Below are 144,179 nucleotides of genomic sequence, written 5' to 3'. Positions count from 1 at the left end.
TTCCTGACCCACAACTCTCTTGAAGAGGTACTGTAACAGAGCCAACCGGTGGGGGCTCATCATCGGTGGGGGCTCATCATCGGCCGTGGCCAGCACTGCATGTCGCTCTGCTCTGCTCAGAGCCATGTTGTGACCACGGGGCTGCTTATGGCGTAACACCAGAGGGACTGCTTATGGCTTAACACCAGAGGGACTGCTTATGGTGTAACACCGGGGGGACTGCTTATGGCATAACACCAGGGGGACTGTTTATGGTGTAGCACCAGGGGGCTTGCTTATGGTGTAACACCAGTATAGTCGTCTTTAACAGCACCACTAACCTCTTTCTCAGCTGCTGCATTGACATGTTCTTTCCAAACTCTCTCAGGACCAGCGCTCCACTCTCTGAACTCTGTTGTTTAATTTTGTGTATTATGTATACTGGTAACCCAACGGTTACTGTTTGAAATGGCGTAATAAACTGGACTTCATTTCAACTAGCTTTGCCTGTTGGTAGTATATTGTCCAGTTGATGGCTTTGCTGCTACAGACTAACATACACTATATACACAAACGTATGTGGACACCCCTTCAAATTAGTGGATTCGGCTATTTCAGCCACACCAGTCGCTGACAGGTGCATAAAATCGAGCACACCGCCATGCATTCTCCATAGACAAACATTGGCAGTAGAATGGCCTTACTGAAGAGCTCAGTGACTTTCAACATGGCACCGTCATAGGATGCCACCTTTCCAAAAAGTCAGTTTTGCACATTTCTGCCCTGCTAGAGCTGCCCCAGGCAACTGTAAGTGCTGTTATTGTGAAGTGGAAACGTCTAGGAGCAACAACGGCTCAGCCGTGAAGTGGTAGGACACACAAGCTCACAGAAGGGGACGGCAGAGTGCTGAAGCTGCCTCTGGAAGCAACGTCAGCACAATAACTGTTCATCGAGACCTTCATGAAATGGGTTTCCATGGCCGAGCAGCCGCACACAAGCCTAAGATCACCATGCACAATGCCAAGCGTTGGCTGGAGTGGTGTAAAGCTCCCCGCCATTGGACTCTGGAAACGTGTTCTCTGGAGTGATGAATCACACTTCACCATCTGGTAGTCCGACGGATAAATCTGGGTTTGGCGGATGCCAGGAGAACGCTAATTGCCCCAATGCATAGTGCCAACTGTAGAGTTTGGTGGAGGATAAATAATGGTCTAGGGCTGTTTTTCATGGTATGGGCTGGGCCCTTAGTTCCAGTGAAGGGAAATATATATATATATTTTTTAAATTGCTTTTTATCCCTTTCTCGTGGTATCCAATTGGTAGTTACAGTTTTGTCCCATCGCTGCAACTACCGTACGGACTCGGGAGAGGCGAAGGTCAAGAGCCATGCGTCCTTCTGAAACACGACCCCACCAAACAGCAGTGCTTCTTGACACACTGCTCATTTAGCCTGGAAGCCAGACGCACCAATGTCTTAGCCTGGAAGCCAGCCGCACCAATGTCTTAGCCTGGAAGCCAGCCGCACCAATGTCTTAGCCTGGAAGCCAGCCGCACCAATGTGTTGGAGGAAACGCCGTACAGCTGGCGCCACAAGGAGTTGCTAGAGCGCGATGGGACAAGGACATCCCAGTCGGCCAAACCCTCCCCTATCCCAGACGACGCTGGGCCAATTGTGCGCCGCCTCATGGGTCTCCCGGTCCGGCCGGCTGCGACACAGCCCGGGATCGAACCTCAATCTGTAGTGACGCCTCTAGCACTGCGATGCAGTGCCTTAGACCGCTGCGCCACTCGGGAGGCCATGAAGGGAAATCTAAACGCTACAGCATACAATGACATTCTAGACGATTCTGTGCTTCCAACTTTGTCGCAAAAGTTTGGGGAAGGCCCTTTCCTGTTTCATCATGACAATGCCCCCGTGCACAAAGCGAGGTCCAACCATAAATGGTTTGTTGAGATTGGTGAGGAAGAGCTTGACTGGCCTGTACAGAGCCCTGACCTTAACCCCATCGAACACCTTTGGGATGAATTGGAACACTGACTGCGAGCCAGGCCTAATCGCCCAACATCAGTGCCCAACTTCACTAATGCTCTTGTGGCTGAATGGAAGCAAGTCCCCGCAGCAATGTTCCAACATCCAGTGGAAAGCCTTCCCAGAAGAGTGGAGGCTGTTATAGCAGCATAGGGGGGACCAACACCATATTAATGCCCATGATTTTGGAATGAGATGTTCGACGAGCAGGTGTGCACATACTTTTGGTCATGTAGTGTATCTTCCATGATGTCATCTAAGAACCATTGCTTCTTCATTTCAGCCCTGCGTGTGGTTTTCTACAGCTGACCCATGCCTAACACTTCTCTGCTCAGAGTTGTTCCCTCACCTATTCTCTGTCTTTTCTCTGTGTACCCCAAGGCGTCCAAGGAAGCAGGGCAGCTCCTGGTGGGAAAACCCAACATTCCCTTTGAGAGCCATCACCACCACCTGCTGCACTGCCTGGAGAAGACCACAGTAAGAGCACCTTTACTATAACCCATAACCATAATCTTAACCATAAACATAACCATAAACCCTAACCCTAACCTTAACCTGCTTCCCAGCATGCCAAAGATAACATGCATTCTGCCAGCCCAGTAATGTTATGCCTTCAAAACAGACAAGCATACTTCATTTTACAGTATGTATAATTCAGAGAGATAAAAGCTTCTCTCTTATGTTAGCCATGACAAACATGCACACACACACACACACACACACACACACACACACACACACACACACACACCCATAAAGCCTACATGCCGTTCTATATGATATAATGAATGTCTACATCATACCTCTTAGTGAGGCGTGCATGATGTATGTTGGCTGAGGAGAAAAACATGAGCAGGTAGCAGGAGACAGAGAGAGAGACAGAGAGAGACAGAGAGACAGAGACAGCGAGACAGAGACAGAGACAGCGAGACAGAGAGAGACATCGAGACAGAGACAGCGAGAAAGACAGAGAGAGGGACAGAGAGAGGGACAGAGAGAGAGACAGAGAGAGAGACAGAGAGAGACAGAGAGAGAGAGACAGAGAGAGAGACAGAGAGAGAGACAGTGAGAAAGACAGAGAGAGGGACAGAGAGAGGGACAGAGAGAGACAGAGAGAGAGAGAGAAAGAGAGAGAGACAGATAGACAGAGAGACAGAGAGAGAGAGAGACAGAGAGACAGAGAGAGAGAGAGACAGAGACAGAGAGACAGAGAGAGACAGAGACAGAGAGAGAGAGAGAGAGACAGAGAGAGAGACAGAGAGAGAGATACAGAGAGAGAGAGACAGAGAGAGAGAGACAGAGACAGAGAGAGACACGAAAATAGTACAAAATGAAGCTCCTTATGGGAAATCAGGAGACCCTTTTTGCTGACTTTTATAAAAGTGGGAACATAAGCAACCTTATCTTCCACACAGACCATACTCAGGATACTAGACAACGAGGACTCTGAGTCATCTAATATAAATCTCTATAAATCTGGAACAGTATTGGTACAGGGCAACACCAAACAGAGAAAGAGCTCAGCAGGAGAAGCTCTCCCTTGACAAAGATACCCCCACCCCGAGCGGGTCAGACCAGACCTCTTCATTAAATAACCCCACAGAGCAACCCCAAGCGGAAAGTCAACTTCCCAGCACAGAGTACTACTGCCTCATTGAAATGAAGGATACATTCACCCAGCTGGAGGTAAGGCAGGTGGAGCTGGAACAGCAGGTGAACACACTCCAGTCAGCACAGACCCAGACAACAGTCCAGCACAACAACACCCCCTTAACTAGACCTGGAGAGCTGGAGGTAGAGAGACATGTCTGCACTCTGGACTGTGGTGAGACAACATCAACAGGAGAAAGAGCAGGAGAAGAACAGAGCACTAGAGGAGAGGATCAGAGTGCTGGAGGAGAAGAATGATAACGGGTGACAGAGAACTTTCCATTAGAGAGCTGGCCACCCCCGCAGAGAAGCCAGCAGAACAGCCCACCTCAGACCCTGACCATAGCCTCGACATCACAGCCAGACAAACAAATGAAGAACCCCAAGCCCTGAGGACCCCAACCCCTCTGAGCACCCCCCCTGTCAGCCACCCTGATAGCCCTCATGACGACCCCCCCACACCCACTGAGGACATACACAAGCCACAGATTGTACTCCTTATGGACTCAAACAGGAAATAAATACAAGAAAATAAACTTTTTCCCAAACACACAGTGTCTAAACTCTGGTGTCCAAACACCCAGCGCGCCCTAGACCTTCTGTCTGAGGACCAACTAGGATCACCCAGCCACATAATAATACACACAGGCACAAACGACCTGAGAACACAGCAGGAAAGGGTGGCCACAGCACTCAAGGGAGTGATAGAAAAAGCTTATTTTACTTTCCCCAATGCACAAGTGATTATCTCAACCCTGCTACCATGAAAATACTTCCACCCTGCTACCATACAGCAGGTAAACACAAGTATTTCCCGTGACTGTGCATCAAAACCTAATGTCTACCTGGCCCACCACTCCACCCTGGACGTAAACAGCCTTTACGACCAGGTCCACCTATACAAGGCAGCAGTGCCCACCTTCGCCCGGACCCTAAAGGATATCGCCCTCAACCGCAGACCCAACACGTCACACAGGAGCAACAGATCAACAGACGCCCCGCCCAGACCAGCGAGACTGGACCTACACATAGAGGATAGAGGACCAGGGGTCCTAAATGGGGTGACAAACACCAAATTGAATGCAGAATTCTGCAAAAACAATCCTCTGTGTACAACGAAAAACACCAAATAATGCATGCATAGCAGAATTAGGCTGATACCCGCTAATTACCAAAATCCAGAAAAGAGCCGTTAAATTCTATAACCACTTAAAAGAAGCGATTCCCAAACCTTCCATAACAAAGCCATCACCTACAGAGAGATGAACTTGGAGAAGAGTCCCCTAAGTAAGCTGGTCCTGGGGCTCTGTTCACAAACACAAACAGATCCCACAGAGCCCCAGGACAACAACAACAACAACACAATTAGACTCAACCAAATCATGAGAAAACAAAAAGAGAATTACTTGACACATTGGAAAGAATTAACAAAAAAACAGAGCAAACTAGAATGCTATTTGGCTCTAAACAGAGAGTACACAGTGGCAGAATACCTGACCACTGTGACTGACCCAAACTTAAGGAAAGCTTTTACTATGTACAGACTCAGTGAGCATAACCTTGCTATTGAGAAAGGCCGCCATAGGCAGACCTGGCTCTCTAGAGAAGACAGGCTATGTGCACACTGCCCACAAAATGAGGTGGAAAGTGAGCTGCACTTCCTAACCTCCTGACAAATGTATGACCATATTAGAGACACATATTTCCCTCAGATTACTTTAGATAAACTCCCTTATCTACTGGGTGAAAAACTTTGAAGAGGTAGAGTTTCAGACGTTTTTGGAAGATGGGCAGGGACTCTGCTGTCCTAGCAGTGGAGGCTGGTGGGAGGAGCTATAGGAGGACAGGCTCATTGTAATGGCTGGTATGGAATAAATGGAAGGGTATCAAACACATCATACATGGAAACCACATGTTTGAGTCCTTTCCATTTATTCCATTCAAGCCACTACAATGAGCCTGTCCTCCTATAGCTCCTCCCACCAGCCTCCTCTGTGTCCTAGCATCAGGGAGAAGCTGGTTCCACCATTGGGGTGCCAGGACAGAAAAGAGCTTTGACTGGGCTGAGCAGAAGCCCACATCCCATAGGGGTGGGACGGCCAAGAGACCAGAGGTGGCAGAAAGGAGTGAGGTTGGGATGTAGACTTTGAGCAGAGCCTGAAGGTAGGGAGGGGCAGTTCCCCTTGCTGCTCCATAGGCAAGCACCAGAGTCTTGTAGTGGATGCAGGCTTCAACTGGAAGCCAATGGAGTGTACGGAGGAGCAGGGTGACATGGGATAACTTGGGAAAGTTGAACACCAGATGGGCTGCGGCGTTCTGGATAAATTGCAGGGGTTTAATGGCACAAGTGGGGAGCCCAGCCAACAGAGGGTTGCAGTAGTCCAGATGGGATATGACGAGTGCCTGGATTAGGACCCGCGCTGCTTCCTGTGTGAGGAAAGGTTGTACTCTACAGATGTTGTAGAACAGGGTTCTTCAATTCCGGTCCTGGAGGGCTGAAACACTTCTGTTTTTTATTTCTACCTGGTAGTTAATTGCACTCACCTGGTGTCCCAGGTCTGAATTAGCCCCTGATTAGAAGGAGAGGATGAAAAACAGAGGTGTTTCGGCCCTCCAGGACCAGAATTGAATAACCCTGTTGTAGAACATGAACCTGCAGGAGCAAGTAACTGTTTATATGTTTGTAGAGAATTACAGGGCGTTGTCCAGGGTCACGCCAATGTTCTTTGCACTCTAGGAGTGGGACACGGTGTAGTTGTCGACCGTGATAGAGAGGTCTTGGAACGGGCAGGCCTTCCCCGAGAGGAAGAGCAGCTCTGTCTTGTTGAGGTTGAGCTTGAGGTGGTGGGACACCAGTAGTGAAAACATGTGGTGCAGACACAGATCCTCTCCACGCCACCTGGTAGGAGCGACCTGCCAGGTAGGATGCAATCCAGGAGTGTGCAGAGTCTGAGACGCCCAGCCCTGAGATAGGTGGACAGGAGGTACTAATGGTTCACGGTGTTGAAGGCAGCAGATAGATCTAGGAGGATGAGAACAGAGGAGAGAGAGTCAGCATTGGCAGAGCTTTGAGCCTCCGTGACACAGAGAAGAGCAGTATCCGTTGACTGACCCGTCTTGAAGCCTGACTGGTTAGGGTCAAGAAGATCATTCTGAGAGCGATAACAAGATAGTTGGTCAGAGACAACAAGCTCAAGTATTTTGGAAAGAAAAGAAAGAAGGGATAACAGTCTGTAGTTTTTGACATAGGGATCGAGGGTTGGTTTCTTGAGGAGGGGAGTGACTCTGGACATCTTTAAGTCAGAAGGGACGCAGCCAGTGGTCAGGGATGAGTTAATGAGGGAAGTGAGAAATGGGAGAAGGTCTCCAGAGTAGAGGGGATGGGGTCGAGTGGGCAGGTTGTCCGTCGGCTGGACATCACTAGTCACAGGATTTCATCTGGAGAGAGAAGGGAGAAAGAGGTCAAGGCGTAGGGTAGTTCTGTGTGAGTGGGACCAGTGGACTCAGTAGGCTGAGTGAATGAGGAGTGGATGTCGTCAAACAAAGTGGTTAACAAAGTTGTCTGTAGAGAGAGAGGAGGGAGGAGGCGGAGGATTAAGGAGGGAGGAGAGGGTGGAAAAGAGTTTCCCAGGTTCGGAGGCAGAGGCTTGGAATTTAGAGTGATAGAAAGCGGCTTTAGCAGCGGATACAAAAGAAAAGGTAGAGAGGAGGTAGTGGAAGGATGATAGGTCCTCCGTAAGTTTAGTTTTCTTCCATTTTTGCTCAGCTGCCCGCAGCTCTATTCTGTGAGCACGCAGTGAGTCACTCAGCCACAGAGCAAGAGGGGAGGGTCGAGCCGGCCGGGAGGAAAGGGGACAGTGAGAGTCAAAGGAGACGGGAAGGGAGGAGAGTAGGGTCGACGAGGCAGAGTCAGGAGGGAGAAGGATTTAGTAGAAGGGAGAGATGTTGGTATAGAACAGGAGAGCTTAGTGGGAGAGAGAGAGAGATAGCGACGATTGCAAGACCATCTGGGTAGGGGCTGAGTGGGTTGGAGGAGAGAGGGAGAAAAAAATGAGATTGAAGCCACCCAGTACGATAAGTGGTGAGCCATCATTGGGAAATGAGCTTATCAAGGTGTCAAACTCATTGAGGAACTCTCTAAGGTCACCTGGTGGCCGATAGATGACAACAATGTTAAGCTTGAGTGAACAAGTGGACAAGTGACATTCAAATGAGGAGATGGAAAGGTGAGAGAGGGGAAAAAGAGAAAATATAAATTTAGGAGAAATAAGTAGCCCACCACCGCGATGACCAGATACTTTCGGACTATGAGAGTACACATAGTCAGATGACGAGAGAGCAGCTGGGTTGCAGCGGTGTTCTCTGGGGAATCTACACTATATACACAAAAGTATGTGGACACCACTTCAAATTAGTGGAAACTGCTATTTCAGCCACACCTGTTGCTGACAGGTGTATAAAATCAAGCACCCAACCATGCAATCTCCATAGACAAACACTGGCAGTAGAATGGCCTTACTGAAGAGCTAAGTGACTTTCAACGTGGTACCGTCATAGGATGCCACCTTTCCAACAAGTCAGTTCGTCAAATTTCTGCCCTGCTAGAGCTGCCCCGGTTAACTGCAAGTGCAGTTGTTGTGAAGTGGAAACGTCTAGGAGCAACAACGGCTCAGCTGTGAAGTGGTAGGCCACACAAGTTCACGGAACGGGACTGCCGAGTGCTGAAGCGTGTAGCGCGTAAAAAGTGTCTGTCCTCGGTTGCAACACTCACTACTGAGTTCCAAACTGCCTCTGGAAGAAACTTTAGCAGAAGAACTGTTCGTCGGGAGCGTCATGAAATGTGTTTCCATGCCCCAGCAGCCGCACACAAGCCTAAGATCACCATGCGCAATGCCAAGCGTCGGCTGGAGTGGTGTAAAGCTCGCCACCATTGGACTCTGTAGCAGTGGAAACGCATTCTCTGAAGTGATGAATCACACTTCGCCATCTGGCAGTCCGACGGACTAATCTGGGTTTGGCGGATGCCAGGAGAACGCTACCTGCCCGAATGTATAGTGCCAACTGTAAAGTTTGGTGGAGGAGGAATAATGGTCTGGGGCTGTTTTTCATGGTTCGGGCTCGGTCCCTTAGTTCCAGTGAAGGGAAGTCTTAACGCTACAGCATACAATGACACTCTAGACGATTCTGTGCTTCCAACTTTGTGGCAACAGCTTGGGGAAGGCCCTTTCCTTTTCAGCATGACAATGCCCCAATGGACAAAGCCAGGTCCATACAGAAATGGTTTGTCGAGATCGGTGTGGAAGAACTTGACTGGCCTGCACTGAGCCCTGACCTCAACCTCATCGAACACCTTTGGGATGAATTGGAACGCCGACTGTGAGCCAGGCCTAGTTACCCAACACCAGTGCCCGACCTCACTAATACTCTTGTGGCTGAATGGAAGCAAGTCCCAGCAGCAATGTTCAACATCTAGTGGAAAGCCTTCCCAGAAGAGTGGAAGCTGTTATAGCAGCAAAGGGGGGACCAGCTCCATATTAATGCCCATGATTTTGGAATGAGATGTTGGACGAGCAGGTGTGCACATACTTTTGGTCATGTAGTGTATCTTCCATGATGTCATCTAAGAACCATTGCAGGCTAGGCTTCTTCATTTCAGCCCTGCGTGTGGTTTTCTACTTTTGGTCATGTAGTGTATTTCTCTGTCAGGGCCTAAAAGTCGAGGGACTTTAGGGCGACAAAGGCTGAGATGAACTAGTCTTTTTGACCACAGATTGGCAGTTCTGGAGAGAGGGGACACAGTCTTCCACATGATGGTGAAACTCATTAAAAACACAGGGCTACTCATTCATTGCAGCTGCAGTATGAGTGGAAGTAGGGAGAAGCGTGTTTTATGTTTTGTAATAGTGTTGAATAAAAACGGTGTTGACAGTGCTGGATAAAAACTTAGACGTAAAAACAGCAGCGCTTTGCCAAATTCTTTGCCAGTCTCTTTCAAGGTTTTAAAAGTTATGAAATCTCACTAAAGGGTAGCATCAAACTTTGCTGTGGCCAGGGTCGTGAAAACTGTAGGCATAGTGATTTGAGCTATTGCATTGGGATTGACCAAAAATATACTTGCCACTCTTACAGAGATGAGTTGTCTTCCCAGGCTATAGAGGGGGAATCTAAAATTGCATTTCCTCGATTACTCAATTCCTGTTTCCTCGTCTCCTTCTCAAAAGGATCTTCTCCTCCAATGCATTTTCAGAAAGGAGACGAGGAGAGAGAATAAAGAAAATGATGGTTTCTTCATAATGCCATCTGGTGGTGCAGTCTGGGTCATACACTCAGCTGACCTTCAAGTCTTATTACCCATTCAACACACAGGGAAAGAGGAACAGCTTCACAGATTGTACTTGATGTGGACGTCTGGGCCGGTGCTAGTATGCTTCCATTCCCCTGGTACTACTTTATTATTTAAATGCATCATCACAACACTGTTGCTATGGTTTTGATATAGGCATTTGTCTCTTTACCACCAACTGGCCAATTGCGGGTCGTTAAAGCACAGCAGGTGATTAAAGCTATTCGCATGATTAAAGGAAAGAGGTAAACACCTGTATTATTATCCCTCTGGGAAAATTGGTTTTTCTGAAAAATCATGTCTATAAAAACAACAGACATTTCACAGGGAATAGGAGACTGGTGTCTGGAATTGAATGAATGGAATGGTATCATTCACATAGAAAACATTAGATGTGTTTCGATACGGTTCCATTCATTCCAATCCAGCCATTACAATGAGCTCATCCTCCAATTTCGCCATCCACCAGCCTCCACTGTGCCCATTGATTTCTGTCTCTTTCTCTCTCTCCAGAATCATGAGTTTATTGACGAGCAGACTTTCGAGACCAACTGTATGGAGGTAACCATGGTGAACAAGTCTGGCTCTGGAACCTCGTCCCTGTCGTCGTCTCCCTACGGCCTGTCCTCCTGCTGTTTGAGACGTCACAGGAAGAAGAGCTTCAGTCTGCCCAACTCTAACAACCAGGAGCTATCCACCATCCAGATCAGAGAGAGGCCTGTGACCAACAGGTAGTCTCACAGACAGATACACACACACATGGGAGTGTCATAAGCACGCTTGCATGGGCGCACATGTATTAACGATCAAACACACACACACACACACACAGCAAATGGACACACAAACACACAAGCATAAACAGTAAAATGCATGAACGCACACACACACACACAAGCACACACACACACACACAGACACACTTCACCCCTCTGTCTCTCTCTGTCCTCTCCCCTACAGTCGCTCCAGCCTGAACGCTAAACTAGACTCTGCCCTCTGTCTCTCTCTGTCCTCTCCCCTACAGTCGCTCCAGCCTGAACGCTAAACTAGACTCTGCCCTCTGTCTCTCTCTGTCCTCTCCCCTACAGTCGCTCCAGCCTGAACGCTAAACTAGACTCTGCCCTCTGTCTCTCTCTGTCCTCTCCCCTACAGTCGCTCCAGCCTGAACGCTAAACTAGACTCTGCCCTCTGTCTCTCTCTGTCCTCTCCCCTACAGTCGCTCCAGCCTGAACGCTAAACTAGACTCTGCCCTCTGTCTCTCTCTGTCCTCTCCCCTACAGTCGCTCCAGCCTGAACGCTAAACTAGACTCTGCCCTCTGTCTCTCTCTGTCCTCTCCCCTACAGTCGCTCCAGCCTGAACGCTAAACTAGACTCTGCCCTCTGTCTCTCTCTGTCCTCTCCCCTACAGTCGCTCCAGCCTGAACGCTAAACTAGACTCTGCCCTCTGTCTCTCTCTGTCCTCTCCCCTACAGTCGCTCCAGCCTGAACGCTAAACTAGACTCTGAGATGATGCCGTTGAAGGGTGAGCCCTACATCACCACCTCCGTGGTCAACCTGCGTCCCGCCCCGTCCCCACTGGTGACATCATCAGACGGCGACGGATCCACCAGCTCCCCCGTCAACTATTCTCAGAGCAACATTGTCAGAGTGTCGGCCTTGTAGATTTCAGCTGTCAGTCAAGACATCGTCAAGGTCTGTTTGGCACACTGTTTGGCTAATTGGGCTCAAGCAGAAACAGCAGCAGGAGAGAGAGAGAGAGACCACTGATTGATTAGACTGATTGACTGATTGGCCGACGGTCATCCTGCAAGTATCCTGCTAATTTCCTGTAATTCTACCCATTTTGCCATGGGGTGGAGAGACATTATTTCAGTTTTAAAGCTAATTTCCTGCAATTCTACACATTTTGCCATGTCAATAATATCTGAGTGAGAGTGACTAACAAAATCAATGGGGGCCCCCTGGAGGTCAGGGCCCCTGGACACGTGCCCTGCGTGCCGGGTCGGTATTCGGCCATGATTACTACAAGTTTAGATACCATAAAACTTCAGTTAATAGCCCGGGCATTTATTTGCGTAAATCACTAAACACAACAGGCGCTTATTAGAGACAGGCTTCTATTAGAGACAGGCTTCTATTAGAGACAGGCTTCTATTTGAGCAAGGCTTCTATTAGAGACAGGCTTCTTTTTTAGCAAGGCTTCTGTTAGAGACAGGCTTCTATTTGAGCAAGGCGTCTATTTCCTTAATGCACACAGCTTTTGCTCATTTGCATAGTTAATTGTTTAATTCCAGCATTCACTACCAGCATTTTAATCAACTTCTTAATTTCCTGCATGAATGTGTTATCATTTACAAACTTTGTCACGTTTCCTTTTTATTATTATGCCTCTATTTCGAGATCTTTTTAAATTACTTTTCCTAGACAGAATAATTATTCTCCTCTTTGACTGTGCATTTTCAGCAGTTCTTACTTTCGCCACTAGATCAGCCGATTTCTAGGGGTCTGTACTCCCAAAGTTGTTGACTGTTTTTGTGCTTGCCAGTTAGCTAGCAGTCCTCAGGTGTTAGCAGCCAATAGCTAGAAGTTACTTACTGGTGATAAAAACAGATTTTTTTCGAGTCATTACTGAATTATATAATTTAACAAATCAAACATTAAACAATTCATTTAGAACCAGCGTTTATTTGAAACAGCCGTTTATTTGCTGCAATGTGTGCAGTTACCCAGCTATTAAAAGGGACAGGCGGTAATTTGAGACTCTGTATTTATTGTTTTACGGTAGGTGACTAATTTACTAATCTAAACATTGTTAGCTGACATGACTGTCAGTGACTGGCATAACAAGAGAAAAATGGCTGATGCACAAACACATTTAGAACTTGTGTATTCTGTTATTCTAACTCAACAGTAAATTGAGACCCCGACGGAGTTCCTAGCTGCCAGGGGCCCTAAGCGACCGCATATCCAGAGCCGGCCCTGGTCAGAGGTCATGGTTTGACTAACTCTCTGTCCCGGGATGGACTACCACTGGACTCTGCACGGGATTAAACTGCAGTGATTGGCTGGCTGCCTTGGAGAAAAGAGACTTGATCTACCTAAAACCCTTTTGCTCTTTGGGGACCAATGAAAGATCATCCACCTATGGAGCAAAGAGGGTGCCCTGAAATACATATCCTTCCTTTAAGCACAGGAGGCTCAAGCAATGAACTATTGGATCGCTGGATCGTTGATGCCTGAAAAAACACTAAGATACATTTTGGGGGGACTATTAATAAATCATTTTACTGGAGTGGACTAAATCAGGGTCACACAGTGTTTCTTGGTAGTCTTAAACAAATCTACTTTGAAACAACAGTATAGTCCCGTGTAGCTCAGTTGGTAGAGCATGGCGCTTGCAACGCCAGGGTTGTGGGTTCGATTCCCACGGGGGGCCAGTATGAAAAAAAAAAAATGTATGCACTCACTAACTGTAAGTTGCTCTGGATAAGAGCGTCTGCTAAATGACTAAAATGTAAATGTATACACCTCACACACATGGTTATGGGCTTAAAGAAAGAAGACACCTGTACCATGTCAGGTATAGATTTTGAGTTTGCATCACAATATTACACTTTATATACATCACAGAAGACTGAAATATAACAAAACCGTTTAACATACAAACACCGGATTTTCTGCTGGCTTTTTAAAATAAGGTTTTTTTAATTATGAAATTATGAACGATATTAATAATATTCCACCCATGAGGCCACTAGAGGGCGATTTGGTCATTTGACTGCAGGAAAGGTCAATATGTCGTCTTATGTGACTCAAGGGGGAAAGAGAGGGGAGAACTGTGTTATTTGCAGTTGAAAGTCAATTTCCTGTGGAGTGGAGAGACTCAAGACAAAGCACACATGCATTCAAGTACTCATATGAAGGTCAATCCTCAGATCTATTATTATTATTATTATTATTATTATTATTTATGGGACATCCACCTTTTTCTCTCCGCTCATATCAAACATACACAGCCGGACCTGGAAGACCATTATTGAACCAAGGAGATTTTCCTCCTTGATTGAACTGATCTTCCCCTTTACTCCTGTAAATTAATTCAGCCGATATGTAATTTACGCATCTGTTATTTGGAATGAAGTGCCACTTAGTCACTGTGAATATTCATTGCCTATTGGTTAATGTCTTTACTCTATGAGTATAGACTTTTGCCTATCCTGAAACGGTGAAATGTTCAAAGTGAAGAGTCCCAATTCAGGGTCCGACTTCATAAAGCATCTCAGAGCAGGAGTGCTAAGCTAGCTAGGATCAGTTTGGCCTTTTAGATCATAATGAATATCATATTACATCGACAGACGGGACCTGATCCTAGATCAGACCTCCTACTCAGAGACGCGTTGTGAACACGGGCCCTGATGTTCGCAATCTGTTTTATCTTAGTGCTTATTACTGACAGGAACATAATGTAACATACATTTCTACGAATTACATTTGACCTCAACTGAAATCGAAGTTAATTGAAGTTAGAAAAGTAGATGTTAGCTAATACCAGGTAGAAATAAAGTTGTATAATATAAAGAAGTTATCACAACTAGTAAAACACTGCCACTTCTAGAAGCCATGTAGATCTGTCAATCTAACACTACTGTCTCCGTAACAGCTCTAGACATACGCATTAAGGTCGGTTGTATCAATACCTTTGAAATGAGGTATACGGGTAAACAGAAAGCCATATCCCTCTTTTGTTCCAATTTATTAAAACAAAAGCAAGACCTTGGTACTAAAGTCACTGTGTTAAAATAAAAAAATCCATTCTGTACATTGTTAGTAAATGTTGTAAATATTTCTCTGTTTTATCTTCAGAAACCACTGTTATACCATAATTCCTCTGATTTCTAGGTTTAGATAGCAGTTGTGACACATAGGTAACACTTTTACCTTAAGTGATCTTCATATATGCATCTACAATGTTGTTACTGCAGTTACATATGTCCGCTGAGTGTACAAAACATGAACTGCCTTTTGCCCTCAGAACAGCCTCAATTCGTCGGGGCATGGACTCTACAAGGTGTTGAAAGCGTTCCACAGGGATGCTGGCCCATGTTGACTCCAATGCTTCCCCACTGTTGTGTCAAGTTGGCTGGATGTCCTTTTTGGGAGGTGGACCATTCTTGATCCAGCAGTGTTGCAGTTCTTGACACACTCAAACCGGTGCACCTGGCACCTACTACCATACCCCGTTCAAAGGCACTTTAATCTTTTGTCTTGCCCATTCACCCTATGAATGGCACACATACACAATCCATGTCTCAAGGCTTAAAAATATTTTTTTAACCTGTCTCCTCCCCTTCATCTACACTGATTGAAGTGGATTTAACAGGTGACATCAAAAAGGGATCATAGCTTTCACCTGGATTCACCTGGTCAGTCGATGTCATGGAAAGAGCAGGTGTTCCTAATGTTTTGTACATTCAGTGTATAAGGCCAACTTAAAGTTAAGTGTTAACAACTCATAATATTTATATCTGTTGATAAATGGTGGCGTTAAGGAATTTGCATGCGGTCATTGCAGAATTCAGTTGTATTCAATTAGGATGTGTCCAAGGTTTGTGAATGACAACATGAGAGAGTGATGGGGAAGATATCGAAAAATGGTACATGATAAGAATGATGATTTTAATGAATTACAGATAGATCCTGTTATGGACAAAATATATAGATTATAAGAAGAAGAAGCTACAAAGAAAATCCAAAATCATGCATTTTGGTGCAGTGGATAGAATACACAATACTGTAAATAAATAGTTGTTCTATTAAAACACTTGATAAGACCAAACCGAGTATTTTAACCTTTTTTTTTTCTTTCCTACAACTGATGTTATTATGGTGCTGATGGTGGTGGTTCCATTGGTAGCAGTGTAGAGGGACCACATTGAAGAAAAAAAAGAGAGTTCACAAGTTATTTGATGTATTCATTCTAGAATATAGAACAAGTGCAAAGCCAAACATTCCGGCTGTGAAGCCACCGTCAGTCTGTCAATACCCTTAGTTTTATTTTTTTTATTTTTTATTTAAGCTGCTGACACCCTGCTGTGAATTTGCTGATGTTGGCTGTGTGCCAAATGGCACCTTCTTCCCTATATAGTGCACTAAGTAGGGAATGGGGTCATAGTTAGACACCAGGCTGGGAGACTTGGTCCAGTGACGCCCACTCTCTACAGGGTAATAATGAGGTCTCCTAGCCTGTCTCTCCAGGGGGGCTGGATTGTGTGTGTGTCTCTGAGGCTGTGTCTCCAGGGGGGGCTAGAGAGCGTGTGAGGGCCTGAGCCTGTCTCTCCAGGGGGGCTAGAGAGCGTGTGAGGGCCTGAGGCTGTGTCACCAGGGGGGGATAGAGAGCGTGTGAGGGCCTGAGGCTGTGTCACCAGGGGGGGATAGAGAGCGTGTGAGGGCCTGAGGCTGTGTCACCAGGGGGGGATAGAGAGCGTGTGAGGGCCTGAGGCTGTGTCACCAGGGGGGGATAGAGAGCGTGTGAGGGCCTGAGGCTGTGTCACCAGGGGGGGATAGAGAGCGTGTGAGGGCCTGAGGCTGTGTCACCAGGGGGGGATAGAGAGCGTGTGAGGGCCTGAGGCTGTGTCACCAGGGGGGGATAGAGAGCGTGTGAGGGCCTGAGGCTGTGTCACCAGGGGGTCTAGAGAGCGTGTGAGGGCCTGAGGCTGTGTCACCAGGGGGGGCTAGAGAGCGTGTGAGGGCCTGAGGCTGTGTCACCAGGGGGGGATAGAGAGCGTGTGAGGGCCTGAGGCTGTGTCACCAGGGGGGGATAGAGAGCGTGTGAGGGCCTGAGGCTGTGTCACCAGGGGGTCTAGAGAGCGTGTGAGGGCCTGAGGCTGTGTCACCAGGGGGGGCTAGAGAGCGTGTGAGGGCCTGAGGCTGTGTCACCAGGGGGTCTAGAGAGCGTGTGAGGGCCTGAGGCTGTGTCACCAGGGGGGCTAGAGAGCGTGTGAGGGCCTGAGGCTGTGTCACCAGGGGGGGCTAGAGAGCGTGTGAGGGCCTGAGGCTGTGTCACCAGGGGGGCTAGAGAGCGTGTGAGGGCCTGAGGCTGTGTCACCAGGGGGGGCTAGAGAGCGTGTGAGGGCCTGAGGCTGTGTCACCAGGGGGGGATAGAGAGTGTGTGAGGGCCTGAGGCTGTGTCACCAGGGGGTCTAGAGAGCGTGTGAGGGCCTGAGGCTGTGTCACCAGGGGGGGATAGAGAGCGTGTGAGGGCCTGAGGCTGTGTCACCAGGGGGGGCTAGAGAGCGTGTGAGGGCCTGAGGCTGTGTCACCAGGGGGGGATAGAGAGCGTGTGAGGGCCTGAGGCTGTGTCACCAGGGGGGCTAGAGAGCGTGTGAGGGCCTGACAGACTCAGTGGTTGGTCCAGGGTGGAGGACCTACAGAGACAGGCCTAACTCTGATTACACACACACAGACACACTTGTATGCACATACGCATGCTCGCACACACACACACACACACATACACACACACAAACACACACATACACACACATGGGGTGAAGGAAGGCTCTGTCCTGCCTGTAGCGCCAGGGAACCATGGTGATATACAGTCCTAGACAACAGAGCCTGTTTATTTTGGTCCACACTTGGTCTGGCTCTCACAGCACAGCAGGCAACACCTCAGTGTTCATTAAGGACACGATTCTGACCCGAGGCTAATTAAATGGTTATGGCGCGCAGACCAAGCCGTAACGGTTTGAACCGACGCATGGCACAATACTTGGCCGTGGTTAGTGCAGACAATAGAAGAGGGTATAGCCTACTATTGTACACTATTCACCCTATTATAATTCTATGTACACTAATCTTCTAACATTACCATTGGTTAAATAACAGATGGTGGCAATTTTCAGGAAGGTTCAAACCACCATTTTCTTTCTTTCGTGCATAAAGGCTCTCTAAACCTGTTTTTTGATCATTCATAAATACTATCCTAACCCTGAATAATCTACAAAATCACTGTATTTTTAAATCTACCAATTGGTGCTGAAACGGAGACGAATATGCATATATTTAGATCACTTTCTTTCTGAACCCGTTCTCTCTATATATTCTATTGAGTCTGTCGACAAAATTCTAACTTAAAGGTACACCGTATTTAAAGAGGTGGCTTCAGAAAAATGGACTGAAAACCCTACTGAACGAAAACTCCAAGATAAAATCTGTTGGCCAGCAAGTGGGAGGGTTATAAGCGGTTGAATTTCATTCATTCATTGGGAACCGTGCCTGCAAAGCCCTTTACACACCTTCATAAGGTAAGTCTGAATACCAACTACTGAGAAGTCCATAGGAAAGGCATGTATAAGAAAGGCGTAATTTCCTAAGTCTAAATCGGGCCCTAACTGCTGAGGATGAATGATGCCCTTGACCTACCTGAGAGCCAGCCTGGTACCAAACAAGGAGATGCATTACACCACACATTAGACACCCCATCTGAGACTGAGCCCCCTAGTTCTGGCAAGGGGTGAAGACTTTTTGATGTGTTAGGATCATTTTAAATGACAATGCTTACTACCATTTAAAAAAAGTGACCATCATATCCCAAGCAAATGCCATAAAAGATCAGACAGTTATCTGTAGTATGTCTTAAGCTCTTGTCCATAACGATTTACATTTCCTCCTAAGATAGTGGAACTCTGTCCTGAACTGAGGGTTGACCACGGCGTAGGTTATGGGGTTACTGGCAGAGGTCATGCAGGCCACTGATACAGACAGGATCTCCAGATCCTGAGCTGTCCCCATCTGAAAGGCAGAAACATGTAAAACAATGTTTATGCTGTATCAGAATTGTATAACCTCCTATAGTAATCTCCATTCAGAATAGTAGAATGATGTATTGAATAATTCAACACTCATACATTCTTGCATTTTTTTTTTCAATATGTCAATAGATCAAAAGGATTTCCATTCACAAGAGCTTCCAAATGTATTGCGCAATAAGCAGAGTTTGAATTACACCGTGACAATTGGGGGGGGGGGGGGGGGGGCGACTGTCTATATTGGGTGCACGTATTTCTTTATGGGCCTAATAGTAAATATGTAATTTAACGGTAAAAACTGTAAAAATGAATGACCTTTTATTATCTGCGACTGTCTCTATTGGGTGCACGTATTTCTTTATGGGCCTAATAGTAAAGATGTAATTTAACGGTAAAAACTGTAAAAATGAATGACCTTTTATTATCTGATTGTCAAACATATCACTTAAAAAAGTATGCTACCTGTGCTTTCGTCCCCTCCGAAATAATGCCAGCATCCATTTGATGAATGGAAATAGACAACTGTTACAAAACACCAAAAAGTGTGCGTCATGACATTCGGCGATTGCCATTGATTAGGTCTACATTAATTGATGCGTCTTGCTGACAAATTCACCTTTTTTTGTAGCCTGAAAAGTCGGGACACATGAAATGGGTCTGAAACTGTCCCAGGAAAAACGCCATGGTTACCCTAACACACACGGTCAATTTTACTAGACTAGGCTACAATGTGTATTACCATGAACTTCAAATAGGCCTACCGGTAGCCAGTGATGTAGCCTAGTGTGGTAAAAAAAAAAAAAAAGGTGGGGAAACTCCGATTGCTGGTCGCGGTGAAAAAAAGTAACGCTCCCTAGACTTTCAATGCATTTTTCTGAAAAAGGTGAGTAAACTGCCTTTACTTGCATTTACCCGGCACTACCTTTATTTCCTTACATTAATTACAGTTATGGCTGTGTTATTTGTCATTATTAACCATTTACCAATATAATTAGAACATTGAACTTAAGCCCTGTACGAATCCTGGATCTTGGAGATCTCGGGAAAAGTGCACTGTAAGTAACTATGTAACTATGCCTATGTAACATTTCATTGTGTTTCGCCGTGAAAACAGTTCTCATGGGGCACACAAATCCAAAAATAATATAGGCCTATGCCATTGCAAAATCGAATACTTCTAACTGAAAGAGTCAACTATATATAGTTCAACTGGTAGAGCACGGCGCTTGTAACGCCAAGGTAGTGGGTTCGATCCCCGGGACCACCCATACACAAAAATGTATGCACGCATGACTGTAAGTCGCTTTGGATAAAAGCGTCTGCTAAATGGCATATTATTATTTATTATTATATAGGGATACTAACATTAACTTGTAGCCTACTTGTTGGATGGATTGGATGTGCATTTGTGTCTAGCTGTAAGCTAGTTGTCTAGTGATATTTTCGACCATCATCAGCTGATCCAAGAAAGAAAACAAACATTGATAGAAAACAATAAAGCTAAATAAATGGGCTACGGACTGCATGGAGAACAAATACCCACACGCACCTGACAAATAAAGCAATGAGCGCTCTAAACAGCTGACTGACAAAAGCAACAATGATAAATCAACAGATAAATCAAATGCATTGGAATTATTATTTTTTTTTTTTATCAAGGATGCATAACAAACAAATTGTGAAAGTACAAAGGAAAATCTATGCGTTTTCAGGAGCTCAGTGGACAGGGCCTCTCTATAGAATTTACACCATTCATAGCAGGGAGACGGTTAGTGCAGACATGATAGAGAGGTGGTGGTGTTCGTTTCATTTGAAGGCTTTTATTTTCATATTTACCACTGTCTTTTTTAAAGACATAGGAGAATGGTTAAATTAGCACTATTTAGAGACCCCATTTGATATTATGCAATTTGCATTATGAAATTGATAGAAGCTATGGGTTGTATATTTGATATAAAACATATATTTAAAAAAAGGCATTTGATGAACTGTTCACTGACACTGACCATCAGAAACAAAAAAAAACGACTTACCCCGGAATTCCTGTTTCTGTTGCAGACGTTGGCCATCACCATCACGATCAACGGCATCCAGAATATCAGAAAGGTGAGAATGATGTAACCAGAACGCTTTGCCAGTTTACTCTCCTTCTTTTTGTTGGCATGCTCTTTGTTGACGAACGACGGCATCATACAGACGGCACCTTTAACCTCCAAGCTTTGATCTGCAGCTGGAGTTTCTGTTTCTGGAACGGGGATTGCTGCTACAGTCTCCTCAACCTCGGTAGGTAATGGAGAAATATAATCTGCTTTGACATCATGATCACCAATAGAATTGGGATGGAGTGAATGGACATCCTTGTCTTGTTCCAAGTCTACCAACTTGAGCACCTTGGCACTGGGGTTGTCCACCTGTGGCGCGAATGAAACACGTGGTAGTTTCACCTTACTGGGGAGTAGCTCAGAATTGCTACCCAGAGTCTTGGTTTCTGAAATGTTGTCCGAAGAGTCTTTCATGGCTCCTTGAGCGTTCTTCGTTGTTGTGTTCGTAAATCCAATTTCAGGGTCTTTTCTGGGTAACTTTCTTTCAACAGGTTCTTGCTGAACAGTTTCCCTTTGCCTGTTCTCTTCTCTTTGGTCTGTTTCCCTTTCCACCTCTATTTCATTTTTCTCAGAATCGTCATGTTTTGTTTTCCCGTCTTTTTCATCCACTTCCTGAACTTTACTTGTTGCTTCTTTCACGGTGTCCTGTTTAGTTGCTGGAAAAGATCCTTTGTCCAACATTTTTTGACCGTGTGCTCTCACTATGATAAATATACGAGCATAGAATCCAGTAATGACAGCGAAGCAGGTTGACCATAGCGGAACTAATATATAGAGTCCAAAGGTGTCATAGGATAGTTGCACATTTACCTGCCATCCCCTGCACCTAACATACACAGGTGAGTCCTTGACAAACGTCAAACAAAAGGCCGCAACGAGAACACCCACCATCCAGGTCAAGGGGATCCACACCAGAATCCGTCTTCGGCGCTGGGTGATTTTGAAAGGGTGGGCGATTGCTTGATGTCTTTCCATGCTGATGCAGGCCAAGGTGAGCAACTGAATACAGCAGCTGAACGAGAAGGAGGCGACCTGGGCGTCACAGAGCAGTTTCTCCAGACCTCCTCCTACGGGTCCCTTCAGAACGATGGTGAGGAGAATAGGACAGTCAATACAACAACGAAGGATGTCGATAACGGCGAGGTTGACCAGGAGCGCATTATTCCACGTTCGAAGAGACTTTTGACGGTACACTGCCCATGTGACGAACACATTCGCTGCGATGCCGACAATGGAAGTGAAGAATAACACTGCACAGTTTGCAACGGTAAATGAGATGTCAATGTACTCCTCCCAAACTGTGTTGTTCCCATATACCCATGAAATAGGTAGAGTGCCTCTCATCTCACAAATCAAATAGTTATTGGATATAGTTCCATCTTAGAAAGGTTTGAGTTCCATTTCAGAACAACAGTTCCATCTCCCCATCCTTTTCAGAATCCTTTATGATCAGGAGCCCACAGCCGCAACCTAAGCTTATTACCGATATCGGCAACAACATCTACTCCATGCCCAAAGCAGAATGAAGCACATCCTTCATAGCACGCCCTTAGCCCCTGTCATTATGACAGGGTTGTGTTCATTAGGGCACACCATAGCAACATTTTGCAAAACATTGTGCAATGGAAAACGAAAATTAGGGTTCTTATTGGACAAGTTCAGGTAGTCCCTTGTTGTTTTTCTTATTTTTAGTGCCTAATGAATATGACCCAGGTGACGCCCCGCTGTGTCCACTTGTATTCATCGACACCCTGCATGGCTCACTGGTCACCAGGGAATCCTCACTGTGAGTCACATCTATTTGCACTTGGCTGTGTTGTATCCTCAATGGGGATTACAGTGATGGTGGTGGGTTTAATTACAGTGAGGGTGGTGGGTTTAATTGGATGTGTCCCTATGAAGTGTTTTAGAGCGACGGGCTATATTTAAGACATGCTTATTACATGTTTATTACAATAGCACTGCTGACCAATTGGCAATACTGATCCAACCCTGCCTGTTAGGTGTTATAAACCCATACACAAAAGCATAGGAATAGGCATGGTTGACTACTGTGTACAGTAGAGAAAGAATGCAGGCTGAGCAAGAGGTGCCATCTATCTATTTTTAGACCAATCAAAACAGCTATAGAAGTCTAAACCTGACCCTTTTATCATGAAAATACTCATATTCATATGTTAGTGGTTTTTTTTCTAAAGAATTGACGTGTTAACTACACGTTTTATGATAGAAGACTGTTAAAGCCAGTTGGCTGTTAGGAAGTTCTCGAACTTGAATTGTGCTGTTGCAGACCTACACACAATAAGTAGGAGCAGGCATGGTTGACTACTGTGTTCTGCTCATAGTAGAAAGATGGCAGGCTGAGCAAGAGGTGTCATCTGTCTATTGCACCGGACTTTTAGACTGAAGTCTAAACCTGACCCTGCTATCATCAATGGCCTATACTTACTCTATGGGGATAGAGTAATTTTTACATCTATCTGGATGTTTTTCTTTATATTTTCGTGTTTTTACTAAAAAAAAAATGAACATATAGTTACCTACATGTTTTATGATGGAATATTGTTACAGCCAGGTGGCTGACAGTCAGTATTCTTGAAACATCCAAAGAAATGACTGAAAGATGAGCCGAGCGTGTTATCTGATTACTATGTGACAATGTATAATCCTATTTCTAAAATAGGATTAAGTGTGAAATACTCTTTGCTTGAACATTTCCCAGCTCATACAGGCTAAATCTGGGATTAGATCAAGCCAGGTTTTTATCCTCTCTGTTCATTGATCAAATTGAAGTCACCCAGGTTAATAAAGACACTATGTTCTTCAGAGGCAGCCACAGAGAGGACAGGACGTTGGAATAACATCTCTCATGGTTCAGTCCATTCACTCTTTTCCTACAGGAGTGTTTCTCAATCCTGGTGTCCTGGCGATCCAAAGAGGTGCACATTTTTGATTCTGCCTTAGCACTGCACATCTGATTTAAATGATTAAAGCTTGACGATGAGTTGATCATTTGAGTCGGCTGCGTAGTGCTAGGGTAAAAAATACAATGTGCAACCTTTGGGTCGCCAGGACCAGGAAGGAGAAACGCTGCTCAATGACCTAGAGACTTACTTTATCTATCCATCCTGTTTCTGTAGTCCAATGGGTTGTGTCTTCAGACTGAGTTGATCAGTGTGAATAAAAACCCTTAACATATCACCCACTTTCCAGAAAAGTTTCTGTCTTGCCAAAGAAATATACAAGAACAATCGATATTTGGTAGATTCGTTTTTATTGAATAATTGAGATCACTTGCATAAAATAAAAAATTAAGAAACCGTGTGTCTACCACACTCTCTCTCTCACACACACACACACGCACGCACGCACGCACACACGCACACAAACACACAAACACACGGACACACAAGCATGCACACGCAAGCACACACACGCACACACTCTCTCACACATACACACGCATGCATGCATGAATGCACACACACACACATTCATGCATTTAGAACATTACATGACAAAACAGTGCACAAAGAAATGTAGTATGTAGTATGTCCTTGGTTGGTATACTGTAATAAATACACTGTGAAATATCAGAAATTACTTTGAAAATACTCACACACGCACGCATGCGCGCACATCCGCAATCACACACACACAGACACAAACACACACTCTACATTACGAAAACAAAATCAGCTTTGCAATACTCTAAAATGGATCTCCATAAATCATTTTCAAAGACAAATTTGCACCCCGGTTTTCTGTAATTCTTTTAAAAATCTCCCATTGTTATACTTTAGAATCCTTGCGCCATTTCAGTTTTTGAATGTACTGCAGACGAGGACTTGGTTGCTGACTGATTGACATGGACTGGACTTTATTAAGTCGAATTCTCACTTAGTTATACATTAATGTCAATGGGACACTGGGTGAATATTCAACTGAATTGTAAGTTAGGATTCACCTGAGTGAGTAGCTGTGATGGGGCTCGGATGGACCCAGACCACCGTGATACTTCTAGGTTCCCGTTTCTGTTTCCAGTGGAGTGATGGAGGAGATGGAGGAGAGAGGAGTCACAGAGGCAGCACCCTGCTGTGTGCACCGATCCCTTGTTTTTTTCTGCCCACCGTGGTCCTTAGGGTCATGGAGCGCATGGGGAGGGTGTCGGGGGCCGAGTCATGGGGGATGTAGCGCCCACAGGAGAGGACTTCCAGAGTGGCATCACGGAACTACAGGGAGTACGGACACAACTGTTAACAAACCATATACAGAATGTGTGGTAAAGCATTATAAATCAATTCGTACAATCTTCAATACACGAGACAATCCACAAGACATTACTAGAGTCGCTATGGATGAGTGTCCACTAATAAGGGCTAGATTTAATCCGTATCGCCTGAAGATCCGCGTTACAGCCGTGATTGAAATGTAAAGATCATTTCGCATTGAGCAGACACATGCAGCGTTTACCGTGAATGCCGTCTCTGCGAATGCGGGAACATTACCTTTAAATTTCAATCGAGCTACAGCGCGGAGCTTCCGCAATACGGATTAAATATAGGCCTAAATAACCAAAACGGAAATGTGTATTCTAACTGAATTAAAACCACAGGGAGCAGACATATAGCAGTCCCCTTCGATAATCTACAAATGTAACTGATGTGGTGTGTTCTCAGTCTAACTTTTCTCTGCCTCTCCTCCAGTACACATACCTGCTTGTTGCTTAGGAAGTAGATGATGGGGTTATAGACTGGACTAGTCTTGGCGAAGTACATGGGCATGGTAGCCACCAGTGGAGGGATGTGGAGCTCTGGGTCCACCACAACCACCACGGACAGGGCTGTGTAGGGCAGCCAGCAGACGAAGAAGGCCCCGATCATGGCCAGCACTATCCTTACTGCCCGCTCATTGTCCTGCAGACAGGGGCGACCGCCCTGCAGCTCCGTGCTACGGTTTAGCTGGAGGAGGAAGAGGAAGAAGAGGAAGACGATACCCGACGACAGACAGTACTCAGTCTCAGCGTCTAAACCCCTCTTACGGTCTCCAGTTATAGCAACAGTCCCTGTTACAGTCCCTCTATCCCAACTGGAAGAGGCTTTTGTACAGTTGGTATATGGACAGAAATTGACTTAGAAAGGTGTGTCCACACTACCACATTAACTAACATTCACAAACATTCACTAACATTCACTAACATTCACTAACATTCACTAACCACCATCATTAACATACCAGTGAGCAGAGAAAAAAAGTCATTATTTCCCTCGGTGGGCTGAGGCTCTATATGTACCTGTCTCATAGAGGTGAGGACCTTGGTGTAACAGTAGATTAATGTGTACCTGTCTCATAGAGGTGAGGACCTTGGTGTAACAGTAGATGAATGTGTACCTGTCTCATAGAGGTGAGGACCTTGGTGTAACAGTAGATTAATGTGTACCTGTCTCATAGAGGTGAGGACCTTGGTGTAACAGTAGATTAATGTGTACCTGTCTCATAGAGGTGAGGACCTTGGTGTAACAGTAGATTAATGTGTACCTGTCTCATAGAGGTGAGGACCTTGGTGTAACAGTAGATTAATGTGTACCTGTCTCATAGAGGTGAGGACCTTGGTGTAACAGTAGATTAATGTGTACCTGTCTCATAGAGGTGAGGACCTTGGTGTAACAGTAGATGAATGTGTACCTGTCTCATAGAGGTGAGAACCTTGGTGTAACAGTAGATGAATGTGTACCTGTCTCATCGAGGTGAGGACCTTGGTGTAACAGTAGATTAATGTGTACCTGTCTCATAGAGGTGAGGACCTTGGTGTAACAGTAGATTGTGTACCTGTCTCATAGAGGTGAGGACCTTGGTGTAACAGTAGATTACTATGTACCTGTCTCATAGAGGTGAGGACCTTGGTGTAACAGTAGATGAATGTGTACCTGTCTCATAGAGGTGAGAACCTTGGTGTAACAGTAGATTAATGTGTACCTGTCTCATAGAGGTGAGAACCTTGGTGTAACAGTAGATGAATGTGTACCTGTCTCATAGAGGTGAGGACCTTGGTGTAACAGTAGATGAATGTGTACCTGTCTCATAGAGGTGAGGACCTTGGTGTAACAGTAGATGAATGTGTACCTGTCTCATAGAGCTGAGGACCTTGGTGTAACAGTAGATGAATGTGTACCTGTCTCATAGAGGTGAGGACCTTGGTGTAACAGTAGATGAATGTGTACCTGTCTCATAGAGGTGAGGACCTTGGTGTAACAGTAGATTATGATGGCGACAGGCAGGAGGAAGCAGAACAGCGTGTAGAGGATCAGGTAGCTGTAATTACTCCAGGACCTAGAGAGACATAACACATTACAAACTGTGTTATAGGACATTATAAAAGGCTCATATATGCTTATAACAAGTTATATAACATATTATACTGGCCTCTCCTCCCAGCCCAGAGAGCAGGAGGTCTGGATGCCCTCGGGGCCGTAGGAGCTCCAGCCCAGCAGTGGGGGAACGGCCCAAAACAAACAGAACAGCCAGACCCCCAGGAGCCCTTGGAAGCTCCGACGCACATTCATCTTGAAGCCTGCCATGGGCTTACACACCACGTTGTAGCGCTCGTACGCCAGCAGTGTCAAAGTGCACATAGACACCAGACCTGAGGGAGAGGAGACCAGGGGGCAGTGTGTTCATAAAGTGTCTGAGAGTAGGACTGCTGATCTAGGATCAGGTCTCCCCTGTCCATATAATCTTATTCATTATGATCTAAAAGGCAAAGCTGATCTTAGATCATCAGCACTTCTACTCTGAGATGCTTTCTGAATATGGACCCTGGCTTCACAACCACAAAACCACAGATCTGAATAACCCGCCCCACCCCCCAAACCCAATTTAACGCATTGAGTTAACTTTATCAAATTATACTATTTTTTCAACACTTTTAGGCTACAACCAAAAATAGGTCTATGAAAAGTTTGAGTTCAGTCCACATGATTCAAAAGACATACTATTCAAAATGTTATTTACCGAAATAGTTGACAGCAAATCCTTGAAAGATGCAGAACTCGTCGCCGAGAAAGAATGAACCATGATAGTTGGTGATGGTGACTATCGATGAACCGCACAAGGCTATCATCAAATCGGACACGGCCAGACTGAGGATGATCACATTCATCGGGGTGAGGAGAGTACGATTCTTCACCAACACGGTTATTACCAGAGTATTGTTAAAAACCGAGAAAATTGCATTGATGAACATAAGATAGGAGATGATGCTGTAGCCTGACCGTGGGAAGATTGTGGGCGCCACAGTACTAGATTTGAAGCCCGGAGAAGTTGAGTCAAAAGTCTGGTCGATGCTCCAAGGTGTGCCGGTGGCAGTTGTGTTGTCCATGGTGGTTAATTTAAAATGCACGCTCTCCACCATTTGGCCAAGAAACTACGGAGAGAGCCCTTTGCTGTCTGCATCCCATCTCAATCAAAGCCCAAACGTCGTAGCTAGATCTTATTATGTCTGATCCTAGTTAAATAGCTTCTATATTTAGGATGTCTTACATTTTGGATTAAGCATCTGTCATTGAGAACATGTTGCCCAACACCACTTAAAAACCATTTGGGAAATTGCTCCCTAACATGATTTGTACGATTATATTGATTAATCTGACCAGGATTTATTGAGCGTTCCGTATTTAAAGGTGCAGCGTGTAGAGACAGCCCTGGGCCTTTCTGGTGTCAAAGTACATTTTCTAAATTATTTTTTTGCCAACTGGGTCAATTCAATATACATTTACATTGAGAGACAAGAGCTTAGATAAAATATATTTGCTTTCCTGACTTTTCTCTGAGGCAAGGAAAGGGTGGATAACTGAAAATCCAGCCCTATATGGCATATACAAAAGTAGGCCTAAAACAGAAAACAGGAACAAGGTTAGGCGGTTGCCATCTTTAATAAATAATCAAATCAAAATACACTCCCAAAGAAAAAATACAAATTACAAGATCCATTTATGTAAACTATACGAGCTTTGGATAAAAGTTATCTCCGAGTTTTTCCAGCAAGACCACTTTTCTCTTTTTCAACCATGAACAATAGATCTCTAAAACATTCTGACCATATCATGATAAGAAACTGAAGTTATTTTCTTGTTAGTTTCCCCCACAAACTAATACTAATAACTATTTTCTGAACATTTCAGTGCAAAGTCAACGATTTCAACACAATTTTATATTTAGATTTAGATTAAAAGCAAGGTTTTTAAAAGAAGAATGTTTATGAAAACAAACAAACTAAAAATATAGCCAAGCAACTCAAATACAGCTTAGAAAATACTGGACAATGATAAATACATTTGTCCATGCAATACAGAATATTATCCTTTTCTATCAGAAATAGGAACATTCTGTTGTAAACCGACTGTTCTATAAGTTGTGTCTATCAATGCGGTTAGTACCTTAACTAGTAAGGACTATTAATAACAATAAAGCCTTTGTGAAAAATATGATTTTAGGGTATCTACCGTATTACCAGGGAAAATATAGCCTATTCTAAAACGTCACAGATATACAGTACCAGTCAAAATTTGGACATACATACTCATTCAAGGGTTTTTCTTTATTTTTACTATTTTTTACATTGTAGAATAATAGTGAAGACATCAAAACTAAGAAATAACACATATGGAATCATGTAGTAACCAAAGAAGTGTTAAACAAATCAAAATATATTTTATATTTGAGATTCTTCAAATAGCACCCTTTGCTTTGATGACAGCTTTGCACACTCTTGGCATTCTCTCAACCAGCTTCACCTGGAATGCTTTTCCAACAATCTTGAAGGAGTTCCCACATATGCTGAGCACTTGTTGGCTGCTTTTCCTTCACTCTGCTGTTCGACTCATCTCAAGCCATCTCAATTTGTTTGAGGTCGGGGGACTGTGGAGGCCAGGTCATCTGATGCAGCACTCCATCACTCTCCTTCTTGGTAAAATAGCCCTTACACAGCCTGGAGGTGTGTTGGGTCATTGTCCTGTTGAAAAACAAATGATAGTCTCACTAAGCCCAAACCAGATGGGATGGCGTATTGCTGCAGAATGCTGTGGTAGCCATGCTGGTTAAGTGTGCCTTGAATTCTAAATAAATCACTGACAGTGTCACCAGCAAAGCACCCCCACACCATAACACCTCCGCCTTCATGCTCTACGGTGGGAACTACACATGCGGAGATAATCCGTTCACCCACACCGCGTCTCACAAAGACACAGCGGTTTAAACCAAAAATCTCAAATTTGGACTCCAGACCAAAGGACTCCAGACTAATGTCCATTGCTCGTGTTTCTTGGCCCAAGCAGGTCTCTTCTTATTGGTGTCCTTTAGTAGTGGTTTCTGAACAGCAATTCGACCATGAAAGCCTGATTTACACAGTCCCCTCTGAACAGTTGATGTTGAGATGTGTCTGTGACTTGAACTCTGTGAAGCATTTATTTGGGCTGCAATTTCTGAGGCTGGTAACTCTAATGAACTTATCCTCTGCAGTAGAGGTAACTCTGGGTCTTCCATTCCTGTGGCGGTCCTCATGAGATCCAGTTTCATCATAGTGCTTGATGGTTTTTGCGACAGCACAAAGAAACTTTCAAAGTTCTTGAAGTTTTCCGTATTGACTGACCTTGTCTTAAAGTAATGATGGACTGTCGTTTCTCATTGCTTATTTGAGCTGTTCTTGCCATAATATGGACTTGGTCTTTTACCAAATAGGGCTATCTTCTGTACACCCCCCCTACCTTGTCACAACACAACTGATTGGCTCAAACGCATTAAGAAGGAAAGAAATTCCACACATTAACTTTTAAGAAAGCACACCTGTTAATTGAAATGCATTCCAGGTGACTCCCTCGTGAAGCTGTTTGAGAGAATGCCAAGAGTGTGCAAAGCTGTCATCAAGGCAAAGGGTGGCTATTTGAAGAATATAAAATATATTTTGATTTGTTTAACACTTTTTTGGTTACTGATTCCATATGTGTTATTTCATAGTTTTGATGTCTTCACTATTATTCTACAATGTAAAAAATTGTAAAAAATAAAGAAAAACCCTTGAATGAGTAGGTGTGTCCAAACTTTTGACTGGTAGTGTATCTACAGTGCAATTATAGTGTGCAAAAGCTTAAGGCATTTCAGAGTGTGTACTGAAAATGTCAAATCATATTTTCAAGCTATTCAACTCCACATTAGTTTATATCTTGTCTTTCTCTGTTCTTATTGGTTCAAAGGCCACCATTAGTTAAAGTCCCTTATAACCAACTGTTCCTTTATTTACACATAAACAGGTAACTTCCAAAATCATTGAAACACTTGAGTAAATGAGGGATACAAAGTATATTGAAATTAGGTGCTTCCACACAGGTATGGTTCATGAGTTAATTAAGCAATTAACATCCCATCATGCTTAGGGTCATGTATATTGTTTGGATGAAAGTTCTGCAGATCTGAGTAAATCTCTGTTTGGGTACATACTGTATGTGTGTCAAGAACATTCAAGCAAACTTATTGTGTAGTGTTTGGTATAGCGTACTAAGCAACTGTACCGCTAGTTTTCAACCTAAAACAGAAACATGGCAGAAATATTTAAGTGTTCTCTACTTACTGTTAGAAATTCAACCTACACATGTAATAGTGAGATTATAAAGCGGAGCAGATCAGTATTGAAGTTACTGACAGCGTGAGGTCAACATGAGATGGAGTCAGTGGAAAACAGAGACAGTAAGTCCAAGTCAGCAGAGTCCTGTCTGCCATCTTCTACCCCTTACGGACTACTCAGCTGGCTTGTTTACACGTCTGCTATAGTTAATGGAACTGCGCTGGGAATGACAGTATAGTTCAGGTCGCCATGATAGAATGAAACGGGTATTTGAGAGCTCTGTGTCCAGAGCAGGTCAAGACAGAGTGTCACAATGAAACTTTTCCCTCCCCTCCCCTCTCTCCTCAGATAAGGTCTTTGACGGAGTGTCGCAGTGAAACCCGTCCTCCCTATCCTCTCCAGTCTGAGTCAAGCCCGGGACGGGGTGTCACACTGAAACCCTTCCCCCCTCCCCTTTCTACTCTTCAGTTGTGGTTCTGTGGGGTATGAAGGGCATCTTCAGGGCCCCGGCGCTGGTCTGCTCGGGCCAGAAGGGTGACTCGTGTTGCAGGGGCGTACGACGGGGGAAGAAGGTGTGATGGAAGTCGTAGTTGAGCAGACAGCTGAGAGACGCCATGTAGATGTCTGCGAAACGAGACAGGCGGCGGGAGAAGTAGGTGGGGTTGTGGTACGTTCGGAAGAGACTCCCAAACTGGCCGTTGAAGATGTCCTTTGTCTGCGATCTGTTGTATGACGAAAGATGTACAATAGTGTTAGTAAGCGAAAAATGCACGTCAAGGGAAATATCTGTAAAAAGAAAGAAAGTTGTACACTCTAATTATGCTCCCAAACATTTAATGGGTATAGCCACCTATAGGGAAATATGGGTAAGACTTTATTTGAAGAGAAGCTACATAAGGACCTCAGAAAACATTAATTACCCAGACATAAAACCTTCCTATAGGAATTGATTATATACTGCTTATGAGTTTTTTTTGTTTTTTTGTTTTTTTTGTACTGTTTTTTTTGTACTGTTTTTTTTACTCCTTTTTACTCATTTTAGTATTTATTTATTTTTTATTTTTTTATATATTTTTTTATTTTATATTTTTTTTTGGGGGGGGGGGTGGATCAGCTTAATATTGCAGATATATTGTATCTTCTATCAATGTAATTGTCTGCATCACTTCCAATCCCCCAAGTTTTTTTTTTTTTTTTTTTTTTTTTATATATATACTCCCCTTTATTACTTTTCAACCCCACCATCCTTTCCCTACTTGGAGTAAATTAGTGAACAACAATGCCCAGGCCTCTACTTCCGGTCTATACTTACTATCTACACCTTATGGACAGAGTTAATTTTACAATAATTCTATTATATATTTTTTTATTTTTTTTATTTTTTATTGCTCCTGAACTTCTTCTACTCTCAACCTCTCCGATCTGCTTATGAGTGTTGGTTATGAATGTGTTACGAAGTCATTATGTACTATAGGTGCCCTTCAAAGAAAGTGTTGCCAACATATCTATATAGCATATAACAACTCTTCTAGGCTTTAGGCAAATAAGAGGACGCATCATAAATGAGATAATGATTATCTTGAGGTTCTTTCGTGGGCTCTTCCCCAATCCCCCTGGCACCTCATGGTTTCTCTCTCTTTGATCCACTCCTGAACGACAGCTTGAGAAGCTGGGTCTCTGTGGACCTGGAAGGGAGAGAGCAGAGAATGTTTGCTGCAGAGAAGATGCTCTTTAGGTTCACAGCTGTTAGCATAGAGCTACCAGACGGACAGACAGAGACAGACAGAAGCGCACGCGCAAGCAAGCAAGCACACACACACACCCCTCCACCTACCTGCATGTGTTCTATCAGCCAAGTCAGGCCCTGTAGCCAGGTCATCAGATGGACACACTCCTCAGTGTTCATGATCTTGATCTCTTTCCTCAGCTCGGGGATGATGGCTCCGGTCCTCCAGCCATGCTTCAGGGTCAGGTCCTAGAGTTCAAAATAATACATAGGATTTATAGAGCGTTTTTTCCTCAAACCTAAACCTAAGGAGTCGATAAACCACAGAACAACTCAAATACCTCTGATTCGGTAACAGGCCAGCCACTTCAATCACGGGCTGACTTTTTATTTATTTATTTAAACGCTACTTAACTTAGACCTATATCATGACATCAGACCGTGTAATTTCTATGATGGTGTGAACATTCTACATGATCATTTTAAATATTAACCTATGCAGTGTAAATGAATGGTTTGAAATTGGACTTACAGCCAGGTCACTGTAGATGTGATCTCCAAAATACAACACCTTGGACCCCCTCCAGCCAGTCAGTCTCAGGAACTCATAGAGGTTTCCCTGCAGAACAAAGAAACAGTCAGTAATTCCCTGGTCTGTATGACAGAGCTTTAACTCTAGAACAGTAGTTAAAGCTCCCCCCCCCCGTGAATAAGCCACATACACCAGGTGTCCTAGTACCCCTGGTTGAGAAAGACTTCCCTAGAACATATTCCGTTGTCCAGTACCTGTTTGTAGATGTTCCCCTTCTCCAGCTTGTGAATCCTGTCCCAATGCAGCACCCCTTTATCAGTCACTCGTCTGAAGGGCCTAGGACGGACAGAGGAAGACAAACGGCAGAATACATACAGTGGAGGTCAACTGGACATGGCAAATAATGGATGGGTACAAGTGGTGTAGTGGTGAAGCTTCCACCACACTGCTTCCACATTGAAGAGTGCAAGACAAACGGAAGGGGTGGTGGGGGGGGGGAGTGAATTGAGACGCTTACTTTCTCCTGTCGTTGAAGAAGCCAGGTTTGTCGGCCTGTGCGATGACAATGTCAAACAGATCTCTCCAGTCCTTCCCCACAATGTAGTTCATTCCCCGATCCCTGGGAATATTCGAGTCATTTATCACGACTTACAATCAGTCACACAATATAGAACAAAGTAGCACAGACATGACACTCTGCCGTAGAGAGGCCTAGATCAACAGTGTCTGCAAACTCATCATCTGGGTACTTTCAACCGTTTTCAATTTTTTATCAAAGTAATTTGACATGCTGCTATCATTGTCAGAATTGATAAATAAAGCTAGTGTAACGATGTAACCATAGGGCTGTGAAAACCCTCTCTAGCAACATAGTATATATTCATATATTAACAGTACACAGTTTAGAATTGTATAAAGTTTTGTGGTGAACTGTCAGCACAGAGATATGCCAGAGACACTCACACACAGAGATGTGTCAGAGACACTCACACACAGAGATATGTCAGAGACACTCACACACAGAGATTTGTCAGAGACACTCACACACAGAGATTTGTCAGAGACACTCACACACAGAGATATGTCAGAGACACTCACACACAGAGATTTGTCAGAGACACTCACACACAGAGATATGTCAGAGACACTCACACACAGAGATTTGTCAGAGACACTCACACGCAGAGATATGTCAGAGACACTCACACACAGAGATATGTCAGAGACACTCACACACAGAGATATGTCAGAGACACTCACACACAGAGATATGTCAGAGACACTCACACACAGAGATATGTCAGAGACACTCACACACAGAGATATGTCAGAGACACTCACACACAGAGATATGTCAGAGACACTCACACACAGAGATTTGTCAGAGACACTCACACACAGAGATTTGTCAGAGACACTCACACCCAGAGATATGTCAGAGACACTCACACAAAGTCAAATGGGCTGTTAGTGATGAGGAACATCTTCTTGCCATCCTCATAGAGCTTCTTCAACACAGCATGAGTCTGTTCTCCATAGGAAATATAGTTCTCTACAGAGAGGGGGGGGAATGCGAGAGGGTGGGGGGGAGAGTAAGAGAGAGAGAGAAAGAGAGAGAGAGAGGGGGGAAGAGAGAGCGAAAGGGGAGAGAGAGGGGGGAGAGAGAAAGGGGAGAGAGAGAGAGAGAGAGGAGAGGAGAGAGAGAGAGAGAGAGAGAGAGGAGAGGAGAGAGAGAGAAAGGGAGGAGAGAGAGAGAGAGAGAGAGAGAGAGAGAGAGAGAGAGGAGAGAGGAGAGAGAGAGAAAGGGGGGAGAGAGGGGGGGGGGGCAAAAGAAAGGAAAAGGAAGTTGCAGAGGGAGGAGGGAGGAGTGATAATACAGTCTAAACATAGCTCCACCGCCAGACAATTGCTATTGTGCACAGAAAAACATTACTTCTAGGAAGTAGGATAATAATATTTCATAGTAATCTGTTTGAAGATATGAGACACAACAATGGCAATGACCTTGATGTAGTACTCTTATCATCCAACTCTCAGATGTTCATACACAGTCGCACAAACCCCTGAGATTATTTCTAAAGATACTACATGTTACATTAGACACTGGGTTGTAAGACTCAGAGAGCACACACTCCCTTCCCCCATTATCACACAGTGGCATAGTAATACAGTAATACACAGTCTGTCAGAGAACACACACAGAGATCATTGTTGTCCTTACCGATATCTGCCTCCACAGCCCGGTACATAATACCCTTGACATGGACATCTCCTATAGCTGCCTGTTAACAGAGAGAGAGGAGGAGACGTTACAATGGCTGCAATTTGTGGCAGGAAATTCATATTTTCTTTTGAAAATATAGAATGTTACAAACGGCGTTCCATATTGGAGAATGAAGAATACAGAACGATACATACAATTCATGTTCCTCCATATGGAAAATATTTGGAAAACTTTGTAGAAGTACATAGTGGACAAAGTGTTCTAAGAAAGTGCACTAAGAAAGTGCACTAACACAGTGTACTAACACAGTGCACTAACACAGTGCACTAACACAGTGTACTAACACAGTGTACTAACACAGTGTACTAACAAAGTGCACTAACACAGTGTACTAACACAGTGTACTAACACAGTGTACTAACACAGTGCACTAACACAGTGTACTAACACAGTGCACTAACACAGTGTACTAACACAGTGTACTAACACAGTGTACTAACAAAGTGCACTAACACAGTGCACTAACACAGTGCACTAACACAGTGTACTAACAACTAACACAGTGTACTAACACAGTGCACTAACACAGTGCACTAACACAGTGTACTAACACAGTGCACTAACACAGTGTACTAACAACTAACACAGTGTACTAACACAGTGTACTAACACAGTGCACTAACACAGTGCACTAACACAGTGCACTAACACAGTGTACTAACACCACCCCTCAGTTTGAATTGTGTTACCTTGGAAAATCGACAAAACTAAAGACAAAGACACAAAAAAGTTACAAAGACAAGAACAAGAATACGATTTGAGGTTATTGCCCCACACAATGTGACTGGTGTGCTTTACTAAATACAAATGAAAGCCTATTGCATCTTGAAGGGGGAGGGGAGGGGAGGGGGAGAGGGGAGAGGGGAGAGGAGGGAAGGGAAGGGGGGAGAGGAGAGGAGAGAAGAGGAAGGGGGAGAGGAGGGTAAGGGGGAGAGGAGAGGAGGGGGGAGAGGAGGGAAGGAGAGGGAGGAGAGGAGGGGAAAGGGAGAGGAGGGAAGGAGAGGGAGGAGAGGAGAGGAGGGGGGAGAGGAGGGGAGGGGAAGGGGAAGAGGAGGGGAGGGGAAGGGGAAGAGGAGGGGAGGGGAAGGGGAAGGGGGAGAGGAGGGGAAGGGAAGGGGGAGAAGAGGGGAGGGGAGGGGGAAAGGAGAGGAGAGGAGAGGAGAGGAGAGGAGAGGAGAGGAGAGGAGAGGAGAGGAGAGGAGAGGAGAGGAGAGGAGAGGAGAGGAGAGGAGAGGAGAGGAGAGGAGAGGAGAGGAGAGGAGAGGAATGGAGGGGGAAAGGAGGGAAGGGGGAGAGGAGAAGAGGGAGAGGAGAGGGGAGAGGAGAGGAGTGGAGGGGGAGAGGAGGGAGAGGAGAAGAGAGGAGAGGAGGGGGGAGAGGAGGGAAGGAGAGGGAGGAGAGGAGGGGAAAGGGAGAGGAGGGGGGAGATGAGGGCATGGGAAGGCATGGGGGAGTAGGGGTGTCTTTCACATTCCCTGTGATCAATTGAAACTTGAGAAGGTGTCTAATCTAGTGGATATATTGTGAGTGAGTGAGTGAGTGAGTGAGTATGAAGCCAGGTTTTCATTATGATGACACTGATCTGTCAAAGACACTGCAGAATGAAACTAAGCAGGTACCAGTCCTCCCTGACAAGCACATCAAAGGAACAAAGACAACACAGCTCAGATTTCACTAAAATATCTCCTTCTGAAGACGCAGGCAGAGCCACCAGAGACCAGACAGAGACACAGATGGTGTGGCTGCCTCCTCTAAAACTAGACTGCCATTTTCAAAAGCCTAAATGAAGCCTCTCCTCTGTCACGAAGCACACTAAAATAACTACAGCATCACAACCAACGGTCACAACAAGGCATCATTATTAATACATTTAACTCCCACATTCCTGGAATCCACTTTGTCATGGAGAGGAGCATTATGATTCTGGCCTTCTGGTCTGGCTATGGTTCCTGAGAGAGGTTGTGTTCATTAGGGCACACCGTAGCAAAATGTTTTAAAACGTTGTTTCAGATAGTACCAGTTAATCTCTTTCTGACCGTTTTCTTCCATTTTGTGCCTAATGAACACAACCCAGGTGTCTTTGCAAAAATCACTGTTCTGGTCTCGTTACCTTGACGTCTTTGTAGAGGTGGACAGGCTCGTAGTCGATATTGTGCTTCAAGAAGTAGTCATTAACTGAGCACAGGAGGTTCATCTCTGGGAGGGAGAAGATGTCCATGAACTGTTTCATAGTGTGACCATGGGAACTCTGGAGGAGAGAGATATGAATGATCAGATAGGATAGGAAATGAGTAAAGTGAGGTGTTACCAGGCTATGCAATATGCATGTCAGCCATAACTGAAGTTAACATGAGACCATGTCTATTTGCCACCTCTGCACCCAGAAGTAGATTGAGTAGCTAGCTATCTAGTGCATGTGAGATTTGGTTCTGTGTTGAGTTTCCACAGGGTAGAAACGTAATACTACAGTATCATGTGTCTGACTGAAGGGGTGAAAACAGTTCACGACTGGAGTGACTGGGGGTGACTGGGGGTGACTGGGCAATGCAGTGGCCTTGCTGCTGAATGTAATGGGGTCAGTTTATCACGGTGACTGAAGCAGATCTGTATATAGTGACTGTGGAAGGGTGGAGGAGATGATATGGGCCTTACCTTGCCATAGAAGTCACTCATATTCTCCAGAGGGACATGGCAGCCATCGTACATGGCAATCACCTCCTTGTCTGGTACCGGTTGAAGACCCCTACAGGGGACAAGAGAACACACGTTTGTCCTGCTGCACTGAACCAACCTTTTTTTCCTAAACCAGGAAATACTGGTAACGATTAACATTAACTGAATTTCAGGCCTATAAAGTATACACTATCTACTGTATAGTTATATACTGTATAGTTATATACAGTGCCTTCGGAAAGTGTTCAGACCCCTTGACCTTTTCCACATTTAGTGACTTTACAGCCTTATTCTAAAATTGATTAAAATTGCTTTTTTTCCTCATCAATCTACACACAATAACCCGTAATGACAAAGCAAAAACAGGTTTTTAGACATTTTGTTTAATTTATAAAATAAATAAAAAACAGAAATATCACATTTACATAAGTATTCAGACCCTTTACTCAGTACTTAGTTGAAGAAGCCATGAGTCATCTTGGGTATGCTAAGCTTAGCACACCTGTATTTGGGGAGTTTATCCCATTCTTCTCTGAAGATCCTCTCAAGCTCTGTCAGGTTGGATGGGGAGCGTCGCTGCACAGCTATTTTCAGGTCTCTCCAGAAATGTTCGATCAGATTCAAGTCCGGGCTCTGGCTGGGCCACTCAAGGACATTCAGAGACTTGTCCCGAAGCCACTCCTGCGTTGTCTTGGCTGTGTGCTTAAGGTCGTTGTCCTGTTGGAAGGTGAACCTTCGCCCCAGTTTGAGGTCCTGAGCGCTTTGGAGCAGGTTTTCATCAAGGATCTCTCTGTACATTGCTCCGTTCATCTTTGCCTTGATCCTGACTAGTCTCCCAGTCCCTGCTGCTGAAAAAAATCCCCACAGCTTGATGCTGCCCCCACCATGCTTCACCGTAGGGATGGTGCCAGGTTTCCTCCAAACGTGACGCTTGGCATTCAGGCCAAAGAAATCAATCTTGGTTTCATCAGAACAGATAAGCTTGTTTCTTATGGTCTGAGAGTCTTTAGGTGCCTTTTGGCAAATTACAAGTGGGCTGTCATATGCCTTTTACTGAGGAGTGGCCACTCTACCATAAAGGCCTGATTGGTGGAGTGCTGCAGAGATGGTTGTCCTTCTGGAAGGTTCTCCCATCTCCACAGATGAACTCTAGAGCTCTGTCAGAGTGACCATCAGGTTTTTGGTCACCTCCCTGACCAAGGCCCTTTACCCCCGATTGCTCAGTTTGGCCGGGCGGGTCAGAAGTTTACATACACTCAATTAGTATTTGGTAGCATTGCCTTTAAATTGTATAACTTGGTTCAAACGTTTCGTGTAGCCTTCCACAAGCTTCCCACAATAAGTTGGGTGAATTTTGGCCCATTCCTCCTGACAGAGCTGGTGTAACTGAGTCAGGTTTGTAGGCCTCCTTGCTCGCACACGCTTTTTCAGTTCTGCCCACACATTTTCTATAGGATTGAGGTCAGGGCTTTGTGATGGCCACTCCAATACCTTGACTTTGTTGTCCTTAAGCCATTTTGGCACAACTTTGGAAGTATGCTTGGGGTCATTGTCCATTTGGAAGACCCATTTGCGATCAAGCTTTAACTTCCTGACTGATGTCTTGAGATGTTGCTTCAATATATCCACAACATTTTCCTTCCTCATGATGCCATCTATTTTGTGAAGTGCACCAGTCCCTCCTGCAGCAAAGCACCCCCACAGCATGATGCTGCCACCCCCGTGCTTCACGATTGGGATGGTGTTCTTCGGCTTGCAAGCATCCCCCTTTTTCCTTCAAACATAACGATGGTCATAATGGGCAAACAGTTCTATTTTTGTTTCATCAGACCAGAGGATATTTCTCCAAAAAGTACATTCTTTGTCACCATGTGGAGTTGCAAACCATAATCTGGCTTTTCTATGGCGGTTTTGGAGCAGTGGCTTCTTCCTTGCTGAGCGGCCTTTCAGGTTATGTTGATATAGGACTTTTTTTTACTGTGGATATAGATACTTTTGTACCTGTTTCCTCCAGCATCTTCACAAGGTCCTTTGCTGTTGTTCTGGGATTGATTTGCACTTTTCGCACCAAAGTACGTTAATCTCTAGGAGACAGAACGCATCTCCTTCCTGAGCGGTATGACGCCTCACAGGTGGCAGCTTCATTAAATAGTACCCGCAAAACACCAGTCTCAACGTCAACAGTGAAGAGGCGACTCCGGGATGCTGACCTTCTAGGCAGAGTTGCAAAGAAAAAGCCATATCTCAGACTGCCCATCTTAATCTTTTCTTTTTATTGGCCAGTCTGAGATATGACTTTTTCTTTGCAACTCTGCCTAGAAGGTCAGCATCCCGGAGTCGCCTCTTTACTGTTGACGTTGAGACTGGTGTTTTGTGGGCACTATTTAATGAAGTTGCCAGTTGAGGACCTGTGAGGCGTCTGTTTCTCAAACTAGACACTAATGTATTTGTCCTCTTGCTCAGTTGTCCCACTCCTCTTTCTATTCTGGTTAGAGACAGTTTGCGCTCTTCTGTGAAGGGAGTAGTACACAGCGTTGTACGAGATCTTCAATTTCTTGGCATTTTCTCGCATAGAATAGCCTTAATTTCTCAGAACAAGAATAGACTGACGAGTTTCAGAATAAAGTTATTTGTTTCTGGCCATTTTGAGCCTGTAATCGAACCCACAATTGCTGATGCTCTAGATACTCAACTAGTCTCAAGAAGGCCAGTTTTATTGCTTCTTTAAATCAGTACAACAGTTTTCAGCTGTGCTAACATAATTGCAAAAGGGTTTTCTAATGATCAATTAGCCTTTTAAAATTATACACTTGGATTAGCAAACACAACGTGCCATTGGAACACAGGACTGATGGTTGATGATAAATGGGCCTCTGTACGCCTATGTAAATCTGCCGTTTCCAGCTACAATAGCCATTTACAACATTAACAATGTCTACACTGTATTTCTGATGAATTTGATGTTATTTTAATGGACACTAAAATTGCTTTTCTTTCGAAAACAAGGACATTGCTATGTGACCCCAAACTTTTGAACGGTAGTGTACATTATATTTCCGTTTTTGGTAACCTAAACTATTTTATTTTTTATTTTTTATACCTCTGGCAGTTTACTGCTTACCTTTGTACCGTTTCAGGTTATTCACTGGACTTAAACTGCTTAAATTTCAATAAAAACTGGAGAAATGGGTTTAAAAAATAATTTTGAGCAGTAGTGTAGATAAACATGGCAGTATAGTTACACAGATAGAGCATTATCAGGTGAAAGGTCCAATGCAGCCGGTTTCATCTCAATATCAAATCATTTCTGGGTAAAAGTTAAGTACCTTATTGTGATTGTTTTAAATTAAAAATGGTAAAAAATAAACAAAAATGGCTTCTTAGCAAAGAGCTATTTCTCAAGCAAGAATTTAGCTACAGTGAGGTTAAAAAAGTATTTGATCCCCTGCTGATTTTGTACGTTTGCCCACTGACAAAGAAATGATCAGTCTATAATTTTAATGGTAGGTTTATTTCAACAGTGAGAGACAGAATAACAACAAGAAAACGCATTTCAAAAATGTTATAAATTGATTTGCATTTTAATTAGGGAAATAAGTATTTGACCCCCTCTCAATCAGAAACATTTCTCGCTCCCAGGTGTCTTTTATACAGGTAACGAGCTGAGATTAGGAGCACACTCTTAAAGGGAGTGCTCCTAATCTCAGCTTGTTACCTGTATAAAAGACACCTGTCCACAGAAGCAATCAATCAATCAGATTCCAAACTCTCCACCATGGCCAAGACCAAAGAGCTCTCCAAGGATGTCAGGAACAAGATTGTAGACCTACACAAGGCTGGAATGGGCTACAAGACCATCGCCAAGCAGCTTGGTGAGAAAGTGACAACAGTTGGTGCGATTATTCGCAAATGGAAGAAACACAAAAGAACTGTCAATCTCCCTCGGCCTGGGGCTCCATGCAAGATCTCATCCTTGTGGAGTTGCAATGATCATGAGAACGGTGAGGAATCAGCCCAGAACTACACGGGAGGATCTTGTCAATGATCTCAAGGCAGCTGGGACCATAGTCACCAAGAAAACAATTGGTAACACACTACGCTGTGAAGGACTGAAATCCTGCAGCGCCCGCAAGGTCCCCCTGCTCAAGAAAGCACATATACAGGCCCGTCTGAAGTTTGCCAATGAACATTTGAATGATTCAGAGGAGAACTGGGTGAAAGTGTTGTGGTCAGATGAGACCAAAATGGAGCTCTTTGGCATCAACTCAACTCGCCGTGTTTGGAGGAGGAGGAATGCTGCCTATGACCCCAAGAACACCATCCCCACTGTCAAACATGGAGGTGGAAACAATATGCTTTGGGGGTGTTTTTCTGCTAAGGGGACAGGACAACTTCACCGCATCAAAGGGACGATGGACGGGGCCATGTACCGTCAAATCTTGGGTGAGAACCTCCTTCCCTCAGCCAGGGCATTGAAAATGGGTCGTGGATGGGTGTTCCAGCATGACAATGAACCAAAACACACGGCCAAGGCAACAAAGGAGTGGCTCAAGAAGAAGCACATTAAGGTCCTGGAGTGGCCTAGCCAGTCTCCAGACCTTAATCCCATAGAAAATATGTGGAGGGAGCTGAAGGTTCGAGTTGCCAAACGTCAGGCTCGAAACCTTAATGACTTGGAGAAGATCTGCAAAGAGGAGTGGGACAAAATCCCTCCTGAGATGTGTGCAAACCTGGTGGCCAACTACAAGAAACGTCTGACCTCTGTGATTGCCAACAAGGGTTTTGCCACCATGTACTAAGTAATGTTTTGCAGAGGGGTCAAATACTTATTTCCCTCATTAAAATGCAAATCAATTTATAACATTTTTGACATGCGTTTTTCTGGATTTTTTTGTTGTTATTCTGTCTCTCACTGTTCAAATAAACCTACAATTAAAATTATAGACTGATCATGTGTTTGTCAGTGGGCAATCGTACAAAATCCGCAGGGGATCAAATACTTTTATCCCCTCACTGTAGGACTGTCTGGGAGTGGTCTGAATGGGGAGGGGAAAACTAGCTGTTAAAACTAGCTGTTATTGGCAAAGAGGTTTGGAACTCTTTCTTATTGGTCTAACTAGGCAGGCCAAAACTCCATCCCACCAAAACAGGCTGAAATTCCAGGTGGTCTTTTCAAACAGCTCTTATACTAAAAGGGCATTATCATCATTTTCACAATTTCAGTTTTATTCCAACCTCATAGTGTGGAGATTTATATATATATAAACAAAGGGAAATCACGCTTTTGACTGCACTGGGCCTTTAATTAATGTATTCCTAGTAATCCCTAGACTGCACATACCTGTATACTGTTCCCAGCTGTATGTAGTGAAAGGCATCGATCTTCATCAGTAAAGCCTTTTGGACATCATAGTGCAGTCCCCTGACAACAAAGTTAGGGATGTACTCGTACTCTCGCAAGCCCTCAGGGTACTAAAGGCAGAAGAAAATGAGATGTTATCACTAAAGCTTGGAGAGGAACAGAAAACAAGGATCCATGTTTATCATTTATTGAAGATGGAGGTCTAAATTTAAGATACAGTTTTGAAACGCTCATTCAATCTTCGTTCTTTGAACATAGGCTTTGCAGAAAGTACAGTTATACTAATTCACAGAGGAACATCTTGAAAAGGCTGAATATAAAAAAACACTACTTTAACTCAATCCTCATTTTTGTCCAAAGATTGTCTCACGACTATTAGAAGATCATTTGTCAACTTTAACAGGGTGACACTGACAGCATAAATATAATATCTCTCTCTTTGGAAAAATATGGCAAGTGTTGAATCAAATTGGGGGGGGGGGGGGGGGGGTTGTCAAGGTTACGAACAAAGACATGGTCTGTGCTTCGTCAAGTCCAACAGAATTACATAATATAGCAGCTTTCAGTTAATATGATTGATTCATATGTATCTGGAGCAGAGTGGTCTTTCATGTGGCAGTGAGTGCAGTCTTATGCCAGGAAATGTGGCCTGCCAACGACCAAAGGTTTTGGTTATACTGCACAAACAGACCTGGGGCCGTATCCACAAAGCATCTCAGAAGAGGTCCTAGGAATCATGTTAAAACATGTTTTAGGACTTTAAAAAAACTCTCAGAGTAGGTTTTAAGATGACTCTCTAGTCACAAACCACAGCTGGGTCTCCTGCTACTGTCCTCCCTTCCACTGGCATACTGTTACGTTCAGCTCATAGGGTCTCCTGCTACTGTCCTCCCTTCCACTGGCATACTGTTACGTTCAGCTCATAGGGTCTCCTGCTACTGTCCTCCCTTCCACTGGCAGACTGTTACGTTCAGCTCATAGGGTCTCCTGCTACTGTCCTCCCTTCCACTGGCAGACTGTTACGTTCAGCTCATAGGGTCTCCTGCTACTGTCCTCCCTTCCACTGGCAGACTGTTACGTTCAGCTCATAGGGTCTCCTGCTACTGTCCTCCCTTCCACTGGCAGACTGTTACGTTCAGCTCATAACTGGTTTTTTTCTCTTTCTGTCATCTGGTGGTCAAAGCAAGACTGAAAATAGTCTGGACAACCCCTCCCTCTCTCTGCCGCTCGCTCTACAGTCAATGTCACCTCTCCCGACTTATCACCTACCCTCTTTCCATTTACTGTAACAAGCATCCTCACCCACTGAGCACCGGACATCTATTGATGTTGAAAAGTAGTTGAAATTTGGTCAGCCAGCCCGGGCCGGACAAAATCTGAGCCAATCATAGAAATCTATGTTTCACAAGTTTGGACAGCACAGTACAGTACAGTAGAGCACAGTAGAGATTAGAGAACAGTACAGAACAGTAAAGAAAAGAAAAGTACAGTAAAAGTACAGAAGTATTACTGTAAAGAAAATTCCAGATTGTCTGCATAATCTAATAATAATAATGCCAAGAGTGTGCAAAGCTGTCATCAAGGCAAAGGGTGGCTACTTTGAAGAATCTCAAACATAAAATATATTTTAATTTGTTTAACACTTTGGTTACTTACATGATTCCATATGTGTTATTTCATAGTTTTGATGTCTTCACTGTTATTCTACAATGTAGAAAATAGTAAAAAAATAAAGAAAAACCCTGGAATGAGTAGGTGTGTCCAAACTTTTGACTGGTACTGTATGTCAAAAAAACATTTTTTTTACACTGCTTGGACTTAGGCGACCTGAAAAAACGCTTAGGCGGCTCGCCCAAGGATTACAATGGCAGAAAGATCCCTGGAATGATCAACAGTGCCCTGCCAGAGGATCTCAGGCTGCATCCTGGCTCGTAGGGAGATAAAATATCTGCGATATAGGATGGGGACTGTACTCTACTCTACTGTGATGTCCAAACTTATGAAACTTAGACGTCTATGATTGTTTCAGATTTGGTCTGGTCCGGGAACAACCAAATGTGGTCTTGTTTGGGGGCGGAGCTCATTAAAATAATAGCCAAATATGCAAAATAAGGATATTGCATATTTCTACCTTTGTGTACCTACTCAGGATACATCCCCATGAAGAGAATGATATTCAAATTCAAATCCATAAATCATGCATTTCTGAATAGTACAGATCAGGGACTCATCATGTAATTCCGTTACCGTAATTCCATTACCGGATGTAAATCCACTTCACCTACTGTAATTCAATCGAGTACAGGCTTAACTGAATGAACAAAGATGGAATAAATTACGACATTTTATTAAATAGTCTGTCGAATTGCCTCGTCTCAGGAGGGAAGATCCTAGGAGCCAGATGATGTGATGGGAGATAGCCCTATGCGGTATACTAGGAGCCAGATGATGTGATGGGAGATAGCCCTATGCGGTATCCTAGGAGCCAGATGATGTGATGGGAGATAGCCCTATGCGGTATCCTAGGAACCAGATAATGTGATGGGAGATAGCCCTATGCGGTACTGCAGGGATGGAAAAACCCAGCTGGGGTAAAGTAGTTCCAATGATGGGCCTTAAGGATATTATAGCAGCTGGTGGTGGGGAGGTGGCTGGTTGTTGAAAACGTATGCTGAAAAACAGCAAGTGAGAGAGCATGGGTAAGATTTACGCCCATTGGTTGAGAGGGAGGAAGGTGATAATTGCAAGAGTGAGCCCATAGGTTGAACAGCAAGCGTGAGGAATGTGCATTATTGTGCCGTGCTTACAGGCTATAAGGTCAATAGGTGAATGACATTCCTCACTTGGCTAATAGGAAAGAGGAGGAGAAACAAGACACTATGATGACGATACATTTGTACTCTATCTCCCACAATGCCCCTAGAACAGGAAACAAAGTGAATTATGTTATTTATTTATTTATTTTTATTTATTTTATTTCACCTTTATTTAACCAGGTAAGCCAGTTGAGAACAAGTTCTCATTTACAACTGCGACCTGGCCAAGATAAAGCAAAGCAGTGCGATAAAAACAACAACACAGAGTTACATATGGGGTAAAAAATACATAAAGTCAAAAAATACAACAGAAAATATATATACAGTGTGTGCAAATGTAGCAAGTTATGGAGGTAAGGCAATAAATAGGCTATAGTGCAAAATAATTACAATTAGTATTAACACTGGAATGATAGATGTGCAAGAGATTATGTGCAAATAGAGATACTGGGGTGCAAAAGAGCAAAATAAATAACAATATAGGGATGAGGTAGTTGGGTGGGCTAATTTCAGATGGGCTGTGTACAGGTGCAGTGATCGGTAAGGTGCTCTGACAACTGATGCTTAAAGTTAGTGAGGGAGATAAGAGTCTCCAGCTTCAGAGATTTTTGCAATTCGTTCCAGTCATTGGCAGCAGAGAACTGGAAGGAATGCTTACTGAATGAAGTTAAACGAGCATTCAGACCAGCCTTCTTGATTTGAACTTTCCTAAACTACATTTCAGTAACCAAAAGGCATTTTTTTAACCTCAAGGTGTTATGTCATAGCTGACACCCCATTCTTTCTGCAGACATCTTTGAATCTTAATTCGGAGCAGATAGTTAGAGTTTTTGGAAAAAGTAGTTGCATAAAAAACTGAGGGAGATTTTACCGTAATTCTGTTACCAAATTTAGCATCTGCACAGTTCTTCCAGTAAATGTATTTTAGTGAAATGTTCTGTGCAAATTGTTCAAAGTAGTCCTAGTCCTTGTGCATAAGGTTGTATAGTTTGTTAAACTTTGAAATCAATGGTTTTTGTTTGGCATACATTTTAAAGTGAACAATCTGAGTCAGAGCGTAATTCTGTTATCGTGGAATTGCCTGTATGACAATTACCATAGGAGTTGTCAGCACTAACAGATCTGGGATCAGGCTACTGTTCCTCTGCTGTGCCTCTTCATCTCTGTCACATTAAAAAGACCCCTCTGCTACAGATCTGACCTAGGACCAGGCTAGAGGAACAGACATTACCCTGTGCTCCTGGATGAGGATGTCCCTGGCGATGTTAAAGATGAGGGTGTGGAGGTGTCTGGAGTAGAAGGCCAGAGTGTAGTCATAGTCAAACCCATAGATCTCGATGTCCTCCAGACTCATCTCGTTGTTGGCAAAGATGCTGTTGGGGTTCGCACTGTTCTTAGATATCACAGGGACCAGGGCTAAAGGAGAAGGACAAAAGAGGGTGCTCTCTTGATGTGTTGTGTCAATGTTGGTCTAATCTATTGCCCCTCTGCAGATTAATACAGGCCTCGCCGTGCCCTTGCTGATTAGTGACATGAATAATGATGCATCCGTGACCTTTGAATTACCTCAAAATCAAAATCAAGTTTTATTGGTCACCTACACATATTTAGCAGATGTCATTGCAGGTGTAGTGAAATGAATGTAGCGAAAAGCTTGTCAACAATATCATATAGGTTTCTAGCTAAACGATTATTATTTATTTGTTATGTATTTTTTATTTTACGTCTGCATTATAAGGCGTATGTGTGTAGTGTAGAACAACTGCCACTAGGGGGACCCCTTGGCCCCTGCTATGATATGTTACACACGATGGGTCCACTTCCAGAGACAACAAAGATGGGCAGTAGGCTTTTACTGTGCAAAATATCATGCCAATATCACAGTTTATGTCGATTCAGTGTGACACAGAGAGTCCTGGTCGCTCACCACCAGGTGATGTCCAGTGTCTCCCAACTGGAACAATAATAAGTATTTGATACAATAACTACAATAACCTTGTACAATATCTGGTACAATAATAAGTACTTGTTATTAACATGCCACCCCTGGTACAGTGAGTAACAAGTTACACCTAGCTTCTTCAAAGGAATAAAAAGAATTAGGGATTGGACATTATTGTTTAACATCCTCATCACAGGAGGTTGGTGGCACCTTAATTGGGGAGGACGGGCTCGTGGTAATAACTGGAGTGGAATAGGTGGAATGGTATCAAATACATCAAACACATGGTTTCTGTGTTTGATGCCATCCCATTCGCATCGTTCCAGCCATTATTGTGAGCCGTCCTCCCCTCAGCAGCCTCCACTGATCCTCAACCATTTATGGATTGGAGACTTGTTTACATGGTATTCAACAAACGCATGCCCTACCTTCGGTCTGTTTTTTGGTTTCGTTGTAAATAGACCACAACCAGTTTGTCATGTCCTGGCCACTTACAGAAGTGGTACACATAGTAGCTTCCTTGGCATAGTTTTTGGAACAGGGTTGTTCTGCCAACCTACTGCGGGACACTGCACTGAAATTTCGCTCCCATAACCGAGCCTTCTTCCACGGCGTTCGGTTTCCGAAGTACCGTGGTATGTCGTGCTGCGCGTGGAAGGCATTGTAGCAAATGAACTTCTGCAGAGAATCCTTATTCTTTAACAGACTCGACAGTGACAAAGGCGTCATGGTCATGGCTATCGTCCCCTTCGAGTTGTCGGTACCCTGTGTCTAGGTCGTGGGATTTGGGTAATTGCATGCGGCCACAGCGCTCTTATGTATATAAATACAGAAACAGAATCCGCTAGCATTCTGCCAGCAGCACAAACGATGACGTCAGAGTTGTATGTTAATGTCAAAACGTTCAAAATAAAAGCCCGCATTTTCAAAACATTGCAATGTGGATAACTGATTCAAAAGATATAGAATTTTAATAAATGGCCACCTCTATTGTGACAACAAGAAAATGCTATGAGTAATTTATGAAATCAAATAACGTTTTTTTGTAATACCAATCTTTTTAATTTTTTTACTAGTCCTGTATTAGCAAACCAATACAGATGTCTGTAGCGCAGGCAAAAAATTGTTTTCAGCATCTCAGCTTTGCCAAAAAAGGTAGTTGTATAATTAAGAACAGTATCTTGCAGGGTTCAACAGTTGAAATTTTAAGAGTTGTTGCCCTGTCCCTTTATGCTATTATCATTCTAATGGAATCCAGAAAGAACAAAACCCTGTCCTCAAACATTTACATCAAAAGGTGCAAAGTTATGGGCAAAGACCCAAAACATCATCATCAAACTACTTCCAGCGACTATGTACAGTTGAAGTTGGAAGTTTACATACACTTAGGTTGGAGTCATTAAAACTCGTTTTTCAACCACTCCACAAATTTGTGGGCAGAACTGAAAAAGTGCGTGCGAGCAAGGAGGCCTACAAACCTGACTCAGTTACACCAGCTCTGTCAGGAGGAATGGGCCAAAATTCACCCAACTTATTGTGAGAAGCTTGTGGAAGGCTACCCGAAACGTTTGACTCAAATTAAAGAATTTAAAGGCTATGCTACCAAATACTAATTTAGTGTATGTAAACTTCTGACCCACTGGGAATGTGATGAAATAAATAAAAGCTGAAATAAATAATTCTCTCTACTATTATTCTGACATTTCACATTCTTAAAATAAAGTGGTGATCCTAAATAACCTAAGACAGGGAATTTTTACTAGGATTAAATGTCAGGAATTGTGAAAAACTGAGTTTAAATGTATTTGGCTAAGGTGTATGTAAACATCCGACTTCAACCGTACATGGGATACATATTGGCTTGTAAAGAGAAAAGGTTTCTATCCGTCTCAGCTAAAGTGGGAAATACTCAGAAGGGACTCTACTAATCAAATATGGTTCGTTTTGGAGGGGGGGGGGGGGGGGGGGGGGGGGGGGCTGTGTCGCATTGGGCGCTATAAAGGGGGCGGAGTGAAAAGCCAGCAGCATATGGTTCGTTTTAGAGGGGGGGCTGTGTCGCATTGGGCGCTATAAAGGGGGCGGAGTGAAAAGCCAGCAGCATATGGTTCGTTTTAGAGGGGGGGCTGTGTCGCATTGGGCGCTATAGAGGGGGCGGAGTGAAAAGCCAGCAGCATATGGTTCGTTTTAGAGGGGGGGCTGTGTCGCATTGGGCGCTATAGAGGGGGCGGAGTGAAAAGCCAGCAGCATATGGTTAGTTTTGGAGGGGGGCTGTGTCGCATTGGGCGCTATAGAGGGGGCGGAGTGAAAAGCCAGCAGCATATGGTTAGTTTTGGAGGGGGGGCTGTGTCGCATTGGGCGCTATAGAGGGGGCGGAGTGAAAAGCCAGCAGCATATGGTTCGTTTTGGAGGGGGGGCTGTGTCGCATTGGGCGCTATAGAGGGGGCGGAGTGAAAAGCCAGCAGCATATGGTTCGTTTTGGAGGGGGGGCTGTGTCGCATTGGGCGCTATAGAGGGGGCGGAGTGAAAAGCCAGCAGCATATGGTTCGTTTTGGAGGGGGGGGGGGGCTGTGTCGCATTGGGCGCTATAGAGGGGGCGGAGTGAAAAGCCAGCAGCATATGGTTAGTTTTGGAGGGGGGCTGTATCCCATATACCATGTATTGCGTTGGAGTGGGTGGAGTAAGGACTCACCAGTACTCTGTCTTAAACCTGTTGTGCAGCACAAGAGACCCATTTTAAATTTAGCAGACTCTATTGAGTAATCCCAATAACACATATTTGTATTTCTTTAAATATAGCCTACACAATAGCTTTCAACATACCAGTATTTGTGTAAACTTTCAACAGAAATGCTAAATAATACTAAATATTTTTGTTATTATTATTGATTGATTTGTAACTTTTAGTTATGGAGGGTGGGTCACCATTGAGACCAGGGTCTCATTTGCAAGGGAGCCCCCTGTGAACATGAACATACAATAAATAATATCAATATATAGTCAGAGACTCCCAGACAACAGAACTATACAAAATGCAGTGATGTGTACGAAAATTGTCCCCAGTGATAAAACGCAGTGCTGAATGATAGACTGAATCGAAAGGTTTTAAAGCAGAGGATGCCGCATGCATGTACAGTGCCTTCGGAAAGTATTCAGACCGCTTGACTTTTTCCACATTTTGTTACGTTACAGCCTTATTCTAAAATTGATTAAATAAATAAATAAATCCTCAGCAATCTACACACAATACCCCACAATGACAAAGCGAAAACAGATGTTTAGATGTTTTTGCAAATGTATTAAAAAACAGAAATATCGTATTTACATAAGTATTCAGACCCTTTGCTATGAGACTCGAAATTGAGCTCAGGTGCATCCTGTTTCCATTGATCATCCTTGAGATGTTTCTACAACTTGATTGGAGTCCACCTGTGGTCAATTCAATTGATTGGACATGATTTGGAAAGGCACACACCTGTCTATATAAGTTCCCACAGTTGACAGTGCATGTCAGAACAAAAACCAAGCCATGAGGTCGAAGGAATTGTCCATAGAGTTCCAAGACAGGATTGTGTCGAGGCACAAATCTGGGGAAGGGTACCAAAACATTTCTGCAGCATTGAAGGTCCCCAAGAAGACAGTGGCCTCCATCATTCTTAAATAGAAGCAGTTTGGAACCACCAAGTGTCTTCCTAGAGTTGGCCGCCCGGCCAAACTGAGCAATCGGGGGAGAAGGGCCTTGGTCAGGGAGGTGACCAAAAACCCGATGGTCACTCTGACAGAGCTCTAGAGTACCTCTGTGGAGATGGGAGAACCTTCCAGAAGGACAACCATCTCTGCAGCACTCCATCGATCAGGCCTTTATGGTAGAGTGGCCAGATGGAAGCCACTCCTCAGTAAAAGGCACATGACAGCCCGCTTGGAGTTTGCCAAAAGGCACTTAAAGACTCTCAGACCATGAGAAACAAGATTCTCTGGTCTGATGAAACCAAGATTGAACTATTTTGCCTGAATGCCAAGCGTCACATTTGGAGGAATCCTGGCACCATCCCTATGGTGAAGCATGGTGGTGGCAGCATCATGCTGTGGGGATGTTTTTCAGCGGCAGGGACTGAGAGACTAGTCAGGATCGAGGCAAAGATTAATGGAGCAAAGTACGGAGAGATCCTTGACGAAAACCTGCTCCAGAGCGCTCAGGACCTCAGACTGGGGCGAAGGTTCACCTTCCAACAGGACAATGACCCTAAGCACACAGCCAAGACAACGCAGGAATGGCTTCGGGACAAGTCTCTGAATGTCCTTGAGTGGCCCAGCCAATGCCCAGACTTGAACTTGATCGAACATCTCTGGAGAGACCTGAAAATAGCTGTGCAGCAACGCTCCCCATCCAACCTGACTGAGCCTGAGAGGATCTTCAGAGAAGAATGTGAGAAACTCCCCAAATACAGGTGTGCCAAGCTTGTAGCGTCATACCCAAGAAGACTGGAGGCTGCATTATTTTCCATGGAACCCCTAAAATGTGTGAATTTTTTGCAGGTAGAAATGTGTTAAACATTCACTGAAGTAGGTAGACAGTTTACTAGAGTGCTCATAAATTCACTCTGAAGTGCCAGAGTGAGCTCTGAGGGGCTTTTGGCGTTCATAAATTCAGAGCCTTGTCAGATTGTCTGTTTGTAAATTCAGAGCTTTTCGCTCTGGCGGAGGAGTAGGGCTGATCCGAGCGTTCTGACCTCGCAATGGCAGTCAATCACCCAAGCTAACTGGCTAAAGTTGGCTAGCTTGCTAGCTACTTCCAGACACAAATGAGAGAACACCTCACTCTGACCATTTTACTTGCCCTAGCAGAGGTGGTTAGTGTTATGTTTGTTCCTTTGAATAATGACAAACCGGGGCGTAGGTTGAACTACTTTTAATAAACTGATACTTTAGCTAGCAATCTCCTTGTTTAGCCATGCAAGGCATACTTCAACTTCCCCCCCTCGCATAGCCTGCTGGGTAACGTAGTCTTCATGTTATTAACACATAACAACACATTTTCCTTCCTTTAAAAGAAAACTAATTTTTCTCTGTAACTAAACATGTCATATCACATTTGTTTACTCAACCTGCATAACATGCAATTTTCAATAACACACATTTCTTACCCCCCTTTTTTTTCTCAACTAAATGCACTCTCTGTCCAACAATACTCTATTGTGGCTCTATTTCTTTTCACATAAACAAAAACAATCCAGGTGCCCCTTTTTTAAAATATGTATATATATATATTTTTGCAATTCTCAATAAGCCTTTCAGGTGCTTTGACAGTCCTTTTTGGTCGTTCTGCTGAAGTGCTTCCTGAAACAGTTGGACAGCGTTCATTGTCAGTCAGGGTGTTCTGACTGAATTATCCATTGGTAAAGGCATTTGACGCTTCAGCAGTATCCTCCTGATGATCCTCAGTCCCTTGAGTGAATGGCTGAAGCCTTAGATCCACTCTGTTTCATCTCCGTTGTGATCCATGCGCCGTTTGGATCTCATAGGATCGCGGTGCAACTTCTCTCTGCACGCACCCTTGCTGCATCCAGGTTCCTGTAGTGATGTCTCGGAGTCGTACATGATCTCCAGGTTTCAGTTCAGGTACGTGTCGCTGTTTTTGTTTGTCTTTCTGTTTTTCCTTAGCGAGTTTGACGTTGTGAGCACCTCTGGGTGTTAGCAAGTCCTCGTGGATGGTAGGTTGGTTCTGATGCGACGTCCCATCAACATTTGTGCAGGTGAAAGTCCATTCTGCAGCGGTGCGCTGCGGTAGATCATCAGACTTTTTAGGAAGTCCTCCTTTCCATCACGTGCCTTTTTCATCAGACCTTTGAGAATTTTGACTGAACTTTCTGCTAAGCCGTTGGACCTTGGGTAGTTGGGGCTAGAGGTGTTGTGTCGGAATCCCCAGTCGTTAGCGAATGATCAGAATTCAGAACTTGAGAACTGCGGGCCTTTGTCCGAGTACAGTTCAGACGCAACCCCATGTCTTGCGAAGACTGATTTCAGGGAGGTGATTACAGCTTTGCTGGAGGTAGTTGGCAGTGTTGCTACTTCAGGGTAGTTTGAGTAGTAGTCGGTAACAACAATGTGACGTTTGCCATTGCAGTCAAAAAGGTCAACTCCAACATTGTAGTAGGGTCGGTTGGGTACTGGATGAGGCATTCGCGGTTCTGCTTGCTGCTTTGGCCTGTAGGTCAAACACAGTTCACATGAAGCATTGGTCTGGCTGATTTCCTGGTTCATTCTTGGCCAGTACATTACTTCTCATGCTCGTTGTTTGCATTTTTCCTCACCCAAGTGGCCCTCGTGTATTTTCTGTAGCATTTCTTTGCGTAGTGTCTTTGAACACTATGTCATCCACAACAGTGAGCTCTGCTATGCACATCCAGTAATCCTGTATTCTCCTTGGACAGTTGTTTTTATGTGCAGGCCATCCTATCAGTATTGTTTCTTTCAGCTCTGTCATTGTTTGGTCAGCTGCTGTCTCTCTTTTGATCTGCACCATTCTCTCAGAAGACACAGGAAGTGATGCAACGATCATGTGGACGTAGGCCTGAATCTCAGTGTTTTTCTGTGTGTCGGCGCTCTCTTTCTTGTCGACTGCTCGAGAAAGAGTGTCGGCGGCGAACATGAACTTTCCCAGGGTGTAGATCATCTTCACATCATACTTTTGCAGTCTGATCAACATTCTCTGGATTCTCATTGGACAATCTGTCAGTGGCTGATGTGGATGTGGTGTAGGAGTCAGGCGCAGGACACAGAAGCTACTTCCAACAGACTTTACTAGAGGACACGAAATTACAAAGAAAAGGGCCTCAACAAAACAAGGAGGCGAGCGATTACGCAACAGTGCGCAAAAACACTCCAAAGCACAAGCAATACGCAAAAGTGCGTCTGGACTCTAAAACACAATAGAGCAAAATACCAGCACCTACGGACAGGCGGAACAATTACACACAACTCACTACAAACAAAACGAGACACATATAGGGAACATAATTAACACTAACAGGAAACAGGTGAACAAGGAAGACAAAACCAAACAAACATCGATAACATACAACGATGGCAGCTAGTACTCCGGGGACGACGACCGCCGAAGCCTGCCCGAGCAAGGAGGAGGAGCAGCATCAGCCGAAACCGTGACAGTACCCCCCCCTTGACGCGCGGCTCCAGCCGTGCGCCGACCCCGGCCTCGGGGACGACCAGGAGGACGCGGAGCAGGGCGCGTGGGATGACCACGGTGGAACTCAGTCAGGAGAGATGGGTCTAAGATGTCCCTCCTCGGCACCCAGCACCGTTCCTCCGGGCCGTACCCCTCCCACTACACGAGATACTGGAGACCCCCCATCCGACGTCTCGAATCCAAGATGGACCGAACTGTGTACGCCGGAGCCCCCTCGATGTCCAATGGGGGCGGAGGAGTCTCACTTATCTCACAGTCCTGGAGTGGACCAGCTACCACCGGCCTGAGAAGAGACACATGGAACGAGGGGTTAATGTGATAATCAATAGGCAGTTGTAACCTGTAACACACCTCGTTCAACCTCCTCAGGACTTTAAATGGCCCTACAAACCGCCGACCCAGCTTCCGGCAGGGCAGGCGGAGGGGCAGGTTTCGAGTCGAGAGCCAGACTCGATCTCCAGGTGCGTACACCGGACCCTCACTGCGGTGGAGATCGGCGCTCGCCTTTTGTCGACGGATGGCCCGCTGCAGATGGACGTGTGCAGCGTTCCACGTCTCCTCCGAGCGCCGCACCCACTCATCCACCGCAGGAGCCTCGATCTGGCTCTGATGCCATGGTGCCAGAACCGGCTGATACCCTAACACACATTGGAAAGGGGTTAGGTTGGTGGAGGAGTGGCGGAGAGAGTTCTGTGCCATCTCTGCCCAGGGGATATACCTCGCCCACTCCTCCGGCCGGCCCTGGCAATACGATCTCAGAAACCTACCCACATCCTGGTTCACTCTTTCTACCTGCCCATTGCTCTCTGGGTGGTACCCCGAGGTAAGGCTCACCGAGAACCCCAAGCGCTCCATGAACGCCCTCCAGACTCTGGAGGTGAACTGGGGACCTCGATCAGACACTATATCCTCGGGCACCCCGTAGTGGCGAAAGACGTGGGTGAACAGTGCCTCAGCGGTCTGTAGGGCAGTAGGGAGACCCGGCATTGGGAGGAGACGACAGGCCTTCGAGAACCGATCCACAACGACCAGTATAGTGGTATTCCCCTGAGAGGGGGGAAGGTCTGTAACGAAATCCACCGAGAGGTGAGACCAGGGTCGTTGTGGAACGGGCAGGGGTTGTAACTTTCCCCTGGGCAGGTGTCTAGGCGCCTTACACTGGGCGCACACCGAGCAGGAGGAGACATAAACCCTCACATCCCTGGCTAACGTTGGCCACCAGTACTTAGCGCTAAGGCAGTGCACTGTCCGGCCAATACCTGGATGTCCAGAGGAGGGGGACGTATGAGCCATATGGTAGACGAAGAAATCTGTACCTGCCCTCAGGTGTGTTGAATGTGCATAGCCTTGAGCTTACATTTTACATTTTAGTCATTTAGCAGACGCTCTTATCCAGAGCGACTTACAGTTAGCGAGTGCAAACATTTTCATACTTACATCATCTAGCTTCATTTGCCAGAATCTTGATGAGGCATCAAGCTTACTGAACCACTTTGCTCCAGCAAACTGCAACATTATCTCTTCTCTGGTTGGCAACTGGAAATGCTCTCATTTGATAGCTTTGTTGAGATCTCTCGGGTCTAGACATATCCTGAGATCGCCGTTCTTTTTCACCACAATAACCAGTGAGCTTACCCAATCTGTAGGTTCATCCATTTTTGTGATGACGTCCATCTTTTCCATGCGTCCGAGTTCCTCCTTGAGCTTTTTCCTCATGTAACCGGTGTGAAATGGCTAGCTAGTTAGCGGTGCGCGCTAGTAGCATTTCAATCGGTGACGTCACTCGCTCTGAGACCTTGAAGTAGTTGTTTCCCTTGCTCTGCAAGGGCCGCGGCTTTTGTGGAGCGACGGGTAACGGTGCTTCGAGGGTGACTGTTGTCGATGTGTGCAGAGGGTCCCTGGTTCGAGCCCAGGTAGGGGCGAGGAGAGGGACGGAAGCAAAACTGCTACACTCAGTGCAAATGGAACTTTTCTGGAGTAATTTTGTCATCAGTACATATTTTGTGTTCTCCAGGTAAACATCCGAGAACCTCAAACACGTCCTCGTACTCAGCCAGTAGCGATTCTTGGTCATTTTCAGTCTGTGATGTCACTACATACACTATTTTCACCAAATTGAGCTTTTCACATGCACTGATTCCGAGAATAGGCTGTATACTCTTTTCCACGATCAGCAGCTGTTTTCCTTTATTAACACATAACAACACAGTTAGGCTGTTTTCGTGTTATCTAGCGCGTTGGTGACTGTAACTGTGCTGCTGGCAACAACGTAATATTTTTTTTTGCCGCCGACCTTTACTGACACCGGTCATATTAAACGGGTGTTGTGCGTTCGTAAATTGAGCAGTTATTCTGTGCTCTGGCACACTCAGAAGAGAGCGCTCTGAAATCGGAGTAGATAGCCAGAGGGAACGCACCCATTGATAGCTACAGTAGTTGCCTTGGTAACCAAACAAACAGACTTCCTAGTTTAGCTAACCAAACCATCAGTCCTAGCACAGATAGAACAATGACGGTTCAGTTATAAAATCTTTGGTCCTAGCTTGCTATTATGAACGTCGAATTCAACAGTGGTGGAAAAAAGTACCCAATTGTCATACTTGAGTAAAAGTAAAGATACCTTTAATAGAAAATGACTCAAGTAAAAGTGAAAGTCACCCAGTAAAATCCTACTTGAGTAAAAGTCTAAAAGTATTTGGTGTTAAATATACTTAAGTATCAAAAGTAAATGTAATTGCTAAAATATACTTAAGTATCAAAAGTAAGTAAGTATAAATCATTTCAAATTCCTTACATTAAGCAAACCAGACAGCACCATTTTCTTGATATTTAAATTTATGGATAGCCAGGGGCACACTCCAACACTCAGACATAATTTACAAACAAAGCATGTATTTGATGAGTCCGCTAGATCAGAGGCAGTAGAGATGACCAGGGATGGTCTCTTGATAAGTGTGTAAATTAGACAATTTTCCTGTCCTGTAACCATTTTGGGTGTCAGGGAAAATGTATGGAGTAAAAAGTACATACTTTTTTGAGTAATGTAGTGAAGTAAAAGTAAAAGTTGTCAAAAAGATAAATAGTAAAGTACAGATACCTCAAAAAACTACTTAAGTAGTACTTTCAAGTATTTCTACTTAAGTACTTTACACTGCTGGAATTCAACAATGCCAATAAACTTTTGCTTTCAAAAGCAGCTCAAACATAGAACACGTAAGAATGAACTATAGCCATTGAATTCTACCTTGCTGATATACCTTGTGCATTATAGGGAAATAATGCATCTCTACAATGCCCTTCAAGCCAACCAGAAATGAGTATTCAACAATGCCATGGTATAAATCACTTTAATCAAGTACTGGGAGAAGCGTTGCTCGAACAGTCTTCCTTCTACTTTCCAAAGTGAGGCAGGATTTATTTCTATAAAAGAAACCAATCTTTATTCGCAACTTTTTTTTGTCAGATTTTCAATGTGTGTTTTAAAAGAGAGCTTATCTTCAATCGAAATACCCAAGTACTTATAATAGGGAACTTGATCAATTTGGGCTCCCTTCAGTGTGCAAATATGCAGGTCCTCAGGGTCAAACTTATGAGACCTAGAGGACAACATAAACGTGATTTTATTATCATTTAGCACTAGTTTAAGATCAGTAAGCGATATTAAAAATAAAATACATCAAATTATTCATACATTTTTTCAGAGGTGGTTGCAATGCTGTGGAAAACTTTTGTAGTGCACTAGAGTGCAAAAAAAAAATTTGATTCCCCAAAGTTTAGCATGTCTTTGCAGGGGGACTCTTATTTAAATAAATATAAATCTGCTATCATGCTGCCAGCATAATATCCTGCTGCTAGGATAACTACAGAATCCGTACCCCCTAGCTCTTCAGCGGATACATCACTTCCACTCTGCCTGTCAACCAATTACTTTATATATGAACGGTCAACAGTCAAAATGACAGAGCCTATCAGTACGAGGTTCATTATCTGTTCATGTTGAAGCAAAAGATAGTACAGTAGTTTTCTAAACTCCCCGTTGAAAGACTGCTACTCTGGTAACACTTTAGCTATCAGTTAAGATAAATCATTTGTTATAACACATTGGTCGATTGTGTGATTATAACTGTAGTAGTATTACACGCACGCACGCACGCACGCACACACACACACACACACACACACACACACACACACACACACACACACACACACACACACACACACACACACACACACACACACACACACACACTACACACATGTGCACCATTGCTGCTACCACTTTAAATCTTCACCATACTTCTTACTATTAGATGTGCTTGATGAAGGCAAGCTATGAACAAAAAAACAACTTTCAAATGTGCAGACTGCCCCAACTGAGATTGTTAGAGAAATATTTGTGATAGCATTTATACTTGATGTACTACAAATATATTTAAATGAGCTCCCAATGCACCCCTGAGGGGCCCCTGTGTTGAGGGTCAGCGTGGCAGATGTGTTGTTGCTAACCCTCAGCACCTGGAGGCGGCCCATCAGGAAGTCCAGGATCCAGTTGAAGAGGGAGGTGTTCAGTCCCAGGGACCTTAGCTTAGTGATGAGCTTCGAGGGCACTATGGTGTAGTAGTCTATGCTGAGCTGTAGTCAATGAACAGCATTCTCAAGTAGGTGTTCCTTTTGTCCAAGTGGGAAAGGGCAGTGTGGAGTGCAATAGAGATTGCGTCATCTGTGGATCTCTTGGGGCGGTATGCGAATTGGAGTGGGTCCAGGGTGTCTGGGATGATGGTGTTGATGTGAGCCATGACCAGCCCTTCAAAAGCGTTTCATGGCTACAGATGTGAGGTTAGTGATCGCTGTTCTGATGTCCAGAAGCTATTTTCGGAAACATTATGTACAAAAAAAGTTAAGATCAGAAACGTCATTCAAACATTAAAACGCGCAGATCTGTGTGGAATAGTGTGCTTGTGTACTTTTATATATGTTTTATACTTTTAAACTATTAAAGCTTTTAGCGTGCAAAGCTGTCATCAAGGCAAAGGGTGGCTATTTGAAAAATCTCAAATATAAAATATATTTTGATTTGTTTAACACTTTTTTACTACATAATTCCATATGTGTTATTTCATAGTTTTGATGTCTTCACTATTATTCTACAATGTAGAAAATAGTAAAAATAAAGAAAAACCCTTGAATGAGTAGGTGTTCTAAAACGTTTGACTGGTAGTGTACATACGAAGAGAAAGCTGTCCTTACCTATCCATTGATGTAAATATATCCTATGTCTGATTCCCAGTTCGTCCACTAGGCGGCAGTAGGAGTTCACATGACGTCTCTTGGCCACTTGAAACCAGTTGCGTCTGATTTGGGTAGTGAGTCACTGTGCCAAAATGGCTGAACAGATGTTCATGTCTGACATCTTAAAATGACCTTAGCAATCAGGGCTTTCAAGTTATGGAGTTTTTTGTTTTTGAAATAAGACACAGACAGGTGAAGAAACTGCAAACTTCTTTTCCCATTCATTTTTTCCTACTGTAAACGACGAGCTGGCGAAACGGCGTACAAAGTAATGTGGATGGAGAAGGAAATGCATTGCTTTGCTTTAGAATGACCATCAGGGTGTATTCCAGCCATGCATACTAAATGTTTGCACTTTTGGTGACATGACCTACATTGCATACTCTATGAATATGTCTATAGCGCATGATTTATGGCCTTTATGGGGGGAGGGGAGATTCTTACGACATTGCCAGCAGTAAGATTTCCAAGTCCCCAAATTCACCGGGCCCAAAACAACAGCTCAGAGTTTAACAGGTTAAAGCCATCATATCATCTCTGCTCAGGGAGTAGCAGCCAAACAGCCAGACAACGTTATCCCTGTACTCCCCGTACTGTTCTGTCTTTAGTCATCATATTAAGCCGGGCTAGCTGCAGAGCTGTCTGACAAAAATAATTGTACTCGTTCTTCAAAGAAGCTACACAACTGCTGTCTATCCCTCTCTCTGGTCGTTGGGTTGTGTACGTTCCTCTTTCATGTGGTCTATGCGGTCTGTGTGTTTCTAACCTAATGTAGCAGGCCTAAAAGTGTATCCATCTCTGCCTGAGCCAGACAAAAACAGGCGCAATGGATTGTGGTATTGTAGTTAATTACATAATTCTGAGCTGAACTACAGTTGAAGTCGGAGGTTTACATACACCTTAGCCAAATACATTTAAACTCAGTTTTTCCACAATTCCTGACATGTAATCCTAGTAAAAATTCCCTGTCTTAGGTCAGTTAGGATCACCACTTTATTTTAAGAATGTGAAATGTCAGAATAATAGTAGAGAGAATGATTTATTTCAGCTTTTATTTCTTTCATCACATTCCCAGTGGGTCAGAAGTTTACATACACTCAATTAGTATTTGGTAGCATTGCCTTTAAATTGTTTAACTTGGGTCAAACGTTTCGGGTAGCCTTCCACAATAAGTTGGGTGAATTTTGTCCCATTCCTCCTGACAGAGCTGGTGTAACTGAATCAGGTTTGTAGGCCTCCTTGCTCGCACACGCTTTTTCAGTTCATTGAGGTCAGGGCTTTGTGATGGCCACTCCAATACCTTGACTTTGTTGTCCTTAAGCCATTTTGGCACAACTTTGGAAGTATGCTTGGGGTCATTGTCCATTTGGAAGACCCATTTGCGACCAAGCTTTAACTTCCTGACTGATGTCTTGAGATGTTGCTTCAATATATCCACATCATTTTCCTTCCTCATGATGCCATCTATTTTGTGAAGTGCACCAGTCCCTCCTGCAGCAAAGCACCCCCACAGCATGATGCTGCCACCCCCGTGCTTCACGGTTGGGATGGTGTTCTTCGGCTTGCAAGCAGCCCCCTTTTTCCTCCAAACATAACGATGATCATTATGGCCAAACAGTTCTATTTTTGTTTCATCAGACCAGAGGACATTTCTCCAAAAAGTACAATCTTTGTCCCCATGTGCAGTTGCAAACCGTAGTCTGGCTTTTTTATGGCGATTTTGGAGCAACCGACTTGCCAAAACTATAGTTTGTTAACAAGAGATTTGTGGAGTGGTTGAAAAACGAGTTTTAACTTAAGTGTATTAAACTTCCGACTTCAACTGTAGGTTGAATATTTGCCTAATGAAAACTACAACTCCCTTCAGCCCAGCGTCCCACATATTTATTGAGTTGATTTAGCTCCTGAATGATTTGATTTCTCTCTAGTCAAACTGGGCTCACACAAAAAAAACGAACTAAATGGAATTCAAGTAATTGAACCAACGTCGGTCAATTAGTTGTTTAATAATCACTAGATGCACCATCATATTTCTCTCCCAAATAATAGCCTAAAACACCAGAGCTGTGTATCTAAACACCAGCGCCATGTATCTAAAGACCAACGCCATGTACTGTATCTAAATACACAGCTCTGGGAGGGACTACACTTTTCAAAGTAATGTGGCCCTGTTGCCTTTATTGACAGACAGTAAAGGCTAGCAGTTGCCACAGATCCACACATTATTTTGCTTCTATATAATATGATCGTTTTAATTACATATGCAGCTCATTTTCTTCAGAGTAGCCTACAGATATTCCATGATCACTCCAATGACTCCTGACTTCCACCTTGTGGTTGGCTGTTGAACATACACTAACGGTCTGTTTACTGTAGAAATCTTTATCAATCATATTACATAGTTCAGATTAGCCCAATAACCTATATGTTGCCGACTGTTGTAAACATGATTGTACGTGTCTGTTCCTAATCTAGCATATTCATAGACGTATTACCAAGAGGGTCTATATATGTTTTGAAACCTCTCTGCTTATTATGTGCATGTACCTGTCCCTGATATCGTATCCCTCTCTATTCAATGAATTGTTTCTTATGCAGTATGAATGTCTATTGTGCATTATAGCCGATCAGTTTCTGTAAACAAAACATTATCATTATAGTGGCCAAATATAATATTGATAAATGATCATCACATCAACACAATTTATCATCTAAAAAACACTGATTGAGCAACATGCATAGACATTGTTTGTTGAGCAATATTTTATAGTAGTTGCTTCCAAAAGTACCACTAGAAGAATTATTTAGCCAATGGTTACAAGCCACGATTTTCATGTATCACGTTTTACATGGAAGACGTCTATTGGGAGAAAATGTCCTATGAAATGTCCTGCTGCTATTGGCTGTGGTTTGTGCGTGGTGCCCTGTGATTGGCCCGTTTCGGGGGGTTATTAAAAGGGGCGCTTTTGTTGGGGGAGCTCGAGCTTGTCAAGGCGTCGGTGTGTGCGTTATTGTTGAAACTGCTGAGGTGTAGGTTGAGACCCACGGCTTTTCTCTGAAGAGCGGAAGGCTTCATTCAATAATTTTAACAAAATGAAGCGGATTTGGTTTATTGGGCTGCTCTGTGCACTTTTAGCATTCGGTGAGTAGCTGAGGATGTGTTTTATTAGCTATTACCCGCATTGCTATTAACGGCGTCTATCCATACGAGCTAGCGTTCGAACTTGATTTCCTTTATTGCTAGCCAGGTTAGCCAGCTAGCCATCTGAATCGCAAGCTTGTATTTCACGCTAATAGTTAGTTATGGACACCACTAGGCCTTTTATTTGTAAGAATTTGGGTTTTATTCATTGATATTGATTCTATGAGATTTACTCCCTACTTCACACATGTTTCTGGAAGTTTCCTTATAAGCTAAGCAAACATCCTTTTCCTAGCTACCAACCCCAGTCAGATAGCAGTAACGTTACCCACTGATATTGTTTCTTAGCTGCTAACGTTACAGTGCTAGCCTTGGCTTGCTCATCCTAGCTAGCGTAGCTAGTTTGCGATATCTGTATTTCCTGTCATTTTGGCTAACTAAGGAATAAAGCTACGTTTAGCTAAATATAGCCCGTGACTGAATTAAAACATTTTATGTACCAGGTGGATTAGGCTACATCACCTTTTTGATTTGCGTGCGACTCTTTTTTTTCTTTAAAACTCGTCAGGGTAGCTAGCATTTTCAGTTTGTAACTTAAAGGAAAACTATATTTTGGTATTTGTTTCATTAGTTCATTGTTTACATAGTCCCAAAATGTTTTGCTTGTCAGCGCTCAAGTTTTCAAGATATGTAACTTTCAAAATAGATGCATTTTACATCATATGATGATGCATTTTGACGCAAAATGCATCGTACGTGGATTATTTCTGTATTTTGAAAGTTACATATCTTGAGATTTTGAGTGCTGACAAGCAACACATTTTGGCATTATGTCAACAATGGACTAATTAGTTTTTGGGTGGAATTTGCCATGAATACGTTGCCTTTCAAAGATACACCTGCTCTGCTAACTTCAGTGGTCTTTCTTTGCAGCATCTGTGAGAGCAGAAGATGACCTTGACATCGACGGGACTGTGGAGGATGATCTGGGAAAGAGCAGAGATGGATCCAAGACAGATGACGAGGTGGTGCAGAGGTAGGTCAAATACGAAGAAACGTAGAGGAACCAGACTGAGGGGTGGGCTCAGCTTCATTGCTGATGTGTGTTTGGTAGTTGATCAGCTCTGACACAATTGTTTGGGAGGAACCTTAAAGTGAAACATGACAAGTCTACAGGGGGGGAAAAAAGGTGACGGTCAGTTGCCGTTTACTTTAGTGATGCACTTACCTGTTGAATGTCACTGATTTATCTCTGTCTCTCTCTCTCTCTTCGTCCTCAGAGAGGAGGAGTCTATCCAGCTGGACGGGCTGAACGCAGCTCAGATCAAAGAGATTAGAGAGAAGTCGGAGAAACATGTCTTCCAGGCAGAGGTCAATCGCATGATGAAGCTCATCATCAACTCACTCTACAAGAACAAGGAGGTGAGTGGTGGTAGGGTTGCAGGATTCCGGGAAACTTCCCCATACGTCCCTTGTCCTCCTTTGTGTTAGATCTTGAGACTGTTAATATTATCACTCCAGATCGTAGAGTCAGTAGAAGTTGAGTCGATCCAACCATAACCAACCCAAAGAGGTTTGAGTCGAAGTAAGTCAACAATAACCATCCTGTCCTCCTGTCTGTAGATTTTCTTGAGGGAGTTGATCTCCAACGCCTCTGATGCTCTGGATAAGATCAGACTGATGTCTCTGACCAATGAGGATGCGCTGGCAGCCAACGAGGAGCTCACCATCAAGATCAAGGTGTGTTTTATGGTCATGTCCTCAATCTCAATTCCTCACACCTTTCTCAACCGTACTGGAGAAGGTCCAAGGTCCCTCCCGTTGGACCTTCTTCTCCAATGTGTTTAGAAACTGTTAGGAGAGGATACAAGGAATCGGGGAAGTCTGAATTGGAGGGTATCTTTTGAAATATATTTGACTGATCCATTCCGCTTTGTAAGACATGGAAATCGTTCATAAAATACCATTAGGACTTCTGAGCTCACCTATTTTCTTAATCTTCTCCTCCCCAGTCTGACAAGGAGAAAAACATGCTCCACATCACAGACACGGGCATCGGCATGACCAAAGACGACCTGGTTAGGAACCTGGGTACCATCGCCAAGTCGGGCACCAGTGAGTTCCTGAACAAGATGACGGAGGTTGAAAGTGAGGGCCAGTCCACCTCGGAGCTGATTGGCCAGTTCGGCGTGGGCTTCTACTCCGCCTTCCTGGTTGCTGACAAGGTGATCGTGTCTTCGAAGCACAACAACGGCACGCAGCACATCTGGGAGTCCGACTCCAACGAGTTCAGCGTGATCGAGGACCCCCGCGGAGACACCCTAGGAAGGGGCACCACTATCACGTGAGTGCCTCAATAAGAGTACATTTATGTTGACATTTTATTCATTTAGCAGATGCTATCCAGAGTGACTTACTGTTGATAGCTAGGTGAGACAACCACATATCAGTCATACTAAAAACTGGCAGTCTAGACAGCCACAAGCAAACGCTCCTAGTATTTGAACGTTTTTTGAATACCAGGCTGTGGTATTCATACAGTGGCCATGAATTAAATGAACTTGTGTAGCATTATAAGATGATACAGGATAAAAGCCCTCAATGAAATCCAAAACACGAAGTACATGGCCTTGAATCAATCTGTATTTTGACTGACTCATGTTTTGACATTACCAAGGTTCTAACCGGTTGTCTTTTTTTGATTGGTCCAGGTTGGTGATGAAAGAGGAGGCTACAGACTACCTGGAGCTGGAGACAATCAAGAACCTGGTCAGGAAGTACTCCCAGTTCATCAATTTCCCCATCTACGTCTGGTCCAGCAAGGTATTGGAGTGGAACTGTACCACTACTGCACTATACTATTTGTCCTATACTCTCTTTCATCTGCACTGATAGCAAAATAATTTACAGGTGAAAACAATGTGGTGAAATCAAGCTTATCATACACTACCGGTCAAAAGTTTTAGAACACCTACTCATTCAAGGGTGTTCCTTTTATTTTTTACTATTTTCTACATTGTAGAATAATAGTGAATACCTCAACTGTGAAATGACACATGGAATCATGTAGTAACCAAGTGTTAAACAAGTCAAAATATATTTCATATTTGAGATTCTTCAAATAGCCACCCTTTGACTTTGACAGCTTTGCACACACTTGGAATTCTCTCAACCAGCTTCATGAGGTAGTCACCTGGAATGTATTTCAATTAACAGGTGTGCCTTAAGTTAATTTGTGGAAATTCTTTCCTCCTTAATGCGTTTGGGCCAATCAGTTGTGTTGTGACAAGGTAGGGGTGGTATGCAGAATATATCCCTATTTGGTAAAAGTCCATATTATGGCAAGAACAGCTCAAATAAGCAAAGAGAAACAACAGTCCATTACTTTAAGACATGGTCAATCAATCTTGAACATTTCAAGAACTTTGAAAGTTTCTTCAAGTGCAGTTGCAAAAACCATCAAGCGCTATGATGAAACTGGCTCTCATGAGGACCACCACAGGAATGGAAGACCGAGAGTTACCTCTGCTGCAGAGGATAACTTCATTGGAGTTACCAGCCTCAGAAATTGCAGCCCAAATAAATGCTTCAGAGTTCAAGTAACAGACACATCTCAACATCAACTGTTCATATGAGACTGCGTGAATCAGGCCTTCATGGTCGAATTGCTGCAAAGAAACCACTACTAAAGGACACCAATAAAAAGAGACTTGCTTGGGCCAAGAAACATGAGCAATGGACATTAGACCGGTAGAAATTTGTCCTTTGGTCTGGTGTCCAAATTGGAGATTTTTGGTTCCAACCGCCATGTCTTTGTGGGACGCGGTGTGGGTGACTGGATTATCTCCGCATGTGTAGTTCCCACTGTGAAGCATGGAGGAGGAGGTGTTATGGTGGGTGTGCTTTGCTGGTGACACTGTGATTTATTTCGAATTCAAGGCACACTTAACCAGCATGGCTACCACAGCATTCTGCAGCAATACGCCATCCCATCTGGTTTGGGCTTAGTGGAACTATCATTTGTTTTCAACAGGACAATGACACAACACACCTCCAGGCTGTGTAAGGGCTATTTTACCAAGGAGAGTGGAGTGCTGCATCAGATGACCTGGCCTCCACAATCCCACGAACCTCAACCAAATTGATATGGTTTGGGATGAGTCGGACCGCAGAGTGACGGAAAAGCAGCTAACAAGTGCTCAGCATATGTGGGAACTCCTTCAAGACTGTTGGAAAAGCATTCCAGGTGAAGCTGGTTGAGAGAATGCCAAGAGTATGCAAAGCTGTCATCAAGGCAAAGGGTGGCTATTTGAAGAATCTCACGTAAAATATATTTTGATTTGTTCAACACTTTTTTGGGGGGTTCTACATGATTCCATATGTGTTATTTCAAAGGTTTGACTTCACTATTATTCTACAATGTAGAAAATAGTAAAAATAAAGGAAAACCCTTGAATGAGTAGGTGTTCTAAAACTTGACCGGTAGTGTATGATAAAGGAGAGGACGGATATGAGGCAAGTTTGTCAAAGGCACAAACCATGTTGCAATGAGCTGTAGGAATAACATTTAGCCATTTTCCTTTCTCCTCCCCCTTCTCAGACTGAGACTGTTGAGGAACCCATCGACGAGGACGCTGAGGCAGAGGAGAAAGAAGCCACTGAGGATGAGGTGGAGGTGGAGGAAGAGGAGGAGGAGGAGAAGGACAAGCCAAAGACCAAGAAGGTAAAAACAAACAGCTCGGCTGTTAAGGAGTTGTTTTATTTTAGTTGTTTCCCAAATCTCTCCTTCAGTTCCATTTATTTGATCTATTCCAATGCTAACATGTATAATACAACTTAGCCATCAATTGGTTTTGATAAGTGTCTTATTTATTTTACTTTTTAAAAAAAACAACCAAAACCACTTCATGCCTTTGGTCCAGGTTGAGAAGACTGTGTGGGACTGGGAGCTGATGAACGACATCAAGCCTATCTGGACGAGACCAGCCAAAGAAGTAGAGGAGGACGAGTACAAGGCCTTCTACAAGACCTTCTCCAAGGTATGCAGTCTGCACCTCCTCTCGAAGTTCCTTCCAGGGAGTTCTTCCCAGCCAACTTACCTCTTTTTGTTTGCTCTTTGGGGTCTAGGCTGTAAACTGTTGATATGAAACAGGCTTTATAAATACATTTTGATTTGGTGTTCTAATTTGATTTATTTGTCGATCTCCCCTCCAGGACACTGACGAGCCCCTGTCCCACATCCACTTCACTGCCGAGGGTGAGGTCACCTTCAAGTCCATCCTGTTTGTCCCCGCTGCCGCCCCCAGGGGCATGTTCGACGAGTACGGAACCAAGAAGAACGACTTCATCAAGCTGTTTGTCCGTAGAGTGTTCATCACTGATGACTTCAATGACATGATGCCCAAATACCTGAACTTTGTTAGGGGAGTGGTGAGTGAGGCTTACGTTACGTAACTGATCTTCTAGGACATGGCACAGCAGGGTTGGATCAATAAAGTGAAGGTTTGTTTTTTGAATTGACTGAATAAAAATGGAATTGACCCCTGACCCTGCTGTACAGTTAAATGATTTTGTTCATTTAATAATGTTATTACTATCTCTCTAAGGGATTTATGATAATTGTTTTGTTAGGTGGACTCTGATGACCTGCCCCTGAACGTGTCCAGAGAAACCCTGCAGCAACACAAGCTGCTCAAGGTGAGCCTCTCTCTCTAATTAGACTGTTTCGGTCAGTTTTCTGTTTGGCGCCTAATGACGATACGATTGGAACACAATGACTTATCATTTAACCAACTTGGAGAACGATGGTGAGCTTAGTAACTAAAAGCCCCTCCCTCCATCCAGGTGATCCGTAAGAAGCTGGTGCGTAAGACCCTGGACATGATAAAGAAGATCGCAGAGGAGCAGTACAACGAGAAGTTCTGGAAGGAGTTTGGCACCAACATCAAGCTGGGTGTGATCGAGGACCACTCCAACCGGACCCGGCTGGCCAAGCTGCTGCGCTTCCAGACCTCCAACAGCGACACGGTGCTGGCCAGCCTGGAGCAGTACGTGGAGCGGATGAAGGACAAGCAGGACAAGATCTACTTCATGGCCGGGACCAGCCGCAAGGAGGTGGGTATTGTTACGCTGTTTAGGCCACATGGCCTGGTATGGCGGTGGCCGTACGTAGAGGGGATTGAGAAGCAGGACCGGATATACATCATGGCCAGGATTAGCTGAAAGGAGGTGGGTGGAGTGGACCATAAACTGGATTAATTGAAATGCAATCCTCTTCTGGATTTTCCCTTGACTTTCCCTCCCTTTCTTACCTTAAACTCTTGACGTTTTCAAACAAGGTCAAGGTAAGGAAGAAGGTAACCTCTCTGAAAGCATCTGAATGCAACCACTCATTACACTTTCCCCCTGGATGGTTGCAGATCTGGAAGGTGTCAGCAATATAGTGACGTTTGTAGGTTAATGTTCCTCCTAACCCTAGTGTTCCCTTGTGTAATGACCTCTCCCCCAGGCGGAGTCTTCTCCCTTCGTAGAGAGTCTGTTGAAGAAGGGTTATGAGGTCATCTATCTGACAGAGCCAGTGGATGAGTACTGTGTCCAGGCCTTGCCAGAGTTCGACGGCAAGCGCTTCCAGAACGTGGCCAAGGAGGGCATCAAGTTTGACGAGAGTGACAAGGCCAAAGAGACAAGGGAGGCCCTTGAGAAGGAGTATGAACCTCTCACCACCTGGATGAAGGACAACGCCCTCAAGGACAAGGTAACATGCAGAACATGAAGGTCAGACTTCAGCCCACTCTGGGGGGAAAAAAAACATGGCTTGTTTTTCCAGACTCTGATTAAGTTTAGTCCTGGATTTTAAAAAAACATTCTCAAAGGAGAATCTGGCCCTAAAATGTTTTTGGATTAAATGGAAAATTATATTGTGGAAAACCTTTTTATCTATTTTGCCAATGTTCCCTTTTTTTCTCTTGTAGATTGAGAAGGCCATCCTGTCCCAGAGGCTGACCAAGTCCCCCTGTGCTCTTGTAGCCAGCCAGTACGGCTGGTCTGGTAACATGGAAAGGATCATGAAGGCACAAGCCTACCAGACAGGGAAGGACATCTCCACAAAGTGAGTGGTCATTAGAAGTCTTCAGCTACAACACTTCCTCTCCCCTCCATTTTTGCTTTATGAAAGGATCGAAATGTTTCTCATTATGACTGATAAAAAAAATGTATTTCAAGATCCTACTTGTGCTTCAGGTTTCCTAATGTAGGCCTAATGCTCTTTCTCTCTGTATTTCCAGTTATTATGCAAGCCAGAAGAAAACATTTGAAATCAACCCAAAGCACCCCCTCATCAAGGAGATGCTGAAACGTGTTTCTGTAAGTATTCACACAACCTACACACACACAGTGTTACATTTCTGTCATACTTGATTCTCAAGAGGGGGCCAATGAGGCTCAAGCTAGAGAATGTCATCTTTTGTCAGTTGAGTGATGTTGACTGTACCTTGTGCTGCTCGTGGCGATGTCATATCGCTGAGTCTGTTTAATTCTCATCCCCTCTCCCCTGCAGACGGACGCCGAGGACCAGACGGCCTCAGACCTGGCCATGGTGCTGTTTGAGACGGCCACGCTGCGTTCAGGCTACCAGCTCCAAGACACCAAGGCCTACGGAAACCGGATCGAGCGCATGCTGCGGCTCAGTATGAACGTGGACCTCGCCGAACAGGCATGTCACAGCCCTGCACAATAAGGACATGATAAACTCCTAAGTTCTGTAAATGAGTATTGTGGTGCTGTAGCCTAAGAGTTCCCCTCCTCCAGTCCCCCCAACAGTACATTATTGTAGCCCCGGACAAGCACACCTGATTCAACTTAACATCCAAGCCCTCAATGACTTGAATCGGATGTTTTTGTCTGGGGCTACAACAACAAGAACGTGTGCTGTTGGGGGAACTGGAGGACCGGAGTTGGGGAAACTCTGCTGTAGCTTAGGGGTTATCCCACCTGTATGAAAAATAAATGCAGTGTTACTCTGATTTTTAAATGCTGAGGACAATAAATCGAATCATGTGTTGCCCCGCCCCCTTGCAGGTTGAGGAGGAGCCGGAGGAGGAGCCGGAGGAGGAGCCTGAAGAGCCAGCGGAGGCTGAGGAAGAAGCTGAGGAGGAAATTCCAGATGAGGACGAAACGGTGAGTCTCTCAGATCGCATGATGCAATTCTTGACCTGTTTTGGGTAATGACATCTTCATGTTGCGGTGTTCATTCATGGTTTTATAGTTCAGATAATTTCCTTCCCAGGCACCAACGTGTCAAACCAACGTGTCTGGTGGACCAACGTGTCAAACTTGGCTTTGGTTAGCCAATACAGAGAGACTGAGAAACTCCCGGCGCATAGTCATTGTCTTAATCTATCAACCAATCATGTCCCACAACCCCCCCTAACCCTCCCTTGTAAGCGAGCTGCGCTTTGCAGTCGTGATTCGCTAAAATTAAACGACGACCAATACTTTACTCAGTAAGGTCACTCCCACTAAGGCCAACTTTGAATCGTTGATGTACCAGGCTTATATGCACTGTGCACCAGAGGCGGCTGGTAGGAGGAGCTATAGGAGGACAGGCTCATTGTAATGGCTGGAATGGCATAATTGGTAGTGGATTAAAAACATCACACATGGGAACCACATGTTTGAGACTGTTCCATTTATTCCATTCCAGCCATTACAAAGAGCCCATCCTCTAGCTCCTCCCACCAGCATCATCTGCTGTGGGCAATAGCCTGAGGAAGAGGTTTTAGTTTGAAACTAGGGATGAAACTTTTGAATATTCAAAAGTTTGCCGTGTTCTGCATGATTTTTTTTTAGATAATGATGGTCGAAAACTACAACTAACCTCCCTCCCTCCCTCTGTCCAACAGGCAACTGACAAAGATGAATTATAAAGCACTGTAAATGGGGGAGGGTGTAATGATGGCCCAATCCTGGAGCTGAGCCTCAACAAAGGCCAACCAAGTCCTAACTGGAAACCCAGACCGAATTCCACTTCTGTTCATGTTTGTCTCGCTCATTATCTGTGTGTTTAGTTAAGAGAAACAATAGTGAAAAGTAGTGTGATTCAGTCTGGCTAGCCACGACCACCGCCGGCTGGCTAGGATACCCCAATGGCCACCCATCAAGACTAGCCCGGTCCCAGATCTGTTTGTGCCGTCTTGCCCAACAGATCTGGGATCAGGCTAAGTCAAGGCCATCGGCCACACTTCACTCACTCTGCGGAGGGTCCTGATGGGATAAGATTTTTTTTTTAAGGCTTGTGTTTTTGTTCCTGTTTTTGTTACATTCCTCATGATTGTAAATTTGTTAATATTTAACTGAGCTGTCTTTTGGAAAAGAGAAAAGATGTGATCGACACTGTCACTTGATCCCATTGAATAAATATTTCCTTGAAAAGGGGGCTACTGTCTTTTTTGATGAATATAGTTGGTGACTCTTTGTACAGGTGAAGTTATAAATAAAATAAATACTCTTTATTGAATAAAGCAGCACATTTACAAATACTTGACAGAATGTAAAATGTCTAAAGAACGTTCATTCCCATTTAAAGGTAGACTCCGTGATATAGATGCACAAAATAAACTGCTTAGTAAATTAATCAGCTGTTTTGCTCTTGTTGCTACAATGCTGTAAATGGGCTAATATAGTAGGCTAGAGTGTATTATCAAAAGCCATGTGTTTTTTTTAAGCTCAATGTTTTAGTTTGAACGCTCTGAAAGTTTGGTGGCAGTGATTTCAGTTTAGAATGTTTGAAGCCTGTATTCTGCAATTGCAATGAATGGGGCTAGTTTCTGAAGTAGGAATGGTATCAAAAAGCTTTGTTGAAGCCATCTAAGTTGAGTTAGTCTGTACAGTCGTGGTCAAAAGTTTTGAGTGACACAAATATTAATTTTCACAAAGTCTGCTGCCTCAGTTTTTGAGATGGCAATTTGCATATACTCCAGAATGTTATGAAGAGTGATCAGATGAATTGCAAAGTCCCTCTTTGCCATGAAAATGAACTTAATCCCCCCAAAACATTTCCACTGCATTTCAGCCCTTCCACAAAAGGACCAGCTGACATTCATGTCAGTGATTCTCTCGTTGATGAGGACAAGGCTGGAGACCACTCTGTCATGCTGATTGAGTTAGACTAGAATGGAAGCATTAAAAGGAGGGTGGTGCTTGAAATCATTGTTCTTCCTCTGTTAACCATGGTTACCTGCAAGGAAACACATGCCGTCATCATTGCTTTGCACAAAAAGGGCTTCACAGGCAAGGATATTGCTGCTAGTAAGATTGAACCTAAATCAACCATTTATCGGATCATCAAGAACTTCAAGGAGAGAGGTTCAATTGTTGTGAAGAAGGCTTCAGGGCACCCAAGAAAGTCCAGCAAGCGCCAGGACCGTCTCCTAAAGTTGATTAAGCTGCGGGATCAGGGCACCACCAGTGCAGAGCTTGCTCAGGAATGGCAGCAGGCAGGTGTGAGTGCATTTGCACGCACAGTGAGGCGAAGACTTTTGGTGGATGGCCTGGTGTCAAGAAGGGCAGCGAGGAAGCCACTTCTCTCCAGGAAAAACATCAGGGACAGACTGATATTCTGCAAAAGGTACAGGGATTGGACTGCTGAGGACTGTAATGTAAAGTCATTTTCTCTGATGAATCCCCTTTCCGATGGTTTGGGGCATCCGGAAAAAAGCTTGTCCGGAGAAGACAAGGTGAGCACTACCATCAGTCCTGTGTCATGCCAACAGTAAAGCATCCTGAGACCATTCATGTGTGGGGTTGCTTCTCAGCCAAGGGAGTGGGCTCACTCACAATTTTGCCTAAGAACACAGCCATGAATAAAGAATGGTACTAACACATCCTCCGAGAGCAACTTTTCCCAACCATCCAAGAACAGTTTGGTGACAAACAATGCCTTTTCCAGTATGATGGAGCACCTTGCCATAAGGCAAAAGTGATAACTAAGTGGCTCTGGGAACAAAACATTGACATTTTGGGTCCATGGCCAGGAAACTCCCCTGACCTTAATCCCATTGAGAACTTGTGGTCAATCCTCAAGAGGCGGGTGGACAAACAAAAACCCACAAACTCCAAGCATTGATTATGCAAGAATGGGCTGCCATCAGTCAGGATGTGGCCCAGAAGTTAATTGACAGCATGCCAGGGCGGATTGCAGAGGTCTTGAAAAAGAAGGGTCAACACTGCAAATATTGACTCTTTGCATAAACTTAATGTAATTGTCAATAAAAGCCTTTGACACAATGCTTGTAATTATACTTCAGTATACCATAGTAACATCTGACAAAAATATCTAAAAACACTGAAGCAGCAAACTTTGTGAAGACCAATACTTGTGTCATTCTCAAAACTTTTGACCACGACTGTACGTCGGTGGTATTTGTAGCTGAATCGGATCAAGAGCAGTAGTGAATCCACATTTTGCCTTTGAAGTCGATGGCGCTTTTATGCACATTTTAAAGTTTGGTGTTTCTAGCTTAAAAGGTTGAAGACTAGTAGTGCTAAATGACTTCCATGTAAATGTAGTAGTGACTGGAATTTTTCCAATTCAAGTCTATGGCACCTGGGATTTATGCAAATATGGTTGTAGTAAAAATAATAAGTACTCTCTAAAAGTTTTTTTAAGCACACTGACCAGTGTTAGTCTGGACATTTTAAATGTTTTGGTGTTGGTAGCTTTTACGGTTTTGGCGCTAGAGGTTCCAGCGGACTAACAAGAAGAATGAACAGTTTCTAAAATGGTGCTTTGCTTTCAGCGAGCACACCTACATATTGACAGCACAAATCTGTGATCTAATCCTTCTGTAAAACTATTCAATCTGTAATAAAAACGTTCACTTTATTTTAAACCTACCTCATCTGGTGTTTTGTCAACCTGTGTAGGGGAAAAGGGGTTATATTGAAAGGTTGAGTTCCTTCTCATTGAACAGTGGTGTATTCAACTCTAGTGACGTAGACTTAGCTTACCAAACTAACTCACAGTATCTACTAAGGAATCAAATCCGATCACGTTTATTAATTACTTTGTGTTTAGCTGTACATGAAGAGGACTTTTCAGAGGTGGTCTGTTGATCAATATTCCATTTTAGTGATAACCCAACTTTACCTGTGGAGAAAGACATTTAGCAGATATCTCCAGAAAGATATCCTCTTTGTGGACACGCCTCTCCTCAAACATGAAGGTAATTATTGTATACACAGGGCCTAGTTCAGAATCAGATCACAATCATCTGTCTAAATATGCTGGAGCATGCAGTCCTCCGTGCTCTGATAAGCTCAACATAAGGTAGAGGAAATGACCTGTACTTACAGTTGGTGTGACTCACATATCAAGAGGTAAAGACCATACATTTCTGTATCTACCAACACAACAGGACTCTAGCAACACAGCCTACAGTAGAGTAGGACAAGTAGGATCTCCCAGTAACTGAGCTGGGTTAGTCCAATTAGAGAGTACACACTCAAACTTACTTTGGTGTAGCATAGGGCTATTGAGAGGACATTTGATACTTGATCCTTGATGAGAGAAATGGACATGGATTTCAAACTCCTACTGAGCCTGACCCTGGGCATGTGGCTGATACGAGGTGAGACAACTACATCCAGACTGTCCTCTGTCAAAGTGTTTTTTCTTTACACTGTACTTTTGAGCTGCTAATTATACATTTTTATTTATTTATTTATTTCACCTTTATTTACCAGGTAAGCCAGTTGAGAACAAGTTCTCATTTACAACTACGACCTGGCCAAGATAAAGCAAAGCAGTGCGATAAAAACAACAACACAGAGTTACATATGGGGTAGAAAAACATAAAGTCAAAAAAAATACAACAGAAAATATATATACAGTGTGTGCAAATGTAGTACGTTATGGAGGTAAGGCAATAAATAGGCTATAGTGCAAAATAATTACAATTAGTATTAACACTGGAATGCTAGATGTGCAAGAGATTATGTGCAAATAGAGATACTGGGGTGCAAAAGAGCAAAATAAATAACAATATAGGGATGAGGTAGTTGGGTGGGCTAATTTCAGATGGGCTGTGTACAGGTGCAGTGATCGGTAAGGTGCTCTGACAACTGATGCTTAAAGTTAGTGAGGGAGATAAGAGTCTCCAGCTTCAGAGATTTTTGCAATTCGTTCCAGTCATTGGCAGCAGAGAACTGGAAGGAATGGCGGCCAAAGGAGGTGTTGGCTTTGGGAATGACCAGTGAGATATACCTGCTGGAGTGCAGACTACGGGTGGGTTCTGCTATGGTGACCAATGAGCTAAGATAAGGCGGGGATTTGCCTAGCAGTGATTTATAGATGGCCTGGAGCCAGTGGGTTTGACGACGAACATGTAGTGAGGACCAGCCAACAAGAGCGTACAGGTCACAGTGGTGGGTAGTGTATGGGGCTTTGGAGACAAAACGGATGGCACTGTGATAGACTACATCCAATTTGCTGAGTAGAGTGTTGGAGGCTATTTTGTAAATGACATCGCCGAAGTCAAGGATCGGTAGGATAGTCAGTTTTACGAGGGCATGTTTGGCAGCATGAGTGAAGGAGGCTTTGTTGCGAAATAGGAAGCCGATTCTAGATTTAACTTTGGATTGGAGATTCTTAATGTGAGTCTGGAAGGAGAGTTTACAGTCTAACCAGACACCTAGGTATTTGTAGTTGTCCACATACTCTAGGTCAGACCCGTCGAGAGTGGTGATTCTAGTCGGGTGGGCGGGTGCCAGCAGCGTTCGATTGAAGAGCATGCATTTAGTTTTACTAGTGTTTAAGAGCAGTTGGAGGCTACTGAAGGAGTGTTGTATGGCATTGAAGCTCGTTTGGAGGTTTGTTAACACAGTGTCCAATGAAGGGCCAGATGTATACAAAATGGTGTCGTCTGCGTAGAGGTGGATCTGAGAGTCACCAGCAGCAAGAGCGACATCATTGATATACACAGAGAAAAGAGTCGGCCCGAGAATTGAACCCTGTGGCACCCCCATAGAGACTGCCAGAGGTCCAGACAACAGGCCCTCCGATTTGACACATTGAACTCTATCTGAGAAGTAGTTGGTGAACCAGGCGAGGCAGTCATTTGAGAAAAAAATATAGGTTGTGTATTACTTTTCCTGGGGCATGTTCGTTAAAGCACACCATAGTAAAGCGTTTTTGCAATGGAAAACAAACAAGCATATTTTTTTGGGGGGGGACACGTTCAGAATCAGATATCACTTCCTTGTTTTAAACTTCATTCAGGGCCATTTTATTCTGTTTGGTGCCTACTGACCACTGTCTTGGTCTTATTGTTCATTTCCTCTGCGGATGGTTTCAGGCTCGGCTCCAGAGGTTTGGTTGACAGGTCTGCCAGGCACAGCTAGACTGGCAGAGAACAGCAAGGCTGGTACTGTGACCTACAGCTTCCAGGTGGCTCTGTCCCCAGGGGCGAGCTTGGCATCAGGATTCCCCAGGATACTTAACTCTGACCCCCTCACCAACGACTTCACTGTGTCCATGATCAACACTACCACAGCACAGGTGAGGCATTGCTCAACACTACCACAGCAAGGCCTCATAAATACCAGACCATGGGTTCAAATACTATTTGAAATCTTTCAAATACTTTGAGCTTTTGTTTCAGCCTGTCTGGAGAGCTAGGTGGGACGGGGTTTACACTTTTGAGACGTATTTGAAATGATTTCAAGTAATATTTAAACCCAGGTCTGATACAGCCAACACAGAACAACGCCATGTCTTGCCAAGTAAGAGTAAAGGTGGATGATTTCATGATACATTTTCTATTCTGAATACAGGTATCAGTAACAGGTACTACCAACCTGGATTTTGAGACGTCACCCAACAACTTTGTCTTTCAAATCCTCGCTGTGGACAGTATGGAGGACAGTGCTCTTCAGAGACTCACAGTGATCCTAACTGACGTCAACGAACCCCCTGTATTCCTAGATGAAGGTACTGTGTGTGTGTGTGTGTGTGTGTGTGTGTGTCTGTGTGTGAACATATGTGATATGGTGATTATGATTTACACAGCCCATTATAACCTCCTGTGTGTTCCTGTATCCTCTCAGAGTCTGTCCTGTATGTTCTGGAAAAATCCTCACCAGGACAGATTTACAGGCCAACAGTCTCTGATCCTGAGAACCACCCTGTGACTGTATGACTACCTCAACTACACACACACGCACGCACGCACGCACACACACACACACACACACACACACACACACACATACACACATACACACTGACTGACTGTATGACTACCTCAACTACACACACACACACACACACACACACACACACACACACACACACACATACACACTGACTGACTGTATGACTACCTCAACTACACACACACACACACACGCACGCACGCACACACACACACACACACACGCATGCACACACACACCACACACACACACACACCCATACACACTGACTGACTGTATGACTACCTCAACTACACACACACACACACACACACACACACACGCATGCACACACACACACACACACACACTGACTGACTGACTGTATGACTAGCCCTACCACTGTCTCACACATACCAGGGTTGGGTAAATTCCATTTCAACTCAGGATGTAAACAGTGTATGTGTCAGGATGTAAACTGAAATTCACTGTATTGAAATATAATTGAATGTGCAAGCGCAAGCCTGACACATACACTGTCTGTCTATTAGTTGATATGCCTGACTAACATGTTTTTTTTGTTTATTTTAGTTTACACTGACCCCGTCAAACCCGGCGTTTCGTATTGACACTGGCTCAGGTTCCCTGACTACAACCAAACAGTTCAACTATCTGACTGACCCCAGAAGGTAGAGATGTGTCTCCTGCACACAGACATCACATTATAATATTTTATGTCAGAGGATTGGGTACTGCGCCGTTGAAAAATGTCTCTCCACTGATGTTGCATACACGCGTTACCAACATTTTCAATTGCCACCCCGCCACCAATTTCACATTGCTGACAGCGTACCACAGCATTATGTCAGTGTGTAGAGACGTCTTGTAAATGTTACATTCCGATTCTTATATGTCCACCATTCTGTGTCCTGCAGCTATGCCTTCAATCTGACAGTGAGTGACGGGATCAACACGGTATCCAGAACACTGGTCATCAACATCGTCAACAGGAACGATGATAAACCCGAGTTCTTAAAGTCATTATTACTATTTCACTGTCGGTTGAAGACTTCAGTAACATTTCACATTAAGGCATACTTTAGAAAATATTCATATACATCGTTTACAGACGGTTAATTAGTTCATAGATAGTTAAAGAATTGGTCATAAACTGCTGTCGGTAGCACACTGGTTGAAATTGTGTGTTTCTCATCTAGCTGCTTGGATTCCTGTATGACCTCACCCATTTCTACCGTACATATCCTTCACGTCCCAAACAGTACAATCACAGCCTTCAGTGTCTCCGAGGAGCTGAGTCCAGGGTTCATCGTGACCAACATCACAGCAGTGGTACCGGATGACTCCTTTTACATCGGCTTCATCTTCTACAGCATCAACACCAACAACTACCTGGCTATACACAGATGTGAGTTCACTGCTCGGTCATACGACACATACTTACCATACTTATGATACTTGACCACACTTATGATACTTGACCACACTTATGATACTTGACCATAACTAAAAGGGAATTTGTTCTGTGATCAATTAGTGAAGATTGTCATATTCAGTTTTAACAAACAGTCCCCCCTACAATTAGAAAACGTTGGAATGTAGACATACAGTATGTGTTCAGCTTCAAAACCTGACTGAAATAAAAAAAACTATTAGCATGAAACAACATTTGTTCATTTTCCCTGTGTGTGTGTGTGTATGTGTGTGTGTGTGTGTGTTTGTGTGTTTGTGTGTATGTGTGTGTGTGTGTGTGTGTGTGTGTGTGTGTGCGCGCGCGCCCCTGTGTTTTGGTCTCTCCCATGTCTCAGACACTGGCCTGGTGACCATAGCCAACAGGATGGACTGTGACTCAGCTCCTCTCAGGGAGGACCCCATCATAACGGTCACCGTGACAGCCACCTACAGCCCCTCTGGTCGTCCTCTCTCCAACGCCATCACTCTGACCATCACCGTCACTGACATCAATGACAACCCTCCCATCTGCTCCCCAGACGCACCGAGGTTATCTTTTTATATTGTTCTTTATCTTTTAAAGGTATTCTTTTCAGTATTTTATCCAACATAGTTTGAGAGAGACAGTTAGGTAGGAAAGGAGAGTGTCAGAAGAGCTGCTGACACTAGTATGTGCACTAAAGGCAGCAGCCCTTGAATCCGTTACATTGTTTCCTTCTTGTTTTCTCTGACTGGATCCAGGGTGGCAGTATCTGAGATGGAAAAACCTGGGACCCTGATCACCACGGTAACATGTACAGATAATGACGTGGAGACAGCCTTCAGAGAGTTCCTGTTCACTGGCCTGTCCTGTCTGGGCTGCACCAACCGCTTTGCTCTGGAACCTCCGGGATCCAATCAGATCGTAGTAAGCAGAATATTAATACTTAAAAGGGCCAGGAGTTTTTCCTGACCAGTGACATAAAAGTATAAAATGACTGAATGATCCCATTCATGCAAAGTCACAAACGTATACAACTAAAGTTGTTTACAATTCTTTTGACGTACAGCTCAAAGGAAACCTCGACTTTGAAGATCCCAGTAACCTGCTTGTTGGTGGTGAATACAGCCTGCTGGCTGTGGCTGAGGATCAGGATGACAACAACCTAAAAGGTATGTGACTGTTTATTTGTTGGTTTGCTTGTTTATTTATTTATTAGGTGACTGACTGCCTAGACTGAACACAAGTGTATATCACAAAGTACAGTACTGTGATTTTTATTCCACTCACACTCATTTTGAACTCTGATTCCCATGGTCCTTTGCAGGTAGTGCATACATCTATGTGACCGTGACGCCTGTGAATGAGTTTCCCCCTGTGTTTAGCCCTCCATCGTATTTCTACAGAATCTCGGAGCTTCTTGGACGTAAGTTACTACAACTATCACAACTACACTACAACAACTACACTAGAAACTACAACAACTACACTAGAAACTACAACAACTACACTAGAAACTACAGCAACTACACTACACTACAACAACTACACTATAAACTATAACAACTACACTACACTACAACAACTACACTAGAAATTATAGCAACTACACTACACTACAACAACTACACTAGAAACGATGACAACTACACTACAACAACTACACTAGAAACTATAACAACTACACTACAACAACTACACTACAACTATAACATCTACACTACAACAACTACACTAGAAACTATAACAATTACACTACAACAAGTACACTAGAAACAGAAACAACTACACTACAACAACTACACTGGAAACTATAACAACTACACTACAACAACTACACTAGAAAATATAGCAACTACACTACACCACAACAACTACACTAGAAACGATGACAACTACACTACAACAACTACACTAGAAACTATAACAACTACACTACACTACAACAACTACACTAGAAACTACAACAACTACACTAGAAACTAAACAACTACACTACAACAACTACACTAGAAACTATAACCACTACACTACAACAACTACACTAGAAACAACAACAACTACACTAGAAACTAACAACTACACTACACTACAACAACTACACTAGAAACGATGACAACTACACTACAACTATAACTACACTACAACTATAACTACACTACAACAATAACAACAACACTACATCTATAACGACTACAACGACAACATTGTCTGTTCCCAGAGCTGGCACAACCCGATCTGGGACCAGGTGCGGCCAAAGTGATGATACTGATGAATGATTGCTACATTTGCTGCAGGTGTACACCACACCGAGCTCATTGATATGTTTGTGTCTCTCCGTCCAGGTGGGACGGTGATAGGATCAGTGAAAGCTACAGACAGAGACCTCCCTGCCACGGCCGTCCGTTACTCCCTGATCTCTGGTGGAGGAACTGGTGGTCTGTCTAACATCTTCTCCCTGGACCCCAAGCTGGGTACCCTCACCCTACTGACCCGCCCAGACTACGAGACCACCCAGACCTACATCCTGGTCATCAGAGCTGAGGACGGGGACCCCATCAGCCCGCTCATCACCACCACCACGGTACCACGGCCTGGTGACCTTTATACTGACATAACAAGACATTATTCCTAATGATGTAAACACAGTCCAGTGCCTGTTTTTTCCAACCTGTTTTTTTTAACTTCAATGGGTCTTACCTGGTAATTAAAAACAAATAATAAGATATATGTATGCATGTATTGGTGATGTGTGCATTTTGTTTAGGTCACTATCAACATCACAGAGGCCAATGATGAGCCTCCACTGTGTGGCCCCAACCGGACAGATATAATAGTCCCCAAGGACCTTAGGACAGGCTCCAACATCCAGGGCTTCATGATGACCTGCTCAGACAGGGACTCCCCTCCAGCCTCCTTCATCTACTCCATCTCAGGTATTCAGAAAGCCTTTCAGTGTGACTGCTGGTCTAGGATCAGGTTCCCCCTGTCTATATAATGTTACATGATACAAAAGGCAAAACTGATCTTAGATGAATTGGTCTGTTGTGGCTCAGTTGGTAGAGCATGGCGCGTACAACGCCAGGGTTATGGGTTCGATTCCCACAGGGGACCGGTATGAAATTGTATGCACTCACTACCGTAAGTCGTGCTGCATAAGAGCGCCTGCTAAATGACTTATCGTGCATTTGGAAAGTATTCAGACCCCTTGACTCTTTCCACATTTTGTTATGTTACAGCCTTATTCTAAACTGGATTACATTGTTTTTTCCCTCATCAATCTACACACAATACCCCATAATGACAAAGCAAAAACAGGTTTTTAGAAATGTTTGCAAATGTATTAAAAATAAAAAACTGAAATATCACATTTACATAAGTATTCAGGCCCTTTACGCAGTACTTTGTTGATGCACCTTTGGCAGCGATTACAGCCTCGAGTCTTCATGGCTCACATCAACACCATCATCCCAGAAACCCTAGACCCACTCCAATGTGCATACCACCCCAACAGATCCACAGATGATGCAATCTCTATTGCATTTCCCTTTCCCACCTGGACAAAAGGAACACCTACGTGAGAATGCTATTCATTGATTACAGCTCAGTGTTCAACACCATAGTGCCCTCAAAGCTCATCACTAAGATAAGGACCCTGGGACTAAACACCTCCCTCTGCAACTGGATCCTGGACTTCCTGACGGGCCGCCCCTAGGTGGTAAGGGTAGGTAACAACACATCTGCCACGCTGATCCTCAACACGGGGGCACCTCAGGGGTGCGTTCTCAGTCCCCTCCTGTACTCCCTGTTCACCCATGACTGCATGGCCAGGCACGACTCCAACACCATCATTAAGTTTGCCGACGACACAACAGTGGTAGGCCTGATCACAACAGTGGTACGCCTGATCACCGACAACGATGAGACAGCCTATAGGGAGGAGGTCAGAGACCTGCCGTGTGGTGCCAGGATAACAACCTCTCCCTCAACGTGATCAAGACAAAGGAGATGATTGTGGACTACAGGGAAAAAAAAGAGGACTGAGCACGCCCCCATTCTCATCGACGGGGCTGTATTGGAACAGGTTGAGAGCTTCAAGTTCCTTGGTTTCCACATTAGCACTCCTACTCTGATGCTTTATGAATACCGGCCCTGAGCCAACTGAGAAACCTGTACTCTAGATATGATCCAAGAAGACTGGTCTATGTGACAGAGTTACCATGACGTACTTAACTTTTATGACTGTATAAGATACCATAAGCTTGATATTTCCTAAATGTTTCCCTATAGGGGCCAGCAACCTGAACAACCATTTTGTGTTCTCACCTTCCTCTGGCACCAACGTCACCAGACTCTTCCTGAAGGTGCCCTTTGACTATGAGAGTGGCCTGGACCAGGTCTGGCACTACAGGTCAGATATTCTATCTACTATTGGTGCTCTGTCAGTCTGTACAACTCTCAGTCTGACAAACATACTGTACAATGCCCTCTGAACTGAGAACCTATCTGGCCTTTATGGTTACATGTATTCTTAACTTCTAACTTTATATGGTTGATTGGTCGGTTGGTTTGATACAGCCTGACTGTGCTGGTTTCTGATGGGAACCTGAGGTCTGGAAGGTCTAAGCCAAGAGGTCTGACCCAGACTGGCACAGTCATCATCAACATCCGAGTAGTGGATCCGGACCTCACCACCGTCATCACTACAACTATAGTGAGCATGCCTTTATCTCTATACTGTAATGAACCTAGCGTAAAGAAGGCAGATAACCACTCCCCCGGGGGCGTTGCCTTCTTAAAGCAGTGATTACGGCTGCTGCCTTTGGTCATGGCGACCCGATTTCGAGCTGTGCTCAGGGACCTCGTACCCTCCTGCCACTATATGGGCTCCTAACCAATTGTGCTATTTTGTGTGTTAAAAAAATTTAATAAAAAAAACTACATGTACAAATTACCTCGACTAACCTGTACCCCCGCACATTGACTCAGTACCGGTACCCCCTGTATATAGCCACATTATTGTTATTTTATTGTGTTACTTTATTTTTATTTTATTTTACTTTAGTTTATTTAGTAAACATTTTCGTAAATCTATTTTTTTTTTAAACTGCATTGTTGGTTAAGGGCTTGTAAGTAAGCATTTCACGGTAAGGTCTACAGCTGTTGTATTCGGCGCATGAGACAAATACAATTTGATTCGAATAAGGACATTAGTAGTTGTTACCATAACAACCATTTGACACTTTTCTACATCGACTCTGAACAACCCATCTTTGATGTGAATTTCCTCACACCATAGACTAGCACAATCACAGTTAACCCTTCCCTTGCAGCCTCGTGTAACATACATCACCATCACTGAGAACACGTACAGCGTGTCCAAACACACCAAGACAGTCGTGAAGAGGGCACGACAAAGCCTATTCCCCCTCAGGAGACTAAAAAGATTTGGCATGGGTCCTCAGATCCTCAAAAAATTCTACAGCTGCACCATCGAGAGCATCCTGACTGGTTGCATCACCGCCTGGTATGGCAACTGCTTGGCCTCTGACCGCAAGGCACTACAGAGGGTAGTGCGTACGGCCCAGTACATCACTGGGGCAAAGCTCCCTGCCATCCAGGACCTCTATACCAGGCGGTGTCAGAGGAAGGCCCTCAAAATTGTCAAAGACTCCAGTCACCCTAGTCATAGACTGTTCTCTCTGCTACCGCACGGCAAGCGGTACCGGAGTGCCAAGTCTAGGTCCAAAAGACTTCTCAACAGCTTCTACCCCCAAGCCATAAGACTCCTGAACAGCTAATCATGGCTACCCGGACTATTTGCACTGCCCCCCCACCCCATCCTTTTTACGCTGCTGCTACTCTGTTAAGTATTTATGCATAGTCACTTTAACTCTACCCACATGTACATATTACCTCAACTAGCCGGTGCCCCCGCACATTGACTATGCAACGGTACCCCCCTGTATATATAGCCTCCCTACTGTCACTTTATTCTATTGTATATATAGCCTCCCTACTGTCACTTTATTTTTTACTTCTGCTCTTTTTTTTCTCAACACTTTTTTGTTGTTGTTTTATTCTTACTTTTTTGTTTAAAATAAATGCACTGTTGGTTAAGGGCTGTAAGTAAGCATTTCACTGTAATGTCTGCACCTGTTGTATTCGGCGCATGTGACCAATAAAATTTGATTTGATTTGATTTGATTTGATGACTGGTATATATGGTTCGTCATTGCTCTGGGGGCCATGCTACTGCTTGGTTTACTGGCCTACCTGCTGTATCACCTCTGTGGGTGGCTGTACACGGCTCTGAAACACTGCGACTGCTCTTGCTGCGAACCCAGGCCCCGGGAAGAGAAGGAAGTACTGTGAGTATTTACCTGCGATACTACATCTCCCAGTAGGCAAAGGTTGGTTGAAACGATGTTGTTACAACCAGCTTACGATGTCATTACAAATCAGTTTGATGTCCTTTCAACCAGTTTTTGCCTGCTGAGCTGAGCCGTGAGGGAATCATTACACGGCTGTGGGAGAATCAAGACATTGTTGATGACAGAAATGTATATTTCAGGCATTACTAATGATATCCTTTCTTTTTTTTCTGTCACATAGGATCCCAGAACCAACACCTCCAAAGAGGGAAATATTAATGGTAAGAGTCTACCTACAGTATGTGTTAATGTGCCACTGTGTTCTAGGACATCTATTCAAATGTTGCTGACCGCTCTCTCTATTCCAGGAAGTGACCAAGATCAACACTGTATTTGATGGAGAGGAAGTTGATCCTGGTAAATGTATCTAATTTCCTGTTATCTGTTCTGAGATTATCTAAAACCTAATTCTGACCTTTTGCATTTTTTGGTCAATTTTCAGTCACGGGGAGGGTGTACGAGTACAACAGTCAGTCTGGAGCCAGACGCTGGAAGAACGTTACCACTGTGTCCGAGTCTCTCCCTATGATACAGCTAGAGAGCAGCAGCATGGTCATTCCTGATGGTCAGCATGGTCATTCTGCCCAATCACAGGCTAGGATTGGGAGGGGGAGGACTGGCACTGGCCAATCACAGATGAGGAGTGAGGGAGTGGGCAGGGCCACAGAGGAGAGAGGATCTCCCTGGTCCAGTCAGAGCAGACAAACGTCTGGACCGTCTGCAAGGTCTGCTCTTTCAGAAGGAGGGGTAAAGTTAGATACGGTACCCATGACAACTAGGGGAAGGCCCAATATGTCTGAAGTCTGATTCCTCACTGACATATAACACATGACTTGTGTGCTTAGAAATCTTCCAAATCATTATTACAGTCAAGCATAGGATTTTGGTTTTGGGAAAATGTTTTGCCTTGACAACAGTTGTGTAAACGTTTGTGCAGGCAATGTTTGTATTGTACATCAGTTCAAGCCGGGTCGGGCCTTAGTGTGACTTAGTAACAGCTTTGTAAGTCAAGATAACAGACAAATAAATATAACCTGTCAAAGCTTATCTAGATCAAACTGCTCTGGTGTTTAGTGTTACTATGTTACTCAACCGTTGAGGCACAGACCGTTTCCGTCATTCATCAAACTCAAGTGTAACCAACTGTCACTAATCCTGCCACCTTTCTATCATAACTGTGTCGTCTTTTGGTATGTTTTGAAAAGCTCAGAAAAAAGTATAATCACACAGAAAAGAATCATGCTGCCTGAAATTTTTTTACATTTTCATAATTGCAAAGAAAGTTGCTATAGACTATAATCTACTTTTACAATGTTAAAAGACCGGTCCTCCATAGGACATCAACTAACAGTTGGGCAGTACAGTCAGACCCTTACAGTATACTGCCTTCACCATTGGTCAGGCCCTTTTCACGCAGGGAAGTTCTCAGTAGTCATATGAATGACACAGTTGTTCTTCAGATAATACCGGGAAGAGAAGCATCTGTGATCATTTAAGTCACAGGGAGTAGACAAGCAAACAAGACCTTCCACGTTGCAGCCGACTTCGAAGTTGAGTCGAGACTGACTGATCTACAAATCAAATCACCTTGTATCATAAATATCTACTCAATATTATTTGTAAAATCAGGTCAGTCAGTCACAATTTACCCATGATGCATCACGGTTTTGATGCTCTCGAACACGGCCCCTGGCTGTGGAGAGAGGAAGCAGGTTAACCACCACCCTGTGACTACACAGAGTACTGGGTTGCTGTGTGTGGTGGAGGGGAGATAGCCCGGCCCCATAATAGTTTGTGCTGTCAGTGAATAACCATATGAGTTGGCAAGACAGCACAAACAAATCTGGAACCAAGCTAGAGGACAGAGCCTGTGACAAAGCAAAAATGTTAATGTGGTTTAATGTAATTTTGATTCATAGGGTGTTGAAATTGAACATTTATACAATTTTATGTGTTTGAGAGAAGGGATTTGATTAAAGTCAACACACAGCTTCACACAGGAATGTACACAGCCTGTCTCCTTACTACTGCGACCAGCTTGATGGGGCTCTATTATAGCCTAAAAAGGAATTGGGTACAGTATCACTTCCTCATCTTAAAATATTCACAAGAATACACCAATGACATCACAGGTTTCGTCAAAGCAATTGGGGGGGGGCGGGGGGGGGGGGGGGGGGGGGGGGGGGGGGGGGGGGCGATCAGGGCAATGGCTGAGTAGATGATCTTTCCCTCCACAGTATAGGCAGAGCCCTTCTTGGATCCGCCTTCGACGTTCGATACACGGGAGAGGAGCATGGCCCAACTGTATGGGCTCTGGAAGACTCGGACAGGATGACGGAATCATGGAAAGAGAAGGTTTCGGGTTCCTGGGTGGCAGAGTTCTTCGGTGGTCGGCGATGAGGTGGTCGATGGAGATGGACATACGAATGTATTGATTTAAATCCTGAAGGTCACCTCTACAGGCCGCCTGAAGTTCCCTGTTGAGCCCTCTTCGGTAGACAGTAAGTAAAGCAGCCTCACTCCATCCACTCCCTGCCGCCATGGTGCGGAACTCGAAGGGCATACTCGGCAGCTGAATTGCGTCCTTGTTGAAGGTCTATGAGGAGGTCCCCTATAGGACGACAGGAAGGAGAGTGATCGAATACCTCTTTGAAGAGGGTGTGGAAATGGGTCTCGGATCCGAGTTCTGCGCTGTTGGCAGTCCATATGGTGGTGGCCCAATCCAGGGCTTTGCCTGTGAGTAGAGACACAACAAAATCCACCCTGCTCTTGTCGGTGGCGAAGTGAATGGGGTTGTGCTCAATGAATTTGCTGCATTGCATCAGAAATCCCTGACATTTACCAGGTGAACCGTCATATTTTCCAGGCATGGATATGAATGAAGGAGGGCTATGGGTCACGCCACCTGGCATCGGAGGAGTAGGGATAGGCTGGCGGAGAAGATGGCAGATTCCCTCCATACGCTCCTCTTACCGGGTTTGGTGCCACTGTAGCTCCGCTGAATCCATTCCGTTTTTGGTGAGGTATTCTGTAATGAATACTCAGGGAGAAAAAGGTGTAGATTCACGTGCAGAGCACGGCAGGTGTTTATTTGGCCTTTGCAGAAGGCAGGAATCGTGGTCACAGGCAGGCAATGGTCATACACAGGCAGGCAAACAGGCAGGTGAAACAAAACTAGGACTGAAGGCTAAAACTGGTTCTCACAAACGAGCTAGGAAAAGGCTTAGTGGAGTCAAAACGAACAATACCTCACAAGGCACAAACAGAAAGAACTGAACTAAATAAGGAGCTGATGAGACCAGGTGAGTAACTAACACAGGTGAAATCAATGAACAAAAATGAAAGACAGGGCTACGTTCAAGAACACAAAGAAACAGGACTACGTTCAAGAACACAAAGAAACAGGACTACGTTCAAGAACACAAGGTTGACTAAGAAAATAAATACAGAACCTTACAGACATAATTTACAAACACAGCATTTGTTTAGTGAGTCCGCTTGATCAGAGGCAGTAGAGATGAGCAGGGATATTCCCTTGATAAGTGTGTAAATTAGACCATTTTCCTGTCCTGCTAAGCATTCAAAATGTAACGAGAACTTTTGGGTGTCAGGGAAAATGTACATAATTGTCATTAATAATAGTCAAAAATAGTAAAGTACAGATACCCCCAAAAAACGACTTAAGTAGTACTTTCAAGTATATTTTACTTAATTACTTTACACCACTGGCAGTCACCATACAGTACAGTCACCATATAGTACAGTCACCATACAGTACAGTCACCATACAGTACAGTCACCATACAGTACCGTCACCATATAGTACAGTCACCATACAGTACAGTCACCATACAGTACCGTCACCATATAGTACCGTCACCATACAGTACCGTCACCATGCAGTACCGTCACCATACAGTACCGTCACCATACAGTACAGTCACCATACAGTACAGTCACCATACAGTACAGTCACCATACAGTACCGTCACCATACAGTACAGTCACCATACAGTACAGTCACCATACAGTACAGTCACCATACAGTACAGTCACCATACAGTACCGTCACCATACAGTACAGTCACCATATAGTACCGTCACCATACAGTACAGTCACCATATAGTACAGTCACCATACAGTACAGTCACCATACAGTACCGTCACCATACAGTACAGTCACCATACAGTACAGTCACCATACAGTACCGTCACCATATAGTACAGTCACCATACAGTACAGTCACCATACAGTACAGTCCCCATACAGTACCGTCACCATATAGTACAGTCACCATATAGTACAGTCACCATACAGTACAGTCACCATACAGTACCGTCACCATACAGTACAGTCACCATACAGTACAGTCACCATACAGTACCGTCACCATACAGTACAGTCACCATACAGTACCGTCACCATATAGTACAGTCACCATACAGTACAGTCACCATACAGTACCGTCACCATACAGTACAGTCACCATACAGTACAGTCACCATACAGTACAGTCACCATACAGTACCGTCACCATATAGTACCGTCACCATACAGTACAGTCACCATACAGTACCGTCACCATACAGTACAGTCACCATACAGTACAGTCACCATACACAGTCACCATACAGTACAGTCACCATACAGTACAGTCACCATACAGTACAGTCACCATATATTACCGTCACCATACAGTACAGTCACCATACAGTACATGAAGGCCATGATGGTGACGCTCACAAAGAACACAGCTGAGAAGGCAAAGTCCCCCACCAGGTGAGTCTCTGGTACAGTACGGTTACACCAGTGGCACCTGGCTGAACCTGGGGGGCACAGGACAGGTGATGATAGATAGAATAGAGGTCCTCAAAGGGCTTCGGATGCAAAATAATTACTGGGCAACTAAAACAAATGTATACAAATACATTAGAGAACATTAAAAGTATTGTTCAAATTAGCCTACAGCAGGTTGGGACTAAGCCTTTACCAAAGCAATTTTGTCTAACACATTAACCTGATGAGCCTGGTCCCAGATCTGTTTATGCTGTCTTTCCAAGTCCTCTATTATCATTGTCGACGTCGTGCAAGTTGGCAAGACAGCAGGACCTAGGACCTGATCTAAGAATAGGTTACTAGCTACCCTCTGTCAGGGATATTAATAGAACATACAGATAGGAGACATACAGAGACATACAGTTGAAGTCGGAAGTTTACATACACTTAGGTTGGAGTCATTAAAACTAGTTTTTCAACCACTCCACAAATTTCTTGTTAACAAACTATTGTTTTGGCAAGTCGGTTAGGACATCTACTTTGTGCATGACACAAGTAATTTTTCCAACAATTGTTTACAGACAGATTATTTCACTTATAATTCACTGTATCACAATTCCAGTGGGTCAGAAGTTTACATACACTAAGTTGACTGTGCCTTTAAACATCTTGGAAAATTCCAGAAAATGATGTCATGGCTTTAGAAGCTTCTGATAGGCTAATTTACATAATTTGAGTCAATTGGAGGTGTACCTGTGGATGTATTTCAAGGCCTACCTTCAAACTCAGTGCCCCTTTGCTTGACATCATGGGAAAATCAAAAGAAATCAGCCAAGACCTCAGAAAAAAATGGTAGTCCTCCACAAGTCTGGTTCATCCTTGGGAGCAATTTCCAAACGCCTGAAGGTACCACGTTCATCTGTACAAACAATAGTACACAAGTATAAACACCGTGGGACCATGCAGCTGTCATACCGTTCAAGAAGGTGACGCGTTCTGTCTCCTAGAGATGAACGTACTTTGGTGCGAAAAGTGCAAATCAATCCCAGAACAACAGCAAAGGACCTTGTGAAGATGCTGGAGGAAACAGGTACAAAAGTATCTATATCCACAGTAAAAAGAGTCCTATATCGACATAACCTGAAAGGCCACTCAGCAAGGAAGAAGCCACTGCTCCAAAACCGCCATAAATAAGCCAGACTACGGTTTGCAACTGCACATGGGGACAAAGATTGTACCTTTTGGAGAAATGACCTCTGGTCTGATGAAACAAAATTAGAACAGTTTGGCCATAATGATCATCGTTATGTTTGGAGGAAAAAGGGGGTCACTTGCAAGCCGAAGAACACCATCCCAACCGTGAAGCACGGGCGTGGCAGCATCATGCTGTGGGGGTGCTTTGCTGCAGGAGGGACTGGTGCACTTCACAAAATAGATGGCATCATGAGGAAGGAAAATTATGTGGATATATTGAAGCAACATCTCAAGACATCAGTCAGGAAGTTAAAGCTTAGTCGCAAATGGGTCTTCCAAATGGACAATGACCCCAAGCATACTTCCAAAGTTGTGGCAAAATGGCTGAAGGACAACAAAGTCAAGGTATTGGAGTGGCCATCACAAAGCCCTGACCTCAATCCTATAGAACATTTGTGGGCAGAACTGAAAAAGCGTGTGCGAGCAAGGAGGCCTACAAACCTGTCTCACTTACACCAGCTCTGTCAGGAGGAATGGGCCAAAATTCACCCAATTTATTGTGGGAAGCTTGTGGAAGGCTACCCGAAACGTTTGACCCAAGTTAAACAATTTAAAGGCAATGCTACCAAATACTAATTGAGTGTATGTAAACTTCTGACCCACTGGGAATGTAATTAATGAAATAAAAAGCTGAAATAAATCATTCTCTACTATTATTCTGACATTTCACATTCTTAAAATAAAGTGGTGATCCTAACTGACCTAAGGCAGGGAATTATTACTAGGATTAAATGTCAGGAATTGTGAAAAACAGAGTTTAAATGTATTTGGCTAAAGGTGTATGTAAACTTCCGACTTCAACTCTACCTGAAGGGATAAAAGCTGCAATCAAAGTTTCACTTCTGTTTTCTCCCCGCAAGAAATGGACCAAATATTTATCCCACTCTAGCCGCTACAGCTCCCAAAAGCGAAAGCCGCGGTTAACTTCAAATCAGATCAGATGATAAAACATGAAAAACTGGGTTTTTCCGATTCAGTCAATATGATCGATAACAACAAATAAAAGATTGAAAAGATTCCAAGATTTTGATGAAGCCAAGCGGTTCTTTAACAAGTGCAAAATCCACTCGCCAAGCGGTTCTTTAACAAGTGCAAAATCCACTCGCCAAGCGGTTCTTTAACAAGTGCAAAATCCACTCGCCGAGCGGTTCTTTGACAAGTGCAGAATCCACTCGCCAAGCGGTTCTTTAATAAGTGCAGAATCCACTCGCCAAGCGGTTCTTTAATAAGTGCAGAATCCACTCGAGGTTGGGGCATCATTAGCCTTCCTCCAGCTGCTACTGCTAAACCTAAACAAACCTCCCAGTGCAAGGATGTTCAAGCAACGTCCCTTTATATTTGAATAGATCGCGCGGGGCAGGGCTCACAGACTGTTAGTTACTTTGAAGACTGTGTGGCCTGTTACTTTTGAAGACACACACCCGCTACCCTTTTTAAACTGGCTAATTTCAATCTAAATTGAGAAGTAATTTTGTTGTTTATCCATAACATTTGAAATGAATCTGGCTGGTGTTTTTCTGGATCATTTGTTTATCTTCAATGAACTGGAGGGAAAGGGTTGTTTTGTTCTTACAAATAAATTTTTGAGAATGTGACAATATCCTGGACATATGGCTCATGAACACAGAAGGGAAGCCTGCCTTCCCCGAATTCAACCATAGACAGAGACGATTTAAAATGGGCTTTCAGAAAAAGGAAAATATACATGATAAAATCAAAAAATTCAAGTTGAATTAATCTCAATAAAAGGTGCTTTTTATATAATTTCTCAATCATACATTTCTTAGTTTATATATTTTTAACATTGTTCTAATGAAGTGCTTTTAAGTCTCTCTCTCTCTCTCTCTCTCTCTCTCTCTCTCTCTGTCTCCAAGGACAACGTTAAGTGCTATTTGTTCTCATCCTAGTGGTCAGTGCTGTACAGGGAGGTAGAAGGGTTCCAGTCCTTTCTGCGTAGTATGTTGGAGCATGTACAGGCCTCAGTCTACAGACTCTTCCAGGTCACAGTCCCTGATCTTGGCGTTGTCTCTGACCTCATCAAATGTATACGTCTTCAGTATCACACCATTTCTGAAAACGGTGTGAAGCAGATCCTGGGGAAAGAAGACAGAGAGAAAGAGGAATAGAGAGTAAACTTATCAACTTTCAATTACAATATGACTTTAAAACAACTCCATAATAGTCCCCCCAAAAATATGTTTGCTTAAGCCTCAGAGAAAGAAAAACAAAAGGCTTTTATCTATGGTTTTAGGATGACCACTTGTTTAAATGGCTTACTGGACCGTATTCCTCCAGGGCCCCCTTCCCTTCCTCAAGGGTCATAAAGTCTCCTGTTGGTGTTCTGTGGAGTGACAGACGACCTTTCTTTGATCTTTTATTAGGGTCAGCAACAGGGTCCTTGAACACATTCAGCTGTAATTAAAAGAACATAATACAACAGTGGTCACCAACCATTTTCTGAGTCCAGATCACTTTCTGAGTCCAGATCACTTTCTAAGTCCAGATCACTTTCTGAGCAGATCATTTTGTGAGTCCAGATTACTTTGAGTCCAAATGCAAGCCGAGATCTACCATTCAGATGTATTTTCTTTACAAGACGTAAGCCTATGCAACATTAAACTATTACAAACAATACTGTAGTAATATAGGACTACTGGGTGATCTGAAAAGTCATAGTCAATTGATCAATAACATAATAATACTATTAGTAAAAAAAAAAAAATTCAATTCACAATCTGTAGAAGCAATGAGAATAGAAAGGTTCAGAACTTTTGTAAGACATCACAGTACAGTTGAAATATATATGGCAAATAGAAATCCTATATGGATGGTGTTAAGAGATAGATGGGAGGTGTTTAATGGAATTGAAGGATGGGACTAATAACAACTAACAACAAACAATAACAAGATAACTAATAATGTAGGCACGCTGTGTCCATAATAAGTGTATGGGGTTGTAGGTTGGGAGCTTTTGTGAAGGAGCACAGTTAGAAAGATATGGCATATAGAAGCAAACCGGATGGACATCATGAAAATGATCGGAGAGGTTGAGAGTAGAAGTTCAGGAGAAAGAACAAACAAAGTGTTACTGCAGACACCGTAATCTGAGCCATCCGATCTGTTGTGATTACATCATGTAAGACTGATATATGATTGGAGGTTAACTTTACAGTAATACTATTGGTCAACATCTCAGATTTTGAATCCAAACAACTCAGATGCTATAAAGGTTCTTAGATTCATTGTCCCTTTCTCTTATTTGTGCCTGACCTGCGCTGGTGAGGTACCTACTCTCTCTCTCTCTCCCATGAGCTATGGGCCATGGCATAAGCCAGGGTTTCTCTCTCTCTCTCCCATGAGCTATGGGCCATGGCACAAGCCAGGGTTTCTCTCTCTCTCTCCCATGAGCTATGGGCCATGGCACAATTCAGGGTTTCTTGGTCTCTCTCCCACTCTGACCATGTTTAGAATAATGCCTTGTAATGCTTGCTAATGCTTTGTAACTTCAGCTCATGCCTTTTATAATGTTATCATTCATTTTACAAAGTTATTAAATACACTTGTATTTAGAAATCCATTCTCATGACCATTCATTGATCTTCGTCAGCTAAATGCATAATACTTGATTGTACATGATTTAACTATAGTGTTCTTGCATATTGCTATTTATTTTACATTTAACATTTTAGTCATTTAGCAGACGCTCTTATCCAGAGCGACTTACAGGAGCAATTAGGGTTAAGTGCCTTGCTCAAGGGCACATCGACAGATTTTTCACCTAGTCGGCTTGGGGATTAGAACCAGCGACCTTTCGGTTACTGGCACAACGCTCTTAACCACTAAGCTACCTGCCGCCCCATTTATCTTATGGAGTCAGATAATTCATTTTAATAGTCTAATTGCTAAGTCTTATTACGGATCGCGTGTGATGTATATATCATATGCTTACATATCAAATATTGGCCACTACAATAGTAATGAATTACAGTGTTATTACACAGGTATTAGAGCAGCTTCATATAAAGTGTTAACAAAGACTTGGGCTCTTTCCCAATTCATCTTTCCTCTCCTCCTCTCTCCTAGCCTCCTCTCTCCTAGCCTCCTCTCTCCTAGCCTCCTCTCTCCTAGCCTCCTCTCTCCTAGCCTCCTCGGAACGTATTGCATGAGAAGGACCGAGAGGAGGGAACCTGGATCTTCTCCTCCAATGCTTTTTCGGAGGAAGCAATGAGAGAGGATACAAGGAATTGAGAACATATGAATTGAGAACAGATTAATTGAGAACAGATGAACTGAGAACAGATGAATTGAGAGCAGATGAACTGAGAACAGATGAATTGAGAACAGATGAACTGAGAACAGATGAACTGAGAACAGATGAATTGAGAACAGATTAACTGAGAACAGATGAACTGAGAACAGATGAACTGAGAACAGATGAACTGAGAACAGATGAACTGAGAACAGATTAACTGAGAACAGATGAACTGAGAACAGATGAACTGAGAACAGATGAACTGAGAACAGATGAACTGAGAACAGATGAACTGAGAACAGATGAACTGAGAACAGATGAATTGAGAACAGATGAACTGAGAACATATTAACTGAGAACATATGAATTGAGAACAGATGAATTGAGAAAGAATCATGAATTCACAACAATGTCCTCTCATGACAATGACTGGACGTTCACTGACTCACCCCCAGTCCGTTGGTCACCACAAAGCTGCACTTGAAGCAGCAGCTGAGCAGGTCCCGGGTCAGTTTCTGGAGCAGGGCACCGCCCGACCCAAAACCCACGTTCTCTACACTCCACCTGTGTTGCTTCATCCCCGCCACAATCTGAAGACGACAGAACACCCGAGGGGTGGGTCCAAGGTTATTTTACAGAACCAAGCCCTAATAATACTACTCATTTAAAAGCAGTGGATTCCATTCCAATCTTACCCGGAGAAAGCCTGGAGTGGTTCAAAGCTTCCAACCAGTCTGTCACACAATGGATTCAACTAATCCTAGTCTCCAGACTTTGCTTAGTTGAATCAAGTGTGTGGCTGACTGGTTGCAATGAGACTGGTTACAATAGAACCTTGGAACAACAGATACGATTGGACCCCACTGGTAGGAGGGTCAGGTAGGCAGGTGAGTACAGTGAACCTACCTCCTGCAGTGTGTTAATGTCCACACCATCCCCCTGGATGACTCGGATGTAAGGGGGCAGCACCTTGTATCCTTTGCTGTTCTCTGTGGTGTGGAACTTCCTCCCTAAAATCTCCAACACCTTGGAATCAGCAAGCTAGTGAGAGACATGTTCATAGTCCTGCTCTCTCTTTAATGATTTGAATGTATTTATAATGAGCTGTTGACAGAAGACTTTAACATCATAATGGTCCTACACAGTGCCAGTGATACTGCCAGTGAGACCCATGCCCTTTCTCCATTAGAACCAGAAAAACACTAGGACAAAAGAGAACTAAAGAGAACCAGGCCCGATGGTTCCACCACCGACCGGACTGTTGTAAACTACTAGCGCTAGGTGATGCTTTATCTATCTTCTCTACCTTGAGGACGGTGTCTAAGGGGTCTCCTGAGTCTGGCCTGATGACCAGGGGTGCGTCCGCGCTGCGGGACTCGATGAGGCTCCTGAGGTCCTCTCCCCAGATCTTCTCACAGGCATTGTAGATATCATAGCTGTCGCTGACGATGGACACGGGCACGTTGGGGAACTGCCTCACAATGTGCTCAAAGGCATCTTTCTCATGGTCCTTACCCCAGGCGGTGATGGTGCTGGCAATAAAATATTTATCCATAGGTAAGCAATACAGGAAATCACTTAAACTAAACCGTGACTAAATGTGTTTGAGAAACACAGAAGAACAGTGTAGTACAACACAAACTCAGAAGAGGGCGCTATATATCATGCTCTGAAAATGATACTGAGACTTGATTAGTTCTCTGGAATGAATTAAAAAGTTAAACCTACTTGTGACGGCCATGTACATATAAAATCAGTCAATTTCTACAGTGTGATTGCATGCTTTAGCTTTAATCTGTGCTAATTGTGCTGTACCCGCTGTGTCTACCTGTGTCTCTGTGTTACCTGTGTCTCTGTGTTTACCTGTGTCTCCGTGTTTACCTGTGTCTCTGTGTCTACCTGTGTCTCTGTGTTACCTGTGTCTCTGTGTTACCTGTGTCTCTGTGTTACCTGTGTCTCTGTGTCTCTGTGTTACCTGTGTCTCTGTGTTACCTGTGTCTCTGTGTTACCCGTGTCTCTGTTACCTGTGTCTCTGTCTACCTGTGTCTCTGTGTTACCTGTGTCTCTGTGTCTACCTGTGTCTCTGTGTCTACCTGTGTCTCTGTGTCTACCTGTGTCTCTGTGTTACCTGTGTCTCTGTGTTACCTGTGTCTCTGTCTACCTGTGTCTCTGTGTTACCTGTGTCTCTGTGTTACCTGTGTCTCTGTCTACCTGTGTCTCTGTGTTACCGGTGTCTCTGTGTCTCTGTGTTACCTGTGTCTCTGTGTCTACCTGTGTCTCTGTGTCTACCTGTGTCTCTGTGTCTACCTGTGTCTCTGTGTTACCTGTGTCTCTGTGTTACCTGTGTCTCTGTGTCTCTGTGTTACCTGTTTCTCTGTGTCTACCTGTGTCTCTGTGTTACCTGTGTCTCTGTGTTACCTGTGTCTCTGTGTTACCTGTGTCTCTGTCTACCTGTGTCTCTGTCTACCTGTGTCTCTGTGTTACCTGTGTCTCTGTGTTACCTGTGTCTCTGTGTTACCTGTGTCTCTGTTACCTGAGTCTCTGTCTACCTGTGTCTCTGTGTTACCTGTGTCTCTGTGTTACCTGTGTCTCTGTGTCTACCTGTGTCTCTGTGTCTACCTGTGTCTCTGTGTTACCTGTGTCTCTGTGTTACCTGTGTCTCTGTGTTACCTGTGCCACTGTGTTACCTGTGTCTCTGTGTCTCTGTGTTACCTGTTTCTCTGTGTCTACCTGTGTCTCTGTGTTACCTGTGTCTCTGTGTTACCTGTGTCTCTGTGTTACCTGTGTCTCTGTCTACCTGTGTCTCTGTCTACCTGTGTCTCTGTGTTACCTGTGTCTCTGTGTCTCTGTGTTACCTGTGTCTCTGTGTTACCTGTGTCTATGTGTCTACCTGTGTCTCTGTGTCTACCTGTGTCTCTGTGTCTACCTGTGTCTCTGTTTTACCTGTGTCTCTGTCTACCTGTGTCTCTGTGTTACCTGTGTCTCTGTGTTACCTGTGTCTCTGTGTCTACCTGTGTCTCTGTGTTACCTGTGTCTCTGTGTTACCTGTGTCTCTGTGTTACCTGTGTCTCTGTGTTACCTGTGCTCTGCAGCTGGCACAGAGAAGCCGGGCACAGGGTCTTTGGTGCCGTAGTACTTCTTAATGACACAGATACCAGCCACCGTGTCTGTGCCTTTAAAGTTCACCAGGTGGGCAGACGCTCCGATGCCAGCGGTCTGAAACCAGACAAAAACATCACATGACAGGAACAGCTAAACAGTACGGCATCAGAGGATGTGAAACAGTATGGCATCAGAGGATGTGAAACAGTATGGCATCAGAGGATGTGAAACAGTATGGCATCAGAGGATGTGAAACAGTATGGCATCAGAGGATGTGAAACTGTATGGCATCAGAGGATGTGAAACTGTATGGCATCAGAGGATGTGAAACTGTATGGCATCAGAGGATGTGAAACTGTATGGCATCAGAGGATGTGAAACTGTATGGCATCAGAGGATGTGAAACAGTATGGCATCAGAGGATGTGAAACAGTATGGCATCAGAGGATGTGAAACAGTATGGCATCAGAGGATGTGAAACTGTATGGCATCAGAGGATGTGAAACTGAAAGTGTTTTTTTGATTACAAAGGGTGTGTTCGTAAATTCACTAAGGAGTGCCAGAATGCGCTCAGAGTCTGCTCTGTAAATTCAGAGTGTTTCGATCTCTCGGAGCGTTCAGCGCACACACTGGACGCTCTGGCCGAGGAGTAGGGTTGATCCGAGCGTTCTGACCTCACAACGGCAGTCAAGCACCCAAGCTAACTGGCTAAAGTTGGCTAGCTTGCTAGCTACTTCCAGACACAAATGAGAGAACAGCTCACTCTGACCATTTTACTCGCCATAGCAGAGGTGGTTAGGCTGTTTTCATGTTGTCTAGAGCGTTGGTGACTGTAACTGTGCTGCTGGCAACAATTTACTGACACCGGCCATATTCAACGGGTGTTGAGCGTTCATAAATTAATCAGTTATTCTGCGCTCTGGCACACTCAGACGAGAGTCTCTGAAATCGGAGTAGATAGCCAGAGGGAATTTACGAACACACCCAAAGTGTTTTTGTGTAGAGGAAGGTTTCCCAAACTCGGTCCTTGGCCCCCCCCCCCCCCCCCCCTGCGTGCACGTTTTGGTTTTCTGCCCTAACACTACACAGCTGATTCAAATAATCAAAGCCCAGGACCGAGTTTGGGAAACCTCGGCGTAGAGCAGTGTTTCTCAAACCTTTACTCTGGGACCCCCAGACATTTTACAATTTTGTTTTAGCCCTGAATTAGCCCACCTGACTTACCTGGTCAAGAGCTTGATGAATAGATAAAATACATGGAACGGCTGGGGTTCCCTGAGGAGAGGTTTGGGAAAGGGTCTTTGTTCGACCCCAGGTTGGGAAATCGGCAGGGACCTGCTCCATTATGCTATCCATATGTATGTTGTATGTACAGTATGATGAATCCAACACTATTATCATAATGATCATTAATTACAGTAAGTACCTCTTGAGATGAGACTCCCCTGTAGCCAAAGTCATGCAGTTTATACTCCAGTTTGTCCAGGTTCCCTGACGTCTCCAGTAGATACCTGGCTAGGATCTTCTTCTGCTCTCTGGAGTTAGTCGCTACTGTAATGGGGTACCAGATCTGCACCAGGATGGTCTGAGAGAGGAAGAGAGGGAAGAGTTGGTGATGCTGGGGAAAGTACATCATGCACTTGAATCAGCGCTACTTACTACACAACATCTATAGATAAATACATTCAAGCACTTACAGGGGGACCATACTTGCGATCATAAGCAAGAATTTAAAGTTAAACAAGTTCTCACGCACAAAATGCATATCATCCAATTAAAATTGTCGATTTACTTGCATGTGACATAAATCTAAATTGTAGCTGGTCCCATCAGATAACATGGCACACGTTAGGCCTTTGCTAACCTCAACAGGTGGCAGTGATTACATCCTGGCACAACTTCTGCAGCCAATTAAAATCGTAGACGTAGTTGGACGTGTTCCAACACTTGTTCATGGAAGCATCCTTAACATACCTCAGTCCAACAGCACCTTCTGATCAATATGTAACTAGGCTATCATGTGTATTTGACTGACTGGTCAAATTACTCTCTGTGTAAAGTGCATAGTCCATGTACTTGTCACAGATTTTGGCAAGGGTTTGAATCTCACATGAGTTTCCCCCCCCGCCCCTTTGAAATGTAGAATTACATGTGTGTGATGGAAAGGGACGTAGCCTACAGCCAACAGCTTGAAAATGAAAAAGGAATTTAATTCCAGCCTTGCACACAAACAAACTGCTATTGCCTGAATTATTATAATAATCCACTTCGTCACATGCGTTTTGAATCGAGCATCAAGGACCGGCATTGAACAGTTTTCTCCTCAACAAAAAAGCTTAATGCGAGGTGGACTCGAAATCACGGTTAAAAAATACTATCGATTACAAGTCAACTGTAGTGGAAGAATGAGAGAAGATGATACTCGCTGGCGTTGGAGCACAGCGTGACCCCTCAAACATGATTTATGACATTGTTTGGAAGGAAGACCATCTGAGACCATCTGAAGACCATCTGAGGGCTATCACAGGAATGTGCCAAGTTCAATAAAGAGACATTCTCATGGAAGTCCTGGGGTCACTGACGCCAAGACAGGTGTGACGACTGATGAAACGTGAATTAAATGTTACTGTGTGAATTCAATTATCGTCTTTGTTTCAAGAGCTGATAAAGAGCTGCACATTTTGATATGTCTTATTGCATTGTATGTTTTCTGGTTTATGTATTTTTTAAGTGACTGGATTGAAATTGTATATTCGGTTCGTCGTTTCTTTTTACGATGTACGTCGATAAACTTTCTTGTAAGGACCTCATTTATATTTTTTCCATAAAAGCAAATGGATGTGTGTGAAAATATAAACTTTTTTTTTACTTTGTCATGTATGCGAAAACGTGAAAATGTTGTCTAACTAGTAACCTAGTCAAGGATGCATCAGTGCAATATTGCCACACAACATTTTGTTACAGACCAATGATAAACCTTGAATTTGTAGGTTCAAAATAAGAAATGCCATTGGTTGGTGGATAGAAAATCTAATATCTTTGATAGGCTGCAGCAGAAGTTGTGCCAGGATGTAATCACTGTCACTTGGAGAGGTTTCATGCAAGTAAATCGTCTATTTTAATTGGCGGATACTTTAAATGCGTGCTTATGTTTGCAAGTATGGCATCAGGCTCTTTTAGAAACCTTGCATTTTATTGTTGTTGTTTATGGGGAGTCTCTGCCTTGACACTTTCTACCATGAGCAAAATATAGATAGACAACAATGCACAAAGCATCTGTCCAAATGATGTTGTATCCTTTGGACATGTGCCAGATCTAAAAACAGTGCTGAACCATGACTCAAAGACGCTATGGTAATGTCATAGTGAAAAAGGGGGTTAGGCACCGACTAGAGGCCAGTAGCCTGGTCCCAGATCTGTTTGTGCTGTCTTGCCAACTCCTATGGTCATTGTCGCATGAGTTGGCAAGACAGCAAAGACAGATCTGGGACCAGGCTAAGACGCCATATTCAATTCAGTTCAATTCAATGGGCTTTATCGGCACGGGAAACATATGCTTACGTTGACAAAGCAAGTGAAATAGATAATAAACAAAAGTGAAATGAACAATCAAACATTTCTGACTAACCTCCACCCAGTTGGTGAGCCAGTAGCATTCTGGGTCAGTACTCTCCACGGTGAAGAGGACATTACCCCTGGGGATCACACTACCCTCAGGGACTGCCTTGATTTCAATGGGCAGGTGGCCGTCATACTTCTGAAATACAAACACTCAGGGATCAGTACTGTAGCATGATTAGACCACAGAACAACAGATGGTTTTGGTTTATGATGAAGTAAGAACATTTATAAGAAAAGTCCTTCAAAAACCAGGAAATCAAAACTATCACTAAAATATTACATGTAGCTCCTTTAACATGCAATACATACAAAAAACCCTGCTGCCTAATACCTCCAGTATGTACTCCCAGCCCTTTTCGTTGAACACATCATCCTGAAAGTGTTCACGGTAAACTTCCTTTGCTTCTTTGATCTTATTTGGAGTCACCACCTTCCCTGGGAAGGTGAGAGATGAGAGATATGGGTAAGATGTAAATCACATAATTGTGAGAGGAAGCTGGGAAAGACAAATGTACAGTTGAAGTCAGAAGTTTACATACACTTAGGTTGGAGTCATTAAGACTTGTTTTTCAACCACTCCACACATTTCTTGTTAACAAACTACAGTTTTGGCAAGTCGGTTAGGACATCTACTTTGTGCATGACACAAGTAATTTTTCCAACAATTGTTTACAGACAGATTATTTCACTTTTATTTCACTGTATCACAATTCCAGTGGGTCAGAAGTTTACATACACTAAGTTGACTGTGCCTTTAAACAGCTTGGAAAATTCCAGAAAATGATGTCATGGCTTTAGAAGCTTCTGATAGGCTAATTTACATCATTTGAGTCAATTGGAGATGTACTGGATGTATTTCAAGGCCTACCTTCAAACTCAGTGCCTCTTTGCTTGACATCATGGGAAAATCAAAAGAAATCCTTGGGAGCAATTTCCAAACGCCTGAAGGTACCACGTTCATCTGTACAAACAATAGTACGCAAGTATAAACACCATGGGACCACGCAACCGTCATACCGCTCAGGAAGGAGACGCGTTCTGTCTCCTAGCGATGAACGTACTTTGGTGCGAAATGTGCAAATCAATCCCAGAACAACAGCAAAGGACCTTGTGAAGATGCTGGAGGAAACAGGTACAAAAGTATCTATATCCACAGTAAAACAAGTCCTATATCGACATAACCTGAAAGGCCGCTCAGCAAGGAAGAAGCCACTGCTCCAAAACCGCCATAAAAAAGCCAGACATAGGGACGAAGATCGTACTTTTTGGAGTAATGTCCTCTGGTCTGATGAAACAAAAATAGAACTGTTTGGCCATAATGACCATCGTTACGTTTGGAAGAAAAAGAGGTTTGCTTGCAAGCCGAAGAACACCATCCCAAACGTGAAGCACGGGGGTGGCAGCATCATACTGTGGGAGTGCTTTGCTGCAGGAGGGACTGGTGCACTTCACAAAATAGATGGCATCATGAGGAAGGAAAATTATGTGGATATATTGAAGCAACATCTCAAGACATCAGTCAGGAAGTTAAAGCTTAGTCGCAAATGGGTCTTCCAAATGGACAATGACCCCAAGCATACTTCCAAAGTTGTGGCAAAATGGCTTAAGGACAACAAAGTCAAGGTATTGGAGTGTCCATCACAAAGCCCTGACCTCAATCCTATAGAACATTTGTGGGCAGAACTGAAAAAGTGTGTGCGAGCAAGGAGGCCTACAAACCTGACTCAGTTACACCAGCTCTGTCAGGAGGAATGGGCCAAAATTCACCCAACTTATTGTGGGAAGCTTGTGGAAGGCTACCCGAAACGTTTGACCCAAGTTAAACAATTTAAAGGCAATGCTACCAAATACTAATTGAGTTTGTGTAAACTTCTGACCCACTGGGAATGTGATGAAAGAAATAAAAACTCAAATAAATCATTCTCTCTACTATTATTCTGACATTTCACATTCTTAAAATAAAGTGGTGATCCTAACTGACATAAAACAGGGAATTTTTATTAGGATTAAATGTCAGGAATTGTGAAAAACTGAGTTTAAATGTATTTGGCTAAGGCAGGGGTGTCAAACGTCCGGCCCGCGGGCCGGATCAGGCCCGCAAACGGGTTTAATCCGGCCCGCGAGATGATAAAAAAAAATAAAAAAACATTGTAAAGTATAAAAATGCGCTGCAATTTTTCAATAAAATAAACTGCTGTTCCAATTGCGTCCACTGGATGGCGCAATAGCAATTGTGTTAAGCAAGCAAACTGTTTATACCAGGGCAGAGCAAGTAGGTCAAGCACGTGCAGCCAATGAGCTACTTTGTTTTGCCCGCAATATTTATTACAGCTTCTACTTTTAACATTATGTGCTTTGGCACCCTCATTGCCCCAATATGTCTCTGTCAAAAAAGAGAAAAGTGGACGCAGAGTGCAGAGTGTTCGAAGAAAAATGGTCATCCTATTTATTCACGGAATTGAATGGGAAAGCTGTATGTTTGGTGTGTTCAGAGCATGTTGCAGTGCTGAAAGAATATAACCTTCGTCGCCACTATGTGAGTCTTCATGCCGACAAATATGACAACTTTCAAGGACAGCGGAGATGAGAGAAGGTGAATGAACTGTTGGCGGGTCTGAAGAAACAGCAGTCTGTGTTTACTCACAGCCGAGACATCAGTGACGCTGCAGTGAAAGCTAGCTACCTCATTGCTAATGAAATCGCAGTGGCTTCAAAACCATTTAGTGAGGGTGAATTTGTAAAAACATGCATGATGAAGGCAGCGGAGATTGTGTGCCCTGAAAAGCGGCAGGCTTTTGCAAATATCAGCCTGACAAGAAACACAGTTGCAGACAGGATTTCCGATCTTTCAGTGGATTTGGACAGCCAGTTGAAGCAAAAAGTAAAGTCATTTATTGCGTTTTCGGTTGCAATTGATGAAAGCACGGACATTACAGATGTTGCACAACTGGCCATTTTCATCCGCGGAGTTGATGACACATTGACCGTCACCGAGGAGTTCGTCGAGTTGGTGCCGATGACAGATACAACGACAGCAGCTGATATTTTTACCGCACTCGTCGGCGCGCTAGACAGGGTCGGAGTGGACTGGTCCCGCGCTGTCAGCCTGGCTACAGATGGTGCGCCCTCAATGATCGGGAAAAAAGCAGGCGTTGTGACAAAGTTCAGAGAGAAAGTGCAATCTGCAAATGGAGGACGTGATTTTTTGACTTTTCACTGTATTTTGCACCAGGAGGCTTTGTGTTGCAAGTCATTAAAGATGGATAACGTCATGAAGGTGGTCATCCAAACTGTTAATTTCATCCGATCCAGAAGCCTGAATCACCGTCAGTTTGACAGCCTTCTCAGAGAGAAAGACCACATCTATGGCCTGCCATACCACACTGAGGTAAGATGGTTAAGCCGAGGTGCTGTGCTGAGGCGTTTCTTTGATTTACGAGAAGAAATTGAACAGTTCATGGAAGAAAAGGGCAAACCAGTGTTAGAATTTCATTCCGCAGAATGGATGCAGGACCTTGCATTTATGGTGGATGTTACAGAGCACCTGAATAACTTGAACAAACAGCTGCAAGGGCGCAACAAAGTTGTCACGCAGTATTATGACAGCATACGTTCTTTCAAGTTGAAGCTGTCATTGTGGGAGACGCAACTTGCCGGTGGTGATGCAGCTCACTTCCCCTGTCTGAAAAATGTGTGCGCGACCCAACATGTGGCAGACATGAAGCGGTTCAAAGATAAAATAACGGGACTGTTACGGGAGTTTGAGCAACGCTTTCAGATTTATGTTTATATGTTTTTATGTTGATGTGCTATTGTTTTTAATTGATTTTATTTTATTTGTATATTTAACCTATTCTTGACTCTGTGGTTCTTGCACTTGTTTGGGGAACAGGATTTCATTATTTTTATCTACATTTCTGCCTGAGAAATGACACCCTGATATAGTTCTGTGATCTGTGAAACAGTTCTGTTAATCACTGAGGCATTGTGTGTTTGTGTGTTCTTTTTCTTTAGAATTTTCAAATAAACTTGACGTGTTTTATGATTAATAGTGATGTTGTGCTTGTACTATTTTGGACACACTGTCCTCAGGCTCCAGCTTTATGTTGTATGTTGATCGTATTAAAACAAAGAAAACAATCTGAAATTGTTGTTTTTAAGTTATATATACCATGATTTTTCCGGTCCGGCCCACTTGGGAATAGATTTTCCTCCATGTGGCCCCTGAGCTAAAATGAGTTTGACACCCCTGCTGTAGAACATTTGTGGGCAGAACTGAAAAGGCGTGAGCGAGCAAGGAGGCCTACAAACCTGACTCAGTTACACCAGCTCTGTCAGGAGGAATGGGCCAAAATTCACCCAACTTATTGTGGGAAGCTTGTGGAAGGCTACCCGAAACGTTTGACCCAAGTTAAACAATTTAAAGGCAATGCTACCAAATACTAATTGAGTGTGTGTAAACTTCTGACCCACTGGGAATGTGATGAAAGAAATAAAAGCTCAAATAAATCATTCTCTCTACTATTATTCTGACATTTCACATTCTTAAAATAAAGTGGTGATCCTAACTGACCTAAGACAGGGAATTTTTATTAGGATTAAATGTCAGGAATTGTGAAAAACTGAGTTTAAATGTATTTGGCTAAGGTGTATGTAAACTTCCGACTTCAACTGTAAATTAAGAATAAGACAGTAAAAGTTGTGTACTAGTGGTGTACTAGGTGTGTACTAGTGGTGTACTAGTGGTGTACTAGGTGTGTACTAGTGGTGTACTAGGTGTGTACTAGTGGTGTACTTGAGGTGTACTAGGTGTGTACTAGTGGTGTACTAGTAGTGTACTAGAGGTGTACTAGGTGTGTACTAGGTGTGTACTAGTGGTGTACTAGAGGTGTACTAGATGTGTACTAGTGGTGTACTAGTGGTGTACTAGAGGTGTACTAGGTGTGTACTAGTGGTGTACTAGGTGTGTACTAGTGGTGTACTAGTGGTGTACTAGAGGTGTACTAGGTGTGTACTAGTGGTGTACTAGTGGTGTACTAGGTGTGTACTAGGTGTGTACTAGTGGTGTACTAGAGGTGTACTAGAGGTGTACTTGATGCTGTTCTTTTTCATGGTCCTTCGAGCGGAATGGTCAATTTAGTAATAGTAAGAATGATATTTGTCTTACCTTTCAGATACTTATGAAGGATATACTGAAGTCCATAAAATACAGTTTCATCATATTTCACTTTCTGAATCTTAGTGGATTGTGTTTTCTTTGCCCGACACTCGAAGTAGGAGTAAACCTTGCTGGTGTTAGGAGGGTACTGCTTGTAATGTGTGACCTGAAATAACATTATAGAAATACAGTTAATGACAATTATAACCTGGTTGGTTCCAGCCCTGAATGCTGATTGGCTGACCACTGTGGTATATCGGACACTATACCACGGGTATGACAAAACATATATTTTTACTGCTCTAATTACATTGGTAACCACTTTATAATAGCAATAAGGCCCGAGGAGGTGTGAAATATGGCCAATATACCACGGGCTCCTCTGGCCTTATTGCTTAATTATATCACAGCATTGTCGAATACTCATTTTTGATTATGAAAAGTGTCGACGAGTGTCCTGACGAGAAGGCACTATGCCAGGCAAAATTGGGCATCATCAGCTCATTTTTATGGATGTATCCAAATTAATGTCAATAGAAAACAGCTTAAACAAATGCAAATGCAGCTACTTTGCTGTTATTCTGGCTGCAGAGGTCGTCACTGTGTTAGACGTAGCTAGTTGGCTAGCTAGCAAGCAAGGGATAAGAACGTTGGGAACATATAGAATGAACAACTAGGTTGCACCCTTAAATATAGAACTAATCGAACGAACAACTGGGTCGCGTCTCTAGCAACCAAAATATGAAAAGTATGATTTTGCTTATAAAAATACAAATATCAATGGGCAAAAAATGTATTCTGCTGATACATTTGTGCTTTAGTGTTGTTTTCTTTGGTAACTGTGGAATAAGCGGGATAAACACCTCCATTCTGTACATTACCTTGGAATAATTTACTCTGCAAAGGGATGAGGCGGACATCGGCCATTATTTCCAAGGTAATGTACAGAACGTCACTAATTTGACAATCCTGAAACTTCACGTTCTCACACACACTTAACATCAACTGTCCCTCCAACCTGCTTTACATTATGTAGAAATCTACAATCAGAAGAAAACATGCAGATATCTGTACAGGTGTATAATAAACAGGAAGCAGATGTGTCTAAGAGCGTTGTGCCAGTATCCGAAAGGTCGCTGGTTCTAATCCCCGAGCCGACTAGGTGAAAAATCTGTCGATGTGCCCTTGAGCAAGGCACTTAACCCTAATTGCTCATGTAAGTCGCTCTGGATAAGAGCGTCTGCTAAATGACTAAAATGTAAATGTAATGTGTAATATTTGCTACTGAGATTATTTGGGGACTTGTCATCAAAAATCTGCAGTTTCCAGCAGGTGTGTACAATTTTCTCCTTTGCCCTGGAGAAAAATAATCTTACTGTTGGTTAAATAAACGGGCCCAGATGATGTTAGGATATTTGTTTTATTACATAACCATCCCACTCTTCCTCTGCATGCTCTGTGCTAGTGACCTTTGGTATCACTGGCAGCAACGGTCTCCTACCCTTTTCTTCACCCCTTTTCACCCTGATGAATTTAAACTCTAAATGTCACCCAGTTATACCCTGTCTCTGACCTACTCCACTCCTGCTCTGATGGACCTGACTGAGTAGTGTCCCAGCAAAAGCATAAACAGATGCAAGACAGGATCTGAAAACTATTGACAACATGACCATTCTTGTGATAGTACAGATGTAGGATCTTAATTTGGTCACCCTGTTGTTGCAGGAAATGTCCTGCACAGCAGAAAATGCAAACTTCTGGTGTATATTCAAGGTTTAAAAAGGCTTCTAAAGGCTTTTAATTTCTAAAAATGTATCAACACCTACTAAACTGTCCATTAATTATAATCCAAACAATAATTCACATTTCCTGTTGCAGCAGGATTATTTCCTGCTGTGAGAAAATCATTAATATCATACACCTGTATGCCAAAGAAACTGTCTGTATGCTATTTATAATATATGCAGCACAAGGTAGTCAAAGAAGGTGTTCTCTCCAAAGCTACTTGTTTCTGATCAGCAGCTCCAAAAGCAACAGCATTTATTGTGAATGTGAGGTGAACTGTGGAGACCATTGTGTCCACTTCTTAAAGGAGAAGTTTCCTTTTTTACAATCTCAATTTGTTTTGTTATAGAAGGGTCCAGACATATTTTTTTGTGATTTGAAATGTTTTTGAGAAACTTACCCCCAGCAAATCACTTCCTCATCCTTGTTGTGTAGTATGGGGACCACCGCGAAAACATGAACAAATGTTCCAAAACACCCAAATATGTCCTTTTAGAAATGGCAAAGGTCTTTAGATGTTGTACACATGAAATTGTATCATTCCGAACTTTATCTGTAATGTTATATTCCCTTTTGTGCGACTCGAGACGTTTGCCCTATCCAGCTGTTCCATTCTCAGTGTAGCCTGCTGCTACAGGTAACTACCAAAATAATGGAAACACCAACATAAAGTGTCTTAATAGCACGTTGGGCCACCACGAGCCACCAGAACAGCTTCAATGTGCTTCCTGTGTGAAAGCACTCCATACTTTCAGTATACTTTGGATCCGTCATTTACAAGGCGGCAGGTAGCTTAGCGGTTAAGAGCGTTGTGCCAGTACTCGAGAGGTCGCTGGTTCTAATCCCCGAGCTGACTAGGTGAAAAATCTGCCGATGTGTCCTTGAGCAAGACACTTAACCCTAATTGCTCCTGTAAGTCGCTCTGGATAAGAGCGTCTGCTAAATTACAAAAATGTAAAATGTACTCAAGTGTTTCCTTTATTTTGGCAGTTACCTGGAGATTGGGTAGAGGTATCGCTATAACGTTGCAGATAAAGTTCGGAATTACAAAAATGTAATGTGTACAACATCTAAAGGCCTGCATCACTATACTGAGAGCTTTGCTGTTTCTAAAATGAGGTATTTTGGGTGTTTTTGGAGCCTTTGTTCATGTTTCCTCGGGTCCCCCATACTACACAATGAGGATGAGGAAGTGATTTGCTGTTTGGGGTAAGTTTCTCAAAAACGTGAAATCACACAAAAGGTGTCTGGACACCTCCTTTAATCCCTTTCAAAAAGTATAACAGCTTGTTTCAGTAGTTTATATCAATAGGTCTGTTGCCAAGCCAACTTCTGTCTAACTGGCATCAATAAAAAAGTGATTGTTTTGGAAATAAACCTCTCCTTAAGGTACTCTCAGTTTGTCACGTCTGAGGCAGCTCTTGACCGCATAAAACAGAACTACTCGACAGTCCAGTGAGCATATCAGGCCTTGAAATCCAAGGGCAGATTAAACCCTTGTCCTCAATGGCAACAAGTCTAAACGGATATTGAAGAATCTAACTGAGCATATGGTTCATAAACTATTATAGCCAACATCAGGTCATAACAATGTATCACCATCTCTATAAAGTATGTAGCTGGGTGTGGTTCCCGCTATTACTGTGATTTATTACAAGGATACACTGTAACAAGGTGCTGCTGCAGCCTGACCCTTTACTTTTAGTATGACATATTAATTAAATGTACTACAGCCACTATGTTAAAAGACATGGGAATAAAAAAATGAAAAGAAAAGACAAAAACCCACTGATAAAATGTAGATCTGGGTTTTATGATTTATTGCAGCTTTGCATAAAGACCATCATGTTTCACTGTAAACAGAAAGCAATGGGAATTACTTTCATTTTCGTTTCTGATTATGCGATACCATTATATTAACTTCCAATATAATGGACTCTTATAATATTATTCAGACTTCAGGAGACCATAGAAGGTGACCACAGAACTCAGATATAATACTGTAGCAGGTCTGTTTATCATAGATGATTTGGCTTAGCTGGCTGTGGTTGTATTATACCTTCAAATATCCACACAAATAAATTACAATAAATTAGAACCACCACAGACTTAAGACATTTCAAGAGACATAGTCCTAGGTATAATACTGTCGCTAACTATTGCGTAAACCCAGTGCATAATGTCACTCACCTTGTATGAATCGGTAGCCAGCAGAAAGTTGAATTCTCCGTGCTCCATGTTCCCCTCGTGACTGAGTCGCAGCTGTCAGTTTGGTCGAATCTGGGCGCTGAAGGGCGGGGACACGCAGCCACGCGCTGTCGAATGGAGGAGGACGTACAAAAGGGTACAAAGTACAAATGGAGATGAAGAGGCGAAGCGAGAGGGTTGACTCCGCCCAAAATATGTCCGCGCGAAAATAAGCATTAAGCAGACCAAGTGAGGAGTTTTTGTATGGTGAGGCAATGAGAGAGAATCAAATTTGGTCAAACTAAGTGAATTTCTATTTTGATAGGTGAGGCTTATTTGATCGAATATAAGTTTCATAATGCTTAGGTTTCGAGTGTACTGAGTTGTGACCCGTTGTTCACATGCGTATCTGCCCTCATTAATACGTGTCACATATCAGTTTGCAAACAATGTAAAAACATGTAAAAAAAAAAAAAAATTGAGTTAATAAAGCTGCATACAAACTTGGTCTCTTTTTTGCTTTCTTGAGTAAGGCAGCTCCAAAATGCAGGTGTTTTAGCCTAGCTCAGTGCTTTCTGTGGTGGAGGGGCAGCCAGCGGAACATAAGGAGCCTATGGGTTGGTAATGTTCTCTAGTTGCGCCGTGATAATGTTCCCTAGTTGCGCCATGATTGGCTCAGTGTTCTGTCACTCAGAGTAACATTAGAAGTGCCCATCCAAGAAGGCTCAAGGTCATTGGCCACAGATAAAATGACGTCAAATCATGTTATATCTACAATAGCTTTGATTGGACTATCAAAGAGACCACACCTAATCAAGTAAATTAGTCGACCTGCCATAAAAACACGTGGGGGTGTCTTGACTATGTGATCACGCTCTCCGTAGCCGATGTGAGTAAGACTTTTAAGCAGGTCAACATTCACAAGGCCGCAGGGCCAGACGGATTACCAGGACGTGTACTCCGAGCATGTGCTGAGCAACTGGCAAGTGTCTTCACTGACATTTTCAACATGTCCTTGACTGAGTCTGTAATACCAACATGTTTCAAGCAGACCACCATAGTCCCCGTGCCCAAGGACACTAAGATAACCTGCCTAAATTACTACCGACCCGTAGCACTGACGTCTGTAGCCATGAAGTGCTTTGAAAGGCTGATCATGGCTCACATCAACACCATTATCCCAGAAACCCTAGACCCACTCCAATTTGCATACCGCCCCAACAGATCCACAGATGATGCAATCTCTATTGCACTCCCCACTGCCCTTTCCCACCTGGACAAGAGGAACACCTACGTGAGAATGATATTCATTGACTACAGCTCAGCGTTCAACACCATAGTGCCCTCAAAGCTCATCACTAAGCTAAGGATCCTGGGACTAAACACCTCCCTCTGCAACTGGATCCTGGACTTCCTGACAGGCCGCCCCCAGGTGGTAAGGGTAGGTAACAACACATCTGCCACGCTGATCCTCAACACGGGGGCCCCTCAGGGGTGCATGCTCAGTCCCCTCCTGTACTCCCTGTGACTGCATGGCCAGGCAGGACTCCAACACCATCATTACGTTTTCCGACGACACAACAGTGGTAGGCCTGATCACCGACAACGATGAGACAGCCTATAGGGAGGGTTCTCAGATCCTCAAAAAGTTATACAGCTGCACCATAGAGAGCATCCTGACTGGTTGCATCACCGCCTGGTATGGCAACTGCTCGGCCTCCGAATGCAAGGCACTACAGAGGGTAGTGCGTACGGCCCAGTACATCACTGGGGCCAAGCTTCCTGCCATCCAGGACCTCTATACCAGGCCATGTCAGAGGAAGGCCCTCAAAATTGTCAAAGACTCCAGCCACCCTAGTCATAGACTGTTCTCTCTGCTACCGCACGGCAAGTGGTACCGGAGCGCCAAGTCTAGGTCCAAAAAGACACACGCTCGCTCCTCCATTTTCTACACTCTCACACACACACACACACACACACACACACACACACACACACACACACACACACACACACACAAAACACCAAAACATATGTCATAACAGGTGGTGAAAAGTACGTGGTGGAATTCCACTGTCATAAAATGTCACACTGCCCTCATACATTTGTTGAGGGAAGCTATCCTAAATAAACTACTTGGATCCTGGTGATGCTCCCACACCCTAAACTGAGCTGTGAGAACCTGAGCTGTTTCTTCACAGTACTCTCTCTGTAAGATTTACACATCTCAAGTTGCAACTCTGCCCTGTTAGCCTAACTCAATTATGTGATTTTTTGATACACTGTATGTTCATTTGACATGACTGTACATGTATAGCCTACATTGTGTTCGCTAGTTTTTCTTCCATAGTGCTGTATAAAACAATGTGTACTTAGTTTATGCTTCTTCAATAAATCATTGAACCTAGATCAAAGGCCTGTTGTTACTGATGTCAGGCCTGCTCTCTCATGACTCTATACCTAACCCTAACTATGAAAGGTATACTGTCCAAACTTTCACCACTGTCTGCTTCTGCAATCTGCTCCTCGTCTGGCCCGTTGTTAAACTGCCCTCTTGTGCTCATTTGAAAATGCACAAAGCAGAAACAACCTTAAGAAAGTCAGCTCCAGTAGCACGGAGTGATTCCCTTACCCACACTGCCCCACTGCCCCACTACCCACACTGCCCCAGTGCCCCACTACCCACACTGCCCCACTGCCCCACTACCCACACTGCCCCAGTGCCCCACTACCCACACTGCCCCAGTGCCCCACTACCCACACTGCCCCACTGCCCACACTGCCCCACTGCCACACTGCCACACGGCCCCACTGCCCACACTGCCCCACTGCCACACTCCCACACTGCCACACGGCCCCACTGCCCACACTGCCCCACTGCCACACTCCCACACTGCCCCACTGCCCACACTCACACACTGCCCCACTGCCACACTGCCCCACTACCCACACTGCCCCACTGCCCACACTGCCCCACTGCCACACTGCCACACGGCCCCACTGCCCACACTGCCCCACTGCCACACTCCCACACTGCCCCACTGCCCCACTGCCCACACTGCCCCACTGCCCACACTCCCACACTGCCCCACTGCCCACACTCCCACACTTCCCCACTGCCCACACTCCCACAATGTCACACTGCCACACTGCCCCACTGCCCCACTGCCCACACTGCCACACTGCCCACACTGCCACACTGCCCCACTGCCCACACTGTCCCGCTGCCACACTGCCCCACTGCCACACTGTCACACTGCCCCACTGCCCCACTGCCCACACTGCCCCACTGCCACACTGCCCCACTGCCCCACTGCCCACACTCCCACACTCCCACACTGCCCCACTGCCCCACTGCCCACACTCCCACACTGTCACACTGCCACACTGCCCCACTGCCCACACTGCCACACTGCCCTACTGTCACACTGCCCCAGTGCCCCACTACCCACACTCCCACACTGCACACTGCCCCACTGCCCACAATGCCCACACTGCCACACTGCCCCACTGCCCCACTGCCCACACTGCCCCACTGCCACACTCCCACACTGCCCCACTGCCCACACTCCCACACTGCCCCACTGCCCACACTCCCACACTGCCCCACTGCCCCACTGCCCACACTGCCCCACTGCCACACTCCCACACTGCCCCACTGCCCACACTCCCACACTGCCCCACTGCCCACACTCCCACACTCACACACTGTCACACTGCCACACTGCCCCACTGCCCCACTGCCCACACTGCCACACTGCCCACACTGCCACACTGCCCCACTGCCCCACTGCCCACACTGCCCCACTGCCCACACTCCCACACTGCCCCACTGCCCACACTCCCACACTGCCCCACTGCCCACACTCCCACACTGTCACACTGCCCCACTGCCCCACTGCCCCACTGCCACACTGCCCCACTGCCCACACTGTCACACTGTCACACTGCCCCACTGCCCCACTGCCACACTACCCCACTGCCCACACTGCCCCACTGCCCACACTGTCACACTGCCCCACTGCCCCACTGCCCCACTGCCACACTGCCCCACTGCCCCACTGCCCACACTGCCCCACTGCCCACACTGCCACACTGCCCCACTGCCCCACTGCCCCACTGCCCCACTGCCCACACTGCCCCACTGCCCCACTGCCCCACTGCCCACACTGCCACACTGCCCCACTGCCCCACTGCCCCACTGCCCACACTCCCACACTGCCCCACTGCCCACACTCCCACACTGCCCCACTGCCCCACTGCCCACACTGCCCCACTGCCACACTCCCACACTGCCCCACTGCCCACACTCCCACACTGCCCCACTGCCCACACTCCCACACTGCCACACTGCCCCACTGCCCACACTCCCACACTGCCACACTGCCCCACTGCCACACTGCCCATGCCATGCCCTGCTGTCAGGCCATGTGACATCATGATTCCTCTTTTCACCCACCATTGTGCAGACTATAAAGAAGAGAATGATGTGTGGCCCACTGGCCCTGTATGTCTACAATAGAGCCAAACAGAATAGACTACATTTGACTAGAATAGAGTAAAACAGTACACAATAGAATATAATAAAATAACTTATTTTGAACGGTTGTGTTTGGCCTGAATGAATGATGTAGTGGGAGTGGTAGAAGCTGAGTAGCAGCAGTGACTGTGTTGTGCTGCATTAAGGGGTCGCTCCACGAGACTGTTCTGTTCCCTCTGTTCTGCTCTATGCCTCGCCTGAACGGGAACACACGTCCACAAGATATATGGTGACAGATTTGGGCCAGCCACAGCCACAGCAGGGGGAGGGGTCTACAATAGGGGGAGGGGTCCCGAGCCCTGGCAGACAGCACAGAGCAGAGGCACAGAGGTGAAGTCAGAGGTGGTGATGGTGGTGGTGGTGTTGATGGTCGTGGTGGTGGTGATGGTGGTGGTGGTGTTGATGGTCGTGGTGGTGGTGATGGTGGTGGTGGTGTTGATGGTCGTGGTGGTGGTGATGGTGGTGGTGATTATGGTGGTGGTAGTGATAGTGGTGATGGTGGTGATGGTGATGACAGTGGTGATGATGGTGGTGGTGATGGTGGTAATGATGGTGGTGATGATGGTAGGGTGGTGTTGATGGTAGTGATGATGGTATTGGTGATGGTTGTGGTGATGGTATGGTGGTGTTGATGGTCGTGATGATGGTGGTGATGATGGTGGTGATGATGGTGTTGGTGATGGTGATGGTGGTGATGGTTAGGGTATTGATGATGGTTGTGGTGGTGGTGTTGTGTAGACTGTTGTACAGTGAGGGTATTAGTGAGTCAGCCTACAGGAAAACACACAGATGGGTTCTTTGTTTGCTTATAACTGTAATGCTGCTCAATTAATAAACAAGAAACAGAATACACTGTCAAAACCCTCCAGTCTGAAATGATCTAATACTACTTTGTCCACATTGCATTACATTTGAAATCAAATTGTTGTTATACTGTGTCAAAACACTTCTATGTGGCTAACCTCTCTATGTTTTATAGTTGGTTCACAGGCCTACAGCAGTTTGGTAGAAAATGTTCCCACACTAATATTCCACTAATACCACATTCTTCCATCCAAATCTGCCCTGGAAAAGACTGGCTGGCTGCTCCCCAACACAAGGCCATGAGGGCACAGTCAGTCACATCGGCAGCAGTTTGGGAACACTGCCTTGCTGGGATTACAACAATACATAATGGTTTTTGAATTACACACAAACTATTGTTTGTCCCACTTGAATTCTACGGATGAACATTGACTATGTGAGGAGGATGGACACACACACAGAATGTACGTCAAGAGGGAAAACCCCATGCATGTGTGTGACTCGTCCCAGATCTGTTTCTAACGTCTTACCAACCACCATCCACCATAGTCATTGGTTTGACAAGGAGTTGGCAAGAAAGCACAAACAGATCTGGGACCAAGCTAGTCCTTTACAGCACAGTGGCCACAGGTCCCTTGACGATCCCCAGTAAGAATGGGTCTGAGAGGGAAGGACCCAAGTATTAACTGTGAAAGCTGGTCATCTCCTCAGCACAGAAGCCTAGGCCCTAGTCCCTTGATAATAACCCAGTAAAATGAGTCCGACTGATTTATTACGTTTCCTCCCTAAAGACAGACAGGAAGTGGGTCAGAACAGGAAGTGCCAGTCTAATTGTACTCCCTTTTTAGCTTTTAGCTGGAATTATCTTTACATCATTTAACACGTAGTTGGAAAGTAGACAAAATATAGGCCATTTACTGTAACGCGTGACCATTTGTCCAGCTTGAACCAATGACTGTAAACAGAACAGAGTAGAATAGAATAGAATGGCCTGAAGCAATTGCCAGCTGCTTTATGCATATTCATTATAAGACTTCGAGTGTATTTATGAATCACGTGCCATTATGGTATTCCTTTATATATATATATAAACTTTTTTTTTTTTTTTTTTGCTATGAGTAGGCTATTCTGTTTGGTTACATTAAATGAGTCAACGCTTACAACATGCCACTGCAGTTTTTGCCATCCCATGCATTGCTGCAGCTCGCTCTCATACGCGATCCCTGGGTGGGTGGTTGCCATGGTTTCTTGGGTCACATGCTTGGGTTTCCTGTAGCCAGCAGGAGCAGCAGAAGATTCCATTTTCATTCAACATATTGAAAGGATTCTCTACATTGTACGGGGATTATAAAACATTCATCGGGCAATTAAGCGTTTATCCCAGTTTCATTTTTACTGTCTCTTGTATTTGGAATTGAATTGAATATAATTCTTTCGTTATTTGGAAGCACATTAGGTATACATTTTATTCGTAATTCTCATAGATTTGACATCAGGAATGAGTATAGAAATTCCTGAAGGCTTGACGGAGCTGTTGCAGAGCTTTACTGTGGAAGTGTTGCGGAATCAGCCGGGAGATTTGCTCGAGTTCGCTTTGCAGTATTTCACCCAACTGAAGGACAGTGAGACCACAGGGGCCGCGTTTGGCAATGACCAAAATTCGGCCACGCGACCCAGTGGGAAAGCGGTCAATTTCATCGACGAAGCCATGCAGATCGATTCTGAAAATGGAGAGGACGAGGAGAGTGACGACGAGGAATTCATTGGTAAAGAATAATAACCACGGCGATATTCTACTCTATTCTGCAGCCAATGTAATATTGGAATGGAAATAAATAGAATGGGATGGAATTGAATCCTACAATTGCAATATGTTTGCCTCCTAGAGAGAATGTAGCCAGTGATTTGTGATGAGCATTCGAATTGCTTGCCACATTGTAACAACACCATGGCTTTGATTTTGTCTGGGCCGGTATTGCCCATATATGGTCATGCCATGGTGGCTGATTGATGCGCATACTAATGAAGATACAGTACAGCTGTCTAGCCTTTGATCTCTAACCGACAGCGTATCTTGATTTCATTTGACATCATTAGCGCTATACAGTGCATGTAGGCCAAGTTACTACAGAGGGAACAAGAGCAAAAATAGGCCTATACAGTCCTCAAAAAATCACGTAGGCCTTTACATTATTACGTAGGCCTTTATATTATTACGTAGGCCTTTACATTATTACGTAGCCAATTGAGTTGATGAAGAAACAAATAGAGTGATGAAAACCTGACATCATATAAATGACCAGCCTTTCAGGCTTTTAATATGCAACAGTATGTGATTGGCATTGCACAGCTCTGTAGGTCTGAAAGCAAAGCTGTTGGGGGGAAAAAGTGTTTGTGACAGGTTAGCATTCCATTCCTCAGTGGTCGTGGACCCTGACTGAAGAGGAAGTCTGGATGGCTGCTATTAGGAGGATAGGCCACCCAGGGCTGCAACTTGCCTGGCTAACTAAACTCCTTGCTCTGGCCAAACGCTACGTCATGCCCACGGACGTCAGTTTCTTCTTCGCAATGAGGGGGAGAGATTAATCTCGCCTGGGCGCCAGTGTAGGTGTGTTTTGCACCGGCTGAAAGTTGATTTGCATTTGATTTGGAACCAGGTTGCCTCCCTGGCGTGAGCTAGGTGCCCCGCTCTGTCCGACGGCAAAGTTGGCTCAAAACAAAAGTGATGTACACTACTGTTCAAAAGTTTGGGGACACTTAGAAATTTCATTGTTTTCGAAAGAAAAGCTATTTTTGTCCATTAAAATAATATCAAATTGATCAGAAATACAGTGTAGACATTGTTAATGTTGTAAATGGCTATTGTAGCTAGAAACGACTCATTTTTTATGGAATATCTACATAGGCGTACAGAGGCCCATTATCAGCAACCATCAGTCCTGTGTTCCAATGGCATGTTGTGTTTGCTAATCCAAGTTTATAATTTTAAAAGGCTAAATGATCATTAGAAAACCCTTTTGCAATTATGTTAGCACAGCTGAAAACGGTTGTGCTGATTAAAGAAGCAATACAACTTATTGAGACTGGTTGAGTATCTGGAGCATAAGCAATTGTGGGTTTGATTACAGGCTCAAAATGGCCAAAAACAAAGAACTTTCTTCTGAAACTCGACTCCGGGATGCTGACCTTCTAGGCAGAGTTGCAAAGAAAAAGCCATATCTCAGACTGCCCATCTTAATCTTTCTTTTTATTGGCCAGTCTGAGATATGGGCGGCAGGTAGCTTAGTGGGTAAGAGCGTTGTGCCAGTAACTGAAAGGTCGCTGGTTCTAATCCCCGAGCCGACTAGGTGAAAAATCTGTCGATGTGCCCTTGAGCAAGGCACTTAACCCTAATTGCTCTGGAAAAGAGCGTCTGCTAAATGACTAATTTTTTTTATATGGCTTTTTCTTTGCAACTCTGCCTAGAAGGTCAGCATCCCGGAGTTGCCTCTTCACTGTTGACGTTGAGACTGGTGTTTTGCGGGTACTATTTTAATGAAGCTGCCAGTTGAGGACCTGTGAGGCGCCTGTTTCTCAAACTAGACACTCTAACGTATTTGTCCTCTTGCTCAGTTGTGCACCGGGGCCTCCCACTCCTCTTTCTATTCTGGTTAGAGACAGTTTGCGCTGTTCTGTGAAAGGAGTAGTACACAGCGTTGTACGAGATCTTCAGTTTCTTGGCAATTTCTCGCATGGAATAGCCTTCATTTCTCAGAACAAGAATAGACTGACGAGTTTCAGAAGAAAGTTATTTGTTTTTGGCCATTTTGAGCCTGTAATCGAACCCACAATTGCTTATGCTCCAGATACTCAACCAGTCTCAAGAAGTTTTATTGCTTCTTTAATTAGCACAACAGTTTTCAGCTGTGCTAACATAATTGCAAAAGGGTTTTCTAATGATCAATTAGCCTTTTAAAATGATCAACTTGGATTAGCAAACACAACGTGCCATTGGAACACAGGACTGATGGTTGCTGATAATGGGCCTCTGTACGCCTATGTAGATATTCCATTAAAAATCAGTCGTTTCCAGCTACAATAGCCATTTACAACATTAACAATGTCTACACTGTATTTCTGATACATTTGATGTTATTTTAATGGACAAACAAATTGCTTTTCTTTCGAAAACAAGGACATTTCTAAGTGACCCCAAACTTTTGAACGGTAGTGTATGTGATCGTATACAAATGTAAACAAGGTTTGAAATGATTACGCTTAGTAAAATATTATATCTGTTTGGGCTTCTTGCGGTCAATGCAGTCTACAAATGATTTGTAATTATGTTCCGGCCCCCTGACCATCCACTCAATCTAGTTGAATCTAGTTGATTATCCCTGAGATACAGTGTGTGATGCCCTTTGCGGATTTATGTTGGTGCGACATGCATATGGGATTGTGGGAAGTTGCGCCTCCTGGGCTTCTGTAGTCAGTGAATCTAAAGTAAACAGTCTGAGCTCATCAAAGACTGAGTTCCATCTCGCTTCAACCCCATCACATGTCTGCATCTGATTATTCTTTTATAAACAATTAGTAATGTAGCTACGGGACAAACCCTGAGAGATGGTTGTTCCAGGACAGGTGCAGTCAGGTGCGTTCAATCTTCCTCTTACTGGCAAGCCTTGACTGCACTTTTCGTGGCCCGTGAGAGGATCTATAATTCCCCCTTACACAACACAACCAAACCCTCAGCTCATAATTATATTCAGAGGAGGGAGAGAGAGAGCGAGAGAGAGAGTGAGAGAGAGAGAGAGAGAGTGAGAGAGAGAGTGAGAGAGAGAGTGAGAGATAGAGAGAGAGATAGAGAGAGAAAGAGAGAAAGAGAGAGAGAGAAAGAGAGAGAGAGAGAGAGAGAGAGAGAGAGAGGAGAGAGAGAGAGAGAGAGAGAGAGAGAGAGAGAGAGAGAGAGAGAGAGAGAGAGAGAGAGAGAGAAGAGAGAGAGAGAGAGAGAGAGAGAGAGAGAGAGAGAGAGAGAGAGAGAGAGAGAGGCTGGCTAACTAGCTATTCATGGGTGAGATGAGACCTCTTACCTCATGTATTTTTCATGTGAAGGTATTGTTCTTAGAGCTAAGTGTTTTAAATTGCTTTGGTTCATTGATGCTTTAAATTCATTCTCAATTAAATTTTGTTCAGAGAAGCAAAATGCAATTCAAAGGACTCAGCAGCTGTTCCCTGTTAGGAGTTTTAGGCCAACAAAGGGTGCTTGCATACCTGGTGTTATGCAGAGCCAAATATATAGTAGAGAGACTTGACACAGTTTGAAGTATTATGATGCATTTACATGACACCACCAATTCTATGGCAGCCATGTTAGCTCGGCATGGGCAATATTGACCAAAAGCAGTTATGATTTAAATCAAATCAAATCAAATCAAATTTTATTGGTCACATGCGCCGAATACAACAGGTGCAGACATTACAGTGAAATGCTTACTTACAGCCCTTAACCAACAGTGCATTTATTTTAAACAAAAAAAAGTAAGAATAAAACAACAACAAAAAAAGTGTTGAGAAAAAAAGAGCAGAAGTAAAATAAAGTGACAGTAGGGAGGCTATATATACAGGGGGGTACCGTTGCAGAGTCAATGTGCGGGGGCACCGGCTAGTTGAGGTAGTTGAGGTAATATGTACATGTGGGTAGAGTTAAAGTGACTATGCATAAATACTTAACAGAGTAGCAGCAGCGTAAAAAGGATGGGGTGGGGGGGCAGTGCAAATAGTCCGGGTAGCCATGATTAGCTGTTCAGGAGTCTTATGGCTTGGGGGTAGACTGGTTTACCTGGTTTGATGAAGTTATCAAAGAAAGAGGATATGCATTAAGCATCTGTGATTAACATTTTGTTATAACAATCCACAGTAGATAAATGTCCTTTTCACCCATCATTCAGTTGCCAGCTTTGATACATTTCTCAGAACATGTCCTCTGTATGGTATCACTGCAATATTGGAAGTCCTCTTTCTTTCTTTGGCCTTAGAGGATTGTAATCCTATATGAACCCTATATGAATCTTATATGAATCCTAAATTAATCGTATATGAATTGTATATGAATCGTATATGAGTCTTATTTGAATCCTATATGAATCATATATGGATCCTATATGAATCATATATGAACCCTATATGAATCTTATATGAATCCTAAATGAATCGTATATGAGTCTTATATGAATCATATATGGATCCTATATGAATCCTATATGAATCTTATATGAATCCTATATGAATCCGATATGAATCCTATATGTATGCCTAACATCTTGCTTTCCTCTTATTTCAGCTCCAGTGATGAGTCGATTCATTAGAAGAGCATCAGGTGAGTGTGTTACATCTGTTGTTGAGTCAGGTGTGTTATTGCTGGGCTGTAACGAAAGCCTGAACATTATTAGCAGGCATATTCTTTTGCTGCAGTATGTTTAGCTTCTCCACCCAGAGAGCCTGAAGTCAGCAGTCATTCAGTCAGCAGTCATTCAGTCAGCAGTCATTCAGTCAGCAGTCATTCAGTCAGCAGTCATTCAGTCAGCAGTCATTCAGTCAGCAGTCATTCAGTCAGCAGTCATTCAGTCAGCACCGCAGTGAAACGTCACCATTTCAATAATTGACCTGCTTTACTAGGAATCTTCCATCTTCTACAGTACAGCACTAACTCTGTCTGGCCTGTTCGTTCAGTCAGCAGTCGTTCAGTCAGCAGTCGTTCAGTCAGCAGTCGTTCAGTCAGCAGTCATTCAGTCAGCAGTCGTTCAGTCAGCAGTCATTCAGTCAGCAGTCGTTCAGTCAGCAGTCGTTCAGTCAGCAGTCAACCTACAAAACAAACCTCTTACTCAGGGATACTATCTGAAGTTACGCTGGCAGTCAGGCTGCACTTAATTTTTTAGGTCCACTCTTTAGTAAAAATCACAGAATAATATTTTTGATTTTGTTTAAGAGTAAGCATGAGTATGTAGGACAGGTAAACTCTCCAAACGTTGTGGATATTAAAATCCCCTGGATAATGTAACTGATATGGAAAGATTTGACGCATTAACACGGAGGTCATTAATCATAACTGTTTCTCCACTGTGTTCCATTTGGCCTCTGCTTATAGTAGAGATGAATTACCACCGTTGCCTCTATCTTCCGTTAGCAAAGCCCAGGAAGGAAGTACATCAGTGAATTATGGGTAGGGTGACATGAGTTCAAACCAGGTGCAGGAGGACACTGTTGAGATGAGGATCAATCCTAGTCTCTTGTGTGGGAGGTTGAGGTTATTAATCCAGACAGATAGACAGACAGACAGACAGACAGACAGACAGACAGAGGAGTGACTACCATTACCTGCATGGTTGGTAACATGATGGTTGGCTGGAGGCATCTAGGAGCTGATGGGCTAGGTTGGTCAACCATACTGACTCATGCCAGCGGTAAGGGAGTGGAAGAGAGAGGTCCTCTGGCCAGCGTCCTTTAAGGTCTCAGATTGGGGTCAGGATACCAGTCTTGTTTTTGTGTGGTACAAAAGAAGAAAGATCAGTGCTGTCCACACACTGCAATAAAGGTCTTCAGACTCTATATAAAAACAATAAAGGTCTTCAGACTCTATATAAAAACAATAAAGGTCTTCAGACTCTATATAAAAACAATAAAGGTCTTCAGACTCTATATAAAAACAATAAAGGTCTTCAGACTCTATATAAAATCAATAAAGGTCTTCAGACTCTATATAAAAACAATTCATATTTATTTTACATAATAAAAAAATCATAGTGTGATTCCTTTCGGATGGAAAAGTTGAATTAAGGTCTAGTCTAGCCAAATACAATATAGGTTATGTGTAAACAATAGATATGTGCTTTGTCTTTCACAAGTAGAAGGACTGACCTCTGGTTCAGTTGGATGTTAACTCACTCTCTGATCTATTTAAAGAGTGAGGCTTTAATATGTCTACTAAATCTCTCAGTGATGCCACGGAGCATTGAGCAAGTTCACAGGAAGGAGATAATATCTACATGTTTATACAAATGCCACGTTGATTAAACCTTTTTTAGACCCCACACTTTAAACAATGGTGTGGTGTTAAGTTTATCACAAAGACTCTAAATCTCAGCAGAATTAGACAGTTGCTTATATGACTGCGATAAGTGGGATCATGGAAGAAATCCTGGGAAACACCAGAATCTCACTCTCACCCCATGTAGTCTTGGATCGTTAACATGGGCTCCCGAGTGGCGCAGCGGTCTAAGGCACTGCATCTCAGTGCTTGAGGCGTCACTACAGACCCCCTGGTTCGATTTCCAGGCTGTATCACAACCGGCCGTGATTGGGAGTCCCATAGGGCGGCGCACAATTGGCCCAGCATCGTCCGTGTTTGGCCGGTGTAGGCCGTCATTGTAAATAAGAATTTGTTCTTAACTGACTTGCCTAGTTAAATAAATGGACTAGCTCAGATTATTTTGTTTAACATTTTTCTGACAACATGGCTTCAGAATGACTGTATGTCTTTTTAACAGAACATTTCTGCTCAACGCATTGCCTTTTAAGTGAATGTGAATGTCTTGTAGTAACTTTCATTAATCTCCTCTATCCCACAGTTTGTGCCGAGGCGTTCAACCCTGATGAAGATGAGGAAGACAAAGATCAGAGGGTACGATGGCCCAGACAGACAGAGGAGTGACTGTACCATTATCAGCATTCAAAATAGTGCTACTGTACAACTGAAAACAAAGTGTATTACAGAGGAACAACAGGATACAGGATGACAAGCATCAAGTGTCAAGTATCTTTTCTGAATCAGGATCTCAATTCCACTTGATATTGTACTTGATTAGTATTGGAGTTAGTGCATTGGGGTATGCATGAGTTATGGTGGCATCATGTTAATGATGTTTCCTCTCAAAATGTCTCTGTGAATAACATGAGTGGCATGTGTGTGTTTTCCCAGGTCACCCATCCTAAAACAGATGAACAGAGGCAGAGACTACAGGAAGCCTGCAGAGGCATCCTGCTGTTCAAAAACCTGGACCCGGTAAAATGAATACATATTCCCTCATTTAAGGCTGAGTGGGCCTCTCTTCCCCTCCACCCACTGGCTGCTGTGATTCAATGGACTGACATACTCTGTACACACACACACACACACACACACACACAAATACACACACACAACCACACAAACACACACAAATACACACATTGGCACATGTATGCACACACACACTAACAGTACACAGAAAAAAGAACAGACCGTAGCCCGAGGCCTGTAACTTTGTCATGGCCCAATGCACTGTGGGATTTTTCTGCCAGTTATTTTTAAATACTCTTAACAGCATGTAGAGAGGAATCAAGTTCAAGTATTCATTTATCCTACGTACTGTACTGTGATGATGCTGTGGCTTATGTAATGGGTAATGTGGCCTTACTATTACAAATACTCAATACTATGTGTGTTTTCTAATTTAATATACTTGTAGTTTAATATAATCCACAGATCTTTGTTTCAGTTTGTAATGTGTTTGTTTTCTCATGTCACAGGAACAATTTTCCCAAGTACTAGACGCCATGTTTGAGAAGTTCCTTGAGGTAGGAGAACACATCATAGATGAAGATGACGATGGTGACAACTTCTACGTCATTGAAAGGTAATCCCTGACATACTGTAGAAGCAACCTCGTCAAGAGGTTTGGACCTCTTGGCTCAGCAGTTAAATGGATCCTTCGGGATTTTGGTAATGATGCCCTTTATCTACTTCCCCAGAGTCAGATGAACTCATGGATACCATTTTATGTCTCTGTGTCCAGTATTAAGGAAGTTAGAGGTAGTTTAGCATGCTAGTAGATACCCATACACTTCCAGTCATTGTGCTAACGCTAGATAGCATTGGCTCGCGAAACTACTAACTTCCTTCATTCTGGACTGACATTGGACTGAGGGCGGGGTTACTCCCCAGATTTGCTACATTACAGTATATGTGGCAATAGTTTCATTTCAGTTAATCATTTAAGCTAGGGTAAACACTATGATGGAAAAGTGCTAGTTGCACCACACTTCCCCAAACCATCTTGTTGCTCAGTGTGTAAATTTATATTTTTAAACTGTAGTGCTTTGTGTTATGTTGGAAATGGTTTGAAACCTTGTGTGCTGCTATTTTGGCCAGGTCTCTCTTGTAAAAGAGTGTAAGGGTTGGTGTGAGGTGTGACCCAGGTGCGGTGCAGGATAGACAGTAGGCAGTAGGCAGAGATGGTGAAACAAGGATCTTTACTGGTGGTCCCAAAACCAGGATACAAAATAACGGACTATTCACAAAACCAAATGAGGAGCACATAGGTCTCCAAAAAACAGGCTGACAGCAAACAATACGAAATACTAACTCTGACTGGAAAAACACAATAACGCAGGGAGAACACTTCTCGAGTACCTGAAAATCCGACACTGACACGTACTGCTTCACATCAAGGAACTAGCAGAGACAACTGAGCAAGGGAACACAGGGAAGTGAGGGCATAAATACACAAGTGTATCAGATAGTTACAGGTGACACCAATAGGCAGATAATTAGTCCCAACTGTGAGTGAGGAGGTGCCTATGGTTGTCGGAGGATGACACCTAGTGGATCGCTCCGGAACTGCGACCCACTCCTGTAACATAATTGATTTGTAATCTCAATGAGACTAACCTGGTAAAATAAAGATCACAGTATTTTTATTGAAAGGACTGTTAGATTATACAATGTGTTCTCTCTCTCTCTCTCTCTCTCTCTCTCTCTTACTCCCCCTCTCTCTTTCTCTCCCTCTCGCTCAATTAAATTAAATTGAAGGGCTTTATTGGCATGGGAAACATATGTTAACATTGCCAAAGAAAGTTAAGTAGATAATAAACAAAAGTGAAATAAACAATAAATATTAACAGTAAACATTACACTCACAAAAGTTACAAAAGAATAAAGACATTTCAAATGTCATATTATGTATATATACAGTGTTGTACAAATGGGAAAATAAATAAACATAAATATGGGTTGTATTTACAATGGTGTTTGTTCTTCACTGGTTGCCCTTTTCTTGTGGCAACAGGTCACAAATCTTGCTGCTGTGATGCACACTGTGGTATTTCACCCAGTAGATAAGGGAGTTTATCCCCCCCAAAAAAATTATCTTGAATTCTTTGTGGATCTGTGTAATCTGAGGGAAGTATGTGTCTCTAATATGGTCATACATTTGGCAGGAGGTTAGGAAGTGCAGCTCAGTTTCCACCTCATTTTGTCGGCAGTGTGCACATAGCCTGTCTTCTCTTGAGAGCCAGGTCTGCCTGCGGCGGCCTTTCTCAATAGCAAGGCTATGCTCACTGAGTCTGTACATAGTTAAAGCTTTCCTTAAGTTTGGGTCAGTCACAGTGGTCAGGTATTCTGCCACTGTGTACTCTTTGTTTAGGGCCAAATAGCATTCTAGTTTGCTCAATTTTTTTGTTAATTCTTTCCAATGTGTCAAGTAATTCTCATTTGGTTTTCTCATGATTTGGTTGGGTCTAATTGTGTTGTTGTCCTGGGGCTCTGTGGGGTCTGTTTGTGTTTGTGAACAGAGCCCCAGGACCAGCTTACTTGGGGGACTCTTCTCCAGTTTAATCTCTCTGTAGGTGATGGCTTTGTTATGGAAGGTTTGGGAATTGCTTCCTTTTAGGTGGTTGTAGAATTTAATGGCTCTTTTCTAGATTTTGATAATTAGCGGGTATCGGCCTAATTCTGCTCTGCATGCATTATTTGATGTTTTACGTTGTACACTGAGGATATTTTTTGGAGTCTCAATTTGGTGTTTGTCCCATTTCATGAATTATTGGTTGGTGAGTGGACCCCAGACCTCACAACCATAAAGGGCAATGGGTTCTATAACTGATTCAAGTATTTCTAGCCAGATCCTAATTGGTATGTCAAATTGTATGTTCCTTTTGATGGCATAGAAGGCCCTTCTTGCCTTGTCTCTCAGATCGTTCACAGCTTTGTGGAAGTTACCTGTGGCGCTGATGTTTAGGCCGAGGTATGCTTTAGGCCAGGGTTCTTCAATTCCGGTCCTGGAGGGCTGAAACACTTCTGTTTTTTATTTCTACCTGGTAGTTAATTGCACTCACCTGGTGTCCCAGGTCTGAATTAGCCCCTGATTAGAAGGAAGGAGGATGAAAAACAGAGGTGTTTCGGCCCTCCAGGACCGGAATTGAAGAACCCTGCTCTAGGCCAATGGTGTCTAGATGGAATTTGTATTTGTGGTCCTGGCAACTGGACCTTTTTTGGAACACCATTATTTTTGTCTTACTGAGATTTACCGTCAGGACCCAGGTCTGACAGAATCTGTGCAGAATATCTAGGTGCTGCTGTAGGCCCTCCTTGGTTGGGGACAGAAGCACCAGATCATCAGCAAACAGTAGACATTTGACTTCAGATTCTAGTAGGGTGAGGCCTTGTGCTGCAGATTGTTCTAGTGCCCTCGCCAATTCGTTGATATATATGTTGAAGAGGGTGGGGCTTAAGCTGCATCCCTGTCTCACCCTACGGCCCTGTGGAAAGAAATGTGTATGTTTTTGCCAATTTTTACCCCACACTTGTTGTTTGTGTACATGGATTTTATAACGTTGTATGTTTTTCCCCCAACACCACTTTCCATCAATTTGTATAGCAGGCCCTCTTGCCAAATTGAGTCAAAAGCTTTTTTGAAATCAACAAAGCATGAGAAGACTTTGTTTTGGTTTGTTTGTTTGTCAATTAGGGTGTGCAGGGTGAATACGTGGTCTGTTGTACGGTAATTTGGTAAAAAGCCAATTTGACTTTTGCTTAGTACATTGTTTTCAGTGAGGAAATGTCTGAGTCTGCTGTTAATGATAATGCAGAGGTTGCTGTTGACGCATATCCGACGGTAGTTATTGGGGTCATATTTGTCCCCACTTTTGTGGATTGGAGTGATCAGTCCTTGGTTACAAATATTGGGAAGATGCCAGAGCTAAGGATGATGTTAAAGTTTCAGTATAGCCAATTGGAATTTGTGGTCTGTATATTTGATAATTTCATTGAGGATATCATCAACACCGCAGGCCTTTTTGGGTTGGAGGGTTTGTATTTTGTCCTGTAGTTCATTCAATGTAATTGGAGAATCCAGTGGGTTCTGGTAGTCTTTAATAGTTGATTCTAAGATTTGTATTTGATCATATATATGTTTTTGCTGTTTGTTCTTTATTATAGGTCCAAAAAGATTGGAGAAGTGGTTTACCCATACATCTCCATTTTGGATAGATAACTCTTTGTGTTGTTGTTTGTTTAGTTCTTTCCAATTTTCCCAGAGGTGGTTAGAGTCTATGGATTCTTCAATTACATTGAGCTGATTTCTGACGTGCTGTTCCTTCTTTTTCCGTTGTGTATTTCTGTATTGTTTTAGTGATTCACCATAGTGAAGGCATAGACTCAGGTTTTCTGGGTCTCTATGTTTTTGGTTGGATAGGTTTCTCAATTTCTTTCTTAGGTTTTTGCATTCTTCATCAAACCATTTGTCATTGTTGTTAATTTTCTTCAGTTTTCTGTTTGACATTTTTAGATTTGATAGGGAAGCTGAGAGGTCAAATATACTGTTTAGGTTTTCTACTGCCGAGTTTACACCTTCACTATTACAGTGAAATGTTTTGTCCAGGAAGTTGTCTAAAAGGGATTGAATTTGTTGTTGCCTAATTGTTTTTTGGTAGGTTTCCACACTACTTTCCTTCCATCTATAGCATATCTTAATATTATTCAGTTCCTTTGGCTTTGATGCCTCATGATTGAGTATTGCTCTGTTCATGTAGACTTTGATTTTGCTGTGATCTGATAGGGGTGTCAGTGGGCTGACTGTGAACGCTCTGAGAGACTCTGGGTTGAGGTCAGTGATAAAGTAGTCTACATTACTACTGCCAAGAGATGAGCTATAGGTGTACCTACTGTAGGAGTCCCCTCGAAGCCTACCATTGACTGTGTACATACCCAGTGTGCGACAGAGCTGCAGGAGTTGTGACCCGTATTTGTTGGTTATGTTGTCGTAATTGTGCCTAGGGGGGCATATGGGGGAGGGAATGCTGTCACCTCCAGGTAGGTGTTTGTCCCCCTGTGTGCTGAGGGTGTCAGGTTCTTGTCCAGTTCTGGCATTCAGTTCGCCACAGACTAGTACATAATAATAATAATATGCCATTTAGCAGACACTTTTATCCAAAGCGACTTACAGTCATGTGTGCATACAGTTTTACGTATGGGTGGTCCCGGGGATCGAACCCACTACCCTGACGTTACAAGCGCCATGCTCTACCAATTGAGCATTTCCAGGCTCCCTGGGCCTGGAAATGATTGATTTCTCCCTCCAGGATGGAGAAGCTGTCTTCATTAAAGTATGGGGATATAGGTAGCACACAGGAGGACATTTAAATCATTTCCTTTTGAATTTCTAGCCAAATGTAAAATGTTCCTGTTTTGATTAATTTTAATAGAGTGAGTTAGGTCTGCTCTATACCAAATTAGCATACCCCCTGAGTCCTTTCCCTGTTTCACACCTGGTAGTTTGGTGGATGGGACTACCAGCTCTCTGTAACCTAGATGGCAACCATTGGGTCCATCTCCTCTATACCATGTTTCTTGTAGGATGATAATGTCTGTATCTCTCTCTCTCTCTCTCTCTCTCTCTCTCTCTCTCTCTCTCTCTCTCTCTCACAGAGGGACCTTTGACATCTATATGAGGGTTGATGGTGTAGAGAAGACTGTGGGGGCCTATGATAACCGGGGGAGCTTTGGGGAGCTGGCCCTGATGTACAACACCCCCAGGGCTGCTACCATCGTCGCCACCTCGGCCGGAGCCCTCTGGTGCCTTGTGAGTGGATGCTCTTCTGTTCCCTAAACGGTTTCTCATAGCACATGCAGTACCAGACAGTACTGAACCGTGCATATTCTATGATGGGGTAGCAGTTGTCTGCCAGTTTACTGGGAGACTGGCATTGTGAGGAATGTCTCAGTTGGCAATGTGTCAGGGATCACGTTCACTTATATGCACTCACTCTACTGTAAGTTGCTTATGGGTAAATGATGCTCCAATGGCTACATTGCCGGAATGCTGTCTCAGTGTATTCAGCTGTCGAGAAACAGCTAAGAAAACTCAGTGAGGTAAAAGCCCCTGTTTTGTACAAAGTGCTTCCTAGAATCCATACTCACTGAGCTATAAACGTTGGACTGTACATTAGCAGCACATGTGTCCTTTCCCAGGTGATTAACCCCAGATGCTCCCAGACCATTATAGAATTACATGATATAATAATACTTCTGCTGATTTTTTTGGGAAAATCTTGACATTTGTTAAAGATACAGCTCCCTCTGCTGGAAAATATTATGTTGGACACAGGTACAACATTTTAAAAGAAACTCTAGGAGTGGTAATGGAGTACTGTACTAGTAAACAAAACAATCACAAATTGTGGACTGTGTGTGTCTTGAATATACACTGAGTGCACAAAACATTAAGGACACCTGCTCTTTCCATGACATAGACTGACCAGGTGAATCCAGGTGAAAGCTATGATCCCTTATTGATGTCACTTGTTAAATCCACTTCAATCAGTGTAGATGAAGGGGAGGAGACAGGTTAAAGAAGGATTTTTAAGCCTTGAGACAATTGACACATGGATTGTGTATGTGTGCGATTCAGTGGATGAATGGGCAAGACCAAAGATTTAAGTGCCTTTGAACGGGGTTATGGTAGTAGGGGAAGGGGGATACCTAGTCAGTTGTACAACTGAATGCATTCAACTGAAATGTGTCTCCCACATTTAATCCAACCCCTTTGAATCAGAGAGGTGCGGGGGGCTGCCTTAATCGATATCCACATCTTCGACAACTCAATATAAAGAAGGTGTTCCTAATGTTTGGGATACTCAGTGTATCTTTCACCATTTTTAAAAATGTATTTATTTCACCTTTATTTAACCAGGTAAACCAGTTGAGAACAAGTTCTCATTTACAACTGCGACCTGGCCAAGATAAAGCAAAGCAGTGCGATAAAAACAACAACACAGAGTTACATATGGGGTAAAACAAAACAAAGTCAAAAATACAACAGAAATAAATATATATATACAGTGTGTGCAAATGTAGCAAGTTATGGAGGTAAGGCAATAAATAGGCTATAGTGCAAAATAATTACAATTAGTATTAACACTGGAATGATAGATGTGCAAGAGATGATGTGCAAATAGAGATACTGGGGTACAAATGAGCAAAATAAATAACAATATAGGGATGAGGTAGTTGGGCGGGCTAATTTCAGATGGGCTGTGTACAGGTGCAGTGATCGGTAAGGTGCTCTGACAACTGATGCTTAAAGTTAGTGAGGGAGATAAGTGTCTCCAGCTTCAGAGATTTTTGCAATTTGTTCCAGTCATTGGCAGCAGAGAACTGGAAGGAATGGCGGCCAAAGGAGGTGTTGGCTTTGGGGATGACCAGTGAGATATACCTGCTGGAGCGCATACTACGGGTGGGTGTTGCTATGGTGACCAATGAGCTAAGATAAGGCGGGGATTTGCCTAGCAGTGATTTATAGATGGCCTGGAGCCAGTGGGTTTGGCGACGAATATGTAGTGAGGACCAGCCAACAAGAGCGTACAGGTCACAGTGGTGGGTAGTATATGGGGCTTTGGAGACAAAACGGATGGCACTGTGATAGACTACATCCAATTTGCTGAGTAGAGTGTTGGAGGCTATTTTGTAAATGACATCGCCGAAGTCAAGGATCGGTAGGATAGTCAGTTTTACGAGGGCATGTTTGGCAGCATGAGTGAAGGAGGCTTTGTTGCGAAATAGGAAACCGATTCTAGATTTAACTTTGGATTGGAGATTCTTAATGTGAGTCTGGAAGGAGAGTTTACAGTCTAACCAGACACCTAGATATTTGTAGTTGTCCACATACTCTAGGTCAGACCCGTCGAGAGTAGTGATTCTAGTCGGGTGGGCGGGTGCAAGCAGCGTTCGGTTGAAGAGCATGCATTTAGTTTTACTAGTGTTTAAGAGCAGTTGGAGGCTACTGAAGGAGTGTTGTATGGCATTGAAGCTCGTTTGGAGGTTTGTTAACACAGTGTCCAATGAAGGGCCAGATGTATACAAAATGGTGTCGTCTGCGTAGAGGTGGATCTGAGAGTCACCAGCAGCAAGAGCGACGTCATTGATATACACAGAGAAAAGAGTCGGCCCAAGAATTGAACCCTGTGGCACCCCCATAGAGACTGCCATAGGTCCAGACAACAGGCCCTCCGATTTGACACATTGAACTCTATCAGAGAAGTAGTTGGTGAACCAGGCGAGGCAGTCATTTGAGAAACCAAGGCTATTTAGTCTGCCAATAAGAATGCGGTGGTTGACAGAGTCGAAAGCCTTGGCCAGGTCAATGAAAACGGCTGCACAGTACTGTCTATTATCGATCGCGGTTATAATATCATTTAGGACCTTGAGCGTGGCTGAAGTGCACCCATGACCAGCTCGGAAACCGGATTGCATAGCGGAGAAGGTACGGTGGGATTCGAAATGGTCGGTGATCTGTTTGTTAACTTGGCTTTCAAAAACTTTTGAAAGGCAGGGCAGGATGGATATGGGTCTGTAACAGTTTGGATCTAGAGTGTCACCCCCTTTGAAGAGGGGGATGACCGCGGCAGCTTTCCAATCTCTGGGGATCTCAGACGTTACGAAAGAGAGGTTGAACAGGCTAGTAATAGGGGTTGCGACAATTTCGGCGGCTAGTTTTAGAAAGAAAGGGTCCAGATTGCCTAGCCCAGATGATTTGTAGGGGTACAGATTTTGCAGCTCTTTCAGAACATCAGCTGTCTGGATTTGTGTGAAGGAGAAGCGGGGGGGGGCATGGGCAAGTTGCAGCGGAGGGTGCAGAGCTGGTGGCCGGGGTAGTGGTAGCCAGGTGGAAAGCATGGCCAGCCGTAGCAAAATGCTTGTTGAAATTCTCGATTATTGTAGATTTATCGGTGGTGATAGTGTTTCCTAGCCTCAGTGCAGTGGGCAGCTGGGAGGAAGTGCTCTTATTTTCCATGGACTTTACAGTGTCCCAAAACTTTTTGGAGTTAGTGCTACAGGATGCAAATTTCTGTTTGAAAAAGTTAGCCTTTGCTTTCCTAACTGCTTGTGTATATTGGTTCCTAACTTCCCTGAAAAGTTGCATATCGCGGGGGCTATTTGATGCTTGTGCTGGTCAAGGGCAGTCAAGTCTGAGGAGAACCAGGGGCTATATCTGTTCTTAGTTCTGTATTTTTTGAATGGGGCATGTTTATTTAAGATTGAGAGGAAATTACTTTTAAAGAATAACCAGGCATCCTCTACTGACGGAATGAGATCTATATCCATTGCCAGACATCGACATGACTTGTTGTTTTCATCCTACCATTAGAAATTATTGATATACTCTGTTGTTTTCATCCTACCATTAGAATAGATTGATATACTCTGTTTTCATCCTACCATTAGAAATCATTGATGTACTCTGTTTTCATCCTACCATTAGAAATCATTGATATACTCTGTTGTTTTCATCCTACCATTAGAAATGATGATATACTCTGTTGTTTTCATCCTACCATTAGAAATGATTTATATACTCTGTTGTTTTCATCCTACCATTAGAAATGATTGATGTATTCTGTTGTTTTCATCCTACCATTAGAAATTATTATATACTCTGTTGTTTTCATCCTACCATTAGAAATGATGATATACTCTGTTGTTTTCATCCTACTGTTAGAAATGATTATATACTCTGTTGTCTGCAGGATCGTCTGACATTCAGGAGGATCATAGTGAAGAACAACGCGTTGAAGAGGAGACTGTACGAGGAGTTCATTGAATCACTTCCACTGTTAACATCATTAGAGGTACAGTATAGATATATCTTCCTGTTTGTTCTGTAAAGCCTGGTCCCAAACCTGCTTGTGCTGTTTAGCCAACTCCTATGGTTGTTTAGCATGACAATGACCATATGATTTGGCAAGACGGCACAACCAGGTCTGAGACTTTGCTACTTTCTTTCTCTTTACCAGTAGAATCAAAAGTGTTTTTTAAAAGTAAAACCGACTGATCCATTCAAACCAATTTTAAACCAATCTCAAACCCACTTTTCCACAGCTTTCAGAGAGAATGAAGGTGGTGGATGTGTTGTCTTCTAAAGCCTTCAGCGATGGAGAACAGATTATCGCTCAGGTATTTTATATATCTCAATCTTAAATTCTAATTGATCCCACCATTTGTATGTTAGTATTAAATGTTCCCGATCTCTAACTAGAACAGACTTATTTCAGTCATTCTTTGTTATGTATTTGCTATTCTCCATTTGAACACTCTCATAACATAATCCTGTATCTTCTGTTACAGGGTGATCTAGCAGATTGTTTTTATATAGTTGAATCTGGTCAAGTTAGAATCACCATGAAGAGAACCAGGGTAAGTTTGCGTCGTTCTAAGACATTACAGATTTTTGTATATGAAATGTCTGTGAAGATTGTTTATAAAAGTAGTTAATGTACGCACCATCAAAATAAATTCTGTTTACTTTGGATAGATTTGTGGGTTTTTATGTTGCTTTCTTATGTCTTCTCTCTAGACGAAAAAGGACCAGGAGGATGTGGATATAGCTACATGCTCCAGGGGGCAGTACTTTGGAGAACTGGCCCTCGTCACGAACAAACCCAGAGCTGCTTCAGCTTATGCTGTGGGAAGCGTCAAGTGTTTAGGTACTGCCTTCACTACACCGTATGTTCTGTTTGACTTCCTGTTTCAGTCCATGACATGACTGTATGTTCTGTTTGACTTCCTGTTTCAGTCCATGACATGACTGTATGTTGTGTTTTGACTTCCTGTTTCAGTCCATGACATGACTGTATGTTGTGTTTTGACTTCCTGTTTCAGTCCATGACATGACTGTATGTTGTGTTTTGACTTCCTGTTTCAGTCCATGACATGACTGTATGTTGTGTTTTGACTTCCTGTTTCAGTCCATGACATGACTGTATGTTGTGTTTTGACTTCCTGTTTCAGTCCATGACATGACCGCTCCTCTTGTGTTTACCAGTTATGGACGTGCAGGCGTTTGAGAGGTTGCTGGGCCCCTGCATGGACATCATGAAGAGAAACATTGCAAATTACGAAGAGCAGCTGCTTACTCTGTTTGAATGTAGCACCACTGACATTGAGATAAACCCATGAAAACCAGAAGGGGAAAAAGACAGTGAGATGCACTATGACGATGAAGACGTGATAAATTGGTTGGTGGAAAGTGGAAAAAGTCTTGTCACTTTATGTGTAACTTTTCCATAACTACCTCTGTCAAGTATTGCTTTCTTTCAGAAACAGGAAACACAGTATGTTAGATAGGTAAGAAGGAACGTACAGGATCGATTCCAGATGACATACGAGGGTTTTTGAAGGATCGTTGACTTGGAGTGATACTTCTATTGAAGCAAAGATATCTGTGTTATTCCAAAACGTAAATGTTCATAAGTTCTGTCCTCACAACTTTCCTTTTTGGATTTGTGCATTTTATTGAATTTATCAAAATACATTTTAAGTCACTTGTTTGTATATTATTGATCACTATTATGTTATGTAAAATATAAATTGGCCTTTTCAGATTATCTGATAATGTCATATTTCTTCAAAAAATCTTGTGCCAAAGGTCATTCCATCCCTGCTAGATTATGATTGTGTAAACAAATCACGACCATCCATACCTAAAACATTAAAGTGTTAATAATTTGATGTTCTCATGTTGACATAACTTTGAGTAAAGGCTGTTACTTATTGTACATTGTACATTGTAGGCTAGGGGATACCCAGGGGAACTACAGTGGGGAAAAAAAGTATTTAGTCAGCCACCAATTGTGCAAGTTCTCCCACTTAAAAAGATGAGAGAGGCCTGTAATTTCCATCATAGGTACACGTCAACTATGACAGACAAAATGAGTTTTTTTTTCTCCAGAAAATCACATTGTAGGATTTTTAATGAATTTATTTGCAAATTATGGTGGAAAATAAGTATTTGGTCAATAACAAAAGTTTCTCAATACTTTGTTATGTACCCTTTGTTGGCAATGACACAGGTCAAACGTTTTCTGTAAGTCTTCACAAGGTTTTCACACACTGTTGCTGGTATTTTGGCCCATTCCTCCATGTAGATCTCCTCTAGAGCAGTGATGTTTTGGGGCTGTCGCTGGGCAACACGGACTTTCAACTCCCTCCAAATATTTTCTATGGGGTTGAGATCTGGAGACTGGCTAGGCCACTCCAGGACCTTGAAATGCTTCTTACGAAGCCACTCCTTCGTTGCCCGGGCGGTGTGTTTGGGATCATTGTCATGCTGAAAGACCCAGCCACGTTTCATCTTCAATGCCCTTGCTGATGGAAGGAGGTTTTCACTCAAAATCTCACGATACATGGCCCCATTCATTCTTTCCTTTACACGGATCAGTCGTCCTGGTCCCTTTGCAGAAAAACAGCCCCAAAGCATGATGTTTCCACCCTCATGCTTCACAGTAGGTATGGTGTTCTTTGGATGCAACTCAGCATTCTTTGTCCTCCAAACACGACGAGTTGAGTTTTTACCAAAAAGTTATATTTTGGTTTCATCTGACCATATGACATTCTCCCAATCCTCTTCTGGATCATCCAAATGCACTCTAGCAAACTTCAGACGGGCCTGGACATGTACTGGCTTAAGCAGGGGGACACGTCTGGCACTGCAGGATTTGAGTCCCCGGCGGCGTAGTGTGTTACTGATGGTAGGCTTTGTTACTTTGGTCCCAGCTCTCTGCAGGTCATTCACTAGGTCCCCCCGTGTGGTTCTGGGATTTTTGCTCACCGTTCTTGTGATCATTTTGACCCCACGGGGTGAGATCTTGCGTGGAGCCCCAGATCGAGGGAGATTATCAGTGGTCTTGTATGTCTTCCATTTCCTAATAATTGCTCCCACAGTTGATTTCTTCAAACCAAGCTGCTTACCTATTGCAGATTCAGTCTTCCCAGCCTGGTGCAGGTCTACAATTTTGTTTCTGGTGTCCTTTGACAGCTCTTTGGTCTTGGCCATAGTGGAGTTTGGAGTGTGACTGTTTAAGGTTGTGGACAGGTGTCTTTTATACTGATAACAAGTTCAAACAGGTGCCATTAATACAGGTAACGAGTGGAGGACAGAGGAGCCTCTTAAAGAAGAAGTTACAGGTCTGTGAGAGCCAGAAATATTGCTTGTTTGTAGGTGACCAAATACTTATTTTCCACCATAATTTGCAAATAAATTCATAAAAAATCCTAATGTGATTTTCTGGAAAAAAAATTCTCAATTTGTCTGTCATAGTTGACGTGTACCTATGATGAAAATTACAGGCCTCTCATCTTTTTAAGTGGGAGAACTTGCACAATTGGTGGCTGACTAAATACTTTTTTTCCCCACTGTATGTCCTTTCTGGCTTCAACATCAGTGTTGAACAACTGTACCAACAAATAGTGCCATAAAATTCAAGGGATGAATTGAACAATGTGATTTCCTATCATTGCACTCTGGTATAGCTGACGTGGTGTTTACAGAGTTAAGAATCTTATTACTGACATACATATGCTTTTCTTTTACAACAGACTTTATTGTAGTTTGTAACTTTTTATTTTCTACATCAGAGAATGTACATTTTCATGAGAAAATGTTTACCCCTCCCCCCCCTAAAACATGTGATTTAAAGTCCCTGAACATGTATTTTGTGAACTGTAATACATTCTCTGATGTAACTGTAATACATTCTCTGATGTAACTGTAATACATTCTCTGCTGTGTGATTTAAGACGTTATTAAGAAAGATGGCTGATAGTTTTGAATACAGTTGGCTGACCAAGTATTACACCTTCAAGCTTTTGATTCCTCAGTACTGCAGCATGAGACACTAGTCACTATAATAATGGTATTTGACCACATTATTGTCTTTCTTGAGCTAGTTTACACTACATGGCCAAAAGAATGGCCCTTTAGATTAGTGGATTCGGCTGTTTCAGCCACACTCGTTGCTGACAGGTGTATAACATCGAGCCCACAGCCATGCGATCTCCATAGACAAACATTGGCAGTAGAATGGCCCGTACTGAAGAGCTCAGTGACTTTCAACGTGGCACCGTCATAGGATGCCACCTTTCCAACAAGTCAGTTCGTAAAATTGCTGCCCTGCTAGAGCTGCCCCGGTCAACTGTAAGTGCTGTTATTGTGAAGTGGAAACGTCTAGGAGCAACGGGCTCAGCCGCGAAGTGGTAGGCTACACAAGCTCACAGAACGGGACCACCGAGTGCTGAAGCTCATAGCGTGTAAAAATCGTCGGTCCTCGGTTGCAACACTCAATACCGTGTTCCAAATTGCCTCTGGAAGCAACGTCAGCACAATAACTGTTCGTCGGGAGCTTCATGAAATGGGTTTCCATGGCTGAGCAGCTCACACAAGCCTAAGATCACCATGCGCAATGCCAAGCGTTGGCTGGAGTGGTGTAAAGCTTGCCGCCATTGGATTCTGGAGCAGTGGAAACGTGCTCTCTGGAGTGATGAATCACGCTTCACCATCTGGCAGTCTGACAGAGAAATCTCGGTTTGGCAGACGCCAGAAGAACGCTACCTGCCCAAATGCATAGCGCAAACTTTAAAGTTTGGTGGAGGAGGAATAATGGTCTGGGGCTGTTTTTCATGGTTTGGGCTAGGCCCTTTAGTTCCAGTGAAGGGAAATCTTAACGTTACAGCATACAATGACATTCTAGACGATTCTGTGCTTCCAACTTTGTGGCAACAGTTTGGGGAAGGCCCTTTCCTGTTTCAGCATGACAATGCCCCTGTGCACAAAGCGAGGTCCATACAGAAATGGTTTGTCGAGATCGGTGTGGAAGAACTTGACTGGCCTGCACAGAGCCCTGACCTCAACCCCATCGAACACCTTTGGGATGAATTGGAACGCTGACTGCGAGCCAGGCCTAATCGCCCAACATCAATGCCCAACCTCACTAATGCTGTTGTGAAGCAAGTCCCCGCAGCAATGTTCCAACATCTAGTGGAAAGCCTTCCCAGAAGAGTGGAGGCTGTTATAGCAGCAAAAGGGGGGACCAACTCCATATTAATGCCCATGATTTTGGAATGAGATTTTCAATGAGCAGGTGTCCACATACCTTTGGCCATGTAGTGTATTTCCATGTGTTTCTCATCTTAAATGTACATTTTTAAGTATTAAATTCAACTGTTCTCATGTGCCAGTGAAACGTAATAATATGCAGTTTTAGCCATGACGTCAAAGGATATTGATTATGTGTGTCCCAAATGTCAGCCTATTCCCTGCTATGGGTCCTGATCAAAGGTAGTGCACTATGTAGGGAATCGGGTGCCATTTGGGACACAGACATTGTTATATTTATTGCCTCTACACGATAAATTGCAAACAACCTGTACCTTTAAGAAGTAGTTCACAATGGTCCCCTGCTCTCACAATAGCAACCCCTCTCTCTCTGTCTCTCAATAGCAACCTCTCCCTCTCTCTCTCTCTCTCTCTCTCTCTCTCTCGCTCTCTCTCAATAGCAACCTCTCTCGCTCTCTCCCTCCCTCTCTCTCTCTCTCTCTCTCTCTCATTAGCAACCTCTCGCTCTCTCTCAATAGCAACCTCTCGCTCTCTCTCAATAGCAACCTCTCTCTCTCTTTCTCTCTCTCTCTCTCTCTCTCTCAATACCAACATCTCCCCCCCCTAACTCTCAATAGCAGACGCTCTTTTTCTCTCTCTCTCTCTCTCTCTCTCTCTCTCTCTCTCTCTCTCTTTCTCTCTCTCTCTCTCTCTCTCTCTATCGTTCTCTCTCGCTCTCTCTCTCTCTCTCTCTCTCTCTCTCTCTCTCTCTCTCTCTCTCTCTCTCTCTCTGTCAATTCAATTTCAATTCAATTTAAGGGCTTTAATGGCATGGGAAACGTATGTTAACATTGCCAAATGAAGTGAAGTAGATAGTAAACAAAAGTGAAATAAACAATAAATATTAACAGTAAACATTACACTCACAAAAGTTCCAAAAGAATAAAGACATTTCAAATGTCATATTAT

The 144,179-nt window shown here is 43.8% G+C and overlaps 5 protein-coding genes and 1 pseudogene across 6 annotated transcripts; 3 read left to right on the top strand and 3 right to left on the bottom strand.

Annotated features, from left to right (window-relative positions):
* Positions 1–24,989: 24,989 nt before the first annotated feature.
* LOC311134841 (parapinopsin-like) lies at positions 24,990–28,291 on the bottom strand (the record flags this gene model as incomplete). Its single annotated transcript, XM_084168620.1, has 5 exons — positions 24,990–25,145; positions 25,629–25,874; positions 27,135–27,243; positions 27,337–27,556; positions 27,925–28,291. The coding sequence occupies 5 exons, from the start codon at positions 28,289–28,291 to the stop codon at positions 24,990–24,992; spliced, it is 1,098 nt and encodes a 365-aa protein (XP_084024746.1).
* Positions 28,292–31,251: 2,960 nt separating this feature from the next.
* Positions 31,252–49,706, bottom strand: LOC311135116 (5'-nucleotidase domain-containing protein 3-like; annotated as a pseudogene). Its single transcript has 13 exons — positions 49,292–49,706; positions 48,153–48,337; positions 44,085–44,215; positions 38,723–38,813; positions 38,181–38,318; positions 36,008–36,068; positions 35,236–35,338; positions 34,304–34,405; positions 34,041–34,122; positions 33,787–33,873; positions 33,363–33,503; positions 33,149–33,213; positions 31,252–32,250 (listed from the first exon to the last, which is right to left on the bottom strand). The product of its transcript is annotated as a 5'-nucleotidase domain-containing protein 3-like (transcript).
* A 14,624-nt stretch (positions 49,707–64,330) lies between these two features.
* LOC311135009 (endoplasmin-like) lies at positions 64,331–73,927 on the top strand. The gene is made up of 17 exons (XM_084168820.1): positions 64,331–64,498; positions 65,432–65,534; positions 65,779–65,920; positions 66,122–66,238; positions 66,511–66,842; positions 67,210–67,321; positions 69,099–69,221; positions 69,421–69,537; positions 69,713–69,928; positions 70,130–70,195; positions 70,343–70,612; positions 71,007–71,252; positions 71,470–71,606; positions 71,782–71,860; positions 72,054–72,209; positions 72,575–72,673; positions 73,399–73,927. The coding sequence occupies exons 1-17, from the start codon at positions 64,450–64,452 to the stop codon at positions 73,420–73,422; spliced, it is 2,388 nt and encodes a 795-aa protein (XP_084024946.1). The 5' UTR covers positions 64,331–64,449; the 3' UTR covers positions 73,423–73,927.
* Positions 73,928–77,072: 3,145 nt separating this feature from the next.
* On the top strand, positions 77,073–85,944 carry LOC311134840 (cadherin-related family member 3-like; the record flags this gene model as incomplete). The annotated part of the gene is made up of 14 exons (XM_084168619.1): positions 77,073–77,124; positions 78,850–79,052; positions 79,328–79,484; positions 79,601–79,610; positions 80,623–80,724; positions 80,968–81,113; positions 81,514–81,706; positions 81,899–82,064; positions 82,207–82,309; positions 82,465–82,563; positions 83,483–83,721; positions 83,905–84,073; positions 85,428–85,548; positions 85,716–85,944. 14 exons carry the CDS (start codon positions 77,073–77,075, stop codon positions 85,942–85,944), a joined length of 1,989 nt encoding a protein of 662 aa, XP_084024745.1.
* Positions 85,945–95,127: 9,183 nt separating this feature from the next.
* Positions 95,128–113,796, bottom strand: LOC311135456 (nicotinamide phosphoribosyltransferase). The gene is made up of 11 exons (XM_084169419.1): positions 113,712–113,796; positions 109,746–109,902; positions 104,910–105,013; positions 104,586–104,714; positions 102,384–102,542; positions 100,935–101,071; positions 99,162–99,387; positions 98,762–98,881; positions 98,305–98,445; positions 95,881–96,015; positions 95,128–95,696 (listed from the first exon to the last, which is right to left on the bottom strand). The coding sequence occupies exons 1-11, from the start codon at positions 113,757–113,759 to the stop codon at positions 95,583–95,585; spliced, it is 1,470 nt and encodes a 489-aa protein (XP_084025545.1). The 5' UTR covers positions 113,760–113,796; the 3' UTR covers positions 95,128–95,582.
* A 6,668-nt stretch (positions 113,797–120,464) lies between these two features.
* Positions 120,465–139,672, top strand: LOC311134511 (cAMP-dependent protein kinase type II-beta regulatory subunit-like). The gene is made up of 11 exons (XM_084168209.1): positions 120,465–120,818; positions 125,372–125,407; positions 127,656–127,708; positions 128,006–128,089; positions 128,596–128,702; positions 133,772–133,925; positions 137,869–137,970; positions 138,221–138,295; positions 138,467–138,535; positions 138,696–138,825; positions 139,164–139,672. The coding sequence occupies exons 1-11, from the start codon at positions 120,551–120,553 to the stop codon at positions 139,295–139,297; spliced, it is 1,212 nt and encodes a 403-aa protein (XP_084024335.1). The 5' UTR covers positions 120,465–120,550; the 3' UTR covers positions 139,298–139,672.
* Positions 139,673–144,179: the final 4,507 nt, after the last annotated feature.

Source organism: Coregonus lavaretus (assembly GCF_964263955.1).
Source record: "Coregonus lavaretus genome assembly, chromosome: 9".
Taxonomy (NCBI): domain Eukaryota; kingdom Metazoa; phylum Chordata; class Actinopteri; order Salmoniformes; family Salmonidae; genus Coregonus; species Coregonus lavaretus.
Note: the sequence above shows the minus strand (reverse complement) of the source record. Positions and strands in the feature narration are given on the sequence as shown.

Coding starts and splice junctions, on each gene's coding strand:
- LOC311135456 (XM_084169419.1), bottom strand. CDS start 113,759: ATGGAGCACGGAGAATTCAACTTTCTGCTGGCTACCGATTCATACAAG. Junction 102,543..104,585: donor GGCTCACCAACTGGGTGGAG/GTTAGTCAGAAA, acceptor TTCCTCTCTCAG/ACCATCCTGGTGCAGATCTG. Junction 95,697..95,880: donor CCCTGGAGGAATACGGTCCA/GTAAGCCATTTA, acceptor TTCTTTCCCCAG/GATCTGCTTCACACCGTTTT.
- LOC311135009 (XM_084168820.1), top strand. CDS start 64,450: ATGAAGCGGATTTGGTTTATTGGGCTGCTCTGTGCACTTTTAGCATTC. Junction 65,535..65,778: donor GATGACGAGGTGGTGCAGAG/GTAGGTCAAATA, acceptor CTTCGTCCTCAG/AGAGGAGGAGTCTATCCAGC. Junction 69,929..70,129: donor TGAACTTTGTTAGGGGAGTG/GTGAGTGAGGCT, acceptor TTGTTTTGTTAG/GTGGACTCTGATGACCTGCC.
- LOC311134511 (XM_084168209.1), top strand. CDS start 120,551: ATGAGTATAGAAATTCCTGAAGGCTTGACGGAGCTGTTGCAGAGCTTT. Junction 120,819..125,371: donor TGACGACGAGGAATTCATTG/GTAAAGAATAAT, acceptor CTCTTATTTCAG/CTCCAGTGATGAGTCGATTC. Junction 138,536..138,695: donor TCACCATGAAGAGAACCAGG/GTAAGTTTGCGT, acceptor TCTTCTCTCTAG/ACGAAAAAGGACCAGGAGGA.